This window comes from Uloborus diversus, chromosome 3, assembly GCF_026930045.1.
Source record: "Uloborus diversus isolate 005 chromosome 3, Udiv.v.3.1, whole genome shotgun sequence".
NCBI classification, from domain to species: Eukaryota; Metazoa; Arthropoda; class Arachnida; order Araneae; family Uloboridae; genus Uloborus; species Uloborus diversus.
In genome coordinates, this window is record NC_072733.1 from 201,931,997 (window position 1) to 202,076,175 (window position 144,179).

Sequence of the window (144,179 nt, forward strand, 5' to 3'; positions counted from 1 at the left end):
ACTATTGCTGAGAAATTGTACTTGATTAACTAAAGGTTTGCATTTTAGACATGATTGCTGCTTTGGTGCAACTCCAACGAAAACGAAATTTTACTTCGTATCATGATCTTTTTCTTTCTCGCAGATTAAACAGTATATTTTCCCAGGAAATTAGTGGAGTTCTGCGTGCAATAAAATCAGTGTCGAAGATGGCATATACCGTTATTATTAAGAGTTAACATTACGTCATATCTATCCGTTTTGAAAGATCATGATACGCTAGTTTACTTTAATGGTTATGGTTAAACGTTTTGAAAACCTTATCTATTGACCATTTCCGATTCTGAGCTAAGATAAATCTTTTAAAAATGCGATATTTTTCCCTAAGACATTCTTTGGTTTTAATGACATAAAGAAAAAACCACATTGCCTGCCGAAAAATAAAGTTTCACTGGCAAAAGTGCAAATTATTGATTTCAGGAAAATATAAACAGTAATAAAGTGGAATAAAGTTGTGCTGGAAAAGTAAAATAAGAAGAAAAAAAACGTATAATTGCAAGGAACCCCTTTTTCAATGCAAAATAAGCTAGCTTATGGATGAAAATATGACTTTTTTTTCTCGCATTTGATGACTTTTTTTTCTGTCATCGAACACCATTACATGGTAGTCATCTTTCACTCTGAAAAATTAATTGAAATAAACAGTTTAATTATTTTAATCTCCTAACTAATTATCCTAGGGCCTCCATGGATCTGAGGTAAACTTGCTTGCAACTTAAGTTGATAGTGACGTAAGAAAAAGAGTTAAAAGATAAAACGTCACACTAACACCTATCCTACCTTGCTTCGCGAATAAGAGGAGATCGCCACTTGTTATGAGCTGCTATTGGTTGGCGCGTTTGATTCAAATGGATATAATGTTCCGCGCTGCTTCGCTAGTAAAATTGAAAATATTTAACGATTGGCAGAAATTATGACAAGAAAAGGTTATGTGTGTGTGGGTTTAACTAACCAATCTGATTTCTAAAGTGAAGAGCGTAATTTCACCCGAATATCGGAAAGGCAAGTAGGAACTATTTCCTTCGCTTGGTCTCAGCTTATTTCTCCATCGTCAGGTAAGCTTGCAGTCGAATATAGAAGCGTATCTTTAAATGCCGGAGGTCGAAGGTTTGATTCCTCCCTACCGGTGCCCTGGGTGTTATTTCTTCTCTTCGTACTGTAAATCGTTATTGTGTTGTTTTATTGGCAGGGGTGCCCACCTGGGGGCGGGGGAGAGTCATGACGCAGACTGCGCCATTGAAATTTTTGGTGGGGTTGTTTTGAGGGGTATTTTTCTGATGTTTGGGGGGGGGGGGCTCTTGCTTTGGGGGGAGTCTTTGCGATCTTTAGGGGAGGTGCGCACTTGCTCTTGGGGCGGCACGCCTGCTCTAGGTCGTAGTGTCGCGTTTGCGGGCGATGGATATTTGACAGGTGTCAACCTTTCCAGATAAGCAGACGTCCTGGTGAGCTATGGGTAGGAGCATTGAGGGGAGGTATATGCATGTGGAATGGTTGCATATAGATACAAGTTTATTTCATATATATGTCTCGCATCCCCAAATCTACTGTCAACTCCTCACGTTTTCTATTGATTTGTTGTAAGACTGGAGGCTGAGGAAGGAATGCACTTCAAGTTTGTTCTGGTTCATTCTTAGAATTCTAAAGAAAGGGTAGGGATACTATATACAAAAGGGAACATGTGACTAATCTCAACTAACGAACATATGCAGTTTTATTTCTATTTTTTTTCTCAAGCAAGAATGAAAATGTCTTAACATAAAAATGAAAAAAAAAATAAATAAATAAAATAAAGATTAAAAGGGAAAAAAATCAGATAAAATTAAAAAAAAAAAAAAACCAACAAAAAAATTCAAAAAAAGAAAGAAAGAAAGTGAATTTTTTAAACAGGCCAGCAGTAATGCTACGAAAACTGGTCCCAGAACTGAATCCTACTACTTTCCTGTTTACGAACTAGCGGAGTAAAGGAAATGTATACAGCAATACATAAATTGTTCTAAGATACTTTTTAAAGGAATATTTGGAAATTCAAGCAGTGTTCCTTCGATATGTAAGCGCACAAACCTAAAATAGTCCTTACACTAAGATTCTGTATAATCTTAGGAATGGCAGAATCTCATCAATCTGCTGCATGTCCAAGTATTGATCAGGTAATCTCCCCGAATATTTGGAATTATCGAGTATTAATAAAGTATTCAACAGGCGAAAAGTTCTAGGGACCAAACATTGAATAACAAGCAAGCTTTATCTTAACTTGGGGATTCTATGAATTAAAATAAATAAATTAAAATCCTCTATTGGCAGTTCTCTTTCAGCGCAGTTAAATTTTATTAGTAGTTTCAGTATTTTTAATTTTCTTTCTTTTTTTCCATTTATTTTCACGTAACATTTTTTCTATTTGATGTCCAAAACATTGAATAATATTTTTTTAAAAAAAGAGCACACACACACACATCACTTTAGGCCAATTTTATCATTTATCTATTGATGTTTTAGAGTCCTTTTTTAGGGATGGCTCGAAATACATTTATATTTTCCAAACAATAATCATTTTTATCAACAAATTGTATTAAATATTCTGATGCTATTGTTTCAAGTTGATTCTGTGGATAGTTGCAAATAACCGAGATGAAGTTTATTCTGTAACCTTTACACATCGATGCTCAAATTGTCAGGCATTATTGGGCTAATATAACAATAATAAAATTCTTTGTTATAATTTTCTTTTCGAACCGAAACATTTTTATTAGCTTCATATCTGAAATTCAATATTTTGCACGAACACAATTCTTTCTTTTTCCATTATTTTTCTTTTAGTTGCATGTACTTTTTCCCCCTTAATTATTTGATTAGTTTACTCTAACACCAAAAGTTTTTAAGACAAATTTTGTCTGAACCCATGCCACTCTTGCCAATCAAGAGTAGAACAAAATTAAATTAAAAAAGACGTATCGAAAGAAATAATGTCGGGTCTAATAGTTATAAATGCTTCTAAGTTAAGAAATTACAGTGAAAGAAACACCGAAATCAACACACATTTTTTAATCTCTAATCATCACTTTCAATTTACTTATGGGGAAACTCCGTAGAAAAGAGGAAAAAGTATCAAAATTTTAAATTAATTTTTTCTTCACAAATTTGTTATCAATGAAAAGATAATTGTCTAAAGTGCATGAAAATGACAAAAAATTGCAGCAAAACTCAAAATTAATTAAAGTTATTAGGCTTCAAATCATTTCGTTATAATCATATTCTTATAACTAACTTTTTTATTCTACTTAAGAATAGCTGTTTGGTTTAACATTGCGGCATTTTTAAATTATTTTCTTAAATATGCTATTATGAGCTCTAGAAGAGTTGTATGGGTGATTTTCAAATGTACTGACACATTACGTTCGGCACAATTTGAAACTTTTTGTTGTTAAAAACAGTAGAACTTTCCTGGGATTAAATCCCTTACAGTTTATAGCTTTCTAACCAGGTGATTATTAGTGAATTAATTTGATTAGATTTAAGAAATGCCAAAAAGCTTCTTGGCAAGTGACCGTTTTTCTCATGTTACTTTATGAACCACTAGCTGCATTGCCCGGCTTTGCACGGTCAACCTCGAAAATAAAAGTTATGTCACGTGACACATGTTCAACAATCAGGCTTCAATTAGAGAAGGGGAAAAATACTGTAAAATTTCTCGTCAAAATAATCATTCTTTAAGATACAAAACAGCAAATCGAAAATTCCCCAAGAAATTATTGCAACTCTCCATAAATACAACTAAAATTCTTGATTGTCTTCTGATGGCAGTACAAAAAAAAAAAAGAAAGAAAGAAGATTAATCGCCAAATAATAATCAAAAGAGGAAATTTTCACCTCCAAAACAAAAACGATAGCCGGGAAAAGAAAAGTGACAACGTCTGAACGCTAATTTAAAATGAGATCGCGCAAACGATAGTTTTCCGATATGAAATTCTGTTCCATTTGGCTTAAAAATGCTTTTAAATTTTTAACCGGTGATTTTACAGCCTTGGTTTTTTTGGAAATTCGAAGAAATTATTTCAATTTCAGGGGTATTTTTTGTAGGGTTCGAATAGCGGCCAAATGCGAACTGATCGGATAATTATTTCGGGTTAGAAAGAGCCATTTAATGACATTTACGGGCCCTAAAATTAAAATTTGAACGATTCGGGACTTTTTTGGCGTTCGACCCTCCCCCCTCCCCTTACGTCCCTTCTCGGGTGTCCAAGTACCTCCCTGCCAAATTTGGTCCCGATCCGACGTAAACTGTGGATTTGTATTGGGAACATACATACACAGATACACACACACATATATAATACATTCTCTGTCTCATTTATATACAGTGACTCCCAAAAGTGTTCGTATACACTTTGAAATTTTTTAGTAAAATCAAAATAACGCGAAACTGAATTCGAATATGAAGTTCAATATTTTTTTCACATCATTCCTATGTCATTCTAAACAAAATCCTGGAGTTTTTTCAAAATATTGACGGATCTTCTTTTTGAAATGGGTCAAAAAACGAAGAGACAGAGAAATGATACGCCACAAAAGTCACCGTACACTCAAATACTTTCGAATAAATTCATGGTTAAAATAATCATATTTCGTTTTTTTTTTAAATTATTTTTGCATTGTGCTGACCCTTAAAAGTCATTTAGCTTTACTTTTTTGTTTATTTATTCCTTAATATTGTGCTTATTACTTTAAAATGGCCGGTATTCGTAAAAAAAAAACAAAAACACCATTCGAAATTTAATTTTTTTTCCCTCACAGTAGCGGTAAATTGGTTTGAAATGTAGGAATGGAATAAAATTAGTTATTTTATTCCATTCTATAGTAAAGTGCTTGATAAAATTCTTTAAAGAAAAGAATGGGACCGAAAACAAGGTAAGAAAAGGTCAATCGGCAAAGTTGACAAAGCGTGATAGGAGATTTACAGTTAAAAAATTATGAAAAATACACATTTGAGTGCTGTAAAAGTTTCTGCAAAGTTAAATGAAAATTTTTATATTTAATTTTCACTTAACATTGTTCACCAAGTTATCTGATTAGCTGGATTAAATGGGACCTCTTCCCGCAGAAATTTTCTTGGCAGTGCGAAAAACAGAAAGCTTACTCTTTTCGTCGCAAAATCAATGATAAATAAGCTCAAAACGTTTTAAAATTTCGTCTTACTTACAGATAAAAATGAATTCAACATTTTTGGTGAAATTGTTGTATAATTGAGGCAGTGAGAAGCAAAGGGATGCAAGTGGCAAAATTAAAAATTTGGAGATAACCAGTACAAATGGTAGGCGAACCCCTCCTCTGTCTTGGGGCAAGAGATCGTACTAGTAGTCCTGGTAGGTGCTGCTGCACAGCATGATTTAGAAAAAAAACTCAATGAAAACCTACTTAGGTTCTTATCTTTAAACGCATTTTACTCAAAACTTGAAAATGTCCATTGCATCCCTTTGCTTCTCACTGCCTTAATTGTAAATAGAAGGAAAAATTAGGAACTTATTCTTAAGAACTTAGTTGGATGAGTTAATCAGAACGGTGAAGGTGTTCTTGTGTGAAGGTGCATATCAGCATAAGGACTTGGTAGTTTGGATTTTTTTGATGAAATAATGAATCATGCTGTTCATTTAAATATTATAAAAATCAATTTTAAATTCTTAGCAGAAAAATTGGTTATCGGAAACAACTTTTTTTTTAAAATCAAGATAATGATAAGAAGCACACAGTTTTCAACGTTTGCGTCTAGTGCCTCAAAAATTGTCCTAAAGCTTAAACGTATTTAAAAATATCTGTAGGCTAGATAACGAAAAGACGGCTTTGAAACGAAAATAGAGCTAGAAACACTAAGACTCAAAGTGTGGTCGAACACTTACTCAGAAATTACGCAAAAAAAAAGAAAGAAAAAAGAATGAAATCTATTCTCAGACGTTTAAAAAGTGTTGTTGATACTGCATATTCTACTAAATAATAACTTAATAAAAAGTTATATTGTTCAATAATATATAGACATTTTTTAAAGTGTACGAAGACTTTTGTGAGATAAAATTTCCGGCACTTTTTGGTTTTTGATTTTTTAAAAAATTAAGTTTTAATATTTTTTTAAAAAAATTCAGGTAGCTTTGTTGAAAATTGATCATAGATCTTATAATAAAATACCTACGTATTTCGAAATATTAATTCTAACTAATGGTTAGGGTCCTATTTCATTGAAAGTCGTAGGAGTACGAACACTTTTGGAGCCACTGTAGATTCTGCAATTTCTTTTCTAAAAAGAAGTCATCTAATTAATCCTGCTTAAACTAGCTTAGGTACTCAGTGATAAGTCCAAATGGTATAATTATTTATTTATTTAAGAAATTTTAAGTATTTGAATATCTGTTTTTCTCATGAGTGTTACTTCGTTTCGTAAATAAAGGGTAAAGTTCGCGATAAAAGCATACTATATCAAACAAATAAACGTTTTCATTGCAATTACCAATGAATAGATAAAAAATGTCAATACTAAAACAACTTTTTAAAGATTAAATAAAGTTTATTAATACAGATTAAAATGTACAATCTCAAGATTCTTCAAGCTATTTTTAGACAGACGGACATATTTAGCGCGTCCAGATCGCCGTTAACAAGATAAAGAGAGCATACTCCTTATTTTACGGCATGTGATATTAGTAATAAATATTGTTGGTCTTTACTCAATATCGTCGGGTCAACCTGCAATCGGTTGATTTCGAGACGCTTTTAAGAGTCGTATAGGTTTTTTCTAATTTTACCGGAGTAATATTTGTGTGTGTGTGTTTGTGTGTGAGGTCTGACGTTGTATCATCAATAAGCTAAGGAGAATAGACCGCTGGAGGGGTGTGCGAAGATTTGCTTCAATTAGCGAATGATTCTAGCTTTCAATCTAGTGAATTGAAAATATTTAGAAGTATGCATCATACAACAGACAGCTTAACAAATATTTGAACCACGTATCTTCCTTGTCCTTTTCTCCGTATAAACAACGAAATAGAGAATAGAGCCCATTTCAATTCGAGGTATGCAAATCATTTCGAATTTTTCCAGGGGAGGGGGGGGGATAAAGCGCATGAATTCAATGAAATTTTATCGAAAAACCACAAAATCAAGCCACCTTACATGTAAAAACCTTAGTTTTTTAAAGTAGTGGGGTGGATGATTAAAAATTCGAAGTATTGTAGTGTATTAGGTATGTAGCCACTTTGTAATGTATCACTCGTATTTAAGGAATTTTGTATACAATTCTCCAAATTCAGGCCTCTTGCCACAACAGAAAAAATTAACAGGCTTGGAATTTTGCGCAGTAGTTTGTGTAAGGAAGTTACAAAACTACTACACCAAAGCTTAAAGTTCAGCGGAATTAAAAATATTTCGTAAATTTTCTCTTTGATATTTTTCTAAAAATCTGAAAATTTCAACTCTTTTGCCAGAGCAGAAGACATTAACTCAGAGTGACGAAATTTTGCACAGTAATTAGTGTTAGGGGGTCACAAAGTTTCCGTACTAGGGCTAAGTGCTTTGAAGAATTCCGATTTTTTCAGTCCACTCTAATGTATCAGTATTGAAAGAAAAAAAAAGGGCCTAGTTCATCTATTTTAACTCTGTCTGCGCCAATATGCAAATGCGCTGTCCGCAGAGGGCAGCACAGGTGACTGTAGACATAAAACGGCTAAGCTCCATGAGAAAAAATTCCTACCTGATGTATCTTAACCACATTGGACACTCGTCCATTACACTGCATGTTGCAGTACTTTTATAAACCAAGAACGGTTTCAATTTTATTTATAATGTTATTTTAATTTAATTTACTGTACATACGCTAAGTTAAATATAATACTTTTAAGTAAACCCTAGTTTTCTTGACTACATTCATTACAAGAGCAAACATTTGGAGGCACCAGGCGAGATCATATGGATTCTACTCGAGGATTCAACATTTAAAGAATTCAAAGATAAGTATATCTTTTCAATCAAATAGTTTGACTTTGGTTACTATTCGTCATTCAAAATGACCGGCAATAGTGCTGAAGATAAAACTTCACAAATGCAACACGGCACTGATGAAAAAGCCGTTAAAATGCTTCGTGGACGGGCCAAAGCGGCTCTAACTAAAATAACTAACTTCATTAATGTCGAAGGACAAATATTTGATAAATTTGATTTAAGAAACAAACTAGAAAGATTAGAAACTATATTTATTGAATTTAACAAAGCTGATTCTGAATTGCCGGAAGAACTTTCGGAAATAGAACAGTTCGAAGAAATATATTATGCAACCAAAGTCAAGCTACTAAAAGCTCTTGAAAATTTGTCTGTGAATTTAAATCAAGTGCAAATTGAAAATAATGATAGTATGCCTATAGGTAATTCAATAAGTAATAATTTTAAGCTACCCAAGTTAAACATTGAATCTTTTACTGGTCAATATCAAGACTGGCCTTCATTCAAAGATTTGTATCTTTCATTAGTGCATAAAAATAATAGGCTTTCAAACATTCAAAAATTTCAATATCTTAAAGGGCTTTTGTGTTTTGAACCAGCAAGTATAATCAAGCATATTCCTATATCGGAAACTGGTTATACTGAAGCTTGGGATAAACTGTTAGCTCGCTATGATAATAAGAAACAAATAATTTCTTCTTTAATTAAAACTTTCATGGATCAACCAGATATTGTTAACGCTAACTGTGCTAATTTGCGCAATCTCACTGATACTTCTGACGAAGTTATCAGAGGTCTAAAATCTATAGATTCTAAAGCAGATTCTAGAGATATTTGGCTAATTTATATTTTATTACAAAAATTGGATAGCAAGACACGGGAAGAATGGGCGAAACATACAACTAAGGAAGAATTTCCTACATTTGAAATGTTTCTGGAGTTTCTAAATAATAAATGTGTATCTTTAGAATTATGCAATTCAACCGAATGCAATGAAATTAGAAATTCATCCAGAAGTAATAAAAATAGTGCATCTAATAGATGTATAAAATGTAAGGACACTTCTCATTATTTGTCAAAATGTCCGAAATTTAAAGAAATGAATGTAAAAGAACGCAAGCAATTCGTGAATAAATTCAAATTGTGCTTTAATTGTTTATCTAACAAGCATTCGGATATTCAATCATGCAATTCTTCTTATTCATGTCATTTTTGCAAACGCAAACATCATTCACTTCTGCATGAAAGTTATGAGCAAAAGAATGTTTTCTCGAATGCATTTCATTCGAAAGGTTCAAGTCAAAACTTTCCGCAAATAAACTCTAGTGTACAACAAACTGATGTCCCAACACGAAACGAAAAAAGCGTATCTGTGAATGCCGTTAGAGCTGCATTTGCGTTATTACCTACAGCTTGTGTTTTTGTCAAAGATGCTAGCGGGGAATCGAGAACCTTAAGAATTTTGTGTGACTCAGGAAGTATGACTACGCTCCTATCCAACTCCTGTTTAAATTCTTTGGGATTAAAAAGAAAAAATGCACGTTTCCCTATCACTGGTCTTGCAGGTTCTAAAATTGGTTTAACTAAAGGCTGTGTTGAAGTCAATTTAAGTTCCAGATTCAACCCTGATATTGCACTGCCCGTAAATGCGTTAATTCTAGATAAATTGACGGCCCCACTTCCAACTGAAGCAATTCAAAAGGAACATTTCGCACATTTAAGTAACATTAATTTAGCCGATGAAAACTTTTACCTTCCAAGTAAAGTGGATATGATTCTTATTGCTGATTACCTATTCTCTATTTTCCTTCCGGGTCAGATAAATTGTTCGGAAAGTAATTTAATCGCTCAAAACTCAATTTTTGGTTTTTTAGTTTCGGGAAGACTGCCAGAAAATCAGTCGAATTCAAATTCATCAACTAGCTTACACATTTACGAATTAAATGTTGATAGTGAGCTTAGAAAATTTTGGGAAATGGAAGAAGTATCAGTAGCGAAAAGTAAAATTCTTTCACCGGAAGAAGAATTCGTAGAAACACACTTTAAAGAAAATTATTCAACAAATTTCGATGGACGTTTTGTTGTGAAGTTACCGTTTTTGAAGTCGAAAGCCGAGTTAGGTGATTCAAAACCCGCGGCTATTTCACGACTTTTTGCCATGGAACGAAAATTCAAATTCAATCCGGAATTCGAAAAACATTATAAAGAATTTATGCTCAACTACGAAGATTCAGGTCACATGTCGCCTTTAACAAAGAATTCAGATATTCTTCTAAAAAATGAACAGTGTTTTTTGCCTCATCACGCTGTTTTCAAGCCATCTAGTACCACTACAAAATTACGCGTAGTTTTTGACGCATCTTGTAAAACTTCAAACGGAACTTCGCTAAATTCAATTTTAGGAGTGGGTCCCAAATTACAACGAGATATTTTTGAAATATTGCTAAACTTCAGATTTACAAAAATAGTTTTCACTGCGGACATTGAGAAGATGTACCGTCAAATTTTAGTATCGGACGAAGATCAACCTTATCAACAAATTGTTTGGCGATACAATGCCGAAGATAAAATACAAACGTACAGGTTAAAAACTGTAACGTACGGTTTAGCTTCCGCCTCATTTCTAGCTACCAGATGTATCAAACAAATTGCTCTCGATACACCTAATCCTAAAATATCACGCATTTTACAAGAAGACGTATATATGGATGACCTTTTGTCAGGTTCGAGTAATTTTTCAGACGCAATTTCAATTTGCAAAAATATTGCGTCAATTTTACAATCCTACGGATTTAACTTAAGGAAATGGAATTCAAATTCTTCCAAATTCCTTGAAGAATTTCCCGAGCAATGTTCCTCGGAAACAAGCTTTGAAATCAATCGTGATGCACACGTTAGTTCTAAAGTGTTAGGTTTATTTTGGAATTCAACAAATGATACATTTGCATTCAAGGTTAATTTATCACTTTCACAACCTTACACTAAAAGACGGATTCTATCGGAGTCTGCACGTATTTTCGATCCTTTGGGATTACTTGCACCTTGTGTAGTTACAATCAAAATATTCTATCAAAAGTTGTGGCTTATCAAGGGGGATTGGGATTCACCCATTCCGAAGTTAATGGAAACCGAATGGTTAAAGTTTCAGGCATCATTCAACGAAATAAATGATATCACTATTCCTAGAAGTGTCACCATTGATTCAGAATGCGAAATTGAATTACAGGGTTTTGCAGACGCGTCATCACTAGCGTACGCGGCTGTGATTTACTGTCGTCAAACTGTCGACGGGTCCACAACAGTTTCACTGTTGGTTGCTAAAACTAAGGTTGCTCCACTCAAGCAAATCTCCATTCCTAGACTGGAATTATGTGCCGCGCACTTGTTATCAAAATTATTTCTCACTGTTCTCAACTCGTTGAAGAATTTCAATCTTCGCGTTTTCGCATGGACAGATTCAAAGGTAGTTCTTTCATGGCTATCTTCTCATCCACGCAAGTGGAAGACTTTTGTCGCAAATAGAATTTCTGAAACAATAGAAGTTCTACCCCCAGCTCACTGGAATTTCGTATCCTCCAGAGAGAACCCTTCAGACATCGCTTCACGTGGTATCGACCCTAAATGTCTACCAAATTGCGATCTGTGGTGGCATGGCCCGCAGTGGCTACATTCAAATCAAATGCATTGGCCTACGGCTGAATTACATTCTACAGACGTTGTTAGCGCAGTTAAAGCTGAGGAAAAATCAAATCCAATGTTTAACTTTCATGCTAGTTCAACAAATGACCTATTCGTTCGTCTATTCGAAAAATATTCATCATTATCGAAAATTATTCGCATCTTGGCATATTGCTACAGATTTATTAATCTTTGTAAAAAAAAGAATCGGATTCAATATTGCTTCTTGCAATACCCTCGGTTCACTCACTTCTGCAGAAACAAGGGCTGCAGAAGAAAAACTCATTCACTGGGTTCAAGACACACATTTTTCTGAAGAGAAAAAATGCATTCGGCTTCAAAAGCCACTGAAAAGACGCAGTCCTTTGCGTTCACTTTTCCCATTCATAGACGAAAACGGTCTCTTACGGGTGGGAGGTCGGTTACAGAACGCCGACTTACCCATGAACAGGAAACATCCTATCATTATCCCATCACAACACAGATTTTGTGAACTGTTAATTCGCGAAAAACACGTAGCTTATTTGCATGCTGGTCCTACCTTATTATCTCATATATTAAGGCAATCATATTGGATAATAGGAGGAAAAAGATTGATCAACAAATGTGTTAATCAATGCATAAAATGTCATAGATTCAAAACTAGTAACAGTTCACAACTCATGGGCAATCTGCCTAAACCACGAGTGACTTTAGAAAGAGCTTTCTTTCATTCTGGAATAGATTACGCCGGACCTGTTTCTATAAAATTTAGTAAAGGTCGAGGTGCTAAAGTTACGAAAGGTTACATTGCACTTTTCATTTGCCTGTCCACTAAGACAGTACACATCGAAGTAGTAAGCGACGTCAATGATACCGACTCTATAAATGCTTTGACTCCTTCGCATTTCCTTACAGGTGATGTGATAAGTTCAATTCCGGATCCAGCAAACCTGAACGAGCATAGCTTCAAAGGAAAGTGGGAACTTATCCAGAATCTCCGCAAAGGTTTCTGGAAGCAGTAGTCAAAGGAGTACCTCTCATCTCTGCAGAGTCGTCAAAAGTGGACCACCCCTCATGCCAACATTCAAGTCAACGATATTGTGTTAGTGAAAGAAGCCTCATCACCTGGTTTGTGGCCCTTGGCTAGGGTTCTTGAAGTTCACCCGGGAGCGGACGACCTGGTCCGCGTTGCAACAGTAAAGACAGCTAAAGGGATCTTCCAGAGACCGATCTGCAAACTATCTCCTATTCCTATGTATCAGGACTCAAGTCCCTATCAGGACTCAATTCCTGATAGGGTGGGAGTATGTCTGCGCCAATATGCAAATGCGCTGTCCGCAGAGGGCAGCACAGGTGACTGTAGACATAAAACGGCTAAGCTCCATGAGAAAAAATTCCTACCTGATGTATCTTAACCACATTGGACACTCGTCCATTACACTGCATGTTGCAGTACTTTTATAAACCAAGAACGGTTTCAATTTTATTTATAATGTTATTTTAATTTAATTTACTGTACATACGCTAAGTTAAATATAATACTTTTAAGTAAACCCTAGTTTTCTTGACTACATTCATTACAAGAGCAAACAAACTCTATGAACTTTTATTGGTAAATTTTGTGCAAATTCTACGTCTGACACCGCAGAATTGCTTCTATTTTAGTTTGATTAGTTTTTTTTTTAATTATTCGTTAACTTTATTTTTATTGGAAAATAAGCTTTTTTTAATTTTTTTTAATCTTTTTTTCGATTAACTTTCTTAATTACTTCTACGAAAAGTAGAAAAAAAAGTGCTTGTATCATCGACTTTGACTTTCACTTGCTTCTTTTGAAAACTACAGAAATATGGACCTCCTTGAATTCTTGAATTACAAGTTCTAGAAAAAGAACAATGCTTACTTGCCTTGCCACTTGGGATTGCAATCTATACGAAGGGGTGTTTTGCTGCATAGTTAGATGAGGGGTTTACCACCTTTCCACTCTGTTCTTAAGGGGTTTAGGGTAATCGTAAAGCCCCTTTTACATGTATACACAGTCCCTGATCTCTTATCGGGGGAGACATCATGTGTCGGATTAAGGGCATAACAACTCTGCCTCCTCAGAGTGATTGACCGCAATCGCTACTACTTCCTATAGGTAAATGAAGAATTCCAACCTCTCGAGGCAATGGCACCCATGTATCTTCATAGTGGTTATTAGCTATGAACACGATAACGATAACAACTACTGATCTCATTTTTAAGAATGTTTGTTCATTTCTAAACAGTAGTAAAACCCATAGCATGTCATAGCGAGATAATTTAACTTCGCAGTTAAAGAATTAAAGAATTAGGTTTTCCAACCTAAATATTTTATGTAGAGCAGTTGTTCTCAGCAAAAACATATCTTTTTAAACATTAAACCAAGCATTAACAATGCAAGTAATAGCAAATATTTAAGTTGTATCCGTCATATTTCAATGTTTTTTAGGATAGACAATAGTTCATCTAGAGTAGCAGCAATGTAATGTTTCTTGTTATTTCTGGCAAATGGAAAATATATGATAGCACAGGTGTACCTTACCAAAAATGAAAGCTGTTATAGGTTGAGTTTTGGAAATTCTTATTTATTAAATGCTGCTTGTTAATAGTAGCTGTTCAGTGTTCACGTTAGGTAAGGAATTCAGAAAACTGAAATGGCCTCTACCAATAGAGATAGCACTTATATCTGATGATTAAGCGAGGTCTAGACAACGAAACGGGATCTAGATATCAGACGATAATAAAAATAATTGATTATTGTTGCTAATTTGAAAAAAAGATAATAACATTTTCGTTAGAATTTTATTAACAATGATTAAAACAATCGAAATTGGCGTGAAGATATTAAAAAGCGTTGCTTCTCGTATCGATGTTCTTTGACAGACGCAGTGCATTGAAAAGTTAGACTATTAGTGGAATGAGCTATTAGTTTCGACTAACATTATGTCGGGTGAGTGTTTCGTATTATATTTTTTATGTTCATTAATTAAAAATTTTACAAAGCAATTTGCTTTTTAGAAGGATGCTGTTACACTACTTTTAAAGACTAGGGGGGGGGGGGAGTTTGGTGAGGATAGAAGAATCCATCTGAATGCAGAACACTTAAAAAACAGACAGTTTAGTTCAAGTGACTGTGCTTGATTTGTTTTCAGAATCGTTTTGCACGCGCTGCTTTTGTGCTTTATTTCTGCTACGAATGCTTCCGGAGAAGAATGTCTCTTGAATTCTAAGCTGAATGGTCTTTTCGTTCAGTTGTTTTTCACGTAGTTTAAATTAAGACTAGAAATTTGTCATATTTTCTAAATAAATCGAATCCTGGTGTGATGCGTAACAAAACTTGAAGATTTATCTTGACGGGCTGCATGCAACCCATGTGTCACAGTTTGACCATTACTGATTTATAGTACCTATGACAAATCCATTTCATTTTTCCATAGAGTCTTGAAAGTTAACAAATTTTGGGGAGAGTGAGAATACTTCACCCTTCAGGAGACTTGCTCCCCCTCTCGAACCTCGACCCTGTAACCCCCCCCCCCCCTATTTTAACAAATAATTTTGTTATTGTCAGTTTTCAGCGGATACATATTTTTTTGGATTGTGAATTTAAAATGTGACTCACTATTTTGAAGAAGCTAATTAGTACATAAATTGTTTTTCCGATACAGTAAAAGATTCCACAGATGTTAAAAGGCTGAGAAGTATCAATTTGCAGTTTGTTTTGCAGTCATGTAAAACAATGTTTGAAAAGTGTACTAGGGGTTGCTTGATCCTTTCGAGCTAAGGAGACTCCATTTAGGATCAAGTGTAATATGGTTTTTTTAACTTTAGGGGAAAAGGGGGCACATGTGAGCATGGGGACACATGTGACCATTGGATGTTTTACTAGGATAACGTCGAACAAAAAATCTGTAAGAATTCTCAATTAATGGCTGTGCCAGCTCTACTTCTTAACCAAACTTTCAAAGCAAGGAGCTAGTTTATGTGTCCTGTAATAACAGCTTCTTTGTTTTAGCATATTCTGATGTACTTTTATCACTGTCTTCGTCGTGTAAAAACATATTTCAATCTAACTAATAAGCGAAATTTAATTAGTGCAAATCATTGTATGAACATTCACGTATATTTATGACAATGTTTAAATTTTGTAATTAAATAAAAAAATCTTTATTTTTGAAAATTAGTTCTAAGTTAGATGAAGCGCACTTGTGAACACAACATGTAGGGGCACATGTGAACAGTTCCCATATTTTCTCCGCAATATAAATTTTAGTGTAGGCTTATTATAAGTGTGAAAAGTGATGTAAAGATTTATAATTATTATTTTGCTGCAATAAGTTTGTAAATTTACTGATAATTATTATTACATAATTATTGATTCCTTATTTTATTATTTTTTAAATTCTTTAATTACTAAATAGTTGATCAAAAATTTAGTGGTATATAATATTAGCAAGGAAAATAAAGACAAAAAAATTTTTTTTACTAAAAACTGAAGTTTAGAATAATTTTAAAACTCATCATCATATTCGGTATGAAGCTTAAACGCACTATTTATGTATAACAAGAATGAACTTAATACAATAAAATATTCTTTGTATTGTTTAGTCTTGTAAGATTTTTTCTTGTCGATCCAGTGATTAAAACATGCTATGAAGTTTTTAAATTTGACAGTGAGCAGAGTTATATAGTTCTGAAAAAAATATTTTCTTAATGGCAGTACTGTACAATTCATACTGTATAATTCAGTTTTAACTGTATAGGTTACAAACCCTTGAATATAATTGGTATATACGTATATATGCATCATTATAACGAGTTTTTCGTTGAAATATGATGCTCGTCCAGCATTTTTCAATCGTGTTCACATGTGCCCCAAGCTTGTTCACATGTGCGCCCCCATGGGGGCACATGTGAACAATTGAAGACATTTTTTTTAATTCCATAAACTAAAAAAATATACTTTTAAAAAATTTGAAAAATGTCCATGGCACAAAGAAAAGACTGGCCAATCATGGGGACCCTTTTTCTGTAAGAAATTGATAATATTTTCTGGGAAATTAAGAAATGAAAAAATTGTTCACATGTGCCTCCTTTCCCCTATATGCTATTTATTACTTACTACTTTTGTTTAACAGAAAGTCCGTAGCGTTACGAAGCATAGCCAGCAACTAAATTAAATATCCTATGAAAAGCAAAAGCTTTAAAAAATTTTACCAAATTACAAAAAAAAAAAAAAAAAAAAAATCGCCCCACTTTTAAATCTACTATCAAGCTTTCGAATGCTTTATTTTTCCAAAATCTATGTTGAAATTCGAAAATTAATGGGGTTTTTTTTCTTTCTTCCTTTCCTTGCGAACCTTCTATTTCATTTAATTGTTAGTGTCGATTTTGAATTTCTTTTTTCAGTTCATGACGTTGAAACACCAATTTTGTTTGTCGCTTGTGGTTCAATGTTTTAATACTTATTTCTTAGTTATCACTGAATATTTGATCAAGATCGCTGGAATAGCATAAGTTAATTTAGCAAAATTATTTCCTATTACAGAGTTGATTTTGTTCGTTAACTATTAGTTTTAATTGCTATTGCTTTTGTTATTCGTCATTTTTTAATACGGCATGAAAAATGTTTTTTTAATGAATAATAAATAAACAGGCCGCAAAATAATAAATGTATGACAAGAATTGAAAGCATTTATAAGAATACTTTTTCTCCTAATTTTAAGTCTCCTGCAGACCGAGATAAAGTCTCCTTGTATAGAGGAGACTTGATCTCTCTCCTAATTTAGGTGAAAAAAAATTCATTATAATTTAATAAATTAAAAAAATCATTATAATAAATTAATTTAAAAACAGCATAACCCTTTGATGATAGAAAGGCTGTTCTAAATACGTAACGTGGATAGTTAACTTCCATTCAATTAAAAAAGGGAATACGCTTCAACAAAAATGAGATCAACTGTCCCCAGTCTCCCCTTCATACAATCGATTCCGGGTAATCAGACCACATCGGGACGAGATCATTTTGGTCCTAATAACAGGCTGGTCCGAGTAAGAGAACAGGACCTGGGTTACATGACCGGACATGCTGTACATTAAAATGTAATATGTTTATTGTGAGGCCTGCTTATATCTATGCCGAACATGTAAAGAAGAAAAATAGCTGTATACGAACTTTTTTCCATTAAAAAATAAATTAAACTAATGCAAAGAATCTTTTTTACACGCGTATAAACCGTAGAGCAGGAATTAGTAAATGGAGGGAGAAAATCTAATCATTGGTTTAGCAAAAGCTGAGGCGAAGACGCCAAGTAATGTGACTGAACAACGACGAACGGATGACATGATTAGCGTGAAACTAGCGAAAAATACCTGATTTCTTCCAATGCTTTGCTTTAAAATCAATCACGTGACTTGAGATCTTTGTTTCACGGATGAAAGTCTTCACTCCCTCCATTTTATTTCTTCTCAATGCTTTAGACCACTACGTTTTTAGTTACGAGTACATTTCTTCGAGTCAGTAACGATTCAATCAAATAACCAAAACTAAAACATTAGAGCGTAAAAAATAAATTCTAAAAAGTACTTAAGAGCTGGAGAGAGAACGTTTCCGGGCTTAAACAGTTTTTACTTAAGAGCTATTGAAAATTCCTTTGAAATGCAAAATTACGTAAATTACAACTACAGTCGAATATTGATAACTCGAATATTTCTTTATCTCAAAGTTTTCACTGGGTTCCAAACTCTTGAGACAGTTCTGGAAACTTCAAATAACTCGATCTACAAATAACTCGAACGTTTTAGGCTATCCATTGGGACTTCGAGTTATCGAGAGTTTATTATATTTATTAATTTTTTTAACTTACATCCTCTTCATCGAGCTACACTACAATGTTTTTATTTTACGTGCAAACTGAACGGAAACATTTTTGAAATTTTACTGAATTTTGAACTTTTTTCGAAGAGCAAATGGGGGAAAGCGGGAAATGGTTAAACTTTTCCTGTAAATATTGCTGCGTTTAATTAAAAGTTACAGGAACCATTCAACTTTTAATGCACTATTTTTAGGGTCACTGACGGAAACTCGGTCCCTTCCGAAAAGTGAGAGTTTAAGAAACTACCGAGTTATTGGAAATGCTTAACAAGTTTTTTTTTTTGTCCTGCCAGAATGTGGCCGTGTTTTCTGTATTCGGCTGGACTTTCGGATTATCCTGCGCATAAGAAGAATAAAGAGCACCATATCTTTAGCGGACAACACTAGGGGTAGATATTAAAAAACCTTTTGGAAAAACTCAAGGTTTTAAAGTTACATTAATTTTGATTGATTGAAATTGAAACACTACAATATACTCGAAAAACTGTAATATGTTATGATTATTGGTTGTCTCTTGTCTAACTGCATACAGTTAAAGTTTGCAATGTTTTCTTGAAACTGGAAATTTTTAAAGGTTGTGCCACTATTCATTTTACCCTTTATGCCGCCCTCTCTCACCAATTAAAGTAAATTAACTTTGGACAGTACAGTCGCAAGAAAGAACATTAAACTCAGATTTTAAAACAATAAATATTATGTGTTTAAAATTGGTTAAGTCGTGTTACTTTTGTCGCCTAGCGACATGATTAGGTAAATGATACCAGACAAACTGTCGCGATAACAACAAAAAAGGGGAAATCCTGACTACTTAAGAAGCTATATAAATGATACTTGTTGCTCAGAATTAGAACGATAAACAAAACAAAAAAAAAAAAAAAGGTTAAGATACACCATACACATATCTGTGTTGATTTCCAATGCCTTTAATCGCTATCAAGAAACCCTTTCGGTGATAAGGATATGAGTGACACCTTAGGAGAACATCCTTCGGCATTAACTGATAAGAAATGATTAGAAATGCTGAAACGTATGCAGTAACTCTGAATACTAACCAGTCAATTATGTTGATTAATAAATTAAAAAGAATTGTTTAGCTTTTAAGCATTAAATGGTTTTCATTTGTGTAAAACTTAAGATAAGACCTTAGTGGATAACATTTTAAAAAAGGTAAGCTTTGTGTGACATATTCGTTGTTTTTGATATGAATTTGTGTCAATGTTATGCGATTTCATTTTGAGTGATAACGAAACACCTACATAGTTTAGAGTAAACGTGCACTCACATTTTATACATTTTTTCAGATCTGTTAACATTTGTGCAATTTGCACAGTACAGTGTCACAATTTTCTTCTTTATTGTATTAACTTTCAGCAGCTTATGAAGCTACTTAGCAATCTAAGAATGATCACCGCACATTCTAAGGGAATTCGAAATTGGAGAATGTAGCCTTTTCTCGTGATTCAGCAAAATGTACAGTTTTTTGCCGATGATATTCACCAGCTAATGTTGATGACATTTACCAATTTTGGACTTTCACAGTAGCACATATGAGGCGGTGTGAAGCAAAGGATTTAAGGGGCAAAATTAAAAAATTTGAGATAACCAGTACAAATGGTAGGTGAAGCTCTCCTCTGTCTTGGGACAAGAGATAGTACTAGTAGTCCTAGTAGGTGCTGCTGTACAGCACGATTTGGAAGAAAAAAATCAATGATAGCCTACCTAAGGAAGTTATCTTTATACGCGTTTTACCCAAAACTTGAAAATGTCCACTTACATCCCTTTGCTTCTCACTGCCTCCTATATTACTGTGAAAAACAGATATAAGTGAGCAAAATGTTTTCTAACTATTCAGTCTTCCGCCGATGTGTTTGCTCTGCTATTGCAGACACTCTCTGGCAGATGTCAACATTTATCAGATTTCGGTATTTGAGAGTAGCATGAATAAAAGGAAACGCTTGAAGAAAAATCAGGCATATAAGAGTAGTTCTACTTTGGTAGTTAAATAAAATTAACGGTGATAAAGTCTATGACTTAGTAAAACTCGTCAAATTTAACAAAAAAAAAAAAAAAAATGTATTTTAAATCTTCAGAAATGATTAAATATTGTGCATCTTTCCTGTTTACAGACATTCGTGATACTTATTTATAGGAGAAAGATACTTATTTATAACTCTATTGAGATATAAAGCGGTAAAATCATTTATTACTTTGCTTTACAACATGTCGCTCAAACTGGTTAAGAGTAATTTTTTTTTAAAGCTGGATAGTTCTAATAGTTGATGTCTTCAATTTTCGTAAAGATTTCAGGATGTGTTAGTAGTACTATGATAAGAAAAAGTGAAGTTAATTTTTCTAAAAAACTGATTTGTTTGTCTTTGAGTAGGGGTCAAAATTTAAGCTAGTGATTAAAAAAAAAAGAACTAAACATATTGCTTTGCTTCAAAAGCAATGAGTGAACCAAGCCAATTCTTTTAAATGTGGCTACTACTTGATACTAGGTACATGTTAGCATAAATACTTTGGTGGCTCACTCATAGCTTTGAGGGAAAGGTGAATTGAAATTGCTACTTTTTTTACTTTTTTTGCCTTGTTTAGGCCAGGATATCTGCTAAAACCGTGAGAAACCCTTGGAAATAAGTATATGATTAACTACTCGCCGCTGAATAGTACCAAGAAAAATACAAAATAGTTTTCGTTTCTCTTGGCTTTAGTAGTTAAACGGTCTCAAAGTCGATGATTTTTGAAAAATAGCCAAGCTTAGAGGTCAATAACTTTAATCACGACGGGTCAACATCTTTAGGACACGGCTGTAGCTATAGTCTAAATGGTGTAGTTTAAGGTCCAGGTTAGAAACCCATGGCAACTAATCAACTTTTTTAATTACGCAGGCTCAAAGTTGATGATTTGAAACAAAAAGAATCACAGTTTTAGGTCAATTACTCTAAAACGCCTGAGTCAATAACTTTGAGCAAGATCTGTAATTATATCCTACATGGTTTAGTTTTAGACTCTTGTCAGAAAACCATGAGGTCTAATTATCTTACTATCTTACTCAATAAATGGTCTCAAAAATGATGATTTCGGTATAAAGGAGCGTTTTTTCACGTGTTTATATGCGTGCTACTCAAAATCTTATGAGCTTGAACTTGCATAAATATTAGAACGAATCAACAGCCTAATGTACACAAAGCTCCCAAAATTTCATGCTCCCAGTGTAATTAAATATTCTGTAAACTTGAACAAAACATGGCAATTCTTCTCACAAATCCGCTCCGCCATTTCGGAGCACTATATTTTGGAGATTCTAGATCCTCAGGATCCAGTTCTCGGAAGCAGAAAATTAGCATCCGGTTAGTTTCAAAGACATTGCTAAGCCTCTATAAAATTTCATTCCATTCGAGGATAATCGAGCGGGGACAGTTTGAAAAATCAGGTCAGTTGACGTGGAATCACTCTGATGTAATCATCATGCACATTTCACTTGCACTTTTTGTTATTATATAACAAACCTGTTTTTTTTTCTGACGTTATATTTATATTTTTACTTTTGAGCCTTATTTAATAAATTTGTTTATTTACAAAAGTTTATTACTATACGAGGGTAGTTCAAAAAGTTTTTAGACTTCCCTATAAAAAATAAATTTATCAACAAAAATTGCATATAACTTTTCGATATACAACCCTTTGGCTGCAATGCACTTGTCAATTCAGGCAAACCAGTCCTTAAATGCTGATGACCACTCATCTTTACCTAACTGGTTACTTCACTGCCAAGCCTGCTTTCCCGCATTTTATTTTTAATTTTGGGGAACAAAAAAGTCAGAGTGCAAAATCTGGTGAGTAGGGATTGTGTGGTAGAGTTTTGATACCTTCTGCTTCAAGATAATCCTTAATTCTCTGTGCAGGATGAGCCGAAGCATTGTCATGGTGCAGGATCATTCCATGTGTTCCACGTTTGGGCCTTTTTTGACGCCACGGTTCCAGAACTTCTGGTAAATACTTGGTCCCATACCAGTCTGCTGTAACCGTTTTTCTGTCTTCCAGCACTATGGTAGCAATATGCCTTGAGTATGAAAAAAATTTTGCCACCATTCACTTTTTGAAAGTTCTTGTGCGTTTGACCTTGGTTGATGGCGGATTACCTGGAGAGTACCAGGTCATGGACTGATGCTTTTTTTTCTGGCTCAAACTGGTAAATCCACATTTCGTCGCCTGTAACTATATCCCAGACACCTTTGTCTTTGCCATTGATGATTTTTTTTCCTCATGTGGCACCATTTCACCCGAACATTTTTTTGGGCTTCACGCAGTGCGTGAGGGATCCATCTTGAGCAGCGCTTTCACAGCAAAAGCTGATCGTGCAATGCAGTATTGAAGCTCCCGGAACTGATCTTTAAGATGCTAAATATATCCTGGTGAGGTCTTCTCTCACTAGGGATCGCCTTTTTTTAACATTTTCATCCGTTGTCAAAGTGCTTAGACCTCCGCTTCTAGGGTCCTATTCTAAGGATGTTTTCCCATGCTTAAACTTGTTAAATCAGTTGAATACCGTGCCAGGAGAAGGAGAAATATCCGAAAGGTGGAAGAAAGCCTTTGGAAACACTCCGCAACAGTCAAACCTATCGAAAAATCGTAAAAAATCATGGTGCGCCAAACTTCTCTGTTCAACTCCATTGTCGGAATGCGGGAGCCGAGTGGCCAAAGGAGGAAAGACTCCACATAGAAATTTTTCGATTGATGACAGATGGTGCTGCCGTTTACCATAAAGTATTGAAGGTTAAAACTACTGATCGGCGTTGAAAGTAAATTTTTTACTCGTATTTTTCCATGCGAGTCTAAAAACTTTTTGAACCACCTACGTATAAGTAGTGTATATGCAATTTCTACTGTAATTATGAACTCAATCGCTTACCCAATTGCAATCCTCATCCTGAAACATAACTTTGGTTTATGATCATTATAAAGTCAAAACTAACAAAAGATGCATGTGAATTGTCACAATGATATACAGGGTGATTCCACGTCAACTCACCTAAATATTTCAAACTGTCCCCGCAGGATCATCCCCGAATGGGATGAAATTTTATAGAGGTTTGGAGATGTCTTTGAAACTAACCTATGCAAATTTTCAACTTCTGAGATCCAAATCCTGAGTATCTAGGAACTCCAAAATATAGTGCTCCAAAATGGCGGATCAGCTTTGTGAGAAGAATTGCCATGTTCTAGTCAAGGTTACAGAAAGTTTTCTAACACTGGAAGCATTAAATTTTAAGAGCTTGAAGTACATTTGGCTGTTGACTCATTCTAGTATTTATGTGAGTTTGAGTTCATAAGATTTTGAGTCGCACGCATATAAACACTTGAAACGAGCTGATGTGTGCATCACATGACTTCCTTTTACTCCAATTTAATGTCATTTTCTCATTATTGGCAGTTTTAATATGATTCAATAGTTTACTCTCTAAATATCACCAACAGTGGCCCAAATTGAAACGACATTAAAACGAGCATCACATGACTTCCTTTTACTCCAATTTAATGTCATTACCCCATTATTGGCATTTTTAATGTGATTCAATAGTTCTCTCTCTAAATATCACCAAAAGTGGACAAATTGACACCAGATTAAAAAACAAAATTGCCAAATTTGTCGCCAAGTTAGCAACAAAACTTGGCGACCAAAAGACTGGCGATATATCGCCAAGTGTCCGACAAATTATAACACCACTTGAGTTTACATCGAAATTAACAATGATTTCCCCCCCAAAAAGGGGCAAAAGACCCCCTTAGGAGCTTTCGAATGCAAACCAAAACAGAAGGTGCACAACTAGGCTCCACTAGGAGTCTACGTACCAAATTTCAACTTTCTAGGACATACCGTTTTTGAGTTATGCGAGATACATACACACATACGCACATACGTACATACGGACGTCACGAGAAAATTCGTTGTAATTAACTCGGGGGTCGTCAAAATGGATATTTCGGGTGTCTGTACGTTCCTAGACATATATCCACGCGTGTTCGGGTCGAAAAAAAAAACATAACATTCATTCGGGGGTAAGAAAAATGGAAATTGAGGCCGATTTTTGAGTGAAATTTTTTTCGCGAATACAATACTTCCTTTTTGGTAAAAGGAAATTTTAAAAAAAATTTAAAAAATCGCCAAATTTGTCGCCAAGCTGGTGACAAAACTCGGCGACCAAAAGACTATCGATATATCGCCAAGTGTCCGCCAAATTATAACACCACTTGAGTTTACATCGAAATTAGCAATGATCCCCCCCCCCCAAAGGACAAAAGACCCCCTTTGGAGCATCTGAATGCAACCAAAAAGGAAGGTGCACAACTAGGCCACACTAGGAGTATACGTACCAAATTTCAACACTCTAGGACATTCCGTTCTTGAGTTATGCGACATACATACACACATACGCACATACATACGTACATACAGACGTCACGAGAAAACTCGTTGTAATTAACTCGGGGATCATCAAAATGGATATTTCAGGTGTTTTTACGTTCCTAGGCACATATCCACGTGTGGTCGGGTTGAAAAAAAAACTCAACATTCATTTGGGGGTGAGCAAAATGGAAATTAAGGCCGATTTTTGGGTGAAATTTTTTTCGCGAATACAATACTTCCTTTTTTGTAAAAGGAAGTAAAAACGCTCTTTTGTACTGAAATCATCAATTTTAAGACAGTTTAATTAAGTATGGTTTTCTGACATGGACTCTAAAACTACATTACGTAGAGCATAATTACAGCTCTTGCTCAAAGTTATTGACTCAGGCGTTTTAGAGTAATTGACTTAAAACTGTGATTCGTTTTGTTTCAAATGATCAACTTTGAGACCACGTAATTAAAAAAAAGTTGATTAGTTGCCATGGGTTTCTAACCTGGACCTTAAACTACACCACTCAGACTATAACTACAGCTGTGTCCCAAAGTTGTTGACCCGTCGCGATTAAAGTTATTGACCTTGGGCATTTTAAAAAAATCTTCGACTTTGAGACGGTTTGCCTACTTAAAGCCAAAAGAAACAAAGGCTATTTTATATATTTTTGCAGGGTATTTTTAAAAAATCTTCTACTTTGAGACGGATTAACTACTAAAGTCAAGAGAAACGAAAGCTATTTTGCATTTTTCCACGTACTACACTGTGGTGGGTAGTTAATCATATACTTATTTCTGAGGGTTGCTCATGGCTTTAGCAGATATCCAGGCCCAAAAAAAAAAAAAAAAAAAAAAAAAGTAAATAATGTAGCAGTTTCAATTGACCTTTGCCCTCAAAGCCATGAGTTAGCAACTAAAATGTTTATGCTAGCATTTACCTTGTATCAAGGAGTATCCTTATTTAAAAGAATTGGCTAGGTTCACTCATTGCTTTTGAAGCAAAGCAATCATATATTTAGCTCTTTTTTCTCACGACCCTTAACTTTGACCTCCACTTGAGGGCCAACAAGTCAAATTAAAGAGGAAAGAAGCATCACTTTTTCTTATCATCATACTAGTAAAATATCCTGAAAGTTTCAGAAAAATTGAAAGTGTCACCTATCAGGCCCCCATTTGTCCATCTTTTTACAAAAATGACTCTTAAACGCTATAGGGAATCGTTCAAAAAAATTATTTCCTCCCTTTTCATTTCGTCTTTCTCACATTTTAATATTTTTTTTTAACCGAACACTGCTAATATTAATAATAAAAAATATTCTTACCATAAAATGTGCACAGAGATCTGAAAAAATGAATAATATCCCCTGCTTATCAAACTATTTTAATTCACGTTAAGAATTTAATCAAAATACAAAATAATATAATTTTTCAAAATGCTGACAAACTATTAAGAAATCAAAGAATTTCAAAACATCTCTCTTTTTAGTCTCATATTTGTAACCAACATACGAATTTTACTTTGAATAACAATTAACCTGCTTTTGGGGTCTGCTTTTGCTTTGACATTAAACTGGGGAAACTCGATTAATGACGTTAAAACGCTTAATATTTTTGTGTTTATTGTCTAAAATACCATGACTACAGAACTATTTTTTTTTACATAAGTCTATGAATCAAACGGACATAAAATGTATGTTTTACTCAGTTGACAATATTTATTTACATTTTGGGGGGAATTTTAAAAATAATATTTAAAAAATTGAAATTAATCGTATCCATGCTTCTTTATAAATTTGGAAAAGTTTTTACATTGACATCCAACAAGTTGCAAATGTTCAATATATATACATGTATATATATGTCTCATCAAAAACAACCCTGTTGTAAAAATTTCCCCGCCAAGAAAGCCTTTAACTTTTCCGCACAAAAAAGAAAATCTGCATCCTAAACCCAAAAACCCTCAGCCATAAAAAGTTATGATATCTAGTTTGCCCGCCAAGTATCTGCCAAACTATCCTCCTCCCTCTTCTCCTTTTTCATCACAGCTACTTCCACTAGAACCTCCTCCCACCTTCAACTCCTCAGAAATATGGATAGATCTTTTAAATTTTTTATCTTGTTTGGCGGGAAGCTTTTTGCTCACGGAACAACCACTTCACTTTGAAAAGAAGCTTCCCGCCAAACAAGATAAAAAATTTAAAAGATCTATCCATATTTCTGAGGAGTTGAAGGTGGGAGGAGGTTCTAATGGAAGTAGCTGTGATGAAAAAGGAGAAGAGGGAGGATGATAGTTTGGCAGATACTTGGCGGGCAAACTAGATATCATAACTTTTTATGGCTGAGGGTTTTTGGGTTTAGGATGCAGGTTTTCTCTTTTGTGCGGAAAAGTTAAAGGCTTTCTTGGCAGGGAAATTTTTACAACAGGGTTGTTTTTGATGAGATATCACATCTTTTTGCGTTATTATTACTTTGTCTGTATTTTTAGAATTGAGAACTTCAAGTCAGAAATTTTTCAATTGAAACAACGCTGTTTTGTGTTTTTAATGAACAATAATGGCTAGCCTAATTTTACGTCAAGTTATTTTCTGACTATTAAGATTCTATGTTCATTTTGCGAGAATTGGGCAGTTTAAATTTTATTGCAATCCTTGTATCCTCTCTGTTGCAAAGAAAACTCCTTGGATAATAAAATACTATATTTTAAATTATATTGTTTTCGAGTATTTTACAACTTCGCAATAAATTCTATTACAGTTTCTTTATTTGACAGATTATTCAGCATTTTCATGAAGGTTTCTTTAAATGTTTTACAGCTTGAGGGCTATTTTAATCAGCTTTTCACTTTTTGTTTAATTACATTTTTTCTTAAATCGTGGATTATTTTACGTTTTATGGGATAATTTTAATTGCTTGGTGATTTATCTTTTTCTTGATAGAAGTCTTTGTCTTGTTTAATACCTAGTTTTGTTTAAAAGTTCATTTAAAAAACGAAATAACGCATGTTATCACCTAGCAAAAAAAAAAAAAAAAAACTAAGCCATTAAATATTTTAAATTTGAATGTGTCAGAAGATCTATACATTATACAACTTGACTCGATGTCAAATCGCAGATATCCCAAATTTGCCATAGCGCGCGGACTCAACTCATTAAAAGTCTTGCTTAAATTAATTGCAAACATTTTTTCAGCTAACAAATTACTGCAAAGCACGGATATCCACACACGTATTTCATATATTTTCAATTCATTGTGTGTTGTTTGTGAAAAATCCATTAATTTAGAAAATAAGCAAACCAATAAAAAAGTGCTATTTTTCGCTTTCAATTAAAAAGTTATATGTGCCGTACTCATATGCGTACAGTTTCATATAATTTGTCACGTAAAATATTGTAATGGTTTAACCCCAGTTTCACGCCGACATTTAAAATTTCTTCCCTCCATAAATTTATCAAAACTGAAAAACAGGGGAAGGAAATTTCGTATCGGCAAAACTTTGGAGGGGGGGGGGAGGACAGCATTCTAATCTCATTCATTAATTTGTTTCTCTGCTTAAGTATAAACGAACAACATAGAATCTGAAAACAGAAAGCCCAATGAATAAGTCTGCGCGCATGCGCAGTCGCTGTGGCAAATTTGTCATATCCGCGATTTAACGTCTAGTTGCAACTGTTGGATATGTTTTAGTCTTGATTGAATTTCATTTCCTAAGACAACTTTGGAATAACTGTTAGATCTGTTCTAACCTTGCAATTGCAGTCCGAGATAAACAAGCCCTATGAGCTGAGAGTAAGTACATAAGAATTTAGGGAAAATTAGTGATTTTCAAACTTCAGTTACTCCGGCCAATGATGTCCCTGGGGGTTGAATTTTTGTATATGTACTCAATGGCCCCCCAAGAATATGTATACAAAAAATCATTACCGTAGCCCCCCGGGGGGCTGTGATAGAACCCCGGGAAGGTACAATTTGGGGGGTAAAAACGAGGGGGGGAAAGGGATTTGGGTCAAATGACACAAAAGGACATCAGTAGGACACAAGGAATGTGTATGCGAAATTTCAGCCTGATTCCTTTTTTCGTCTGGGGCTGTAGCCCTGTCAAAGAAAGCGAAAACTTTTTGGAACAGCGATTTTATAACTTTAATACCTCCTCCTCCTGATGATCCAGGGGATTGTATTTTGGTTTACGGCGTCAGGGGCCACTAGAGATTGAGTGTACCAAAAATCAACTCCGGGGGTCTTCATGGGGCTGAGATACAGAGGAGTGAAAAACCCAAAAAACCTCGATTTGTTCTGTCGTGTAATCTTGGTCTTGGTCGCTTTTATTTTCTTTCGTCTTTGGTGGTGGATTTGCTTCTGTTGGCTGCTGACGTTTGGTTTCCTTGGCGGGGCGGGGACGCTCCTGCGTCCCGTGATACATGTACACTGTTAAAAAAATTTCCTGAAAATAACGGAGAAAGTACCGGCAGCAAAGTTGCCGTAAATATTACGTTTCCGTTCAATGACTTTCCGTGATTTAACAGAAGTTCCATTTCTTATTTCTCCGTAGTTGTAGTTTTCCGTTTATAAATTTCTCGTGACTGAACGAAAATTCCATTTCTTATTTTTCCGTTCATTTACGATCTTTCTGTGTTTTAACAGAATTTACGTTCCCTTATTTTTTCATTGCGATATTTTTTCCATTTCTCATTTTCCCGTATTTATATAAAAAGATTTTATTTAAAAAAAATATTTAAAAAGCTATGTCAAGTATTGACTTTTCGTTTCATTAAAAATTTAGTTCTTTAAAATGATATATAATACAGATATAGTTAACTGTTCTAAAAATATTACTTTTTTTTTATTTGCATTTGTTACTCAAAGATTTTTTAAATTAACATCTGGAGAGACAACTTACCTAACATACCAAGCATCCATTTGCTGACCAAAACTTTTAATATCAACTTCAGATGAGTCAAATTAATCAAAATAGTACTAGCAGAAAAATTGATGGATTTGAATAGGACACCAATTATCCCTGCTGATACTGTTCGATATTCCCTTCGTCGTACATTGTCTGGGGTGGCATGGAAAAACATACATGAAAAATATGATATTTTTATTTGCAGAATATGTCAAATAAAATGCTATTAAAAGCAGGTTGACGTTATCATATAATAATATACCTGTTAGAGAGTACCGCATATCTATTGTGTTTAAAAACAGAATCATCGACATGCATGTGAAGAATTTTTGGTTCAGATGCTACATTCCCCCCCCCCCCCCCAATGATATCCAAATTTTTCACTCATTGGAATCGCAACGTAGATTTTTAGTACATAATCATTATTACTTAAGCATATATCAATCAGTTCGTTTTACCCGAACTGTTTTTCCAAGAAACTTGCAATAATCTCAAATAAGTTGTTGGATAAGATCTTAATAAATTAAATTAAGTACTTATTGTAGCCAAAACTTTCATTGTATATATTAAAGATCAACAATACACCTTTATTTAGAGATTTAAAATAGTTACTTTCAGTATTCCAAACTGTGAAGCGAATCCCCCCCCCCCCCCCCAAAGAAGAGTGATTTTTCCTATGTTGCTCGCACACCCACGATAATCTCCGGTATAGATACGAATAGGCATTTAGTGTATTAACTTTCAAGAATGCGTAAGAGCAATAAAAAATAACTCTATAATAGTTGTATAAATTCTAAATAAACTATCATCGGAATTCTATCAAATGCATATTAACAAGGAAAATACATTTGTATTAACATGTACAAAGATATTCAACAACACTTACATATGACCAGCGGTGCTAAATGCATCTGGATACAGCTAATCCAATAGGCTTTATTTTAAATTGATAACACGAGATCCTTAAACTATTCTCACTGCTAGAGCACACAATATGACTAACGAATAGAATTGTTCAAAGTATTGAGCAAAATATTAAAACCACAAAAATATTCTAATACTGACTCGGTAAAACCCACATCAAATCACCAGGGCGATCAAAACACATCTGCCAGTCTAAAAATGGCGCGAACATTTTTCCAAACCTACAAAGTTCAAATGCTTATAAACAATTTCGACATACGAGTATATTACTCTCCAGACATGAAATAGCAAGCTATGTATTTTGTCTACAGCATCTGAGTTGTTATTCTAAATATGCTTTTAATTAGCAGAATGTAACAGTGCGATTAATAAGCACTATCAATAAGTGATGTTTATCATGACTTGAAGACTAATCGGAGCAAAGTACAGCACAGCGGCAACCCTAGAAATGGAAAAATTCCGTTTTCGTCGGGATGTTTACGTTTTTGTAAGGAAAAAATACATTTTGAAGCATTACGGAACTATTCTGTTAAAATCAGTCAGAAAACTACCTGAATTTTCAGGTTTTTTTTAACAGTGTATATATACAGTACCGTACCAAGGGGTTGGAAGGAGTGGCTCAAACCAGAGGTGCAGCCGCCAGGGGGCGGCATTTCGACTGATTAAAAAAGAAACTAATTTGTTTTATTTATTTATTTATTTTATTTATTTTTTTCTTTATTTTTTTTAAAAAATTGATCACTTAAGTAGAAAAATACTTTTTTAAATAAAAATATAAAAGTCTCGCAAGAAAAATAACAAGAAGAAAAATGAAGTAATCCTTAATTCTCAAAAAAAAAAAAAACCACTTTTTTTTTTACCCGTGGCTTGAAATTCTATTTTAATTACTGAGTTAGCGAAAGACTTTACACACAATTTGTATTCCAGGGAGCGGTGGTGGAGGGCGTACTTTGTCGGATGATTCCAATTTTTTTCGGGGAGGGGGCGACATTTTGTCGTGTATAGTTTGAAGTGTATAGCTCTTCTTTAGCCTAATTTTTTATTCTTATTAAAAAATAATATAAGCATAAGAAGTCTAATTTGAACAAAATATAGGCAGGTCTTAATTATCGGTTATATAGAAATTTTATTTTGCCTGTATGCAAATGATTGTGTTTTTTAGTCACTTTCAGATTAGCAATGCTTTTTGTATTTACTTTGCTTTCCTAATTATAATAGAATATTTTAACTTTAATTTTTATTGAAGAAAATGTTGAAGATTTCTTTCTTTTCGTAAATGCATAAATCTTGCTTATTGTAGTGGTTTGAAACAAATTCTATTAAAAGCTTAAAATGTTTTCTGCTTTGAAAAACGGAACTGAAAAATGCTTTATTTTCACAAGACTGAACTCGATCCGGTCACTTAACTGTTTTACTATTAACATAGTCATTTTAGGGGAATGAATAATCAAAAAAGAAGTTGAAAATTAACGTTATTCGCTGGAGTTTAAGGTTAATCCACTAGAGTTAGGGTTAAAACTTCAAAAATCAAAATATCACCAAACAGGCAATTGCTTCGTTCAAAAGTAGAAGAATAGAAGCAATTTTCACCCGTCATACCTTGACAAGCAACTTTCTAGTTATTTATATTTATTAACGAATTGTTAATATTATTGGTTTTATTGAATTTATGTGAAATGGTGGGGGAAGAATTAACATTTTTGGGAATGGGGAAGTTTCTCAATTTGCTGAATGAAATCCTAATTTTACAGAATGATAAAATTCGAGCATGCACAAAAAAAACTTACACTACTGTTTGTGAAAATTGCAACACCACGAAGGACTTACGGGAGTGAAATGAAAAATGCAGGAAATGTAAAGTAGGGCATGATATGCAAATGATTAGAATCGCAGACCAGTAGCGCATGCGTATGCTGAGCAGCGACTTCTGAACGGCGGATTGAACCGAATATAAATAGACAGCTGTAGCGAGGCGTGTATGATTATCGGTGGTTATGTGCTAGAGTAAACGTTAACTAAATCTTTACTATGCCTCTTCGACGAAAGAAAGCGAAATTTGAGCAAATTTCGAAGTTTGAACGGGGCAGAATCGTCGGCCTTCCTGAAGCTGGATTGTCTTATCGTGCAGTAGCCGCTCGTGTGCAGCGTAACAGCGGCACAATCATGCGTTTTTGGAAGCAGTGGACGGACGAGGGTCGGACAGCTCGGAAATCCGGGGGTGGACCCCGAAATGTGACGTCAGCTCGCGATTACAGACGCCTGGTGCGTATGGCGCTGACGAACCGCACAGCTTCTTCTAGACAATTGGAAGCACAGTGGTCACCAACTACAGGTGTTTCATTGTGTGCTTCATCAATTCGGAGACGTCCGCTGCAGCGTGGGCTGCGCGCAAGGATTCCTTTATACAGGATTCCTCTCACGCAAAACCTTCGCTACCTGCGGCTACAATGGGCCAATGTGCATAGGAGGTGGCGTGCTGATTGGCAGCAGGTCGTTTTTCTGAAGAATCCCGCTTCAATTTGTGGCACCATGATGGCCGAATTCGTGTCAGGCGCTATGCCGGTGAACGGCACATTCCGGAGTGCATTATCGAACGCCACAGTGGACGACACCCGAAGTTATGGTCTGGGGCACCATAGCATATCATGGACGATCACAACTGCTACGAATTGTGGGCAATTTGAACAGTACCTGCAACATAACCGAAGTTTTACAGCCCCAAGCTACTCCTTTCCTGCAAGGATTGCCAGGGGCTGTATTCCAGCAGGATAATGCCCGTCCACATGTCGCCAGGGCTGTCGAATCCTATCTTGATTCGCAGCAGGTACAGATTCTTCCTTGGCCTGCATATTCCCCGGATATGTCACCGATTGAACATATGTGGGATTTCGTTGGGCGGCGTCTCGCTCGTGAACCTCTTCCTGTTGCTTCTACAGACGAACTTTGGTTGCGCATACAAACAATACGGAAGACTCTTCCGCAGGTAGATATTCAAACTTTGTTTCACTCCATGCCGAGTCGTGTAGCAGCTCTTATTGCGGCGCGTGGTGGACACACAAAATACTAATTTCTATCTCTTTTTATTGTTTGTTTGGTTTGAAAATGTAATCATTTATTTGTACCATTACCACTCAGCAGTGTATTAAATTTCATTCAACTATGATGCTTTCTTCATGATGTTGCAATTTTCACAAACAGGAGTGTAAATAACATCTACTGCGAAAGAACATTGGGCATCGTTGAAAACAATTAAAAAGAAGATAAGAATATTAAAGTTGCAATACTATCTCCTAATTTGTCGAATCAATTATTCAAGTGCCCCCTTCTCCCCCCCCCCAAAAAAAAGAAGAACAAAAAATGGTAGGTCACAGTTACCTCCAGTGACTTCCCATCGTTGCGACCCTGGGGGGGGGGGGGACGCAACTTCTTATGTTCGCCATATGTGCCAGACCCCGTAGGTACGCTACTGTTGAAGACTGTCCGAAGTTTAGTTGAAACACTTTCAGGACACAGTACCCTGTGATGAGAAAGAAAATATTCGGAATAGAAGATTTTTCGACTCTCATTCGAAAACCCGCAGAAAAAAGAACATACCGCATTTTGTGAAAAACACTTTCAGCAGCGTAATTAAAATCCGCAAATCGAATCAAAAGAATGACCCAAGCAGCGAGAACGTAATGCAAAAATAAAAAACAGACTTGACCTTTAACTTCGGACAGCGGTATAATTTGTTTATTTGAACACACTATAATACATTATTTTTACCCTTGGTTACAAGCGTTTTCGATTTGCGATCGAAATCGGTTTTTCTTGCTGAAAAATTGTTCATTTAAAATGGGCGGTAATTTACTGAATATATAAATTGTTCATTATTTGAACATTTTTTAAAAATTTCTCTTAAATAAATCTATGAATTTTATCAAGAGCGGGGACTTTCTGTAGTCGGTAGCGTACCAAGGGGTTGGCAGAAGTGGCTGTCGCCAGGGGCGCAGCAACTTGGGGGACAGCATTTCGACTCATTAAAAAAAAGAAAGATTTTTTTAAAAACTTTTAAAGAAATGATCATATAAGTAGAAATACTTTTATAAAAAAAAAATACTCGCAAGAAAAAGAGCTAGAGGGGAAAATGAAACTATCCTTAATTCACAAAAAAAGAAAATAAAAAAAAGTTGGAGGAGGGGGTGAATTTTACCCATGGCGTGAAATTCTATTCCGATTCAGTAAGTTAGCTAAAGACTTATACACACAATTTGTATACCAGGGCGCAGTGGTGGAGGGCATTCTATGTCGGATGATTCCATTTTTTTTTCTTCTTTTCGGGGAGTAGGCAACAATTTGCCGTGTATCGTTTCAAGTGTCTAGTTTTTTTAGGCCAAGTATTTGTTCTTACTGTAATAAAGTTTGTTCTTACTGTAATGTAAGCATAAAAAGTCTTATTTGAACAAAATATTCAGACGTCTTAATTAGTGAATACGTAATACTTTTCTTTGCTTGTATGCAAATGGTCGTGCTTTTTAGTAAATTTCTGATTAGCAATGCTTTTTGTATTTGCTTCGCTTTCCTAATTATCATAGATTTTTTAAAAATGCTTTGGTTTTCATTTTTAAAAGAAATGTAAAGTTTCTTTCTTTCTTTTAGTAAATGTGCGAACTACTATGTTTATTTTACATTCTCCTAGTGGTTTGAATCAAATTCTTTTGAAAATTAAAGGTGGTTTAGAAAAAAATAAATACATTACTATAAACGGAACTGAAAAATGTTTATTCTCATTTGATTCAAGAACGTACATTATTTATATTTATTAACTAAGTGCAGTAGGGAAAGGTAAAATTTTCAATCTGCCGAATGAAATACCAATATTACCGAATGATAAAATTCGAGCATGCACACATATGCATACATAACATTTACTGCGAAGAAACATTTGGCATAATTGAAAACAATTTTAAAAAAAAAAAGAAAACAAGAATATTAAAGTTGCAATAATTTCTCCTAATTTGTCGAATCAATTAATCAAATCCCCCCCTCCCAAAAATCGGAAGTCACAGTGACCTCCGGTAACTTCCCATCGAGGTGACCTCGGGCGGAGGGACGCAATTTCTTAAGTTTGCCAGGGGCACCAGACCCCGTTAGGTACGTTACTTTGTTTATATGTATACACTATTTGACCAAAAGTATTGGGTTACTTACAAAAATTCATATTTTTACGGATTTCTCAAGAAATAGAATACCAATTGCTCTGTAATTTTTTTCACATAAAAAGTATGCTCTAGCTGTCATTTTCCAATGAAAATTAAGTCTACTATTCATTAAGGGGACGAACAAAAAATTGAGGGTAAAAAATTTTTTTTGACCATTTTTCATTATAAAAAGCAGGGAATAAGCTATACATTTCAGAAATAAGGTCAAAACCTATCTTGAACTTATTTTTATATTTTCGTAAAAGTAGCTCTTATACCCATGGAGATATAAGCTATTTCTTTTAAAAATGTGATTTTTTTTTTTGAAGGTTTTCGGCTCATATCACGCAGAGTTTTCTGTCAAACGTTACTATACTTTCAGAATATGTGACAGCATATTAGAGAAACATAATAATAAAATTTGAAGTTAAAATATTGAAAATTTAATGAAATATGAACGTTTAAAGCAATTAATTTTTCACTGCGCATGCGCGAAAGATAGCAATTTGTAACTTTTATAGTTCAAAACTCAGATATATTCTACAACTCATTAAAAAATGTCACCTCAATATTTTTTAAATTTAAAAAGTTATCATTGATCTAATGAGCCGAATTTTTATATTTCTTGGATAGGTGACGAAAGGTAAGGGGTCGTTCGCAAACTGGCAACACTATCCTGCTATCGTTGCAAAATGATTCATGAAAAGAACGGATTATTTGCGATCAATCCCTCACGTTTCGTCGTCTAGCCAAGAATTATCAAAATTCGGCTCATTAGATCGCTGATAACTTTTTAGATTTTAAAGATATCAAGGTTTTTATGAGATGTGTAGAACATATCTGAGCTTCCGATTATGAAGGTTATAAATTGCTATCTTTCGCGCATGCGCAGTGAAAAATTAATTACTTTAAACGTTCATATTTCATTAAATTCTCAGTATTTTAACTTCAAATGTTATTATGTTTCTCTAATATGCTGTCAAATATTCTGAAAGTTTAGTAATGTTTGACGAAAAACTGTGCGTGATATTAGCCGAAAACCTTCAAAAAAAAAAAAATTGCATCTGAAAGAAATGCTTATATCTCCATGAGTAGAAGAGATACTTTCAGAAAATATAAAAATGAGTTCTGGATAGATTTTGACCTTATTTCTGAAATTTATAGCCTATTCCCAGCTTTTCACAATGAAAAATGGTCAAAACCTTTTTTTTTATTCCTCAATATGTTGTTCGTCCCCTAATGAATAGTAGACTTAATTTTTATTGGAAAATTACAGCTAGAGTATACTTCGTATGTGAAAAAAATTGCAGAGCAATTAGTCTTTTATTTTTAGAGAAATCCGTAAAAATGTGAATTTTTGAGAGTGTCTCAATAATTTTGGTCATATAGTGTAATATATGAGGCCCCTAGTTTCAAAACCGGATACTTGCAAAAAATTCGATTTTCTTTTTTTTTTTTTTTGTTAATCTTGTAGAGAATCATAAGGCCTATTTGCCTGCTCAATATTAGGTTCAAAAACCGCTTCTTTCCTTCTTGAAATGGGGCGGGAAGGTCTGCCTCAGTTTCAAAACCGGACTTTTACGTCTCCTGTAAAATTTGGTTTTCTACAAGTGTCCGGTTTTGAAACTAGGGGCCTCATATATATATATATATATATATATATATATATATATATATATATATATATATATATATATATATATATATATATATATATATTTGATATTCTTGAAAATGCATATACGTACCTTCTGTTTAAGAGGGCATTTACAGTTTTAGAGTTTACATCCGTACGTATATATTTTGTATTTTAATGTAAGATTTTGCCTCCAAATGGTAACTACAGAATTATTGAATGGTACAATTAGGTAAGTAGAGGAATGTGGGGCAAAGTGAAATGGTAGAATATTTACTCTGCTTTTAGTGCTACCTGTCTACTAATATTTTAACTATGTAGTAACACATGTAGTCTATTCCAGTCGAGAAAATATTAATTCTGAAAATCAAAGAATATGATAATGCAAGCAATTTTCAAAAATTTATACTCATATTACAATATTTTGTTTTAGTAAAAAAATATTTTTATTATTATTAAATGATAAAGTTCTTGTTTCCAACATTTTAAGTATTAATTGAGACCTACTAATATTCAGTGCAGTATTTATTTTTCTAATATTAAAGCTTATTTTTATTTTAAATGCCTTTTACAGTTAGTCAAGTCCATGCTGAGCTAGGTGGGTGGGGGCAAAGTGAAATAGTTCATTTCATTTACATATTCAATCCTTCATAAACTTATTTATGCATTCCTTTATTAATTATTTTATTTACATTCCTTCATTTAATAATTCCCTTATTTATTTAATCATTCGCTTATTTTCTTATTCATTCACTATTTCGTTAACTGATTTGTTTTTTCTCATTTATTAACTTATTTATTTGTTCATTGCTTCATTTCTTTTCCATTTATTCAATCATTCTTTTATTTTTTTTCATTTGTTTTATAAAAAATAATCTTAATGATCAAATAGAAAACATTTCATTAAAAATATATATTTCATGTTTCACTTTGCTCCTATGAAAATAAAAAGTGAAAAATTTCCACCTTTTTTTAGAGGTACAAATTCACCGCCAAAAATAAAAAATAATGTTTTGATCCAAGTTTTATTATAAAATATATTGTTCTTTCTTTATGTACAGAAATTTTCAGAACAAATTTAAAACTTGTACGTTTCGAAAAACGTAGGTTACCTTAACTATTTCACTTTGCCCCACATCCCGCTACATTACAATTTATTATTTATTTTTTTCATAAAATGAAAAGTAGAATATTATTTCATAACCTTGCCGAGAGACTGCAGCACTGGACCCTCTACGTTTCATTTTAGGTAAAGTATGTTTAAGAATTTTATGTGTCGGTAGTTTTAACCGGCACAAAATTTAAGTTACCCTCAGCGACTGCGCTCAAATTGTCCATCTCTGTGCATTCTGAAGTGACACTTTGTTGTGCTTCGATTCTTTTTTGATGCATTTAATGACTACTTTAAGTTAATAATTTTTATGTCAACGATAAATTTTATGTTTAATCCGTATGATGCCTTAATTTTCTTTAAATGAGAGTCGTATACGTGACGTATTTCTCTACATTCTCCATAAACTAATCAAAAATGTGTGTGCTTTGGACTGAAAGTGTGGTAAAAGACTAACTTCAAGGCGTTGTACATTTAATGCACGATTTTCTTTTCAAATTGAATTCTTGTCTTCATTAAGAACTAATCCAAATTAAAAATTCACAAAAGAAAAAAGCATAAATTTAAGAAGCATAATTTTAAGTTGGATACAATTTTACACGCTCCATTTTCCCCCTTTTTTCTTTTTTAAAAATTGTTTATATATTTACTTTGGTTTTTAGCTAATTTATTTATTTATTTTTATAATTAATAATGTTCTGACTTTTGTCAGCAAAAGCGCGTCCTGTTCAGACTACGAAAAATATAGAGTTGGTTGTGGGAGTGGGCCACTCGGGTAAGTGGGTCAACCCCCTAAAACTAAAATATGGATATGGATTTTATATTTTTGTACACTGATCATGTCATGTTATTTGCACACATTTGGGTTTAGTAGAATCTTTTCTAGGTCATAGAACTTAGTCCAAAAAAAAAAAAAAATCTAAAATATTTTTTTGCGAGTTCAAATATTATTTTTCAAAAAAGTGCTACCAGATTGATTTTTATTATTTTTTTTATGATCATTGAAATTTCACGCATAGTTTAACTTAAAGTGAATGCAGCAACAAGAATTTTGTACAAAATATTGCTAATAAGTGTTTAAGAGGAAGGGTTTCACTTACCCCGTAAATTTTCGTTATAAGGGGTGAGTGGGTCCCCTCACTATGGGGTAAGTGGGTCCCACCATAATTGAGGATTTTAAAAACAAAAGCAACTCTGATAAAATATTTGTGTCATTGAAATTCAAGACAACTGTGATGACCTAGTAAGAATTGGATGGTTCAAACTGCCAAAGCTGGTGATCATGAATTTTTGAAACTTACTTCAAAGAAAAACATAATGTATTATGTAGGTCTAATGTTAGAAGCTGATGATTCAAATTTTAAAAAATATTGCTGAGTTTTCAAGAACGAATAGAAATAGTGACACATTTTATTGGCCAGGTGCAGATGATCTTGGAATTATTACTAAGGATGAAGTCATAATAGTTCTTCCTTAGGCAACTTTAAACAAACACAGCCATTTAGTCTTTCCAATTTCGTTTTCAACTTATAGTTTTAGCTAATTTACCAAACTTGATCTCTGTCAACTTTATTACGTTTACTAAACACATCTTTATGTAAATAAAAAACGTGCCTATAGGATTTCAATAAATTTCACAAATATAATTATTTTGTTTTTTGTTTTAAAATTTTCCGTCATACAGATACAAAAGACAGTAAATATCTCATAAATGGATGCATTTACAAAAAAAAAATAATTCATACTAAAAATTTACATACTTTATCAAGTAATACCCCTTACCCCTTTTTAGATTTGCTCGATTTAATTTAAAATTTAAGGGGAGTGGCCCACTTACCCCTTATTATGGGGTAAGTGGGACACCCTTCTGATTTTTTTTAAAAATATAACCGTTAAGAATATTTAAAGCATTATTTTTGAAAATAATGATAAATTTTTGTTTATTAATAATGTCCAAGACAAAATAAAACAATAAGTTTAATTTTTTTTTGCTTCAAAGCTTTTGTATAAGGTTTCAAAAACTAACTGCTCTCAAAAGGGGTTCCACTTACCCCAACCAACCCTAGCACATTATTACTGAAAAGAGAAAAAAAAGTAAAATATAAAGAAGAAAATTCAGTCCTGAAAATAAGTTTGTCTGCAGAAAAATGCAAAGGGGTGTGTGAGAAAACTTGTCAGATGAACGAAACAAATGAAGATATAAGAAAATATCTAGCTTAGTTTATATTATTTATTGTTTAGTGCCACTCAAGCAATGTATTTATGTAAAACTTGAAATATCTACAACTGAAAAATTTATTTTTCTTTTTATAGCTAATTAAAGGGACGAGTAATGAGTGGCGGATCCAGACGATCCTGTTGGGAGGAGCGATTGAGTAATGCATTATAGGGGGGGGGGGTGAATAATTTCTTTTCAAAGTTTTTAAGAACTGAAGCTTCTTTTTTTTACGAGTAATATATATCGTTCAAAGAGCTTGAATAAAAGTTATAAGTGTTTCAAGTACCACACACACAGGAATAAAAAAAATGAAAAAAGAAAAGGGAATTTCTACTTATATATCTTCTGGATCCATTATTTAAATTAAACTTTTTAACTTTTGATTCGTTTGAGGACTCGTGAAGTATTTTCAGTAGCCATTCAAGTCTTCAAATTGTACTTGTTTTCCTTATAAAAGAAAGGTTGCAGTATCAAGATGGCATCTCTTTTTACCAGTTTTCGTACCAAACATAATAAAATACTAAAATTGCATTTGTGAATAAAATTTGATGATATGGATTTGTTTGTTGATTGAGTTGTTTAATATTCGCGCATAAGTAGGAGTGTTTGCTGGCTCTTCCCCGAAAATTTTTGTTAGGAACACATTTTTAGACTATTTGGTGGTTAATAAGAGGAAGGGAGGTTTGGAGGTCCCTCTCAGGATTTTTTTTTGAAATTTAAGGGTATATTTTAGAAAACGCAATTGTTTGCTATATTTGTCTTCTTGAAGGGAAAGGATGCGATTCAGGAACTCTACCCAGTCGTTTTTTGATATTAGAGCTTCAAAAATGCAATTTTAGATATCTTTAGTGATGCTAAAAACCTAGGGGTTCGAGGGCTTTCCCCCAGAAATTTTTTTCGAAATTGAAGGCCTTAAAACTCAATTGTAGGCTATCTTTGATGACGTAGCAGAAGAAATGGGGGTTCAGAACCTCTCACGAGAAATTTTCGATGTAGGAGTTCCAAAAACGCTGTTTTAGACGATCTTTAAATGGTGTTGAAAGATGGGGGGGGGGAGGACATGGAGGCTCTTCTCCGGAAATTTTTTGAAATTGAAGTCCTGAAAACGCAGTTGTAACCCATCTTTTATGACGTAAGAGGGAGGAACAGGGTTTGGAACTTTCCATCGGAAATTGTTCGAAATTGAAGCCTTGAAATGCGATGATTGGCCATCTTTGGTAGCGTTAAGGGAATGGATGGGGTCAGGAGCTTCAAAAATGTAATGTTAGTGGGTCTTCATTGATGTTGAGGAAAAGACTCGAGATCGGGGACTTTCTCCCGGAATTTTTTCGGAATTGAAGTTTTAAAAACGTAATTAAAGGCCCTCATTACACTGTAAAAAAAATTCGGAAACGTTTCTGAGTATATCGTGCAGCTGCGGTTCATGAAATTTTCAAAAACGTTTCTGAGTATTTCGGAATCCTCTTTCTATAATTTCCAGAAATGTTTCTGAGTATTTTGGAATCCTCTTTCTGTAATTTTCAGAAACATTTCTGAGCATTTCGGAATCCTCTTTCCATAATTTCCAGAAATGTTTCTGAGTATTCTGTGCAGCTGTGGTTCATGAAAGTTTCGAAAACGTTTCCGAGTATTTCGGAATTCTCCAAACAATTTTTAAAAACGTTTCTGAGAATTTCGGAATCCTTTTTCCGTGATTTTTTCTAAAAAATAATTCTTTACTATAGTATTGCATGCCATATCAGTTTCAATTCTTTCATATCTAAGAGCAATGAAACGAGCAATTTTAGAATCATTCGTGGATTTTTTTTTTTCTGAATTTCTAATGACAAATAGCATGGTTAACAGCATAACATATGCACAGTTATAAATTTTTGAAAATTTATGAAATAATATAGTAATTTCATTCATAATCACAAAATCGTCGGGGGAGGGAAGGGGAGTACTTTCTCAAAAGTGGGATTGTTTGTTAAACAATATTAAACTTCAGTTTTTCTCTCAATATTTTCAAGACAAAATTATCAACATATTGTATTTTCAATGCAGAACTTCAAAACATATCTTGTATCAAACTTGATAGCTTTTATTTTCGGATAAAATTTGACAGAACTTACCTACACTTTGCGTTCCGAAATTCGTTCACGTCAAGTCAATTTCTTTGACGAACAAAGTGTACCGAAAAGTACCAACAGAGAAATTGATGAATTTAAATATGACACCAAAGTCCCCCCTGCTGGAACCATTCGGGTTTATTCTTCTGTTCTTGCCCTTTTCCAGTTTATCACAAATATAGATACTTAATCAAAATAGGTTACTGATTTTATTTTTAGAGTGTGCGCAAAATGCATTATATATTTTATTTATTAAAACATTGAACTCTATTACATGATTATTCCATTTCATATGTACGAGAGTTCCCCCCCCCCCACACCATAAGAGTGATGGTGCACCCATAAAATGATATAAAGCGTTCCCCCCCCCCTTACAAAAAAGCAACCCCTTGAAAATGTCAATGGCACAGTCTGCGTGGTGAACGCCCCTCGTCTTCTCCCCATATGTGCATTGCATATTAATAACATAGTATTTAAAAAATGATCACTTTTAAAACGATGACATGAAATAATATTACTTTTTATTTCGGCATGTAAATGCAGCTGTTCCATTTTTGCCACTGACTCATTCCTCCTGACTGTCCTACATTAAACTAGTATATCCACGAAGGAAATGTTATTTTCGGAACAATTAATGTCAAGGAATTTTTTTATTGTTAACCACATTTAACAAAATGAATAAGCAGATGAATTAATTGCATAACTATGTTTTTACTAATAGATAACATGGTCATTTTCTAATGGTATAAATATTTTTAAATGAATGAATAAATTATAATAAAAAAAGATAATACTGGCACATTTTTTGTGAAGCATATTACAATACTAGAAAATATTTGCATTACCATATTTTTAATGAATTAAACAATTGATTTTTTTTCTTTTTGAACCAAAATGTATGTACATCCAAGTATTTCGAAATAACTTTTCTGTGATTGCTTCTCAAATATAAATCTTATTTCTTTTGCGTAATTAATCAGTTTCAGTTAGTTACAACAAATAGTACACCGCGCACATAGGTATGTAGGATAACTTTAAATTAATTCGATAAACCCAAAAACAGTTACAATTGGAGCCTCATCAAATGCAAATCAACAAAAATATAAATGTATATAACAACATGTTTTAAAATATTCATTAATACTTACAAGTGAACATGAGCGGAAGAAAATCTAAGTACCTCCATTACAACTGAATAAGTAATCCAAAGGGTTTCGTTTCATTAAGTATAAACACTGGTGTTGAAACTATTCACGCTTGAACACACAATATATATCTAATTATGGTCGCATTGGAAATTGTAAAGAAGCAAATGGTTATTAACTAACTTAATAGCTGCGTACATCATCTAAAAAATCAAGGGCAGTCCAAAATGCAAAGACGTAAAATTAGTTTCGACACATTTTACTACTCTCTAGACATGAAATAACAAGCAATCCAATGCTAAACAGTTGCTGACTGCAGCAACCATAGATAAGAAAAAAAATAAGTTCTCGTTATTTCCGACTCATTGGCACCCGAGTTGGAAGGATAAAATAGGTTTCGAAGCGTTGCGTCATCACTTCCGCTTCTAGATTTCTTGAAATAACAAAAAGCTTCCTGAATATTGAGGAGTTCGCTATTGGATGAAGGATTCCTACTATTTCGGAAACGTTTCCGATATATCCAGAAACGTTTCCGAAATTTGTTACAATGTAACGACATTTTCGAAAAAGTTTTCGATTCGGGCGATTTCTTTTCGAAATTGAAGCTGCAAAATTTCAAAACCTTTGATCTTCGATGCCATTGGAAAGAGGGGCTTGAGGGACTCTCCCCTTTAAAATTTTTGGAATTAAAGTCGTAAAAATACAGTTGTAGGTGATTTTTTTGTGATGTGTTGGAGGGGGGGGGGAGTTTTGTGACCTTAACCCGGATTTTTTTCGAATTTACGAACCTTTTTGAGGGCGATCGCTCCAATCTCCCTCCCCCCCTGAGCATCAGCCACTGCGAGTAAGCTGTTTAAAATATAATCGAAAAACTTATTTGTCAACTTGTAGCTTATGATGCGATTTAACTTGACAAAGTTGAAAAATAGATATTTTCAGCGATTTTCGCTAGATTCGTTATGTAAAAATATTTTTAACAAAATTGAACTAATTTTTGTTTCCGATTGAACAAAGCTTCTTGTAACTCATGAAAGAATTATTTGAAAATTGTGCTTACCATCTCAAAAGTTTCGTTTATGGTAGTTTACTTTCAGCCATTAATATTCAATAATGGTCGTTAAATTTTAATCAATTCAATTCAAATGAACTTTGCGTTTTTTAGGAAAATGTCTCGACATTCCTGGGAGAAATTGCATCACATCCCAATAGCATTCTGCTGTGTAATGATACTTGCAATGTTCGTTCCTGTAATAATAGCCATAGTAAATGGCCATGTTTCACCTTATGTACCTTATATAAGGTAAGTAAAAATCTTTTAATCATAAAAATAATTAATTTTATAGATGTATAACATTACGACATTGAAGCTTTTAAATGTGTCTAATACTGTACACACTGGGATTAATAAAAATAACCGTCATTTTTAGTGATGCAGTAAAACCTGTCAAGTTGACCACCTGTCTAAGTTGACCGCTTTCTTCAGGCACAGAATTAGCCCTTATATAAATCAACCACTGTAAGTTGACCACCTGTTTAAGTTGACCACTTAAGTAGTGCACCGCAGGTGGTCAACTTACACAGGTTTCACTGTAGAATAAAATAAGCATGATAATATGTATGTAATTAATAATAATATGTAACCAATTATTTATGCAAAATGGGATCCGTGAAACACAATGCAACGTTTTTAACGGTAAATTTATTTTTTCATAGACTTTTTAAATTTAGGTTTGGGAATGTTTTTTGGTACTAGTGCCGCTGCTGCTCGAGTGACGGGAACTCATCACCGTAAAAAGCTCCTTTCATTGCAGTTTTCAGTTTCGAGAACAGAATATAAACACAAGGGATAGATAAGGCGAGTACGGAAGGTGATCGGGGACAGAAAACTATTTTCTGATCTATTGTTGCTAAACGGTAACTTTCAAGACCCCACGAGGCTTAGAAATTCAGGAATTCATTTTTTTTTCACTCTATATTATTTGTCACTCGATTAAAAAAAAAAGAAAAAAAAATCAGAATTGGATCCGGTTTTTTTTTTCAGGAAAAATATTTCAACAGGAAAATTCTGTTGAAATATTTTTTCAGAAACTTTTTCTGTCAGCTACTTTTTATCACATTGCGCTTATATAAAACGCATTACGAAATTCATCTAGTTTGATTCGGTGCATGCTAAGCAGTTAAGTTGTTCTATACTTTTAATAAAATATTTATTTTTAGTGAAGGTGGAGGATATTTTCCAGAGGCAGGCATCTTCACTTTGTTCATTGTCATTGCAAGCTTTTTATGTAAGCAATTTCTATTTCTTTCATTGATATTATTACTTAGACTTTTTTAGAGAGATATATTAATCTGCAATTTTATGATTGCTTACTGCTATAATGTTTTATTTGAACAGGTCTGTGTGCGACTTCGATGCGCTACTTTGTAGTCGAGGACAAGTCCAACAAGAAAGGAAATGATCTCGATGTCTTCATAAATAAAATTTCATTAACGCTAGGAATCATTTCCAATGTATCCATAGTCATTCTTGCATCATTCCCAGTAAGCTTATAGTATTCTTAGTTTTATTTTTCTTTTTTTCCCTCCAGTCATGGAGATAGTATAGTGCTCGAGTTAAATGGGACAAAGATATTATTTTGCGGACCTTCAAATTGATTGTCAGCTAGCTCCATGAGGTCCCACTAAGCTATGCCATCGGTCTTAATGCGATCTAAATGTCAGTTTTGACTCCTCCGAACTGGTTTAGGTGAAAAATTATGAATATTGTACAATTCTTCAGATTGCTTCTGTAAGAAGAGGAAGTTACATTTTGCATTTGTTCATTTTAGTACACTAAAAGGGATATAACTCCTTTAAAGTTAGCAAAGATAATGGTACTTAACAGTCACACATCTATACACTATTTAAAAAAAAATCCTGAAAGTATACGGTAAAAGTTACTGGCATCCATGTGTTTTGCCAGTAACTTTTACCGTAAAATAATATTTTACTGTAAAATTTTACAGTAGAATAAACGAGATTTAAAAAACGCAAAATGCGAGCAGCAGATTTCGATCTCGGGACCTTCGGATTGGCAAGCGGCTTTGCTGCCCACCATACGGGTCGGGACACGTCGAGTGAGGGCAATACGATATTAGGTACTTCGCACTGTAAGTCAATGGTCCAGGCGCTGGAATCGTTTATTTTTTATCGGTACAATTCACTGTAATTTTTTTCCAGTACTGTAAACACTCCGTTTTACAGTAATATTTACCATAAAAGTCTCCTGATTTTTTTAACAATGTAACTGTAAAATATACTACTTCCATGATTGGAATTAGAAAATCGAGCTTCTTCGAGCGTCAGAAGAAATGCATTTAACTGAACCATTTCCTCCTAGAAGAAAGGGCAAATGTGAAGGAGAAAAGTAAAAACTCCAAAATTGGATAAGTTCCTACTCTGAAACAGTATTATTAGACCTACAAAAACTATGCAATACATTATGAGGTATTTAATACCTATTGATATTGTTATTCATTGTTCGAGACAGCAGCGGAGTCACTGTTGGTCAGAAGAGAACTTGCCAAAAGTTCGATTTTCTAATACCATCCGCAGGAAATATTGTTTTATCCCATGGATTTGGACCTGTTAAGTACGATTATCTTTAGTGTTGTCCCCCTCTAATTCTCGAGGCTTTGTATCCCTATTTCGAACACAAAATAAAAGAATGAAAAATGTTACTTTCTCCTCTCACAGAAACAAACAAAAGAATTTTTCAATCTGCGCAATTTCTCATCTAGACTAGTTTTAAACAGTCAAAACTGACATCCAGATGACATTAAGACATACAGAATTGCTTAAAGGGACCCACTGGAGTGTGCTGGCAACCAAGTTGAAAGTCCACGAAAAAATATCTTCGTCCCAATTAATTCGAACACTATTGTATATTAAAGTTAGACCAAACAACGTAAGTAGAAGCACAAATTTGTAAATTACAGCAGACACGTGTTTCGGCGTTACAGGGAACGCCTTTTTCAATGCAAAAAATAATGAGCTTATGGATGAAAAGACATCCGACAAAGTTAGAAGCTTTTCTTTATGAAAGGTTCAATATGTAAGATCTAGTTCCAAAATCATAAAAGATCAAGACAGGTGAAGTGCTGCAAAAAATAACTCTCTTACTTGTTTTTCAAACTCTATTTCCTCAATCAGTACCTCTCTCGACTTTCTGTCGACAAGTACAGGAGATTTTTTCTGGCCTCCGGGAACTTGGACCTTCGTCGTTGTTTTTATGAAACAACAATTACTTCAGTAACTCCTCAACATACCCAAAATTCTCGCTTGAGTTTTTTATAATTGATTTTTATTTGTTGTCCCAACTAGACAAAACAGAACTGTTAGTTCTCCAATACTTGATACGAATGCCTTCTAAAAAACATTTTTTATTTTACAATACATTCAAAAATGTTGTAGTTTGAACTTATAAAAATAAACGAAAAATAATGCTCTACTCAAAAATTAAATAAGTTTATGTTCAACAAAAAATGTGTTTCACCTCGAAAAAAATCATTAAAATTCTTTGTTTTCAAAACATTTTTGTTTATAATGAACCGTTTGCTTAAAAAGCTGTTTTAAACTTATTTATTACTTATAATAACGATCGCTATTAAAGTTTTTACGTAAACTATTGAAACAGTTGCTATGGGTGAAATGTTAAAACTTCATAGGGCTAAAATTGACTTTATGCATTGTGTAGGAAGGTACCAGTGGTAAACTTTTATTCATATCGCATCTGAAAGTATAATGCATACTGAAAAAAATTTACTTTATTAACGGCTTGTTTGAAAAACACACGGTTTCACACTTAGGTAAAGTGCACTTTATTCTTACGTATACTTCGTAAAAAAATTATGGGTATACGAACGAGGTGTAAACAATGATGATGTCCAAACATTTAATGTAATATCATTTGTAATAATTTATTTCCTAGTATGTATACTTTTTTATGCTTTTTTATGTTGCAATTTATGTAAGGTTGTTTTTCAATTATATTCCTTTAAAAAACTTTTAAAGCTTTTTTTCACTCATGTCCAATTTAATGTCAAGAAAGAAGGTATTTGGTATGATTTAGATTTATTGAATTTACCATCATTACTACGAGATGATTTTTTTTCAGACTACAGCTATTTCACAAATGCACAATACTGCTGCTGGAATTACGTGTGTTTGTATTGTATTGTACATGATTTTTCAAGCATGGATCAGTTTAAGACTTCGAGAAACCACAACAGTTTCCAGGATGAGACTGGTTATAGCAATTTTAAGCGTAATATTTCTAATTTTATGTATCCTTTCATGTTCATCGCTATATATTACAACATATTCTATTATTTATCTTTTGTGGGATGAATGCGTACTGTATAAATTTTAAAATGAGCATTTCTGTGATACAGATGTATCTACGTATCATTTAGCAAAATGCAGGGCAGACCAGGTCTTATATGTGAGGGGGTAAATATGTGAACGAGAGAAAATTCTCCTGATTTTGATTTGGCAGCTCTGAGTCACCTCTCACGTGACCATGTACGCGTTGTACTACTGTGTGTGTTTTCAATAAGATTTACAACACAGTGTGGACTGTGAGGGAAAAATTTGTTTTTTCGTATTCTAAGTAAATATTTATATCCGTAGTTATGTTCTTCTACAACCTATAGTAGTGGAGTGAATTTCCAAAACTCATTAATATTGAGTAGCCCATATTTCGTCGAAACAAATGAAGTTTTATTTAGACTACTTTTTCGAAGCCATTCTCTTGATTTCAATAAAGTGAGTTAGGGAAAGTAGGCGAACTTTTTTCGGGATAGATGTGACGAATTCGCATATTTACCCCAGCTACATTTTTTGCCTGAAAGCGTTTACGAATTGAAGCTTAATTTATGTAAAAAGTTAATTTAATGAAATAATTGCATTTGTTTCACTACGTTTGAGCTAATAATTTCTTACATATACGTCTGTACAATGTTGCATACTGGCCTACAGCATGCATAAGCGCTGTTTTTTCAGGAAATGAGAAACTCAAAAGAAAATCCGACAAGGAGAAAACTCCACCAGATGTAATGCTAAATGGTGCATTACCTCTAATTTTTTTACATAACAATTACAACTCATTTCTACCAAGAGAAAGGCTCAATTACTGTAAGACAAATGGGATAACACTCATCACCTTTAACGCCAGTAGTCATAAGTTACAGCTTATGAATAACCGTGTATGCTGCCCATTAAAAAGTATGAATACGGTCTGTGACACTAGGATGGTGAACAGTAGTGGCAAAACGTTGACTATTTACGATTTTCCAATTCGTCAGAACTCAGAATTCTTGGATCGATGAGGGAGTCTGTATCTCTGTGTAGTAGGCTCATATTGAACTTGGAAGAAAGTGAAGCTGGATGTACCGGTACCAGAGTTGCTGTTAGAGTTCAAAAGATTTTCTACACAATCTCCAACCAAGAGTTTTGACCCAAGTTATGGTGATGAGAGTCATCCTGGTGAGAATAACTATATGCTTCTGCAAGGTTTTTCCTGTTCTCTTACATTCACTAATATCCTGGACTGTAGGGTTTCAGATATGCCTATTTAAGAGCGTGCTTCATCTCAACCAAACCAGCATACGCCTCTGTGTATCACGACCTTACCCTAAGCAGTAGGGATGAAAATCAAAAACAGAGTGAGAGGTGAAAAAGATGTACAGCAGTATTTACTGATATTCCTGTCAAAAATGCAATTAAAGAAAAAGGAAATACTACAGCAAAACTAAAATCAATACAAAAAATTCCTCAAAATCAGCAAAAAATCTAAATTTGAAATTGAACCGAAAAAAAAGAAGAAATAAAATGTAAGATCTGAGGATGATGGAGATGCAATTTGCCTGTATTGCGTGAACCGTTTTGAGAAAACTGGATCCAGTTACAGAAATGTCATATGTGGGCATTCGAAGAGTGGGCTGGAGGAGCGTCCATTTTATTTGAACGTGAAAACTGAAATTTCTGCGACGATATGGGATACTCTAAAGCTAAACCATATGCAATGTTTATCAAGACTTATTATTTTTATATTGTAGCCTACTAAACGACAAAACTTTTCTTTTTTTTTTTTTTTTTTCAAATTATTGAGGTACAAAACTAAATAAAACGACCTTGTTCAATTCTCACAGCGTTTTTCCACATGTACTTCAAAAATCAAAGTTCAACTTTTTCTTGTGTGTAATACCTACTTTTGAAAGAATTTCAATGCTAATTTCACTTAATTTGACTCAATGGTAAGTTTAACTTGCTTAGTTAGAACTTCTCTGATAATTGATGTCAAAAATTTCTACTCCTATTGTGAATTTTTCCCAACTCGCTAACTTACTCAATACTGCTCGCTAACTTCCCTCGTGACGAAGCAAGTGTGACAACTCTGCAAAGGTTCAAAAACATTGTACACAAAGTACACAAAGCATAGTAATGTCCAAAAAAAAAAAAAAAAAAACTCTATTGCGCTGATACCGTACGGATCATCCAAGCAATAAAACAAAGTTTCTCTACTGCATTTATGACCTTTAAGAAAAGGAAGTTGGAAAAATTTGCCAACCTGCCCCAGTCTCTCCTACCTCTCCGACCGCTTATGGCTTATGTTATCATGTCACATAGATTAAGAAATTTTCAAGTAAAAAAAAAGCGAAAAAATAGTTTTCCAATTACAGTTTGCGGCCAAAAAGTTTTCCATTAAAAATTTGCTTTTTGCTAAAAGACGTGGAATAACACCCAATGAATCATGCACCCTGTGATCCTGTTCAATACAGAGAATTAAAAAAAAAAAAAAACAGGAAAAAGATAACAGTCATACTTAACATTAAATATACATAATTTTTCATTTTCATTATTTTTTTAATGGGGGGCTTAGGTTTTTGTGGTAAAAATGATTAGAATGGTAATTTCAGTGAAAGTTTAGTTCCGGGGAAAGGGATCTGAGAGAAAAAACTGCTTTTCTATAGTCACTGGACACAAGAGCGTCTGCATTGCAAGTGAACTTTTTTAATGTTCATTCCAAATTTTGTTTTAAGTCGATCCTTTTTTTTAGACTTGTAAAATGATTTGCTTGCAAGAATTCAAGGGAAATAGTACTTTAAAAAAAAACACATTTCCAAAATATCACTCGTATGTACTAATGGTAAATAGCACTTTTTCCATTCTTTTTTACAACACATGCGTAAAAAGATTTATAACCGAAGTCAATATAATTTTACTTTTTGTTTCTTAAAACAGCCCTACAGTGTCATTGTTTTCTGGAATTTAATGTTTTTGGAGTAAGCATTTGAATTTAAAATTTAATTGATAGGATAATTCTATGCTTTGTGAACATTTCTTCATAAGCTTATAAAATTTTACTTCATCACAATTCCTTAACTTAAAAACACAGTAGGTGTTTTTGGAGTTATTGCATCTTCCTTATGGACAGCAAAATACTGGAGCGGAGATAAAACGCCTTCCGATGAGGTAAGACAAGAATTATTTTCAGAAACTACATTTGATTTATGACTGATATTTTTCGTGATACTTTTATCTTCTTTGTACAAACAAGCGAACGGTAGGGACTTGAAAAATGGTTCTTATTTATATCGAGACGCTGAATCCGATGGATGTGGTCTAGTTTTTCGCAACATTCCCGTTTTCGATATAAACGTGATTAAAATGTAGCTCATAATGGTGCATTTCAATGGCTTATGTCTCGGTGTATCGGACAGAATACGGAAAATTTTCATGCACCTTTAAATATTAAAACTTAATTGGAACTAATCTTTACTAAAAATAAAGCTGAAAGTCTCTCTGTCCGGAGGATGTCTGTGACGCGCATAGCGCCTAGACCGTTCGGCCGATTTTCATGAAATTTGGCACAAAGTTAGTTTGTAGCATGGGAATGTGCACCTCGAAGCGATTTTTCGAAAATTCGATTTGGTTCTTATTCTATTCCAATTTTAAGAACAAAACTATTATAAAATGGACGAGTAATTTACGAAATTATCATAACGTGGAACCGTAACATGGGTACAAGCCAATTGGCGAGAAAATTCACTTGTACATTTGTAAATATACAGGCGAACCAAAAGACCTTTTAATTTTTCTATTGCGGGCGAAGCCGTGCGGGTACCACTAGTTTATTCATAGACAGCAAATTTAATAGAGGAAGTGAAAACTAATACACTAGTTAAGATAACGATCAATGACTACCGCAAAGTTTCATAAGCATTGCACATCGAATAACGAAGAGGGGCCGTCTCGTATGAATTAACTTCCGCTAAGCTGCTGAAGATATGTGTTTCGTTTATTCGCAGCGGCCCGAAGCTTCCTCCATTCAAACATACCATTATGTGTACATAAAAAGTAGTCGAAAACTTTGTACTGCATAGTGAATAAAATATGACAACGTATATAAAGTACAAATTCAGAATGAAAAAAGGTTAAAAAACCAGCAAACAGCTGTTTCGGCACTCTAAAATACAAGTGCCATCATCAGTGCAATTAAAAACGAAGACAGGTTCAACCCGACTAAAACACAGTCGAGGCGAACTAAGGTTTTTTAACCTTTTTTCATTCTGAATTTGTACTTTATATACGTTGTCATATTTTATTCATACCATTATGTCATACATTTTAATGCTTTATATTTCTAAAACAGAAAAAAATGCGGAAAGTTGACAATCCCCCCCCTCCCCCCCATTGGATTCAGCTCTTTCGCTATGTATAAGAACCATGTTTCATATCTTTTCTGGAAAATTAAGTCTATACTGTACCATTGTAGTTAAAACTATGTACTATTCAAATGAAACCAAATGTTTCGGTACGAAGTATTCAGCGTGCTTAACGAGGAATATTAACTACAATTAGAATTTATTTGAAAAATATTACAAAATATGATTAAAAGACGGTTGAAAAAACCTGAGATCACTTTTCAATGAAACCGTTGGATAAAATTAAAGATAACAGTAAAGGCGAAATCAGGTGCATTGGGTTTCAAAAATATTCGTGCTCTATGTTTAGTTTATAATTTTAAACTTAAAGGAAATACGTTATGCTAAAATGATTCACAATAGAAATAAAATCCTTCATATTTTTATCAAATATCAAATGTATGTTTCGTATTTATTACTTCCTGCGTAAATATAAGAGAGCAGCTCTTATTTTTCAGTTTGCTTTCGCGCCCCCCCCCCCCACCCTATCTTGTTTTTATCAGCACATAAAACACGATGTATGCAAAATATTAGCTCAACTGTTATTCTCTTCTTTCCCTCTTCTTCCATAGACTATTGAAAATTTTCCATTCGTGTATGTAATTTCAGCATTACAGTCTGCCTTTGTCTTTTCCAGGGATTTATTCCATATCTGGTCAGTGCATGTTCAGAGTGGATTTTGGCAATCCTTTATCTTCTGTTCTTCATATCTTATGTAACGGAGTTTAAAAAATATACCATACATTTTACTATCGAAAGCAAAGAAGCGAATAGGCCAAGATTAGCTTTTATAACTCAATCAAGAACTTGTTAATTTATTGTACAGCATTTCAGAAAATAAAATTGTTTTGTTTTAAAGTGTCATTTAGTTTATAGCAATGTTAAGTCGTGTAGTGTAGTGGTGCCCAAACTGCCGTCTGTAGGCTACATGGCGGAACGCGGTTTTATTCAGTAATGCAAGCCGAAAACCACGATTAGTCACAATGTCATAAATTTTGAACCAAATATTCTGAAATTGGTTTTTGAAAGTAGGTGCAAACTTTGCATTAGTAAAATAAGAATCAAGTAATCATAGCAATAATTCTTGTTTTGTAGTTTTTTTTCTTTTTCTATGTGTTCCCGCGTAATTTACAAGGATTTTAAGTATTTTAAAATTTTACATGAGTTCTGACTGGCTCGCAAGAATATTCTTTACATGAGGTAGAGTTCTTGAGTTAAAAAAAAAAATGTGGAACCACTGGTGTGTAACTGCAGCGTGACTGGTACATGTCTAATGTAATCACAACATGGAGTCGGTAAAGAAGTAATACAGTCAGTAAGAAAAAAACAACTTGTTTTTTTTTAAATTGATTATTTAATGATTTGTCATTTAATAGTTATATTCTGAGCAGAATGTATTTCTTTCAGTTTTTCAGCATACTCTTTTTTACTTCCTTTTACAAAAAAGGAAGTATTGTATTCGCGAAAAAATTTTCACTCAAAAATCGCCCTTAATTTCCATTTTGCTCACCCCCAAATGAATGTTGAGTTTTTTTTTCGATTCGACCACATGCGGAAAAGTGCCTAAGAATGTATAGACACGCGAAATATCCATTTTGACCATCACCGAGGTAATTACAACGACTTTTCTCGTGACGTCTGTATGTATGTGCGTATGTGTGTATGTGCGTATGTGCGTATGTGCGTATGTATCTCGCACAACTCAAAAATGGTATGTCCTAGAAAGTTGAAATTTGGTACATAGACTCGTAGTGGGGTCTAGTTGTGCACCTCCCCTTTTGGTTGCTTTCGGATGTTCCTAAGGGGGTCTTTTGCACCTTTTTGGGGGGAAATCATTGTTAATATCAATGCAAACTTAAGTGGTGTTATAATTTGGTAAACACTTGGTGACGTATCGCCAAGCTTTTGGTCGCCAAGTTTTTTCGCCAACTTGGCGACGATTTTTTTTTTTTATTTTAATCTGGTTTCAATTTGGCCACTGTTGGTGATATTTAGAGAGTAAACTATTGAATCATATTAAAACTGCCAATAATGAGAAAATGACATTAAATTGGAGTAAAAGGAAGTCATGTGATGCACACATCAGCTCGTTTTTACTTCAACAGATATCGCGCAGTTGCTTTGAAAGGGAAAAGTAGGGAAAAGCTTCTTTTCCGGAATCGCGAGAAACGCTCCGAAAAATCAAGACATTTTTTTAACGTCATGTGACTTGTCTTAGCCTCCTTCATGACATCAAAATTCATTGGCTGCTGCTGATTTATTAAATTCAACTCTGGTTTGAAAATATTTCTCGCAAAATAGCATTTATTTCATTAAAATTCCACGTCACGACGGAAGGTCACGTGACAGTCAAACAGAAACTCATTTCATGACAGCGACTGGGAATCAAGTTTTGGTTTTTGTCGAACGTCTGCCGTAAGGGTTATCTAAGACTGAGATGTATGGATTTTGGAATAAAGCACGGCCTTTTTCTAACTAATTGAATTATCAAGATGCTGATTCTTCTTTATAAATGTATTCTTGATTCAATTCAGAAGAAAGAGAACTATCACGAGGTCATCAGAGCATATCTGCATCAAAATTGTTTTGCATGTAAAAAAACAAGTGATTTACTCGCTGACACTATTTTTTTTCTGCATTTTCGGAATTAGTGCAAATAACTTTTTTAATGAGCGAAACTTGTTCGCGAGACTTAGTACATCTTGAACAAAATTCTCTTAAATATTTAACTTCAAGCTGTAGATTTTTGATCCATTTATTATAAAATATGAAATGATTTGGCTTCATGGCAGCAACTAAGGTATTAGGGTTGAATTTTCAAAGGCACATAAATTTGCTTAAATTTTTCTGCTAATTAAGTATGATATATTTCCATATTTTCTAGGTGTCTAACAAGCTGTTATACTGGATTAGAAGTTTTTTAATATAGGAAACTAAAACAATTTACCTGCTTCGTAAAACACAGATTCAGTAAATCTAGTCAGGTTAAATATCATTAAGTGAGTAGCAACAAGGTCATGTTATAAGGTCAATGTATTAAATTCAGGCTTACTAAACTCTGTGTTTACTATTACAATTTTATGCACATAGCATTTTACAATGCAGTGTTACAATATTATACAAAGCATTTTTCATGCATTTTTAGTCGTAGTATAATCAGTGGTGGATACAAGGGGGGTCATGGGGGTCATGACTCCCCCCAAACCCTAAACACTATTTGAATGTTTGCTCGAAAAAATAAAAAAACTTGATCGAAACTTGAAACCGTAAGAAGCAGATACAGTGAGAGGGGAGATTACGGGTGTCATGACACCTCCTCCCATCAAAATTTGCGACAATACTTTGTAATCTGTTTCAAGGTTCATTACATTTGAGTAGTACACATGACTGCTTGAAAAAAAAAAAAAAAGAAAAGTCGGACCGAAACCATAATAAAAAACAGTAAATAGTTCTCGATTTTTTTTTTGGGGGGGGGGGAGTTATTAACTGGTCACTTCTCTATAGCATATGTATTTAAAATATGTAGAAAATAAAAATAGCTTTTCTTAAGACAGTTAGTTTGCGGCGCTGGGTTAAGGAGCCAGTATAATGAAAAGTAACAAAGTAGTGTCTGACACCCGATCGCATTTTATGCAACAAATTTAATCAACGATAGTTTTTGTAAAACCATATCCAAAGCTTCAGGCATCGCTGAAATCGGTAAAACATTTGAGTCCGTAAATGTTTTTTTTTTTCTTTTTTTTAATGTAAAGTCTCTGTAGATTTAATTCCTGCCTGTTGTAATTTTTAGATAGTTTCGTTTTTAGTCGTGCTGAGTTCATTTTTAAATGTGCTGTAAATAGTTTATTAGTTAGTTCGGTGTTTAGGATTTAGTATTGTGCAAGGAATGTAAAATTTGAGTGTCGTGTTAGCGCAAAACCTCATTATACAAACGCTCTCGTCAACTAGCCCACCGTATTAGACGGAAACCCTGTCGAAAAAAGCCGCGTTTGTTAGAAAAGAACTACATACAACAGGGGTTCCCAATTTTTTCTGACTCATGGCACTATTTGAGGAATTAAAATTTTTCACGGCACCCTACACTGTTAAAAATTTTCCGGAAAATTTACGGTAATTGTTACTTTCATCCATGTTGCCAGTAATTATTACCGTAAAAATCAAAAGTTACTGTAAAATTTTACGGTTTCCTCGGTAGGCCACAGCAACCAGTTGGAGCTGGGATCGCTTATTTTTCCGGTATAAATTACCGTAAAAATCCGCAATGCGTTAAGTCCACCATTTTACAGTAACAATTACCAGAAAATCTTCCTGAATTTTTAACAGTGTAATCTATTTCAATTATATACGCATATTGAAAATATGGACAGCTCGCAGCACCCCTCGCCCCTCCTTGCGGCAACCCACTTTGGAAACCCCTGACCTATAACGAAAACAATGAAACGTTCGGGTGACAAAGCAGTGTAGTCTCTATTTTTTTTTTTTTTTTGGACTGTTGAAAAAAACTGATGAACCCAAAACCCCGATGGAAACATATCTGGAGTATCAGACTCTGAGACTGCGACGTCTTCGTCTACCTCCAATTTCCTACAATTGGAATTAATCAATCGGTAAGTAATTTATCAAGTCCGCATTATATTTATGGAATATTCAATTTTTAGAATTTCGCCGCATTTTTACTATTATTTTAAGTGATGTCTTACTGCATACAAGAATTATTAAAGTGACTCATTAAAGTGATGTTATTTTTCTGCATACAAGATGGATTTGTCGAGTATCATGCAAATTTATAATCTAAGATGGGTATGTGACAAGTATTATGCAAATATTGAATCAATCAGGTGTTTTGCAATCCGAAATTTCCGAAAACTTTGAGTTGCCGTTTCCGAAAATTTTCGGCTTACATTCTAAAACTGAAAATTATTTTAAAAGAAAACTTTTAAAATGATTTTTATCAATGATTTCGATGATTTTTGTAAGCATATTTGAAAAATAAATTGAAGAGCTTTTATGATTTCAATGATTTTTGATTGTATATTTGAAGAGTTTTTATGGGGGGAGGGGGGTTGTTGTTCGCAGAAGAAAATTTTGGTACGTAAAACTATGTTCCTGAGCATGACCCCCCCCCCTAAAATGAAATCATGTATCCACCCCTTAGTATAATTTTAAAAAGTTCGACCAGAAATAAAGATTATGAAACACTTAAGAGACAATTTGTTTTTTATTTCTAGTCAATTTCATGCAATTCAATAAATTCCATACAAGTAAAACATTCAAAAGATGCAGTACATAAATGACAAATTGAAGCAAATGACTTTTGCTACACTCTCTCGTTTACTGTCCAAGCACTGCTATAATCACTTGGAGTGGACAGTATTAGTGGTCTCATAATTAAGTAGGTCGATATGGTTTGAAACTCTGCGAAGAAACTCAAGAATAGTAGTCCATATGCAACTATAAATACCTGTTCCAGCGCGAAAGCTGCTACTCGCTTTTCCATAACCTGTTGAAAGGCAATACTTAATTAGTAATTAAATATTTTTCAAATTTAAAATTGCATTGCATTACTATCACTTGCAAAGTTATACTTCAAAATCGTTTTCAAAGATCGAATAATTTTTTTAAAAAAAATTTCTGAAGCACGTTTGCTGTTTTTTCAATAACTTCTGACAAACTGTTATGCAGTTACAAATGCGTAGATAAATAAAGCCATTGTAACTATCTAATATAGATGGTCACAAATTGTCTCCCCTCGATTGTGTTTCTGAAATTTATAAAAGTAGTTGTCTTAGTTTTTCATATACACTCAAACTTGTTTTATACGGTGGATAGGGACCGCATAAAAAAATTGTGGCATAGAAAATAACCCAAAAACATACAAAATTGTAATCCTTACAAGAAAAGTGGTGATAATTTCGGCCGAGTACTCGCACAGAATTTTCCGAATAAGGAAAGTTTAGGGAGGTCACAGTAACTTCCTATCTGGATGCCTAAGTCGTCAATTGACTATACTACCTCGCACTCGTTTTAAAAATAATTTCATCAATTGAATCCCAATCTGATTGAAATTTTAATTATCCTCACAAAAAAAAAAAAAAAAAAAAAATCGTACAAAAAAAAAAAAAAAAAAAGCGCACAAAGAAAGACCGCATAAAAACAGGTTTGGGTGTAAATTGCAATTACTTCTTTAAATGCAACTATCATTAAATGATATGAAATGTAATTTTATTTCGTTAAAGTACTATCTTATTTACTTATTTTTAAATTATTAAAACAATGTAAATAATTTTGGTCCTTAAAAGTGAACAGTTTTTTTCTCATTAGCACTGCCAGAAGAAAATGCGTTGAAGATTCAGATCCCAGACCATAGATATATTATTAACTACATGCACAACAAAAAAATCAGTTCAATGGGCAAACGAGACCACGTAGTAAACGGGCAAGTGTCTGAACAAATATTAAAAAAGAAAATCCTTGGTGAAACCTAGATAAGAAAATGCTCACTGCAAAATTTCCCCACCAAGCAACTACGAATTTCACGATTACAAAATCCGACGAGTGCGGAATGTCTTTTATGTGACGCAAGAAACTGAGACCGTTGACTATGGCGGTGTTGCCACAGTCATTGCGGTTAGAGCCTCTATATAGATAGATCGACACATCAGCTTACGTTTAGCCATTTTGGATCGTATTTTTCATTGTTGCACTGCTAGAATTTCCACAGCAAAGTTTCGGATTTCGCTAAATTTGTCAAAAATAATAGTATTTTATTTAATAAACAATTCACGTGCCGCTAATAATTGCTCACAGTGAACAATCACCAAACGCGATAACTTGCCAGAAAAGACAACAACTCAAACACGCGCTCCGATCCAAAATGGCTATTTTTAAGCTGAGGCTATTCTTTAAGCGTCGGCTCGTATGCCACTAAGGAGTTGTGTGTCTAGTTATAATTCATTTATGTCCTAAACAGGCTTTCATTGAAATTTTTCTCTAAACCATGATGTGTAGCAGAATTTACCAGGGCTACTTGTTCTATAGCTTGACCCAAAACCAGAGGAGATTTTATTCTACCATTTATGTTAATTGTCTCAAAATTTTTAATTTTGGCACTAACACGGAACTGCCCCTTTATTTTCAATGTGAAATTGAGCGGACTGGTGATTCAAGAACTAATAAACAACAAGGGCATTGATTAAGGGACATTTTCATCTTTAACGCAATCGATCGTGCTCGATTCGATTAAATCCTGTCTCCCAATAGCGCATTCAGAAATTAATTTCACCCAACCTTAAGGTTCGTTTCTCACTGCGACACTGGCAGATAGAATTCGAATCGTAACACATTAAGAGTTACGTTTTCTTCCACCTTTTTCTATGGGTAATAAAGCAAAATCATTCATAACCCACACTTTGGAAACTATTGGGGAATTTCACAGAATTCATTTCCCACAAGAGATTTGGGGTTACTGGTTTTCTTGCGCAGTATGGGAAATATACAAAAACTTACTTAGGTAAACCTGAAAATTCGTTGATTGTGTACTGTCCGTTCTCGAAAGCAAACACTAGCACTGAAGACAGATTCCATTTTAAAAAGGGGCGATAGGTTGTGGATGGGCAGTTTCCGTCCGCACTTGCTACCGCTGTCTTTTTCGAGCTACTTTGGGAGAACGTTATGTTGCACCTTTTACTTCCGGGATTCCCTCCCTATTTTGATAAAATCAGAGCAGACCTAACGCATGCGCAAATTGGCGCTAGGTCTCGGCTGAGTAAAACAGGCAGTAGTCACTATCTTATTTTATTATATTTTATGTTCTCAAACGTATTGCGGAAATAAGTTGACTCCCCGGAATCACTAATAAATATTAGTGTCTTTCACAGGGGAGAAACGAGTATTATGCTAAACTTTCGATGTCCACCGCAGAGGAAACCACCACTCTGTCGACGCCTCTGTTACAACAGAGCTTTTATTTTTCTTATAAAGTGTAAAGTTATCGAACTTTACAAGAAAACAATTAGCCAGTAAAAACTCGTGGTCAGTTCAAATGAATTAGAAAGTTTATTTATGCGAATTTTCAAGAGGTAGAAGCTTTAAAATACTTCTCAAAAACCGATTACTTAGGTTTTAAGTTCTTGCAAGAGCTACATTTGAATAATTGCAAATAGATTTCTGCGACTTTCCCCCCCCCCCCCGAAAAGCGTTCTACCTACAATATAACTGTCATAAAACATACTTAAAGGAATATAAAACAACGTTTTAACGCACAAATGAGCTGGATGGTTAAGATGTTGTTTTATATCCTTTTATTTTTTAAGCATCGAGGTATTTATTCAGAATTTCATATTTTGTATAGTGTTCTCATTTAACTTTTGATTGCCGGGTCATAAATCAGCTTCATAGTTTTAGATTTCTGATGTGTATAAAAACTAAGAACTGGTAAAGTAAGAAAATAGGTTTCCTTCCTCTCAGATGTAAAAATGATTAATTAAAATTATGCGTGCATTTTGCTCTGAGATGCAGACAGAGGCATTTTGTCAGAAAGTTTCTGATGATGATGTGTTCAAAATTTGTATATATAATTTTTATTAGAAAACTAAGCTATATCAGGTGGCGATTTTTGAAACTAAAAGAAAAACGAACTGTTTAAGACAAGGGATTGTCTCATATTCTGAAATTCGACGTAGGACTGGAAGCTCGTAACGGTAAAACTTGAATGAAATTAGATTCACACACACACACACAAGTTTGGAATATATTATTCGTTTTCTTGAAAACTTACCACAGTTTTGTTGAAATGATTTTCCTTTGCAGGTTCAGAAAAAGTTTCATTTCCTGTAGCATTTTTCATGCTAATACTAATTAGCGTGGCAGCTTATAGTATAATTAAGGAATAAAACAATATATTTGTGCTGAAAACAAATTCATAGAAACAGTGTTGATGAAACACAAAATTTGCAAATAACTGCATACACGTGTTTTGGTGTTTATTTGAGATTTCAATGTAGAAGACGCGGACGATAAAACATAAGACTAGTACATATTTACAGAAACTTTGCGAGGCTAAAATAATAATGTAAGTTGACTATTACGAACATGTAATTTGTCCTCGTTGCACTTTTTTCATTCCAATTATTTTAAGCATTAAGTACAAATTAATGAAAATCAAAAGCAAGAAATTTGTAACTGTAATTGCTAATATTTACCAGAAATTGTCAACTTGTAAAAAAAAAAAAAAAAAACTTCATAAGAGAGTGCATGAGCTTTTAATATCGGGCGTTCATTTGTTGCACGTGTAACATTTCTGTGCTAATGTCGTAATAAACCAGAAATATTACCCCCCCCCCCAAAAAAAAAGAAAAAGCGTTATTAAAAAAATGAAAATGTCAGCACATTGAGACAGTTTTTACCAGTCGTTGTAAACACTACACATGTCGCCAATTAGCAATCTAATAAAAGCATATAAACTATCTAAAACATATACATAAGCAAATTGCTGAATAACACATATATAAACCAGTGCAACTAATTGGAAATGTAAAATTACAAATATTTTGTAAATGGCAATGCTTGAGTTGAAACCAATTTACTTCTTGATATCCTGTATTGCCCAAAACTGGTATAGTTTGTAGCGCAACTACAAAAATTTTAACGCAGCAATCAGTAATTTTGTTATATGCATTATCAGTAGTCATTCGCCGTTATCAATAACTATAGTTCCTCAAAGTTTTGAAAATTAACTAACAACATTATATTTTCCAATTTATCAGCAAAGTTTTACTGCCAAGTTTGAAGACAGCTTTAATTTGATAACTACACCATTCTTTTTTTTTAATATTAAAAGTATAACTACTTTAACATGATCCATTATTGGTATAATTTTTTGCACACATTTCTTTTTAAATCTTTAAAAGTAATACCTTTCAAAAGTAAAAGTTACATATGGTTTTCATTTCAGATTAACTTTTTACAAAATTCCTAGTTGCTTTTTCGTGACAAGCATTAATAAGGTTCAGCCTTTGTATGACTAGAAGTGTAAACTTTCATGCATTCGGTATTTGCCAAGCCATTGAAAAAGGATACAACTCACAAATCCTCCAGCCATAATCAAAAGTAGTACTGTTCTCAAAATGAATGTTGGAGTGCACCGTGAGTATAAACCAGTAAGTGTAACCTGTGCTACCGAATATATAAGTCCTAAGATGCAAAACAGGTACGCCCCAATTGTCTGCACTTCCTTATTCTATAAGACAAGTACAAAATCAAAACATTATGAAGCACTATTTACAAAAAAATAAGCAAGTTTCTTTTAATGACCAGAAGTTAAATAGTGTACTGAAAACTAATACAAAATATTGGAAATAAATCGGTTTTATGTGTGTCAAATGAAAGTGAGGTAACAAATTGAGAGCATTTGTTTGAGTATATATATCAGAAAAAAATACTGATTGTGTTATTTTTTAGTCTTATAACGAAAACTTGCTTAAAAATTAATGTTATTTGTCTTTCAGAGAAATTTAGATTTTGGCATTTATAATAGATTACAGAAATAAATGTCGTGAAAAGTAGGGTAATGTGGGGCAAAGTGAAATAGTTAAATAACTGTTTTAATGAGAAAATTTTTAAAAATTTGTTTGAAAATTATAGTAGAAAAGGAAGGAACAATACATTTTATAATAAAACTTTCCTTGAAATATTTTTTTTATTTTGACTGTAAATTTGTACCTTAAAAAAAGTGGAAAATCTTCATTTTTTTTCCATGGGGCAAAGTTAAAAATAAAACACTTTTCCAATGACATCATTTCCAGCTGTTTGTTTGAAACATTTTTGATCAAATAAATTAGTAATTAAGAGAATTAATGATTAAATACTTAGATAATGATATAATAAACGCTTAAATAAACTATTTAACTAGTTAATGTATGAGAAAGAATACAGGAGTGAATGATGTAGTAATTGAATAAGAAAATAAACGAATGGGTAAAAAATAAGTGAGTTATTAAGTGAAAGAATCTAAAAAATAATAATAAATGAATACGTAAGTTATTTAATAATGATTGAATAAGTAAACGAATGAACTATTTCACTTTGCCCAATTCACTTTGTCCCGCATGCACTTGACTGCTTTAACAAAGAATTAAAAATAGAAATAAGTTTGATAATAAATACTGCAACGAATTTTATGTTTATAATTAGGCCTCAATTTATACTTAAAATGATAAAGTTCTTATTATTATCATTTTAAAGCAAAAAAAAAAAAAAAAAAAAATACAACAAAATACTATAATATGGGCATCAAGTTTTGAAATTGCTCTTATTATCATATGCTTTGATATTCAGTGATAACTTTTTACTGACTGGAGTAGACTATGAATGTTACTACATAATTAAAATATTACCAGATTGATGGCATTAGAAGCAGATTTAATATTGCACCATTTCACTTTGCCCTACTAATTAACTTTTCCACACATTTTTACTTCCTTTTACAAAAAAGGAAGTATTGTATTCGCGAAAAAATTTTCACCAAAAAATCGGCCTTAATTTCCATTTTTCTCACCCCCGAATGAATGTTGAGTTTTTTTCGACCGGATCGCACATGGATATATGCCTAGAAACGTACAGACACACGAAATATCCATTTTGACGACCCATGGGTTAATTGCAACAAATTTTCTCGTGACATCCGTATGTGTGTATGTATCTCGCATAACTCAAAAACGGCATGTCCTAGAAATTTGAAATTTGGCACGAGGACTCCTAGTAGGGTCTAGTTGTGCACCTTCTCTTTTGGTTGCATTAGGATGTTCCTAAGGGGTCTTTTGCCGCTTTTTGGGGGAAATTATTGTTAATTTCGATGTAAATTGAAGTGGTGTTATACTTTGTCGGACACTTGGCGATATATCGCCAGCCTTTTGGTCGCCAAGTTTTGTTGCCAACTTGGCGACAAATTTGGCGATTTTTTTTATTCTTTAATTTGGATTCACTTTGGCCACTGTTGGTGATATTTAGAGAGTAAACAATTGAATCACATTAAAATTGCCAATAATGTGGAAATGACATTAAATTGGAGTAAAAGGAAGTCATGTGATGCACACATCAGCTCGTTTAACATTATTTCTCACATCTTATTTTTCATGTTTTGATTGAATTCTGAAAAAGTCTAAGTATTAGCATTTAAAAAAAGCTTGATTTACAAAATAACACATTAAATGCTATTTCTGTATGACCAAATACATAAAACCTTTAAGTAAATATTATTACTCTATTTGAAAGTCTTCTCTAAAAATTCCTTCTACACATTTAACAGTATAAATCCCATAATCTTATTCAGCATTAATCTTGCTACTTTAGTAAAACATATTAAGTTTGAAAAATATAAAAAAATAAAAACAAGTTTTAAACTCTTGCATGTAGCGTCGCCTCAGAGCAATAGTAAAACATCTAATCCCAGGAATAACTGTAAGACATTCTGTTGTTGCTTTGAGGCAACGATGCAGCCAATTATAGAAAGATATATCACTGAATGGATTTAAGTTTAGTGAAATGCAGGACGATTTGCTGTCTAGTATTGCTCTGATAATTAGGTGCTTGATCCTGAAAGTGTTCGTTTCTTTTCGGTGAGGAAAAAGATAAACATTTAACTGGTACAAGACTAATACCAATTGCAGTACATTACAACCGAAGAAAACCCGGCTCTTCTAATGCCTATTTTTTAAAAAATGGAATCGTCCAACCTTCATCTATCGGGATCAAGTTATCAGAGCTAAACTACACTCCTGTTTGTGAAAATTGCAACACCATGAAGAAAGCATCATAGCTGAATGAAATTTAATACATAGTTGAGTGGTAATGATACAAATAAATGATTACATTTTCAAACCAAACAAACAATAAAAAGAGATAGAAATTAGTATTTTGTGTGACCACCACGCGCCGCAATAATAGCTGCTACACGACTCGGCATGGAATGAAACAAAGTTTGAATATCTGCTTGCGGAAGAGTGTTCCATATTGTTTGTATGCGCAACCAAAGTTCGTCTGTCGAAGCAACAGGAGGAGGATCACGAGCGAGATGTGGCCCAAAGAAATCCCACAAATGTTCAATCAGTGACATATCCGGGGAATATGCAGGCCAAAGAAGAAAATGTACTTGCTGCGAATCAAGGAAGGAATTGACAGTTCTGGCGACATGTGGACGGGCATTATGATGTTGGAATACAGCCCCTGGCAATTTTTGCAGGAAAGGAATAGCTTGAGGCTGTAAAACTTCGTTTATGTATCGTGTACTTTTCAAATTGCCCACAATTCGTAGCAATTGTGATCGTCCATGATATGCTACGGCACCCCAGACCATAACTCCAGGTGTTTGTCCACTGTGGCGTTCGAAAATGCACTCCGGAATGTGCCGTTCACCGGCATAGCGCCTGATACGAATTCGGCCATCATGGTGCAACAAATTGAAGCGGGATTCGTCAGAAAAGACGACCTGCTGCCAATCAGCACGCCAGCTCTTATGCAAATTGGCCCATTGTAGCCGCAGGCGGCGATGATTTTGCGTGAAAGAAATCCTGTATAAAGGAATCCTTGCGCGCAGCCCACGCTTCAGCAGACGTCTCCGAATTGATGAAGCACACAATGAAACACCTGTAGCTGTTGACCACTGTGCTGCCAATTGTCTAGAAGAAGCTGTGCGGTTCGTCAGCGCCCTACGCACCAGGTGTCTGTCATCGCGAGCTGACGTCACATTTCGGGGTCCACTCCCAGATTTCCGAGCTGTCCGACCCTCGTCCGTCCACTACTTCCAAACACGCATGATTGTGCTGCTGTTATGCTGCACACGAGCGGCTACTGCACGATAAGACAATCCAGCTTCATGAAGGTCGACGATTCTGCCCCGTTCAAACTCCGAAATTTGCTCAAATTTCGATTTCTTTCGTCGAAGAGGCATATTAAAGATTCAGTTAACGTTTACTCTAGCATATAACCACCGATAATCACACACGCCTCGCTAGAATGATGTCTATTTATATTCGGTTTGATCCGCCGTTCAGAGGGCGCTCTTCAGCATACGCATGCGCTACCGGTCTGCAATTCTAATCATTTGCATATCATGACCTACTTTACATTTCCTGCAATTTTCAGCTCACTCGCGTAAGTCCTTCGTGGTGTTGCAATTTTCAAAAACATTATATTCGTAACATTTCCAATGAGACCATTTTTTCACGTATGTACTACAAGGAAAACATTTTTATTGTTGTATCACGTCATATTATTATTTCATAACTGGTTTCTGATAGTTAAGAAAGGAAAATTCAGTATTATTTTTCATGATGTATGGTCAATTGAGGTGTAAGAAACGTGGGGTGGATGGAAGCAAACTCTATTACCTCACTTGTAGTAATTTTTGAAAATAAAGTGATGGTGAACGTAAAGTATTGCTAAAGTTAAAGTATAGAAATGATTCAGAAATTTCGGCGTGGTTCCAAACAATTGTGTGCGGTCATCATTGTTTGAAGAGGAAACTGAAAAAAGTTTTTTTTTTTTAATTTAGTGAACTTACATTTTCTAAATATGGGGTGTTTCCATCTACCATATAGTATCTGGGTTCATTCGTTAACTAAGTCATAAAGTCAAATTGTTCATACCCAGTTCTCAGAATGTCATCTTGGACACAATGTACAAAATTGTATGTCTCAATTCATCTAAATGAAATGGAAGGATCTAAAATTGAGACATTGAAATTATCTTTCCCTTTACCCCAACTGGCAGTAATAATTTCTTTAAAAAAGGGAAAAAATACTTTTGAAAAAACTCATCTTTTGTCATTTTCCTAGTCTTCATTATTGTTGTCGTACGCAAAATAAAATTAAAAATTTAAATGCTAATATTTTTTATACAAATATTTCAATTATTTTCTACGATGTTATATCGACGGTATTCATCAGAGGCAGAGTATTTCAAAGTTGTTTCCGAAGCTAGCGTGTTGGTTTTCTCATCTCTTAGTGAAGTTCTATGGGCTATTAATGAAAGCCTACCATGGCTTAAAGTTTTTGAGGCGCAATTAACCCCGAAAGGTTAAGAGAAATGTTTATATGATTTCAAGAAATAAGTTTTGCAAGTGTATGACTTGAAGTTCTCCCAAAAATTCAAGAAATTTTTAAAGTAAGAAGAAACCATTTGATAAAGTAAATTTGTACTTAGTGGTAAGGTGTTATGGGAGACACTTGACAAAGAAACTGTGCTTGTCAAATAGAATTTGCTTTTTATAAATTTATTAAAATGAATTTTGCATAGCACGTATATACGATGTTTTTGATTTGTACTTTCTATCAATCTTATAGCAGCTGTAATTTAATTAACACTAAAAAAATTCATATATATATATATATATATATATATATATATATATATATATATATATATATATATATATATATTAATTAAACATATTTTCAAAAGGTGCGAAGAAATATCTTTGAGATCATAAGCAGGAACGAAAACAGAATAATTAAAAATGCAAAAGTTTGAAAATTATTTAGGTAAATATTAAAAAATCTTTCTGACTTGGATACATTTTTCTTCGAGCTGGTAGGAAACGCAGCAATCAGTAACAATCCCACAAAAGAAGCTATTCCAGGCATGATACTAATTTTGTTCAAAAAATTAGCACTGCTACCCAAGACTTCATTTCTGTCTGTTATGTAGACATATCGAAGGAAAACACACGTAACTCCTGAAAAATAAATAATCATTTATTTTGAAATGTATTTTCTTTATTGAAAAATATGCTGTTTTTGTTTCAAATGAAAATCTTTTTTTCTTATGATTAAATTGCTGTTTTCAGGATGTGGTTGTTTTCTTGACACAGAGGTCCCCCCCCCTCCCTATGAGCAAGGGCACACCCCCTAAACACCTCGAAGACCCCTCCCCCCAAAAGCAAGAGCCCTCCCAGAAAAGAAAGAAATACCCCTCGAAACACCCCCCCCCCAAAAAAATGTTAATGGCTCAGTCTAGGCCATGACACCCCCCCCCCTCAAGTGGGCACTCCTGATTAAAAAATGAACAACTTAATGGTTCTAAACTTGACATACCATAAACTGATAGTATTGTATTCACTTGTAGTGTATTTTTATTCCTTAAGGAAAATCGTTAATTCCATTTATAACCGTTTTATTCAGAGTAATTAATTTTTGGTGACTTAATCTCTTTCTTATAGAATGTTCAGGGGGAATATTTTCCTTTTGCATTTTATAATCCTTAAGCTATCGTGCAACATGATTACAGTAGCATAAACTTGTAATAAAAGCAGAATATATCAAGTTTAATTAGGAAAAAAAAGCTTGTCTCATAAACATTCTATATTGTTTTTCGAAAAGAAAATGCGTCCTAAAGTCGGCAAACAATCTAGATATTTGATTTAATAACCCGATACCATTCGCATTTCATGGGATTGAATCCCCTTCAGAGATTGATGTTTAAAGGCAACTAGTAACATATTTTAGCCTTCCTGATATAGGGTTGGTTGGGGTAAGTGGGACCCCTTTTGAAAATAGAACGTTTTTAAAACCTTATACAAAAGTTTTGAAACAAAAAAAATTGAATTTAAAATATAAATAAGCTTAATATTGGCTAAATTAATACTGCATTGAATATTAGGAAATTTCAATTAATACTTAAAATGTTGATAACAAGAACTTTTTAGTAAATCAATATTTTTTGACTTTCAACAAAGTATTACACTATGAGTATCAATTTTTTAAAATTGCCTGTATTGTTAAATGCTTTAATCTTTGGTGGTATTTTATACCTGACTGGAATAGACTACATGGTACTACATAATTAAAATGATACCAGAAAGGTGGAGGTGAAAGCAGAGTAAATATTTCACCATTTCACTTTGCCCCATGTTCCCCTACATGTAAGCAACTATTACCTACATGCACTAGAACCAAAGACGTTTTAAAGAAATTGATGAGTGTTGAATCATCATAAAAGATTTCGTTTCCAATGTTGTTGTGTAAATAACAAGCAGGGTTATTGCTCCTCAAACTTGAAGAAGGGAGAAAAAAGTGATGAAACACATGGGGGGGGGGGAGAACGGCTTTTTTTTTTTGAAAAAACATCGAGTTCAGGATAATGTTCAAAATGAAAGAACTGAAGCGCAACGGTCACGAGACGCTTATCTTTTGATAAATCAGTCCTCCGCAAAAGTATAATTGAAATTGTTTTGGGAGAATACTACTTTCAAAATGGAAGTTAGATTTGTTTAAAATTCTTTGTTGAAAACATAAGTCAATAAACTATTTGAATTGCTTTTTTATAATTTGACTTCAAACGTTGAACCTGCAAAAAATTCTGCAAGGATACTATACTCTTCGAATAGCATTTCTCTTTTCATATATAAACAGCAGTCAATCAAATGAGTGACTCAGTTTGAATGTAAATAAGAGCAAACACGGTTTGAAACAAAAATGCGCCGTTTGAAGATCTTTGTTAGAAAATCACTGCATTTTGAAAAATATATTGTTTTATCGCAGCTCAAAATATCACCATTAGAGAGTGCTGGCAGCCGAAAGACTAAATGACAATGCTCTCAATATAGGCACTCTTTCTCACAATAATGTATTGTAGTAGTACAACAAAATTTGCACATACGCGTGACAGTAACTGAGTCGAATGCATTAAAGACATAATTTTGTTGAACAGTTTATGTTTTGCTTGTCAAATTCCAAACTTCTTGTAGGCGTGGAAAATTACGTCAAACGTTATTTAGGCTGAGACACTGTTACGCGTATGTGCATTTTTTGTGGTGCGATTATGCCACATTAGGCGCGTTTCCATGGCCAGTTTCGACCCCGCAAATAACCTGCTTTTCACCGCTTTCCGGTTATTTGCCGGGGAAATGTGGACTTTTTTTCCTCCTGCTTCCTGCTGGAGTAAATGCGGAGTTTTTACCCACAAATCATTACGCAAAACAAGTTCGTCTACTTACTGCGTATAGCCGCTAAGGATGCTGGGTGAAAACCGCTTTCTCTGGTACAATGGGAAACCTCTTTTTACATGCAAACGGGGAATTTTTCAACCGGTTTTTTCGGAGCCGGAGAGGTTATTTACGATGTAGAAAAGTGTGTTGTGAACGCAACTATTATTACTGCAAAAGGCGGCTATTTTGATAGTATTGTTTTTTAGCTTTTTTCGGCTGCCAGTGCCCTCTAGTGGCAATAGTTTGAACTACTTAAACCAAATGCTTTTTTTTTCCAATTTATTGGTTTTTAATAAAGGTGCTGCAAGTGGCGCGTTTTTATCTGAAACCGTATTATTCTTATTTCATCTCAATTATTATTGTCGCTCAAAGCATGTTACTAATAAAAAGGATTCAGAAACGTTCCTGAAAAATAATGGGCAGCTCATGTGCCCAATTTCTGCCAGTAACATATCTTGCAAAAGCCAGGAACGTTTTCCGCTAAAAATCAGTAACCTTCCTGAAATTATCCTTGAAACTTTCTGAAGAATATGGAGATCTCACCGGTAAAAACCAGTCTAGAGCCTTTAAGGGAAGTTCGGTAGATTTAATACAATTCATTAGAACCCTTCAGAGTCACGAAGAAAGCTCCAGAAGCGTTAATGCAACCATAGCCAAAGCGCTAAGGTAGCATTGAAAGTAAGAACCAAGCATCTGCCCTGCCTGTAATTCTTGTGTTGTAAAGCTGCAGCTACCCAGAGAATTATCTACTCTCACTGGGAGCTTAGTCAACCTGCATGGGCCGTAATCGAACTAAAATCGATGCACTTAATAAACACACTCAGTCAATCCTTACAGTGGTAGCTAAAAATATTTTTCCCACCAGTGAGGAATCTGCATTCGCTCAACTTATAGCAATTCAGACACCTTTTTTGCAAGGATACTTGATTTTACGCGGAAATAAGTGAAACCCGTGAAATGCCGCAACGCTTCACGGAACTAATCAGCAACGTTCCACGGAACTAATCAGCAACGTATCGGATTTTGTTTACAGTGTAAACAATAAAGAATTTATGCCTTCGGGGTATTTTAAAATTCCTAACTGGATTAACGGTCAAAGTAATTCGTTTTATATATATATATATATATATATATATATATATATATATATATATATATATATATATATATATATATATAGCGAATGACACTTACCACTTAGAGTTGATGCATATAATAAAATATTAAATACTCCAAGTTCTGGATAAGATCCACCATCAAAGCTGTAAAATAATGTTCAGTTCTTTAATCACAAGCAAACAACGCATACAAAGTACATTGAATGTAATGTCCAAATAATATTTTGTGTGGACTTTTTAAAGCGTAACCTATATTAAGCAACTTTTAAATTAAACTTCATGATCAATAAATGCGTAAATTTAAATGCTTGGTAAAGGTATTTGTAATTCAAAAATGTTCGTATGTAATTTAGATGCTTATGTCGAAAATCATAGCCGGGTCATTCCATGCGAAATGAGCAAATCAGCAGTGGCTGATATGTCACAGATTTCAATGAAAATTTTTATTTAGGTAAACCATGCATATCTATGATTGAATGCAAAGTATGGAAGTTTAAAAACTGTTGCTTTGTTATTGAAATTAGAAGTTGATGCTTACGCTAATCCTAAATTTTCAGAGTTCATTGCTGCCAGTTTGTGACTCAATAACTCCATAAGTTATAAACGTACACTTAAAAGATAAATATTTCCCCATTCTATAAACAAATCTCTATTGGGAAAGAGCAAAGTAAAATTTATTCGGATCTTTTTTTGAATCTGAGATATTAACAAATATTGAAATTTTGCCAATTTACTTCAGATTTCCAATCACTCTTCTAGCTCTTTTAATGAAAAAATAACAGTAAAAATGATTCAAATTGAAAAACTATCTATAACTAACTATCTGCTCGAATTTAGTAATTGTTTATGAATTTTTTGATGACGAAATCTTACTTTAAAAAATCAAAAATTCCATTTTTTCCCCAATTTCAGATGTTTTTTTTTGAAGATGAGGGAATGCACTAAATTTACTCAAGTTTTTTAACGTAACATATTGAAGTGTCTTTTAGATGCTACTAAATTTTAATCATTGGTATCAGCGTATTTTTGTTACTAGAGTAACTTGAACTAAGGCAAAATTTCATTAGTTAGTTCTTTTTATTGTAAGTTTAGCAAAACTAACCATTTCTTTCTTGTTTCATTTTCTCAAAAGCATGTTTATGAAGTACTTGCTAAAATGCACATTTTTTAAAAATCGAAATAAATGTTAGATATGCTTGCTTTTGCATCACTGAGTTATAAAATTAAAATAATTATTTTGAAAAATACAATATGTTTTTTCAGTATAATGTATTATATGGGGCACAATATACGTAATTTAAGAAGGTGCAATGAAGTTTTCACACTTTTTATTTCTGTTTTAGTGTGTGAACTAACTAGCAAAATTGCTCAGTTTAAAATACCTGTATCTTTTTTACAAACCAAATACAAAAAACAATATGTATAACATGTAGAGTACTTGAATGGAATATTCAATTGGCCAAGAAATTTTGTTTTTAAATATATCCCCTTTTGGTTTACAGGAGTCTAAAAATGTCATTTTTGTCATTTTTCCGATTTTTGTGGGGCTGTAATCTATAAAGGGTGCACAAACACACAGCAACAGTTACATATTCTTTTTAGCATGGTTCCAGTGATTAGTTTTTGCCGTATTTCATTTTGTGTTTCCGTCCCCTACGCGAGTTATCTCCCTTTGAAGTGAGTAAAATTTTTACATTTGACCCTGAACTTTAACCTGTTGCCGTTATTTTAATCATTACCTTACAGCTACGTAACTCAGCATGTAAGACTATCAATTTATGCACTTTAACATCAAAGCGTTAAATTACTTGTCATAAATGTAATTCAAATAGATTTTGGCCAAAATGCAAAGATCTAAAAGTCCCATTTTTGACTACGAAAATCACTTTTGATGACCTCTAAAAAATCAAAGGTTCAGTTGAGAGAAAAAATAAAAGTGGTTTTAAACATCTTTCACATCCAGCTTTTAGGGACATGAATTTCAAAAAAATTAAAAATGGTCGAGCGCACCAATCTGTCGAACCTATATGAATTGACCCATAAAACACAAAGAAAATGCTATTTTTCTGAATTTTATTTTACGTTTGGAAATCAAAAACCAATTTCGAGTTTCTTCAAGCAAATAGTAGAAACACAGCTCTATATTCTTGTAAAGTTTTAAAGTTGTCTGAATTTTCCCTCATTTGAATTTTTGTGTCTATGTTAAGGGGAAAATCATTATTTTACAAAATGTCACTAAATTTAAAACTGATTTTGGAGACAAAGGATTTAACATATAACTTCAAAAGTAAGGTATTTCTTTTATGATACTTAGCACATTATTGGGTATTAATTTCATCAAAGCTAATGCATTTCTGAAAGATTGAGATTAAAAAATAAAATGCTTAATTATGAGAAAATTGAAATATTTTCAGTTTTTGAAACTCGGTTAAAAGTTAACTATAATAACTTTGAAAATTTTACTGACATCAGATTAATTACCCTACTCCATAGATCGCAACAACATATAACTTATACGTTTTCATTAAATAGTTAATAAGATACAAGCCTTCAAAACTGCAACATTTAGCATTTAAGAGAATGATGTTCAATTCGACCAATTTTCAATCGCATGTAACTATTCAAATAAAAAAAAATTAAGAAAAAATATTTTAGACATTTTTATATAGGCATAAAAGGAACCTGTATACCAAATTTCATAAAAATCTGTTACCATGCGACCACCACTTTTTTGCGAATTTTGCTCATTTCGTATGGAATGACCCAGCCACTAATTACATTGTGACGAAGTAATAAATATCTAGTAGACCATGAAACCTAGCAGTACAAGAGTTACGGGAACTTAAAAAAAAAAAAAAATATTCTGAACACTTATTCAAACTTTCACATAAACAATTGTCTGTATCTACTTGTAAAAGCCGGAGCAGACATTTCTTGCTTGCGCTTGACAATTGCTTCTGACTAAAATATGCTTCAACTACACTTAATATTATAAATTTTAAAAACTGGAACTTTTGTAAGCACAATGAAAAGTTCGAGTAAATATTATGATGCAATATTGTATATCGGTTCAACTGCAGTGAATGGTACGAGAGTTATTGTGTAGATTCAAAGAGCTTAGAACAGTTTCTAATTGAAGAATTGGTGTAAATTTTTGGGAAATAAATCACTTACCTTAGTTGCTCCGTGAAGGAGGTGAAATTCGACCGGAAACCAATAGAGGCTAGACTGACTAGAACGGATATCAAAATCAGCGCTGCACAAGTTCCAACCAGCCATCCGCTACGCTTCCAGCTCCACACAGACATCCTCGAATATGACCCGATTTGGGAACATTTCTATGAAAAAATTTCAATGTCTTAAAAAGCTGAGTACAACAAAAAAGGGTTCGAAAAGTAAGATGATTTATACTTATTTATTTTTGTTTTATTTAAAAAATTATTTAATTTTCTGGTTCATGAAAGACATGTTGTTAAATAGATTCTTTTGTCTATTTATGCGAATCTTTTTAACTGTAGTCACAATTGTTTCTTCATTAATGTCATACTTTTTACGGCATTTTATGGTGTATTTTTTATTTCTGACACTTAAATACGGCTAACAAACTTAAAGTTTAAGCTATTAATAAAACTTAAGCTATAGCCTATAGCTTAAACTGTAATTAGAGATCTGCAAGGCCTTATAGATACAAATCTGCTGGTAGCAATGACGAAGCTCTAACTTCAGCAATGTCGAGCCAATCTGACAAGCTTTCATTAACCGTAACTTATATCAACGGCTTCAAACCGCTCTTAAAAACTATCATATTTTGTGTAAAATCTTCGTTGTGTGATATATATATATATATATATATATATATATATATATATATATATATATATATATATATATATATATATATATATATATATATATATATAAATTTGTTACCTGCTTCGCATACTTCAGTTACTAGCTTTGGATGCATAATGTGCGTTAGCATTGCGTTTGCAACTATAAATTCTTAATATGATTCCTGCGCATTATTGTCCCATCTAACTCCTTCAAAATTTAGCTCCCCCCCTCCCCATCCCATTTTCTAATTACCCTGTTTATGACAATCCCGGTAGCAGAACTTTCTTTAGCAGTCTGCGACGTACATTAAAAATCGAAAAATAGTAGGATAATCCGACATTAAACTTCTTGTAAAATCTTAAGAGTCATTTTTTTTTAAGTTGAACAAAGTGAATCAGGGCCTGATAGTTGACACCTTCAATTTTCCTGAAACGTTTAGGATAATTTACTAGTATGGTAATAAGAAAAAGTGAAGCTTCTTTCCTCTCTAATTACTTGATAGCTCTCGAGTGGGGGTCAAAGTTTAGGGTCGTGAGAAAAAAGAGCTAAATACAAAAATTGCTTCGCTTTAAAAGCAAGGAGTGAACTAAACCAATTCTTTTAAATAAGGATACTACTTGATACCAGGTACATGCTAGCATAAATATTGTGGTGGCTCACTTAGGATTTGAGGGCAAAGGTCAATTGACAATGCTACTTTTTTAAATTTTTTTGCCTTGTTTAGTCCCGGATATCTGCTAAAACCACGAGTAACGCTCGGAGATAAGTATATGATTAACTACTCACCACAGTATAGTAATAAGAAAAATATAAAATAGCTTTCGTTTCTCTTCGCTTTAGTAGTTAAACGGTCTCAAAGTCGATGATTTTTTAAAAATGCCCAAGTTTGAAGGTCAATAACTTTGATCGCGACAGGTCAACAACTTTGGGACACAGCTGTAGTTATAGCGCGAGTGGTGCAGTTTAAAGTCCTTGTTAGAAACTCATGGAAACTAATCAAATTTTTTAATTATGCGGTCTCAAAGTTGATAATTTGAAACAAAATAATCAATTACTCTAAATTGCCGGAGTCAATAACTTTGAGCAAGAGCTGTAATTATGCTCGACGTGGTGTAGTTTTAGACTAATGTCAGAAAACAATGAGATCTAATCATCTTACTTAATTAAAAGATCTCAAAAATGATAATTTCAGTATAAAAGAGCGTTTTTTTATGAGTTTATATGCGTGCTACTCAAAATCTTATAAGCTCAAACTCACTTAAATACTAGAACGAATCAACAAACAAATGTACTTTAAGCTCCTAAAATTTCATGCTTCCAGTGCTATAAAATTTTCTTTAACCTTGACCACAACATGGCAATTCTTCTCACAAAGCTGATCCGCCATTTTGGAGCACTATATTTTGGGGATCCTAGATACTTAGGATTCGGATCTCGAAAGCTGAAAATTTGCCATAGGTTAGTTTCAAAAACATCTCTACCCCTCTATAACATTTCATCCCATCCGAGGATGATCGAGCAATGACAGTTTGAGAAATTTAGGGCAGTTACTACAGCTGTGTCCCAAAGTTGTTGACCCGTCGCCATCAAAGTTACTGACCTCTAAACTTGGGCATTTAAAAAAAATCATCGACTTTGAGACCGTTTAACTACTAAAGACAAGAGAAACTAAAGCTATTTTGTATTTTTCTTAGTACTATTCTGTGGTGAGTAGATAATCATATACTTATTTCCGAGGGTTACTCGCGGCTTTAGCAGATATCCGGGCCTAAACAAGGCAAAAAAAGTAGCAGTTTCAATTGACCTTTGCCCTCAAATCCATGAATGAGCCTCCAAAATATTTATGCTAGCATGTACCTGGTATCACGTAGTATCCTTATTCAAAAGAATTGGCTTAGTTCACTCATTGCTTTCGAAGCAAATCAATCATGTATTTAGCTCTTTTTTTTTCACGACCTTAAACTTTGACCCCTACTCAAGGACAAACAAATCAGATTTTTAGAAAAAGAAACTTCACTTTTTCTTTTCATAGTACCACTAACACATTCTGAAATTTTCACGAAAATTGAAGACATCAACTATCAAAAGTGTCCAGCTTTAAAAAAAAAAAAAAAAAACTCTTAATCTGTTTTGAGAAATACTTAAAACTAAGTGCTAAACTTTAAAACCCAAGTTCAGGCTAATTGTGGATCATATCCCAGAAAATAAGGTACAAATTTTCGTTTGATGAAATTTAAGATTTTTTTTCTTTTCTTTAAAAATTTTTTTAGTTTTTTTCTTCCCCAAATAAATAGTCTGCGACGTTTGTCGCACCGCTGTGCTGTTTCTGCTACTGGACGGAATATTTTTGTATTTCTATAGCTCTATTAAAATCAAGATCAAGCAAACTGTTTAAAATATCATTGAATATGTAGAAGTATAATTTTAATAAAAAGATTTGTTTTAGGATATTTCTTAAAGCAGTTCTGAAACTACGTATTTCTTGATGTAGACAAAAAATCATTTTCAAATTCTAAGTTATTTCAAGCTATTCTATTTTTTCAGCGACAGCACGGTTAAACTTACTGGATATTTTATATTCACTTGAATGGGAGGTCAAATGGAAAAAAAATACATTGATAACATTTATAAATACTATAACCTATAAAATGAATATTTATCACAATTAAATGAACAAGTCAATAGATGATCAATTTTGCTTATTATTATTATTATTATTTTTAGCGAAGACAAAATTAATTTCATGTTCAAATATTCAAAGATATAAGGGAAACGATAGAATTTTTCAATTTATTTTTTAAGAATCAACTATACATTATTCAAACTTAGATAATTTGAAAACGTTTTTATAAATTTTTAAAACGTTATTAAATTTATGATAAATGCGTTTTTATTGTCAAAATAAGTGCTGGTATTTCTGTCGTATAAATAACTCCAAGTCAAAGATTTATTGTTAATTACTGAAAGTATTGACAATTATCATTCAAAAATTTGCGCATTTTGCCTTTTCCTAACTAAGCTTACGAAGAAATAAAAATATTTCAAATGCAATACATTCCCAGTCGAATTTGAAAATGCTGTGACACAGAAGTAGTACTTATTAGCTTTCAAAATTTTTTTACACTTAGAATTAAAGTATAATTTTCAATTTAAAAAAAATATTAACCGTTGCAGTTACTTTTAAACAGAATAAAGGGTAAGAAAAATAACGCACAGTATATTTAAGAAAGTCCTCTATTGAAGTCTTTTATTTGCGAACTTAACTTTAAAAAGTAACAAAATTAAAGCTGTATGATATTAAAAAAAGTACTCACAAATCGGGATAAACATTTCCCCATGCGCTGAATTTCTTTTGATGACCATCATAAAAAAATGTAGTTGGCGGATCTTAACAATCAAACTCTCTCCTTGTAGACTAAAGTGCAAAAGAATGTTATCTTTCTGTCATTGTTTTCGACTGCTATCTGTATTATCTAACTTTTGGACATTTTTCTCAAAATTTTGTAAGGAGATTGCTTACCCTAATTTAGATAATATTGTTAAGTGCAACTGACTATTTTTAAACAGCCTTCAATTTGTTATGACTGAAACAACTGTCATGTACCTAGTTGGGGGAAAAAATCGCACCGTACAGAAATTAACATTTTGCTTTACTAATCATCAGTAAAAACATTGCGTCGTACGTTAGTGGATTTTGATGTCAAAATTTTTATTTTCCCTTCAAAAATGACAAATCTCATTAGGGGTTGTTCAGAAATGGTGACATGCTTGGAGGAGGGAGGAGTTTTTGTTGAATTCTGGCAGTTTGTGACAAGGGGGAAGGGGGGGGTAACAAGAAATGTGACGTCATTTCAGGTGTGTTTGGAAAATAGTGACAGTTTGTGACAAGGGGGAGGGAAGGGGTACTAAGAAGTGCGACATCACATGGTTTATAAAAAATGCTAATGAAAAAGATCGTTGTGAAATAGTTTGTGACAAGGGCTACCAGGGTTACAAGAAGTGCAACATCACATGGTTTATTTATAAAATAATGCTAATGAAAAAGATCGTTGTGAAATAGTGACAGTTTGTGGCAAGGGAGAGGGAAGAGTTAATAAGAAGTGCAACATCATATGCTTATTAAAAAACTAAAAAAATGCTAATGAAAAAGATCGCGACGTATAGGGAGGGGAGGTGGGTTAGTGGAAATGTGGCTCTTCGACAAAGGAAGGAGGTGGGTTAGTGGAAGTGTGGTTGATTTTTCCAGGGGGAGGCAGTGGCGGATACAGCCGGCGGGCAACCGGGCATTTGCCCGGTGGGCCGGTCATGCTTCGGGCAGACCTAGCGACCCTTTATACTAAGAGATGCGACACAGGCTGAAATAGCGTTTCTGCGCATACTTCCGAGTCGAAAAAACCGTCCAACTCGAATTGGCGAGGGCATTCGCGCCTGGCGCGTTATCGCTTGTTTGGCGCAGAGCAGTCAGTTTCACGCGAGCAAGAATGAATATTCCACGCTTAATTTTGCCGTTTATGTATCATATCGAGTTTTTTTTTTTTTTTTTTTTTTCAAGGATTGATATATTTGGGACAAGTGGTATTTCACAGTATTGCTCTTTAGTCCTTCGAAATAAATCTTCGGCTGGAACTCTGCTTTAAACATAAGGTCTAAGGTGGGATAGAAAATCCCCAATTTTAAGGGGAAGATCCCCCGGAGGAAAATTTGTAAAACAGATATAAAATTCTGCTTTTTGAAGCCTTATAAGGGGTAATTGGAACTACAGAAATATCGGAAACAAATAGCAAACTATTCTTTTGCAAATTACGATAATACACAATAAAAATCGTTTTCGAGTTGACAAATCAATGACAGCAGTCCTCAGAGAAAAAGCGAGGAGGAAGGGAAGATTATGCATTGTTATTTGCTTACATTGGTTGTCGGTTCAATTCAATTAGTTTTTGATCTTGGTTCCAACCCACCCACAAATACAACAATGAATTAAATACAAAATGATCAATAGTAAAAAATTCTTTAAAAGAAATTGTGTATAAATATAGGTCACAAGAGAGCAATATGCTACCCATTTGGACAATTCATAATTTATACACTTGATAAGAAATAAAATTGAAGCACACTTTGCTTAGGAATTTCAGACTCACCTATAATCCGTTTCAAGGACTCGAGAACAATTAAAATTATTAAAGGCACTTCATTTGCCCTTTCCAGTCCCTGAAATTTGGTATTAGATTGCACAGTTTTCTATTTTAAGTTTAAAAAAAAACTAGATTTTTCATTACAACAACTTTTTTTTTTCAATTAAAAGTAGTGCAAAAAAAGAAAAAAAAAATATATGTAGTGTTTTTCTCCCCCTGCGCTAAACAGATTATAATATACAGTAGACGCATAGCAATACAAAAGAATTTCCAAAATTACTGCATTTGGGAAACAGCAATATATGAAACATGCGAGTCACAAAAATTTATCTCAAGTAATGTGTTACAGAAACGTGAGAACCATGATTTTTACATTTTTGATGCAGGATGTGGCAAGGAGCTAAATTTGACACATATCGACCTTTCTCCCCCTACCCCCTCCCATATGTTATAAATTAAGTTTACGGTTTGTAGACACACTTTTCCAAATTTTCAAGGTTTTCAAGCACTTTAAAAAGAAACATTTTTTCAAGTACTTTTCTTTTTTTTTAAAGAACAAATGATGAAATTTTGGGGGAGTTGGGGGCCTTCAACAAAACGGGTGCCCTAAGCTATAGCTAGTCTATAGGTAAATCTGTTTTTTTTAAACCTTTGTTTCAGTTTTTAATTTGTGGAAACAATAGTTGATTATTTTAAGTATTTTCAGCTGATTACATAGCTTGTTCAGCTGGTATTTTTACTCATGTTTTCAATTCAAAGTAGTCGTTTTCAACACATTTCAGCAACCCAGTGACAGCTTTACTCTCTTGTAATACAGTGTACGCTCCCCCCCCCCCCCCATCAGAGAAGGACAGTCGCTATTCTCTACATCTTTACTTCTGAACTACTCAAAAAAAAAAAAATATTTAAAAAAATCATGATTTTTTCTTTTATGATTTTGGAAGATGTGTTGTTACCATGTATCGAGTCCTCCCAAGACTGGGGGGCATTGCCCCCTTTCGCCTCTCCATAAATCCGCCCTTGAAATTACAATAAACAAGCAATCTGCTCAAGAAATTTAGTTAAGAGAGTAGTTAAATCTAAAACAGCTGAATTTTGAATTTTTTTTTTGCCATACATTTTGCTTTGATACAGACTAATGAATGGAATATATTTTAAACACCACGCAAATCAAATCTTGTTAAAGGTTTATAAAAAATTTTAATAATAATATTGAGACAAACCTAACACGGCAGCGCTGCGTAGCCTTCACAATGTTGCGATGTTATGTTTACTACCCCAACCATAGAACTTTTTATACATGTATTAAACACATTTAACATATTAAAAAATCATTAATATCAATGTATGATATTTTAAATAAATTTCAGTGATGAATTAAGTTTCAACTACTTAAGTTCCAACTATTTTTTTTTTACAGGAGCATTTTGAATTCAAGCACATTAGCTTTTAATATCGTATGAGGAAGAAATCCGTAGAACTGAATTGCAACGAAAATCGTTTCTTCGCTCAGTTAAAATTAAATTCTGTAAAAGAATAATTGAGTGCATTATTTGTGCAAGTCATTTCAAAAAATTTCTACTTAAAAAAAAAATCTTTTTTTTTTATTTTTTTACAAATTTTTATTTAGTAAAAAATTATTATAGGATTTTAATTGGTGATAAAACTAATTATGGCAGTGATAATACTAAAAGTTTAAAATGCGCTGACGAAAACGATTTGCTTCCATCGGGAATCGAACCGACGCCCTCCCTACCTCTAAGCGCGTCCCTTATCCACCATGCTACGTAGCCTCGAAAACTGAGGAACTAAGTAATATTGATGTACGATACTGCAAGCATCGTGTTTCCAAAAATAAATATCGAAATTATCAGATATCATGATAATTTTAAAATAAACGTTGGATTTATATGTACTAATATAGCAGCAAACCCTGCGAAAACAGGAGGGAATAAAAAGAACTAAAATGTTTTTAGAATGTAGAAGCCAATTGATTCAAAAGTTCTGGCTATCAGATTTAAAAATTAAAAAAAAAATGTCAAACGTACACTTGCTAATGCTTTTAAAGCAACAACTTTATTATATAAATCACGTAAAAGAGAATCCTTCAATTATCCAGCTTTGTTTGTTTGTAAATACAAACTTTTTAACATTGAGTACAGTAACCTGATTGGCGCGTGTTTAAATCCAGAATGTCGCCAAAGCATGCTTTTTTCATGAATCGGAAAATCCAGCATTAAAACTAATATTACAGGAAAGAAAACACTATGAATTTCGAGAAAAAGTAAGTTAACACATTAAAGTATATCCTAAATGTATTGGTTTGCCATCAAAGTCGAAAATATCGCTTAGGATACAAGAAACAAAACCTTGAACGTAAGTCTGGCAAAACAAAACAATTTTTCAGAAATTCCTGGGGAAATTTTCTCCTTAGTGAAGGCAAGATATAGGTAACCAACACATCAAAGAATGTAAAACCAAAAATTAAATTGCATAGTTTTCCGTATTTTGAAAGGAATCCACCTTTTTTCTTTGAGCGCGTGTTACGCGCAATGCAAATCCTATGGACGGGAACTTGAGCGTTGGACGGTTTTTGCCAGTGACCAATCAGCGCGCAGTACGCCTGTGTCGCATCTCTCAGTAATAAAGGGTCGCTAGGCAGACCAACTAACAGCCAAGTCTTTCGGGCCTGTCTACAAACAACAAAATGTAAATTTTGCGCGCATGTGTTTAGAATAACGCAAATTCGCAAAACACAGCCTCAGCTCCTCTTTACGCATGGGCTAAAGTTTGCGGGTGGAGGGACGCAGGGCCGTCACCAAGAGGGGGGAGTGGGAATTTCTGAAATGGGGCTGCCCAGGGCCTGAGTACCACACAGGCTGACTAGGGTTAGGCCCCCATGTTCCTAAGGGGCTTCACAGTTTTCAAAGAATTGTGCATAGCATTGCAACGATATGAAAAATACATGTAGTTTTTAAAAAATAAAAAAATACGACTTATTAATTAAAAAAAATTATTTAAAGGGGAATTTTTAATCATTTTTCCAGTTACGAATTTACTTGGGAACGATTATGAGGGGCCCCAAAGGGGATTCATAAATGTAGATAAGTGATTTCTACATAGTCGTGTGATTAGACAAAGATACCTCCAAAAGTGTATTCGTGCCTAAAAAATGTAAATCAAACACTGCATAATCATCAGGGGGCCTCCAAATTAATGTGGGCCTAGGGCCTCAATTTTAGTTAGTCGGGCTCTGGGGCTGCCAATATATTTTAAGTGGTATAATAAAAAATAAATGAATAAATTAAAAAAAAAGCAGGGAAACCTTAGCGGTCGTAAAAAGTTAAAATACTTTTGGTCTCTTTTATTATTTACTGTATGAAATTACCTCAGTCTTATACCTTAAAATGTCTTATATAACACTCAAAAGTATTTGAGATGCATTTACGTTATACTTTTTAATGGATGGAGTTTTCCTATACCATTACTTTTGAACATGGATTTCAGGTTTGTTGATAATCTACAAAGGTTTTCACTAAATTTTTAATTTTTGTTCTAAAAATATATTTTTTGTACTGCGCTATTTTAAATGAAGTTTTACATTATAAATTTATAATAATATAAATTTTATAACACTTATAAGAGCTATTTTAAGTGAAATCACTTATGCCCCTTTAAAAATGGGGGTGGGGGCAATAGTGATGACAAGTGTGGGGAAAAGTGATTCCAATATGGCTACCAGTTGGTGTTCTTTTGAAACATGTTTTTAAACATCACTTAGATCTACCAATTAGAGCACTCACTAATCACTTAGAGCACTACCAATGTCTACAACTATGACTCTTAGCCAAAGTGAAACAAGATGCTCATTTGAAGATATATTACTTCAAACTGTTACCCAACAGCCTTTATTAACAGCTACTAAACGTCGTCGAATAGATTTCTCAACAACATTAACAAGTAAATCTTATTTAGAATAACGAATAGCGGAAGAGGAAAAAAGAAAGCATTACAGAATGAAAAACTGGAGAAAAATAAAGCAAAAGAATCGGAGAGGCTAGAGAAAAATAAAGCGAAAGAAAATGAAAGATTACAAAAGAAAAGAGAGAGAGAGGCTGTAAGACAAATTAAAAAGGAAGAATGTGAACTTAAAGCTCTAAATCTATGTAAACAGAAAAAAAAGTTTTAAAGTGTATCAAGTAGATTCTGATAGTGACGAAGTAGACGAAGATTTGGAAGAAGAACTTAACAGAGAGTTGAACAAGGATAGTGATGGGGATATATCTGTGAGTAACTTTGTTATTGATGAACTAGAAGAATATGAAGAAATAGGGAAACTTGAGACTTACTCTAAGATAAAGAGTCAAAATGAAAATAGTTCTGTTGATAAAGATGATGGCAAAATTCATGGAACTCAACTAAATTTACTAAGTGATTTAAAAGAATGGACTTTAGATGGACTCAAACAACAATTGAATAAAGTTCAGTATCATGTCGAGTTAGAGAAATATTATGCTGTATATTTTGAAAAGTGTTATTATATTGAGAGAGTTTTGTCAGAGAATAAAACTGGAACTGGATATATGTTTAAGTTTCTTCACAAGGCTGAAAACCAAACTTTCCAGTGGCCAAGAAGAGATGATATCTCAGAAATTAATAAGCCATTTATATTTGCTGGTCCACTAAATATTATAGGAATATTGAGTCCATTCACGTTGGACTCAAAAGCATATGCAATTATTTCTTTAATGTACAAAAAACTTAACAAATTCAAAAATGACATTTTTGCAATGTTTCCTTTATAAATTGTAGATTATAACATCCTTTTTCATGTAGCATTTTTAATTTTGAAAAATGTTTTAATTTGTGAGTCATAATAAAATTTAATTTCTCAAGAACCTATTATCATATTAAAACTATGAATGTAGCTACTTGCAGTTCAGAATGTAAATTTTTCATCACAATTACCCAGTACGATAAAGCACTAAAATAAGTACCTATAATTGGCAGTCTTCACAAATGCCCCTCAAAAAATCATTAATGCCCTAGTCCTGGAACAAATGTGACTTTTGAGATCCTTTTTAAAAAAGTAACAAATTTTAAACCATAATTCAAAAGTGCATCCACAAATAGCATATTATGTACATAAATATATAGTCCATTAACGAATAAATACCTTTGTGCTGAAAATTCAAAAAATCAGTAATCCAACGTCAGAAAGCACAAATATTTGAAGATATTGCAGACACGTGTTTCGGTGTTACAAGGAACACCTTCTTCAATGCAAAGAAATGTGAGCTTCTGGATGAAAAGTCATCCGAGAAAAGCAACACGGTGGAACAGGAGATAGTATAAATATCAAAAACTAGAAATTAAACAAAACAAAAAAGATAAAATGACACCATGGAGGCAAAATTTATTATATAATTCCATCAAGGAAAAAAACCGTTAAGTAATAAATTTTCCAAGAAAACCCATAAACAATGCAAAAAGTCCAAAAATGAAACCACTCTGAATAAATTAGCAATAAATATACCAGTGGGAAAACTATGTATGAAAGCAATGTATCAAATGGAGAAATGCATTTAAGAACAAAGTGAAGGATAAACATATTGGAATTAGTTAATCACCAAACGAAATAAGAAAGCAAAAAATGAAAAAAATAAAAGTAAGAAATGTACGACATTTACATAAAAAATAATATAAAAACTAAACCAATTTTAACAAAGGAGTCCACACAGAAGAAAAATAGGGAATTGCAGTAAGATCATTGACTAAATTAGAACGGTTCCTCAGGATGTGGAAAGATTCCCAAAAATCAAGATCCAACGAATTGGGGCATTTTTGGATAATTTGATAAGAGTTAAAATCAAAAGAATGAATTGATTCCCAACAGTGTTGGGCAATACTGGATTTATTCAGCTGTTGTTTCCTCACATAGTTTTGATGTTCTTTTAACCGAAATTTCAAAGAACGGCGGGTCTGTCCGATGTATCCGAGTCCGCAATTGCAAACAATTTTATAGATCCCACAACAATTAAGAGGATGAATAGGATCCTTAAGAGAAGAGAAAGAAAGTTTATTAATAGGAGAAAATACCACTTGGAATTGGAATCGCATCAGAATCTTAGCAACCTGAAAACTAATACCAGGGAAGAAAGGCAGAACAACTAAATTCTTAGTGTTAAAAGTTCTATTAAGAGCAATATTTTGAGATTTTTTGCAAAGTTTTTTATAAATGGAATCAACTAAGGTGGGCGGATAGTCTCTTCTCAACAGCCACAGCTCTTAAATAGTTGAGTTCCGCATTAAGAAGCTCAGGGGAAGAACAAATATTCATTGCACGATAAACAAATGTGTTGAAAGCTGAATATTTTTGATTAGGAGGGTGAGACGATAATCTATGTGGGGGTAATGAAACAGCAAAAGGTTTGCGATAAACTGTAGTTTCAAAACCGGACTCAGTTCGAGAAACGAGAACATCCAGAAATGGAAGGCAATTATTCTGTTCTTTTTCACAACAGAATTGAATATGAGGATCAATGGAATTTAAAATAGATAAAGCATCATCAATGCTTAGTTGATCGTGATTCATAAGAACAAAACAGTCATCAACATAGCGAACATAGAATTGAAACTGTAGTTTCTGAAACAACTTGAGCTCAAAGTAATGCATGTAAATATCACTAAGGATGGGGCTAAGTGGGTTTCCCATTGCCAAACCATCCGACATTATAATATGTTTATCCTTCACTTTGTTCTTAAATGCATTTCTCCATTTGATACATTGCTTTCATACATAGTTTTCCCACTGGTATATTTATTGCTAATTTATTCAGAGTGGTTTCATTTTTGGACTTTTTGCATTGTTTATGGGTTTTCTTGGAAAATTTATTACTTAACGGTTTTTTTTCCTTGATGGAATTATATAATAAATTTTGCCTCCATGGTGTCATTTTATCTTTTTTGTTTTGTTTAATTTCTAGTTTTTGATATTTATACTATCTCCTGTTCCACCGTGTTGCTTTTCTCGGATGACTTTTCATCCAGAAGCTCACATTTCTTTGCATTGAAAAAGGTGTTCCTTGTAACACCGAAACACGTGTCTGCAATATCTTCAAATATTTGTGCTTTCTGACGTTGGATTACTGATTTTTTGAATATAGTCCATTACCTGACAGTTTTTATTTTAATACTTTGCTGTAAATAATTTTCCAGTTACAAATAATCAAAGATCAACAATGGATTTTTCAGTCACAAATGCCCCACCTTACCCTATATCGGATATTTTGATATATATCAGATATTTTCAAACAGCACGAACTCAAGTCTTCAAAATAGTAAATGCATTCTCAAATCACTCTATTTTTCATATTAATATTAAAATATGTAGACTTAAATTTAAGGTTTCTTTCATTACTTATATTTAATATTTCATTTTGCATTTTTATCAATTTAATGGAGTTAAATTAACATTAGCTGTTTCACTCATTTTTCTTGTGTTAGCTATTTTTAACAATATATGATTCAAAAATAAAACATATGCATTACTTAGTGTACAATTTATCAATGTTAAAAATTTAATTTGGCGCTTTTAATATGAAGTAAAATTGTTACATTGCTAACAATTTTAAGAATATAAAATAAAAAAGGATTATTATATTACTTTGTTACGTTAATGATGTATTAATACATCATTAAAATATAGTACATAACTTTTTGGTTATTTTTAATTATAAATGAACAATGTTACTAAGATTAATATAACGTTTTTAATGAAAATACCGTAGTTGAAAAATATGTATCCAAAATTTCATGATATTTTCAAAATAAATATCGGATATATATCGTGATATACTTAGGGGTATCAGAAATTAAGGTAACAAGAACTCTGACGAGTGTGCAAATTATCCATATGAATAAAAATCCCTTTGTAGGTAACGGAAAAAATCACAGTATTCAAACGCTGTCGATAGATGGAGCTGGTAGGCCGGTAACACGACGAAATTTGAGTTAGAAGATGGCCGCCTTGACGGAAATTCATCGCCAATTGGTGGAAGTGTACGGTACCAGTGTTATGTCACGAAAACAGGTGTGGTTTTTGGTGCACAGAATTTGACAAAGGCAGAACAGACAGGGCGACGTCAAAGGGGGATGCTACCCCCTCCCCAGTTCTTTAGAAGTGGGGCCGCCAATTCCCTTTTAGCCATGCAACAAACGAAGAAAAAAGGGAAGTCTTCGTTCCTTAAAAAAAAATAAAATAGTAAACATAAATGAACACTTGATAGTGACACAAAAAGTATTTTTTTCTGTAAAATTTAAATGAAAAATGTAATCTTAAAATACAATTTAATGCAATTTGGGTATATCTGCCTAGTCGGAAACTATGGGTCCGTTTCAAATTAAAGTATTGTGCATAGAGTAAAATTAGCATAATGGGGTGGAGGACCGGCTACAAAACGTGCACGCCTTGTCTCTCGGCGACCATTGTTATACAAAACCATGCTTCATGGTTCTTCAGTTTAAAAAAAAAAATAAAGATATATAAATAGGTTGGCTTCATAGGGGCGACCGAAACATTCCCATATGTAAATTTGTTTCTGAAAGATCTTGTCCTGAAAATCTTTGCTAAGTGGAGAAAAACGCGCCGAAATGTATTTGAAACAGAGAAAGAGAGAGAGAGAAAAAAAGTTTAATGCTAAGCGAGATTCAAAGTGTTGTGATGAATACTCAAACCAGAAGTTCTAAATGTTAGAACATAAAAATTGTAAGTAAATCAAAGATTAATCAATAGATGCATGAGGAACATTTAAAATAAAATGAAGTGGAATAAATAAGACCTAAGGTATCCCAGAAAATCACCACATCCGTTCAAAATGTTAAAAGTTCTTCTTTTTTTGGGAGGGGGGGGGGGGGCGCAGACGCTTGTATTTCAAGAAAACAAAAATATGAGGCTGGAAATTGAGAATTTTACTACGGAAAATTCAAGAAAATAATCGTGTTTGACAAAAGAAAATTGAAGAAAGTATTACCACGATATGTGTTAATCAATAATTAAAATATAAAATGAAGATAGGGACGTAGCCCAAACTGAGGGCAGAGTGATGAACTCCAATTCCTTCTTTTTACGTCTCCAAAGCTGGTCTGGAATTGAGTTTTTAAAACTTAGGTTTTGAAAAATATCTTGGAAAAACGTTCTCAAACCCCATCTCTTGCCCTAACGTCATTAAAGATGGCCTACACATGAGTATTTACGACTGCAATTTCGAAAACCATGAGAGTGCTTCCAACGTAATCCCTGAGAAACGCCCTCTCAATTAATCATTCATCATCATTTACGGTCGAATGAATTTCGTCTTTTGGACTTAAATTTAAAAAACTCCCTGAGGTTTCCCGAACCTGTCCTCTTTCTAATATTACCGAAGATCCTCAAAATTTCAACGTAAGGCTGCAGAAAATTTTTCGGGGGGAGATCTCCCAAACCCCGGAGCCCTCTAACAGTATTGAAATTCGCCTACGATTGCGTTAATTGAATTCCAATTTTGAAAACTTGCCAGGGGTCTTGCCAATTTTTTTCACCGGCTTAAACGATTGCAAACATAAATATACCCAAGACTGGAAGAGGTCGGATTTGACATTCCTGGCGACATGTGGACGGGCATTATACTGCTGGAATACTGCCCCTGGCAATCCTTGCAGGAAAGGATCTGTAAAACTTCGTTTATGTATCGGATACTGTTAACATTGCCCACAAATCGTAGCAATTGTGATCGTCCATGATATACTATGGCACCCCAGACCATAACTCCGGTTGTTCGTCATCTGTGGCGTTCGATAATGCACTCTGGAATGTGCAGTTCACTGTCATAGCGCCTGACACGAATTTGACCATCATGGTGCCACAAATTGAAGTGGGATTCGTCAAGAAAGACGACCTGCTGCCAATCAGCACGTCAGCTCATATGCACACTGGCCCATTGTAACCGCAGGCGGCGATGGTATTGTGTGAGAGGAATCCTGTATAAAGGAATCTTTGCGCGCAGCCCACGCTGCAGCAGACGTCTCCGAATTGATGAAGCACACAATGAAACACTTGTAGCTATTGACTACAGTGCTGCCAATAGTCTAGAGGAAGCTGTGCGGTCCGTCATAGCGCCATACACACCAGGTGTCTGTCATCGCGAGCTGACGGATCATTTCGGGATTCACTCCCGGATTTCCGAGCTGTCCGACCCTCGTCCGTCCACTGCTTCCAAACACGCATGATTGTGCTGCTGTTACGCTGCACACGAGTGGCTACTGCACGATAAGACAATCCAGCTGAACGAAGGTCGACGATTCTGCCCCGTTCAAACTTCGAAATTGCTCAAATTTCGCTTTCTTTCGTCGAAGAGGCATGGTAAAGATTCAGTTAACGTTTACTATAGCATATAACCACCGATAATCATACACGCCTCGCTACAGTCGTCTATTTTTATTCTGTTCGATCCGCCGTTCAGAGGGCGCTGCTGAGCACACGCATGCGCTACCGGTCTGCAATTCTAATCATTTGCATATCATGCCCTACTTCACATTTCCTGAAATTTTCAGCTCACTCGCATTAGTCCTTCGTGGTGTTGCAATTTTCACAAACAGGAATGTATTTCATCTAATGATCAGTGTGCCTTTGTACTGAGATGTGTAGTTGAATAAGACGTTATTGAACGACTCATTGCTTTAAAATGTGTACAATCCACAACAGGACAAAACTTATTCCACTATTTAAAAGATGTTTTAGCAGAAATAAATATTGAGAAATCTAAATATAAGAGAGAGCTCTTCCCCTCTTTGCTAAAAGCTGCTGAGAACTTCGTGGGAGAAATGTCAAGGCAGCTTGAAGGAAGAATTGAACTCGACAGCTCTATTGCTGATTTATTTATAGAAAAAAAATGAACGTAAAAAAAAAGGGTTATTGTGAAAAGAATGCCTGGAGAAGTTTCAAAGCATGAACATATTGCTCCCACAGCGGTAGATGCCTTCAGAATCTCCACATTTCTTTTTGTAACTGATAAAATTATTCAAACTATGGATAAGAAATTCATCACACACAAAGCCTTTTATTTAGACCTTTCTTGGTTTGACTAAGAGGTTTGTAGGATCTAAACTCATGTTGCCTATTCCCTCAAATGCTTTGGAAAAAATTTGCCAAATAATATCAAACATTGTTAAAGAGAAAGTATTAGAGGAACTTTCCTCATTTGCAAGTATGTGGCCATTCATAACGTCTCAAAGCAAGACTAAATATTATGGTAATGAGAAATCAGTCATTGATTAAGTCGATGAAGAAGATGAAGAAAATTTTACTGATGAGGCAGATATTTTAGAGGAAAGTATTAATGAATATGAGAAATGTGAAGAAGATAAAAAATGCAACGCTTGCATTAAATGCGTTTTTAAAGTGTTTGTCGAATACAATGTGTATTCTCTGCAATATCGTGAGCTGTACAAAATGGGCAAAATAGGACGAAATGGACGAAATGAAGAATCAACTGATTATCCATACATAAATTTATTGTTATGGTGTAATAAAATTAGTATATTATTCTAATACATTATATCTTTTGAATTGATAATTTAATTAAAATAGACTGATTGTTAACTTTAGAATTTAGTAAATCTAAAAAAAAAAATATAATAATAATTACACATTGGTACAACTAATTATAGATCATATATTACTTAAAAGTAACAAAATATAACAATGTGAATAAGCTATTAGGCGTGATTACACTATTATATATTACAATAAAAGAAATTAAACTCAATGGAAAAGTCAAATGAAATGCTTGGAGACATGCATACAAACTGAAGATTTCTAGACTAAAAACATTTTACTGTTATGCTTTTCGAGTTTTTATTGATGTCACCCAAGAGTAAAATATTTATGTACTCTGATGTTTTTATGGATATGTTAATGTCATACAAATTACTACACTGGTGTAAGAAATTAAGAGAATTTTCAGAAATGGTCAACTATGTCCAGAACTACTGGGTCGATTTTAATGAAATTTAGTATGTACATACATTGAAACAGTGCAAAACAAATAACTGTCCAAGATTTAAAATACACACGCATGATCGTAAATAACACTCGTTAGAGTTAGGTGGTATGAAACAGTGGTTGCAAAATTGAACAACAAAATGGGTTAATGGGGGGTATGGCCCCCTCTAACAAACCTATAGACCTTGCAGTGTGAATCCATACTTGAAATGAAGTAGTTTATGGGAGCCTGGGGGCAATTTTTTTCCACTCGTTCAACAACGCTATACTCAGGATGTAGAGGGTCCCTGGAGGGGTATTGCGAGTTGCTATTGCCCTCCCGATAGCGTCCCAAACATGCTCTATAGGATTGGAGTCTAGAGATCTGCTTGGCCAATCTATCCTGTGAATATCCTCCCGTTCAGGAAATTCGTCGACCAGAAGAACTCCATGTGATCTTGTGTAAACATCCATTAAAATTAACTCAGGGCTAACAGCGCCCCTCAAGAGGTGGGCGTAGGGGTCCAAGACTACATCCCTATACCTCACAACTGTAACAGAGTTTCTCTCAAAGACATTGAGGGGCGAGCACGTGCAGCCATCCAACATGATGCCTGCCCAGACCGTCAAACCTTCTCATCCATAATGGTCGATTTCGCGGTTATTGGAGGACAGGTAGGACCATCCATAGTCTGAAAACAGGTTCGTTCAACGAACCTGTTTTCAGACTATGGATGGTCCCCCGAGAGGTGTTGCGAGTTGCTATTGCTCTTCCGAGAGCGTCCCAGACATGCTCTATAAAACTGGAATCTAGAGATCTGCTTGGATCAACCCTACAGTAAATATAATCTCCTTCTAGAAATTCGTTGACCAGAAGAGCTCTATGTGGCCTTGCGTTAACATCCATTTAAACTACCTTAGGACTAACAGTACCTCTCAAGAGGTGAGCATAGGGCTCTAAGACCACGTCTCTATTCCTCTCAATTGTCAAAGAGCCTCTCTGAAAGGCATGGAGGGGTGTGTGGCCACCCAGCATGATGCCTGTTCAGACCGTCAAACCTTCTCATCCATAATGGTCGATTTCGCGCATATTGGCGGGTAGGTAGTGGGTTCCTGCTTCTATCCAATGAACGTAGGACAATAATAGTCGGTTAAGCTGAACCGGGAGCCACTACCTGTCCTCCAATAACCGCGAAATCGACCATTATGGATGAGAAGGTTTGACGGTCTGGGCAGGCATCATGTTGGATGGCTGCACGTGCACGCCCCTCAATGTCTTTGAGAGAAACTCTGTTACAGTTGTGAGGTATTGCGATGTAGTCTTGGACCCCTACGCCCACCTCTTGAGGGGCGCTGTTAGCCCTGAGTTAATTTTAATGGATGTTTACACAAGATCACATGGAGTTCTTCTGGTCGACGAAATTCCTGAACGGGAGGATATTCACAGGATAGATTGGGCAAGCAGATCTTTAGACTCCATTCTTATAGAGCATGTTTGGGACGCTATCGGGAGGGCAATAGCAACTCGCAATACCCCTCCGGGGACCCTCTACATCCTGAGTATAGCCTTGTTGAACGAGTGGAAAAAAATTGCCCCCAGGACCCCATAAACTGCTTCATTTCAAGTAAGGAGTCACACTGCGAGGCCCATATGTCTGTTACAGGAAATCATATCCCCAACTAACCCATTTTTTTGTTCAATTTTCCAACAGCTATTTTATACCATCCGATTATAACGAGTGTTTTTTATGACCATGCGTGTGTATTTTAAAATTTAGATGGCTATTTTGTTTGTATTGCTTCAATGTATGTACTTACCAAATTTCATTAAAATCGGTCCAGTAGTTCCGGAAATAATTGACAAAATCTGAAAATTCTCTTAATTTCTTACACCAATGTACTTTAGTAGGGTTGTGGGTATTCAGAACAGTGTACTGGAAGAGACTGTAATGAGCAAGGGGGTAGATAGCTTCAAAATGGCCATTAGTCTTCATTGGAGACTAATAAATTGACTAGGAACAGCGTAGCTGGGTTCAGAATCTGTTGCTGATCATCACGTTTGTATTACTAGAACAGATTTCACTTCATGTCAACATTTCCTTTATTAATATTTAGTAGTTTTTCTCTTTTTTAAAATAATATGATTTTTAATGTTTTTAGACTCCAACCTTTAAAAACTTTTTATTTCTACTTTTTAAGTTTATAAATGCATTTATTATGGGCAATAAACCTCCACATCACAGATAAACACCTTAAAATGCACAGCTGATGTGTTTGTTTCTATAAATGCTATTACATGCATTACAACTTATTAACACTCGATTTATATACACATTTACATAAACTTCAACTGATCTTAATTTTTTCATTTTCACTTTAAAATATTTTTCAACCAACTTTTATATACATGTTTATGTATGCTATTTTTATATTAAAATAGTACTTGAATATGAAGAATCTTATATAATTATTTATTAATTTCAAACCATAAATTTTTTACTAAAAACTTTCAGTTTACTGAAAAAATGGGCAAAATGACATTTTGTCCGGTACGGTTTTTTCCAGGTTTTTTCCGGCGCTGTTATCCGGGGTGGACAAAATAGGACAACCCTGCTCCTAAGTGTTTTCTGTACTTCGTAATAACTTAATTTTAGTTTTTAAATGCCTTTTTGTAGCATTATACGTTATGATTTTACAATTTATACCTAAAATACAAAAATTTACAAAATGAAAGTTTTTTCCCGTACTTTGAAACGGAGTATGCTTTAATTTGCACAATAATCCTTTCATAATATGCGTATGCGGTCCTTTGTAATTCATTTCTCTTTGATAATTCCAGCTGAAAATTCACTTCTCGAAAAAAATATTGATAAAGTTTAAGAAAACAGTAACTCAGTTTTAGCATAGTAATTACTGACGAACAATGTCCCCGTAACTACCACTACACAGTTTTAGCATAGTACAAAGAATAGCTATAGGTCAATTGTTTAATTAAGGTGCTGGTTATTTCAGCAAAAAGTGCTTGTTTTTACTTCCTCTTCCTGAATGTGCACAGTTTACATGGCTCATCCGTTTCACTTAAAAAGAGATAAACGGGCAGATATGTTGACTTATGTACAATATTGTTAAAAATAATAAAAATAATCTACAAAAGTGTAATCGCTAGTTTTATTTGTTGTAGATTCCTTCACTTTTGTAATAAATTTAATGTTATACATTCGTCATGTCTCAGTAATCAACTGTTTAAATCTCTTTCTAGCATTTTTTTGAACTACGCATGATTTGTTACCGAGTTCGGTCCGGTAAGATTTTATATTTGGTATTTTATTTATTTTATTATTGTATGATATATATTTTTGTTCAAAGTATGGCAGCTACTATTGGAAAGTTTTAAAAACATTTTTAGACTATGAAAGAATATTTCTGAAAAAGTAACTCTAAGGATGTGTGTTGCTCTTTTAAAACACGATTGTATTTGAGCATGAGTGGAAGGTGAAATTGTTTTCGCATTAAGAGTCAAACGATTCAAATGCAAAGGTCTGCTGTGACCATTCAAGTTGAAGTTAAAAGGATAAATTATATTTCATAACTTTTTTTCTCCACTACAAAAAAAAAAGTTTTAAAACGGCTGGGGAGATAAGGGCCCCAGAGTTCTCTTGAGGCATTAGCACATTATGCTCCAGGCAGAAACCATCCCAAATATTAAAAAAGGTTATACGTATCAATATATTTGTATATGTAATATGCATGTATACGTATAGTATATACATAATGTTTTTTTTTATTTTTAGAAACCGTGTGCGCCCTTTTGTAGCTTGTCCACCGCCCTTTTAGGGCTCCCAGCCCGTCCCTGCTTAAGCAGGTGATTCAGCTGTTAAAACTGATTCAATTCAGCATTGGCGTGTGTAAGGTAATATCGAGGGAGGAGGGGTGAACAGAAATTTAGAAAACAATTTTCATTTGCTGAAATTTATTCTTTAAATTCATTAAACAGTAAATTTAAAATGAACTTAATTTATTAAAATAGTTAAATTAAGTTGCTCCATAAACATTAATCAATGAATGAAAATTAATTAAACTAATTATTTACTTGAAATTTTGTGCAATAAATTACGTTTTATTTCTTTCCTTTCTTCATCTTACATTTTTCTTTTCCCGATCTTCTCAGGAATTTTGTTCAGAAAAATAAGCTAAATAGTTTCGATTGGAGATCACTACATCCCCCCCTCCCCCAACATGTCTCTTATACTAGAATGTGATCAGTTTCAATCGTAGCTGGAGAAAATAAAAATAAAAAAAACTGAAGCAATTGCTGAGAAATTTTTTATTTTTAACGACAAAACAAATAAAAAACATTCTAGAGGTAAGAAAACATGAACATAATCACTGTATATCCACGACGAGTTTTGAGGTAAAACTCTTATGGTTTTGCTGTCATTTGACATAAAAACTATATCGGTTTACTGTGAGTCAATAGCACTCCTGCAACAATTGTTTTTACCATCATTTACGTAACAATGACGGTATTGCGTTGCTTTCAGCTATTATCTGTGAATGCTTTTCTCGGGTAGAAAAATCTATAAATGTTAAAGTAAGGGAAGCAGCAGGTTTGTTTGCTGACGTGTTCTGATATTGCTTTAGTGACACAAACCGTGAAAATTGTACTGTTTATTATTTATTTGTGTTTTTCTTTAATGATTCGTAACAACACAAATACATGCATTGTGATGACTTAATCTCAGCGAATTTTATGCAGCCATCAACAGCTCTCAATGCCTGGCGGTGTGTCCGTCATGACTACAGAGTTATATAGTCCAGTTGCATACTTAGGGTAAAAGACCCTCCTAAAAATTTCGTCCTCCTGGGAAATTTCGTGAGGAAATTGTGAGACCAATTCTAATGCATTCCTCATGGCCTATATAACTATGCCTCACCGGGTGTTTTGCTTGAATTTGTGTCAGACGGCCTGTGTGACGTCATTAATCCAAGATGGCGGCTGCACTAGATATTGATGAAAATTTTCGGTTTTGATTCATTTTTAAGGCATACATGAAATGTTTTCAGTTTTTATCATATATTTAATATTTTAATATTATTATATTTCAAATTTAAAAGCAAATTATCTGTATAAAATAAATCAATTATTTTGTTATTTTTGATTTTCGATACAGATTTTATGAACTTCTTTAGTAAACAATAGCAGCTAAAAATATTTTGGAAAGCTTGTACGATAAAAATCAAATTTATTCTTCCAAAAAACCTATAAAATTATTTGCATGCACGTATTTTTGGGGTTATAAGAAGCATTTTTTTTTTTAATGTAGAAAAAACTTACAACTTCCGTTACTTTATATCGGAAGCAATGACAATTTTATTATTTACATTTTTTATGCTCTAAGTAATAAATAAATTATTTAAACTCTTATTTTAATTCAAAAATATAGATTTAAAAGTAAACAAACAGGTCTTACTTAAAGTGACATCAATATCGCTTTGTTGGCAGTGCTTTTCACGTAAGTCCTCTTCACCTCCACGCATACAAAGTTCAGCGCATGCAATGTTTTAAGATTTGCATTTGCATGAAACAATGCATTTGCCTTTTACGCTGCTGCATCAAATTAATTTCAAGATGGATTCAGGTGCACAAGGAAGTACACATAACTGAAGCATAGAAGTTGTCTTTCTTTTCCCATCCAAAGTCTAACGGTGATGGTGAATTCGGGTGCTGCTGATCAGTAAGACGCCACTCTAATACCTGATAATGCACTCTTAAAATATATGGGGACAAAGATGCTCTTGTAGGAGACAAAATTTCATTTTGAGCCTACTGCTTGGAAAACATGAACCAACGAAGTTCTCCAATATCTGAAATCTTGGTCAGCGGCATATACAAGGGGCAAATAAGTCCTTCAATAGCAACTTTATCATTTGCATTAAATTCTTCGGTCGACCCCAGATTGTAGTATCAAGAGTATTTTTGTCTGCAGTCTTATAATTTTTCAAAAAGATGGTTTCCATTCATAGCAAGTGAACCTGTTGTATCACATCCTGATAGAGCATGGAGTCCTAATATTCTTTGAGTTTTTTATAGTGCTAATGCTATCATAATGCCTTTAATATCTCTCTTTGTGTTTTCTTATCTTTTAGTGCTTTCCCATATGATGAACATTTGGGCTAACTTGTCTTTGCAATTTTATAGGACGTTACTTCAGTCAGGGACTGAGGTACTGTCGAAAGGGAACGGGATGCTGAAGGTATGGTAAGAGAAAGTGGAATTTGTCTATCCGAGTCTTTTTTTCTATTGATAAAGTACCATTACAATGCCATGCAAATTACCATTCCCATAAGATGTGTTTTCAAGGAAGACAATGTTATCTGCAGCACAAAATGAAAATCTTGCCTTTTCCAAATCAGGAGGGATATACATCCTGTCACTATCATCCATGCGCCTTATTAACCCATTTGCTATCTTCGTTTCCAAACATAGAACTTCAGCATAATCAATCGAAACACTTAGTTTATGTAAAAAATCAATTATATATTTGCTTCGGGTAACAGAGTACATATTAAGGCCAACACCAACTTGCAAAGGCATATCTCCAGCGTGTCGATGAACAGTTTCTTTCGAAGCTTGGTACGGAAACAGTATTTTATACATGAATATGTGTGAGTCTTTTAGCTTTATTCAGCACGATATTGTCCTGCACAGCAGAAATAGAATTAATTTCGAATTTTTCGTTGCAGCACCATTTAAAAAACTGATCAACTTCGATTGGAACGGCATCAATTATCTGATTCTTTTCAAAAGATCCTGTAAATGTCCATTTCTGATCAAATAAAACTGCTTTGCGTGAAATGTTTGCAGTTTCAAAGATAGTTATGTTTTTTCCAATGTCTATAAAATAATCTTCTGCATTAGATAGGGTAATATCTGCAGTTTCCTTTAAAGATATGCGTTGCGACTCATTTGCACTTTTTGGATTACTAAATATAGCGTCATCAATTTCTTCTTGAATGAGATTTTTAATTTCTTGTTTTATTTTTTCCCAAATTTTTATTTGCAATTGACTGATAATTCATTTCAAGGTCTGCTATTGTAGTAACATTTCCCTGAACAAGAAACTCATTTAATGCACACAGGAATTCTACGTCTGTTGCTTTATTAGAAACTAGTGATACCCGCACGGCTTTGCCCGTAATAGAAACATCAAAAGGTCTTTTGGTTCGCCTGTATATTTACAAATAATGTATGGTGAATTTTCTCGCCAGTTGGCTTGTACCCATCTTACGGTTCCACGTTATGATAATTTCGTATCTCGCCAATTGGCTTGTGCCCATGTTACGGTTCCACGTTATAATAATTTCGTAATTTACTCGTCCATCTTATGATTTTTTTTTCTTAAAATTGGAATAGAAAAAGAATCACATCGAATTTCCAAAAAATCACTTCGAGGTGCACACCCCCATGCTACATACTAACTTTGTGCCAAATTTCATGAAAATCGACCGAACGGTTTAGGCACTATGCGCGTCACAGACATCCAGACATCCTCCGGACAGAGAGACTTTCAGCTTTATTATTAGTATAGTCTTGTGACTTTGTTACTACATCAGGATCGCAATTTTTTCGTAAAACATTAAATAAATGTTTTGCCCAGCAATATTTATGGTGTAAAATGTTCTTTGCATGAGGGTCTCCTGGATCTGTACAGTCACCGAGTTTGATTTTGAAAGTTTCATTTTTGGAAATTACAATGACTTTTTTTAACTGCTGACCTGCAGAATCTGCTTTTATCACCACTAATGGTTTTCTTACACCGCCTTTTCGCGAGGCAGAAAAACCACTAATTTTTGTCACCAACGACAATTTTGGATCTCGTTGTGTGTAACCTACAACATTGTCTTCATGAATGGAAGTAGAACAATATAGTTTATTCTTATCCATTTCGTGAAATCTCTTACTTCTGTCCATGCTTGCTTTATGAGTGCGCTTCTATTATCATCCTGCATGCCATGATGCGGTTTTCATTTTTCAATTCTTCTGCGGTCACATTCGTTAATTCGTTCAGTAAGTAATTATATAGAGTTATATAGAAGTTTGGTAAGACCCCATTTGGAGTATGCTGTTCAGTTTTGGTCTCCTTATCCTAAGAAAGATATTAATGTATTAGAAATGGTTCAAAGGCGGACTACAAGGCTAATAAATGGACTTTCTCATTTAGACTATGATTCCAGACTTAGAAGGCTAAAAATGTACAGTCTTGAGCGAAGAAGAGACCGAGGGTGCATGATTCAGTTGTTTAAATTTATTAAAATGAAAGATGTTACGGGGCTGAAGTTTACCACTGAAAACAGGACAAGGGGTCATTGTTTTAAGCTATTTAAATCTCAGGCTAACATTGATATTAGGAAAAATTACTATTTTAGCAGGGTAGTGGAAGGTTGGTACAGCTTACCGGAAGAGGTGGTAATGAGTAAAGGAGTAGATAGTTTTAAGAGGGCCATTGATCTTCACTGGGGATTGTAAATTCACTAGGACCAGTCTAGCTGGGCCCAGAGCCTGTTGCTGGTCGTCACTTTTGCATTTGTAATGTATATACTCCTTTTCATTCCATTCTACTCTCTTCTTGATACATTCTAACACTATCATAACCAATGGGTTTAACTAATGGGTACTGTTAATCTGACAAAAAATACATAGTTTGTAATTAATTTGTAGCTTTGCTTTTTTCAAAGATGGAGCCAAAAAAACTTGTAAATGAGTTTCTAGGAGAGAAGACATCGTGAATAAAATAGCAGTGATAAGTTAAGGAAAAAATAACCGTACTTGAAGATTTGCAGACTATTCACCAACAAACCGACAAACAATACTTTCTCTACGCAGAAGTTCTCTTCTACTCTCCCTACAAATTCCTTAAGAGCACCCCGAATGTATGATATTCATATCCGGTCAAAGATTTTAAGGGGTCAGGATGTATACAGGTTATTAGAATTCTGTGAAACGATTATACAGTCAAACCTCGTTAAAACGAACTCAAAGGGACCTTCAAAGTGAATTTGTCTCAACAGTAGCTCGTTTTATCCGAAAAACAATTGTGTTAGGTGTGTTAAGTGATTTTCAACAGAAGGATGAGGATCGCAAATATAGTTCGCTTTAGCAGTAGTTCGTTATAATCGTGTTCGAATTAACGAGGCTCGACTGTACTAATGCTTAGTGATCTTAACCTGAAAATTAAAAGTATTTTTAACTGCGAAAGTTCACCCGAGGTACGTTTAAACAGCTAATTCTGAGAGTCAAAGTGAAAAAAAAAAAGATTTATCAGAACATTTTTCTTTTAAATGAGTTAAGAACTAATAAACTTCGAAGTATATTTCTTGCGGCATATAAGTTCATTTAGTGCAATTGATCCTCCCATAACACTAAAACATGTTTCTATATTCGTTTTTTTAATATAGTAGCGAAATGAGAAATTCCGTATGCGTTACTCTTATTGAACCTAATTAATAAAATTTTGGGAGAACTAATAAACTTAGAATTATGTCTTGCTGCATATATGTTCATTTAGTGCAATTGATCCTCTCATGGCAGTAAAACTTGTCTAAATTCGTTTTTTTTTTTAAATAGAAAACAAATGTAAAAATCCAGTATGCGTAACTTTCATTGCACATAAATAGTTAAAATTTGGAAGAATCTTAATTTTTGCCCTTTTGATCGGAAATATGTGAATGTTGAAAATTCCTATTTCACCAAAACCCTAATATTTCACCTTCTCATATTATCTTATCGAAGTACATAAACCTAAAAGTTGTGGATTGAAATTTAAGGATTTTGGACTTTGCTCCTTCGGATCGAGATTCGTACTACAGATTCTTTCCAGATATGTTCCCTTTTGTTCAAAATAAAACGTGCAGAGGATGGATTTTTTACCTTTTGATCAAAAAGCCACACTTTACCCTTAAATAAAAGAAGATTTTCTATGTTTGGATTTCTGGAGAGTAAGTGACTTGATAAAGGTCTTTTAAAAGATTTAGAAAGTGTCAAATGAATTTTTCTAAAAAGTGGATACGTTCTCTTTTGATAAATTTCTCAAATGATACTGCCCGTAAAAAGTAAATTTTGAAATTTCAGATTTTATCCTCCAGTATTGAGGGAAATGAATTTTAATAGTATACATGTTTTAGTCACTTTTCTATATAGCTATCCGTTTATATACAGTAGTTTTATATAACTTTAATCTAAGTAGCTAACTATTTAAGGTAAACAAAAGAAAGCTATTAAGCTTTGACCCAAGCTAAGTGGGAAGACTTGATCCGAGGACTAATTCGATATTTGTTTAATTTGATGTTTTTTCAATTAAGTTTTGTTTATGAATAGCTCAAATATTGTGATTTAGGCCTATTGATTTGATTTTTTTTGATCAAAGATGCTAAAAATTTAAGGTAAACAAGACAAAGCAACTTGAGGAGCTTTAACCCAGGCTAATCAGGGAGACTTGACCAAAAGAATTTGTTTTTTCAATGAATTTTTGTTTATGATGAGCTAATAGTGATTTAGATCTTATTGATTTGCTTTTATTTAAGCAATAACTATTATGAAGGGGGATTTTTTTTACTTAAAGAATAATTAAAATATTTTGGTCTAACAAATTGTTTTTATTTGACAAATAACTAAAATACTATTCATCTTTAAGCCCAATGATTCGTTTAATAAAATAATCGAAACATTGCTTAGGTCTTAGCTGATAAAGTTTTGAATTAGACCTCTGCTGATGCGCAATTAGATTTCTTTTGAAAAAACCTAATACTTCACTTAAAGAGTGAACATTTGTTCACTCGCTTCAAGTTTCACTAAAAGCACCAAACCTGCGTTTTTGATTTCAATATATATCCGTCTCCCTAGCTGTAGAGACTCGACCCATTTGCAGACGTGACGAATGTATTTTTTTCCTTTTTCTACATAGATCATGCTATTATTTTTAGCATAATAACGCGCAAAATGGCAAGCTATGTATGCATATTTTTGATTTCGTTCTAATTATTCTACAAAAGAAATGGAAAATAAAAAACAAAAATTTGATCTAGTTTCCCCTACCCTAACATTTGAATTTATTTTTCCAATATGAAATGGAAAATAGAATTTTTTTATTTAAACAAGCAGTCTTTCTCGTAGTTTTGCTCGAATGTATCGAGTTTTTCTCGCATGTGTTAAGTCTTAAATGTTTATCAATATTTTATTTCCCAAAGTAAAACTTATAGGAACTAGTGTCCGTATAAAGTTAAATTTTTTATTTTTTCCTTAAAAATGCGACAAAAGCAACGATAATCTTCCTTGCGGAAAAAATCCTTTCGAAAAATGATACGGGTAGAACTTAAAATGAGTGTTTTCTCTCCAGTTTCAAAAATTGAGATGGTTCGATACTAAACGCCTTAAATGGAAATGCCATTACTTACAAAAGCAATCAGATAAATATCAAAATATTAGAAATCAAAGTTGCCTACTTAGTATTTTTCCGGATAAGAAACAGTTACTTTAGTTAAATAAAAAGGGGTAACTATGTGATAGTTCACATATTAATGGAAAATTGGAAGTGCTACAGAAACAAAACCAAAGCAGAAAAGTAACGATGCTTTTGATAATATCGTATAATTATATGGGGGGGGGGGAGTCGAAGTTAATATTCGAATGTTGTAACATGGGTCATTTATTACACAAAGTATCTTTTTTTTTCTTCTAAAGATAGAAAATAGTGTTGTTAAAGAGAAAAAAAATGCAAATTTGTAAGGTGTGCGGGACTGCGGTTCTTTTAACTTTGAGTACGGAATCGTAATGGTTATGTTTTTAAACTCGAGCAGCAGTTGAGAATACAAATTAAAACAGAAAGATTAACTGTAAACAAAAACTTTATTGCAAACAATGCAGTGGTAACTGGTACACGGTACCTACATATAAATTTTACATACTTTATCATTGCAGATTAAAAAAATATCCAGTATATGGTGATTTAATTCAAGAGTGCATACAAACTTTTACAAAGTTAAACAAATTCACAATTTGATGAAAGCTTATTAAAAATATGAATGTTTACTGTAGTAAACAAATAAAATACAATGCATTGCAAAATAAGCTTAAAACAGCTCACCATGTGCAGTCTTCGCCACATGAAAATAAAAACTTCTCTTCAAACCATAGTTCAAAAGATACAGCAATTTGCTAAGACAAAGGACTTTTAATTAAAACGAAAAAAATTTTCAAATAAAACCGTTTCCCAAACACAGCACAAAAAACAGCCATTGACAACGCTCAAGCCAAGGTATATCAGTTCTATCCCATATAAGAATGTAAATGTGTTTAAATAGAAATGAACATATACGATTGCTTAAGTTTTTCAAAATAGACATAAGATCAGTAGCAGATTTAAATAATTCAGTTACGATAGCATATGCTCAGAACGAGCTTGTCTATAGTGTTTGGAAACATACCATATTTGAAATTTCACTACATACTTCAGGTAACTTATTTTCTGTGGGTCAAACATAAGACCAGTTAACGTAGTTCAACATAACAAACGACAATGATTTTGCGGAGCCATAAGTTTTTTCCGTCAGACTATAACAAGGTAACTCGTTCAGATTTATTAGACAGTTGATTTTTCTTAAGCATGCAATTAAGGCCTTCCTGCAGTTTCGTTTGGAAGGTCAACTTAAGGAACTAACTTTTTTTTTCACCTCTCGCATGAGATGCTAAGAAATTTAAAAATCACGTGAAGACATTTATTTTTCAGCAAGGGGTTTATCGAAATGTGTGCAAAGAATTCCGATTAGTCTATACGCATTAATATCAGTAGGCGTATAAAAGAATCAGTACATGGTTCCTATCTGTCCATTCTGCAGACTAGTTCGATAAATGTAGAAAACTATTTCTTCAGGTTATTAATAAAAATGTGGCTAAACTTCAAAAAGTTTTGCGTTCGTTAAAATTCAAGTACGAAAGCCAACCGATTTACTGAGGAATATAATAAAGTTTTAAACAAAATGCATCAAAAGTCTGTTGCAGAAGATTGGTACTTGATTCCATAAGCGTACACTATGCACTCTTACAACATATGACGTTTAAACGAAATAATCTTACTTTTGTTTATTTACTTACAGCAATCATGAATGTCAAAGACCTGCTGTATTCACAGTAACGCGTAAGTAGTCAAAACTAGCGCACAGACCGGAAAACGCTGGAATATCAGTAAAAAGGAAATCTCTCTCCATATAACGCTTTAAGACTTGATTATTTGCCGCAAACCGTTTTATTCAAGCTTCCAAAGTAAGATGAAAATAATTCTTAGATGTAATTGATTTTGGCCCCCTTTCGCTTCGGTGGAACCTCGTAGAAGACATCACTGACAAGTCCGAGAAATTTAACAAATTGTAGATAAGATAAAAACAGATGATTGTTAAAGATCTGCCGTAGTCACTGTAGGCAAAAGTAGTCAAAACTAGTGCAGACTGAAAAACGCTTGAATATCAGTAGAAAGGAAATCGCTATATAACGCTTTACAGGGTATGCTCTCAGATCTTATTTGCCGCAGATCGTTTTAGTCAAGCTTCAAAAGAGGAAAAAATTGACATAATTGATTGTAGCCCCCTTCGCTTCGATGGCATCTCGTAGAAGACAAAATTGACAAGTTCGAGAAATTTAAATAAATTGTAAACAAGATAAAAGCAGCTTTTTGTTAACTCTAAACTTTAACATTGAAAATAAATAGTTCTTCGACTCCCAAAAAATATGAAAAATAAACTCATTTAAAATTCACGAGAACAAAAGTGACATTGTTTTAATTAAATGTTCGGTTGCTTTGCAAAAAATGAAAGTATTTTCAAATAAAAACAGAAATTGTTGCCTTCAAATTTCTACAGTATTAATAAATACAAGGTATCATTAGGAGACATATGCAAGTTAATTCAACAATGAAAACCTATGTTACACAAATAAATGAACATTACTAAATACAAGATATCATTTGAAGTGACATGTAAACAATTTAACAATGAAAGCAAGATTGCCCTTTCCTTGAAGGACTAGTCGACGACAATTTTTTGATAATAAATTTTAAACTAAATTTTGGATTATCTCCGATGACTTTTTTGAAGCGGGTCCTGGGAACCGTTTCGGAATTGAAGTGCGAAAAAATAAGATCAATTGCAGTCAATGTCTGATGACATTGGGAAAGTACATAGTCAGAACTCTTTCCCGTTCGAAAATTGAAATCCAAAGTACCGCAATTTCAGACTTTCATTAATGGTTCTAGGAGGCTAGCGGTTTGACGCCCCCACGTCCAGTGATTACTCTCTCCATAGTTTTTCAACATTAAAGTTCAGAAAACGTACTTTTAAGACGACCTTCGATTATATTAGGGGAAGTAATGCGAGGTTCAATTCAAGAAAGGTTTCAGACTCCAACATTCGTAAATCAGCACATTTGTATCAGGATAATATAAAAAGTAATACAAATCAGTCACCCTTTTCTCTAACAATTTCTGGATCCGCCCTTTGGTCATAAAAAGATCTGTAAAAATGCCTGCCTAAATGAGAGAGAAATATTCCCTGTGATATCAAATTAAATAAAGAATTTGAAAAAGTCTTCAAAACATATCGAATTGGTGGCGCGTTTTCTGCTTCATAGATTTTTTAATTTTATTTCCTTTTTACTAAACAAAATCCAGAAAACTAAAAATTTGCTTAATTTTTTAACATTTCAAAAACTTATCACATTAGTCTGTGCTTTCATTCTAGATCTCGCTTTTTGAATTCCTTAAAATCAAGAGATAACTGGCAAAAGATCCATTACAGTTACCAAATGAACAAACTAAAAGTAATGTTTTTCGTATATAGGAGTTTGTTTTCTCTCAATACACCTTATCAGTCACTATTAGCTCAATTTTCATCTTTGAACTGAACAATAACATTCGGAATCACAGAGCATAGTTTAAAAAGTGAAAAGATCGGAAATGGTTTTAAAATGTTTGCACAAAACACTTCTGAACATAAACTACAGAATGCTAATATGCAGAAGTAATGAACTTGAAGAAAGATATTTTAACTCCTTTCCGTTCAAATTAAAAAAGGTTTCATTTGAAAATAAAACTCTTAAAATTAATATTTAATCATCACAACTTAGAATGACTTAGTATACGCACAAAATTACTTTACGAAAAAATCAGTAGGACACATTAAGTAGAAGTACAGAATGTTATTGAACCAGTATCTCAAAATAAAATATTTTTAACATAACTTGGTAACATTTAGTAAACCATGTAAGTTAACACAATTTTAGTTTTTAGAACTTAATTGCGGTGAACCAGAGAACTGTTATACTAGAAGCATCAGTTAAATTAATAGGAAAACATAAGAGACACAGAAAAACTTTTGATTTTGCAAAATAAGATCAAAATTTAAGAAAAACTAATATTGCTGGATCAAATTTCATCATTTAACGAAACAGAAAATAAGATGAATGCAGTGCAAAATACTTTCCAATCTATAAATTAAAGTTACGACAACTTTCAATTCATCCTTTGCGCACAGGAAGAATGTCACAATTACTATTCAAATTATAAGTGAAAGCTCGCTCAGCCACTAAATACAAAATTTTAGCCTGCCTCGTTTTACTTATGAGGAAAAATTTTTAAGCTCTTATATTCGCTTGAACGAATAAATGAGGCATTAATTCCGTAAATGAGTATGGAGAGAAACTCCAGTATCGGTAACGTGAGACTGTTAATGAAATAAAACTGCAACTTATAGGCAAGTAGTTGATTTCGTAGCATATCTTTGCTAAAAATATATAAAAATGATAGACAACTTATTAAGATCTAACTATTCATCCGCACAAATTGTGAAGTTAACCCAAAGATTTGAAGTCATATTTTGAGCTTCAACGGGATGGTCGTTCTGGTTTTAAAAAGAAAGGCTATTTGTTAAATGAAAATGGGGAAAATTCATGAGATCGTAGTATTGTATTGAAGATAGTAATGCAGAAGATCTTACATTAACGGGCTGCATATGGGATTCAACCCAATAATTAACGGAACAATGACACAGTAACAGCAGTCCCTTTCGAACCATCTGTGAACGTAACTTATATATTAAAGTTTACTGTGTCACAGACGACTATTCAGCTATAAGCTAACGTTTTCATTTACATAGAACATTTAACAAAAGTCGTTAAAAGCATTTTGTCATGCAGAGTATACAAAGCTCTATATTGAAGATGAGAAACACTGAAGAACTTTCATAAATTGTTTGCACTTTAGATTTAACTTAACAATCAAGTACTACTAGAATAATGGCAAATTTTAGTTCGTACTGTACCAGCCTCTCCCAAATCATCTGTGAACGTAACTTAACACATGAAAGTTTCTTCAGTATATTTGTCACAGAGTAAGATTAGCTTACAGCTTTGTAGTCATTTACAGTTACTAAAAGTCAATAACTAAGAGCATTTTAAGTCAAGCAGATCGCACTAAGTTCCATATTGAAGCTGGTAACACAGAAAACAAATTGTCTGCACTTCATATTTAACTCAACAATTACTAGTGAAATAATTGGAAAATAGTTGGCACGGTAACAGCTTCCCTCGAATCATTTGGATAAGTAACTTAACATGTAAAGTTTCTTTAACGTATTTGTCAAACAGAATTACAAGATTAGCTTATAACTCGATACAGTGAATTACAAAGAACAGTTACTTTAAGCCGTTAACCAAGAGAGCATTTTTTGTCGTGCGGAGCATACAAAGTTCATGTCATACACAAGTAGCGATCCATATGAAACTGACATAAATGAAGGCAAATTTAGAAAATTTAGATTAATGCCTAAATGATAGAGTTGCATTTTTTTTTGTTATTTTTCTCAGTTGGAGGAAGAATACAGTAATTATGGATTTGAGTTAGTACAATAATGCAACATTTTTAATTTCTTACTTGCAAAAAAATAATTAGATAATCAACTCTTACAAAGTGTAAAAGAATATTAAAATATGAAGTTAAGTGTTATGAAAATTTTTTTATTGACATTAGTGGCATAGAATTTTTCTTTGTCCCTACGTTTTTTCGGTGATAATATTTTTTAAGAAACGAGAAACACACTTCAGAGTTTTTTGGGGTTATATAGTGTTCGATGGATGAGAAAGAAAATTTAATCTAAAAATACGAATTTCGATATCATTTTGAAATTTCCAAACAAGAAAAATCTGGAATAGCATAATTTCAAAACAACTGTTTATTTTGAGCCAGAAATGGTAATCAGCTCTGAGAAAGTGTAAACCGCTATGAAATATTTAAATGTGAAGTTTATAGATGCGTAATAAAAAACTTCTCGAACATTAGTAGCATTGCCTTTCAGAGGAGTTATTCGCCCCCGCGTTTTTTGACTATAAAATTTTAAGAAACGAGAAATACGTTTCCGAGTTTTTTTGGGGTTACATAGTACTTGATGGATGGGAAAGGAAATTTACTTTCTCAAAAAATGAATTTAGAGAGTTTTGAATTGCCAAACAGAAAAACTCTGGAACAGCATAACTGCAAATAGCAAGTTCTTGTTTTGCTCAAAATATAATCAACTGATACAAAGTGCAAAAGAATATGAAATTAGTTTATAAGCGTGTAAACAAAATTATTGAACATGAGTGGCTGACTTTTCATAGAAATTGTTTGTCCTTACGTTTTTTGACGATAATATTTTTTTTTAAGAAACGAAAGGGAAAATGAATAACGCTTTAACAAGAGGGAGACTATAAGCCCTTGAACGGAACCTTAGTAGGTAAATCCAGATTCAATTTTTAAAAGGGCTGCATCATTTTACACCCAATAGCAGTTAAAATCTTGAATAGACCTTTCGAGTTGGAATAGTAGAAATTGTTCTGTTACTTACAGGTATAAATGTTTCAATCAGATATTCTTAAGTTTTGCATTTCTACGCTAATCTATTAAAATTAAATTTACGCGGACACAAACTTTTCCCTTAAACGTGGTTTCCGGTTTTTAAAAGTTAAAAGTGCACATTGCAGCAAATGTTGCACAATAAAGATTAATAGAATACAATTTATTGTTTATGTACAAGATTAAATCATTTTCCACACTGCAATTCATAACCTTCAGACCACGCAGCAAGCTCATCCCATATTGTATTCAAGTTTATTGCTTATTACCAGTGCAGAAAATGTGCAATTAACTTTTCAAACGAATCAAACATTGATTAGGAATGACAGCGGAAGTTAAATGCACGTAAATTTAGATAGTAAAAATTATGCTTAAAGAGCAAAACAGATTCAATTTTGGGCAGTTACGGAGCGTGCTCTAAAGAAAATGTGAATCAGAGAGAATTGGCCAGATTCTCTCTGGTTCACGTCCAGGGCTTTCCAAAAGGAGCGGCCAACACCTTTCGGATCACCCTAGATTTCTGACAGTGTCTTTGTACTAGATTTTTTCTTAACAGTTTATATATAAAAAAAACATTTCGAAACATTTTCTTTTTGACTATCTTTTAAATATGAACCTGAGTTTAATCGGTCGCAATAAAAAAATTATTAGAAAGCTTAAAAAGACATAGCAAACGTCTTGCTGCTGCAAATGACAGCAAAACTAAACTACATTTATCTGATACTACTGAATAGAATTTCATGGCTTAAGTAAAAAATAAGATGAATTTAAAAAACAATATACATTTCGAACATATTGCGCAAAACTTTTAAATAGCTTTCAATGCAAAATTACGCCCCAAATTTAGAACAAACTTGCTGCTTGGACTTGAAGGTTGTGAAAAAACTGTTGGAAAAGTTCAATATTTTAGTGGAGGCATAAAACTGCAAGTTAAATGATGTAATGTTTGTAGTTTTATGAGAACATTTTTTGCGAAACTTTTGTCTCCATGAACGTGTAAGTTCAAAGATATAAGCGTCTGCATTGGTAGGCAGGTCAGTTTCTATAAATGTTGGTGCACATTTAAAATCTGCGCAGCTAGAATTTAATTTCAGAAGAAAAATTGATTAGTGATACTACTGGGGAAAATCTTAAGTTATAATCACATTCAATACCAAAGGTAGTTGACTAATTTTAAAATGGGAATGTGCTGAAACATCCATTTCAAAGAAAAAAGGTAAAAGTTTAAATGTTAACTTCCCGTGAAAAATCTTGATTTTCAATTCAACCAACCAGATCAATTTGAATAACTATTAACTGCAAAAATATTGTTTAGTTTCAAAAGCGTTTGTAAGAATTTTTTTAAAAAACAATTGGATAGTTTTTCTTTGAAAAAAAACTTTCGTGTGATGTTACAGAAAATTTTCCTGCAACAAGTTTAATTTTAAATACACTCGGTATCTTTTAGAGAATTCGAAATGAAGAATGCTTTGTGACAAGTTTACTGTTCAAACAAGATGATAAATTTTCAAATTGATAGTAATTTGCTTCGAACGAAACTAAATACAATGAAATATAGTTTTATTTTTTAAAATACAAAATACAAGAAATGATCTTATCAAACATTAAGGCTATTCGTAATGAATTTTCGACTCTGTATAGCTGATGTTTTTTGGTCAATATCGATATTTTAATTAATAGACTAAATTTTTTGATCTCCCAGAAGATACTTAAAAAACTAAAAGCATTTTTTCAAAATGCTTTTACATTATACGCATTTCTGAACCTGAACTATTTTATGCTCGCACAGAGATACCAACATTAAATCTCCATCAATACTGCTCCATTAAAAATAGAGTTGATTTGGAAAAATGATCAAATTAATGTTTAGATATTTACACTTACCGTGACATGCAACTGTGTAATGCAATACTATTTTCAAACATGTTACGTATAAATTCATAAGACAATCTAGGCACAGAAAATACATTTGTTGTTCAAACAGCATCTACAAATAGAAACCTAATGCATTTTTTACACCACAGAAACTTTAATACAATTAGCTAACTATGCAATCCAACACAATTTTAGCTTTTATGACTTAAGTGGAAGAACAGTTGTAATAACGATTAAAAATAGAGTATATACAATCACAGAACTAACACACAATTCGTAATCTGCAGTTTTTGCAATGCATTTTTCAAATTTCGAAAAGCATCAAGTTCGTGAAAATTCTTTAGCCTGCAAACATGTAAATATACTTGGTAGCAGATTAACCATTCATCTCGCTGGATTACAATTATAACAAAGATATTGCTAAAAACTGATGACTGTTCAGTGATTTTATGCGACTCAAAAGGAGCTTTAAATATAAATTCAATTTTATTACAGTTTAATATTTCAAGCATGAAATATCCTTTGGTAATAGTGACTATATTACTTTATTGAAGTATTAAGATATACCCTTCAGAATCAAGTCTTTGTCGCAATGATCCGTTTTTATGAAAAGTTGCCGTACCAAATTTTGGCTTTTTTAAAATGGTCCATGACACTTTAAAAACCATCAGATTTTAGTATGGAGTCACTAAATTATGTTTCAATAATTATTGTTTTTTTACTAATATCATTCTGCCAAAATGATTGCGTGTGTGAATATGAATCATAGACTTATTAAATGTAGTAATATTGCTTTTAGGTTTTTTACTGCATTAGGCAATGCATTTAAAGTAAAGTTACTGCCAAAACTCGTTGTAGCTCGGACTAAAAACTTCAAATATAGTGCATTCCTGTATAGTTTCAACATATGGATTTATTTCAAGTTAATCATCTGTTTTTTAATTCATATTTGAATTTTAATTTGTCTACTTCTCTAGATTGAAAAGAAAACTGAGGCCTATATTTAAGCGAAGACTGCATGGAAGACTTCAAATGGTACATAAAAGTTTCATAAACAAAACTACCTTGGCTCTGTAAAACAATTTCTTGATGGCAATCTGAATTTAGGAGCTATACCCCTTGAAAGATCTGCTCAGACTACTACATATTTGATTAATCAGATTGAAGAGAAACTAGCTGTAGCAAATCAGTTATGGCCAGTGAATTTAGAAAACTAATAACAAAAGGTATTTCCTTACTTCAGTCAATACCTACTAATTATTTGGAAACCTTTGATTCTATTGGGAAAACTTGAAGGGGAAAAATGAAAGGTAAGCAAACAGATGAAAAAAAAAAAAATCAAACGCGATAAACTTACTATCTAGTTTTTCGCAGGACTTAACAAGCCGTCATAATCGTCTTGGGAACGCACCTAGTTTATTTGTTCCATTTGACATAATGGTAACTCAAGTAACGAAGTTTAAGTGCTTGCAAGAAAGAGTGGAACTTTCCTTAACACACGTTATCACTGTGCCCCTCCTATTAAAAACTAGAATAAAATGTACCGTTAAGTACAAAGCAGAATATCTTATCAGAAGCTTTCACTAGCAAAAAGGTTCTTGCTGTTCCCTTCATATACAAAGAATAGCTCAGAAACAAGGTTCAATCATTTACAGACGTAATTTTTGCACACATCAATTCACAGCAGTATTAGCAAATTACTTGGAACGTGGTAAAACTTCTTGAAATATAGGCTATATAAAGAAGCTTACATTCATGTGTTTTTAGACTGGAACGTTCACTTTCGTCAGCTTGCAGTCATAACTTCTGTAATAAGTGTGAAGTTTTGTCTCACGCTTTTGGGGACTTAAATGTAAGGTTATGCCCCCTGACATCACCTTTATATAATTATTTTAATTACTTATCACTGCAAAAAGAAGCCACACGATTCGAAGTCGAATGCTCAGGGAAAAAGCATAACTACTGGTTTTTAAAAAGTCAATATAAGTGTACTGCAAAAAGTGCCATATGTTGCTCTAGATACACTATCACAATAGAGTTCTTAAAATTTCGCCAGTGTCTTGAACATAATCTTTAATATTACAAAAAAAGTAATAAAGTCGATACCAGAAAGCTTTGCACAAGATTAGATGACCGTAGTGTTAAATACAGTTAAAACTCTTAGTGAGTAGCAACTACTTACTAGCTGAAGAATAATTTGAACAGAAATTACATTGAGTGCTTAATTGCCTTTAGTTGGCAAGTTTTGTCACACCAGCTACTGATACACAAACAAATTTCACCAAAAATGTTTCCTCAAATGAGAATTTGCATCCCATGATCTTCGGAGCAACAAAGCTCTGTCGCAAGATTAAAAATGCATTGCTGATGCAGTTCCAACTACAAAATCAGATTATCTATACGTTTCAAGTTTGAGAAAAATAAAAGGTTTGGGTTTTGGAAAAATACAAAACTCCAAGAAATGGACCATAAACTAGTCCTTCCGATGAAAATTGAATTCATTCATGCTTTTTAATTTGCCTGCTTTTAACTACTTCCAAATATCGAAGCGAAAAAAAGTTTCAGTGGAACTAAATACTACATCCTACACCAAATCATTTACAAAAATACAGATTTTAAATGTTGTCAATAATCTTCGAGTTAATAAGTTAATATTGTAAAATTCATTCAAAGAATACTTGGGTAAATGACACCTCTATAAATGTCAAGCAACTTGACTCAGACTGAACATTTTAAAGAAATGAATGAAAAAAAGGATAATTACGGCTACCAACTTTGCTATAATGTAAATTAAACATACTTTCGAGTAATGTTCGAGTTAATAACTCATTTTTTAATGTAGTGAATCTTGAACTATTTTAGAGAGCAGAATATTCAGAATGCTGCAGTTTAACCACACAATTGGCGAGGTTAATACGAGAACAAGTGGAATTGTTAAATTGGTTGAAAGACAGCAACTACAATATTTTAATCCAACGCTATCCCAATTAAATTTTTCCATGCATTTTGAAAACTCGGCTAATAAAAAATAATTTCAGAAAAATACCTATTTCTGTTTATCCATAAGTTTCTCCCCTTTTCCCCTGGAGTCTTACACGCGCTGAGAGTTTTTTTCATGCGTTTTCTTTTGAATTAAAATTTTAGCCTTGAAATATGCTATTTATTAGAATTCCTTTTATTGCCAATTTACTAGTTAAAAGTTTCATCATATTTATAGTTTCAAAAAATGTTACGTAGAAATATTTTTAATTTAAACTTTTTGAGTTCGGTTAAATTTAAAAAAATCAGGAAAGAAGACTTAAATGAGTGGTACAATGCATTTTTTCATTTGCGCATGGAATGTAAGCTCACGAAAATTTAAAACACTGCTCCTCATTGATGTAATCTTTCAGCATTTGCTATGCTTATTTTTTATTTCTCAACCAGTAGATATAGAAAATAGACAATGCAAACTATTCGGAGCAAAAGCTCATAGTTAAAATTTTTTATGGGAAATGCACTCCAGAATATGTATTAAAAAAGTGGGACCGTGTTCAAAATAAGGTATCCGACCTTCGATAAAAAAAATAAATCCAATTTTTTTTTTGGTAAGAGGACTTCTGAACAAAAAAATAAGGAATGAATGGTGAGGTATGTAATATGCGGTCAAATTGTAAAGCGAGAGGTACTTGAGAACCTAATTCAGCTTCGCAGAAACCAAACTTTCGAAAAAATAGATAAAAGAGTAGTTCTGATGTGTCAAACCATTTTATAATGATCCACATCACGTACCGTTTTATTACTAACGTAATTGAATGACGACACTACTTCAGAAAGTATCCAATGCATGTGAACCACTGGACAAGATGCGTTAGTCTTATTTTTTGCAAAAACAAGTGAATGATTCGGAAAATCTATTACAAATTTGCCGTCAAAATGTTTTAAGTATTCATCTCAATTTATGCTCTTATTCTAACATTTCTACTCTTAAGATCCCCCCCCCCCCCCGAATTACTAGTTTGCATTTTAAGATCATTTCTGTAGGGAACAACCGTTACAGCGTGCATTTCTTTTTTTTTTTACTATAAGGAGTCTGCTTTCCTATGACTGATCTTTGAAAATAAGCAATAAGACCTGCATGCAATAACTGGTTGCTCCGTAGTATTGTTCCCTTGTAAAGAAAGCAAAATCATCTGTCTTTTTCAGAAGAAATCCCCCTTTAAAAGACTTTCAGTTAATTAGTAGAAATTGAGCCAAATGACTAACCATACTACTTTCGGGGTCCTTTATTGCATCAAAAAAGCAGTAAAAATCCGAATTTAAGCTAAACTGAATTGAAAAAACTAAGCCACCTCTTGAAAAATGAGCTGACGTGTGCATCATATGACTTCCTTTTACGCTAATTTAATGATAATAGTGCCTTTGAGCAAACTAAGAAACACTTTAAATATTTTCGCCCAAAGTTTGTTGCGAATCGAAGCAAAAACTTTTCATTCAGATTAATTTTCCCAATATTGGCGATTTTAATGTGATTTAATGGTGAACTATAAATATCGACAACTGAAATCTGATTTTAAAAATAACACGCCAAATTTGCCGCCAAAGTGCCGACAGAAAGCTTGGCGATATATCGCCAAGTGTTTGCCAAATTATAACACCACTTGAGTTTGCATTGAAATTAACAATGTTTTCCCCCCAAGAAGTGTGTAAAAGACTCCCTTTGGAACATCCGAATGCAACCAAAAACAGTGGTGCACATTGCACTACTAGACCCCACAAGAAGTCTGCGTACCAAATTAACTTTCTAGGACATACCGTTCCTGAGTTATGCGACATACATCCGCACATACGGATGTCACGAGAAAACTCGTTGTAGTTAACTCGGGAAGCTTCAAAATGGTTATTTCGCGTGTCTATACGTTCTTAGGCACTGATCCACGTGTGGTCGAATCGAAAAAAACATTCATTCAGAGTCGAGTTAAAATCTAAATTAAGGCTGATTTTTGAATGAAATTTTTTCGCGAATACAATACTTCCTTTTTGTAAAAGGAAGTAAAATTTCAAACTTTAAGATTAAACATCATGCAAATTCGAAAGGTAGGTAGGATTTCAGGGCAAAAATTTATTACTCCATGTCGAATTTTACTGTTTAACGTGGAGGCTTAAATGTGAAAAGTTCAGTTAAAAAATCCTTTCATAACTCGTTATTAAGCGGCATGAGCACTCACATGGGGCGGGGGACAGGCAAGTGGGCCTGAAGCCCCCTTAGAAATACGAACTTCCTTGCTGTCAGTATTTTTTTTCTTCGCAAAAATATAAGTATTTCTTCCGCAGCCATTAATGAAGAAGTCCTTGAAAATATTGAATTTTAATATCTCGAATATGTATTAATCTGTTTCCATACGGAAAATATCTTGCTAAACCACGGAAAAAACATTTGACCACCCTTCCCCCTTTAACATTTTGCATATGGGTGCCCATGTTAGGCTGCGCAGTAGCATTACCATGGAATTAGTAACCTCGAGAGCGATTTGCTGGGACAGGCAGTAACCTTTTTTTCCATGATGCAAATAAAGCTATTGACTTGTTCCGGTTATATTTTCAAGGCGGTGCGAGATCAGCTTGAAAACAAACAGTAACATATCCCACGATATTCACAACTATGCGTTCACGGAAGCGCCAAATCTCTAAATATCCCTTGAAAACATGTTTGGGACTCTATGCGAAGAAGCGTCAACTAGCTGAGGATACTAGCAAGTTATGGGGTCAAATGCTAGATTTTTGTTGACGACATTTGCAACTATATGAAAAAGAACTATACTATTATAACCTGTGTCTTTTACCCCAGAGCCGTTTGCAAGGGGGTGGTTTATAGGGTTCAAACCTCCTCCGAAATTTTTCATCCAAAGTAAAGCTTTCCATAATACATTTCATTTTTTAGTGACAAAAATAATGTTATCATTTCAACTTTATTTGTGAAATGAACCTAGTATGAATGAAACATTGTACAAACTCATTGTGTTTATGGTAATAGAGTTATTGAGAAATTCATTTATTATGCAACGATATGGTGTTTTTTAAGAAGATACAGTAGATTATTTAAATGGAGGGAGGGTAACAAAAAATAATAGAATACACATGAAATCAAATTTGATAGACCATATAAATGTTTCAAAAAATGTGTTTGAAACCCACTCCGAAATAAAAGTCTGGTTACGGCCCTGTTTTATCCTATCTCATGCGCATTGGCAATGTCTACCAGATTAATAATGTCGTTAGATACAGGACATTCGGGAAAAGCCGTTCCACTGTCTCACCCTTCGAAACTTTAAAGTAATGGACTTCCAGTTATGAGAATGTCATAAGGACATCCCCACCTTTGGATGTCTTCAGAATTTCTGGGGTATAAGCATTAAAATCAACTGTCACCCGCCGCAGGCGGCATTGAACTACCGCAATCGACGAACGGGGTTTAGCGAGCGAAGTATGTAGGGTCGAAGCCAACTAGTATCTACTAATGGCTTAGCAAGTTTCTTTTTTTTTTTTGACTATGAAGAATGTGTAGAACGCTTTGCTAAGGTAATTTCAACCTCATAGGGATATTATCGAATCAGTTAGGCAGTTGCTACATTTATGGAAATATCTGGACTTTTATAACTCAGAATACTTTCCTACAGAGTACTTCGCTTATACTTTTCTTCCATGGTTGGCTTGACAACTCACTGAAATGAACTTTCTGCTGCTATCATACTTATCAATTAAATATTTTGATTCATAATCATATTTTTTAAGTACTGAATCATGCACTTTGCACATTTAGATTTTTTCGCCCGAAACCAGTTTTCTAGGTACATACTATGACTTTCTTAATCATTTGTTTACATACTACAAAAGTCATTGAATGAATCGACTAAGCTTAAATTATTTTGTGCTGCCTAGTCCGGAACGTTTCTGGACATACAACTTCATTAAAGAAAGATTAATACAAACGCATCTATTAAAATATCTTTAAAATTGAGTAATGTAATTGTGACCCAACTGAGGCAGTTTGGTTTGAAATAATCTTTCTTTATTGGATAAAGAAACTAATTTATGTAATTGTGATCCAAATATCACAATTACGATAAATATTTTTACAGGTAAATTTGAGGTTATTGCATGGGAAAGTTCAAATGGGTGAGCAACACATGAAATGCTAAAATAAGTTAATTACGTCTTATTGAAGGGAAAGTTTTGACAAAATTTACTCGAATGTTATCTTTTAAGTACATATGTTTGTGCAAACTTAAAACATGTGACAAGTACGTCATTTTTAAAATTTTTTAATTAAGGATATTTCTTCTACTTTTACCGACTTTCAATTAATGATACTCTATTTCAAATGATCTTCCTTGGTATGAAGTGTTTTGTGCATTATGGTGCTTTTTATTTTCTCTGATGCATGAGTAAAATACGCTTAACCTCCCGGGTGGTACATCCTAAAAACATTCGATTCGTTTTATTACGAGGATTTGACATAAAGGCTATATTTATTTTTAAAACAAATCTGTTTTAGTAATTTCACAATAGTTTTAGGCCATTTTATGTTTTTTCACTTCATATGAAATAATCTAACTTCGCTTAACACGCATTTTCAACTCTTTTTTTGTACTGGTTTAAATTGAAAAAATATCTTTTTAAAAAGAAGATTCTTATGGCATCCTACCAAATATCAAGTTCCTTTCAAAATCTGTTTTTGTTGCAGAAATAACAAATAAAACACTATTTTTTATAATGTCACTAATTACTTTGCACCTTTTTGAATGAAAAGTTAAACATGTATATTCATGTTGTATATAAGCCAAATAGTTTTTCGATTCATACGAAATAATTTTTTTAAGGAGGCAGTGAAAATTCTTACTGAATTACAAAAAAAATGCATAATTTTTCATTTTGAATAGTTGTGCTGCATTCCTGTAGTAGAAGTTGTTAGATAAAAAAAAGTTAGATTAGTCATTAAGTATTACATAACTACCACAAGAACGTAGCTAAACTCATCTTAGTACTAATGCTATCTCAGCTGTTTCTTCTTCCCGTTTAAACAAAATGCGAGATTTTTAATAGAATTAAAAACAAACTTAGCCTGGCACTTACTTGCCCGACAGGAAATGCTGAAAAACACACGCCAGAGTACAAACAAAATAGAGTCTAAATCTACAGTCAAAAAGCATGCAGAAACTACCTAAAGACTACACTCTAAAATCTACAAACTAAGATATTTTGACATGGATTTTCCAGCACTTCTTATCAGTCAAAGCCTTAGTTTCATTTCTTCAGGCTTAAAGCCAAATTAAAAAGAGCCTTATCTTTCGATTCAACCACAATCATTTGCTATGTCATGGAACGGTTTGACCCAATAAAAACTGCCACTGCCTCCATTCTTACTTTTAAAGTAAAAATTTGTTCAGATGTAGTTTTAGACTATAAAGCAAAAATTTAGATTTAATCAATTTTATGCATAACTGCTCATTGAATTTACAGAGCATCATTAGTAGAAATTTCATTTTTAATAGTGTTTTACTTGTGGGGCCCCTTTATCCAACAAAAACAGATTTGACAGAAAATTAAGGGCATTATTGGAACTATATAAAAATATTAACGAAGTTAATCTGATTGTAAAATAAATTTTTCAACATTTAAAATAAAATATAAAACGATTTTTTTTTTTGAAATTCTCGTATGAACTAAAGGAAGCTTTGAAAAAATTAAAAATGATGCATTGTATTTAAACAACTATTACTTGAAACTTTTTATAGAAATATTTATATAGCTGTGAAAAAATTACCTAGCTGAACTATGTCACTGATACAGCCAGGAAAGATTTTAAACGGTCAAGACAATTATACGCAAAAGATATTTTGAAACGCATCACTAACATGTAAAATCAGTAAAAGTTGGTAAAACTGCGTTTAGTAATTGGTTTTAACAGGTTGAACATACAACCCTATATGCATTCAGGATCACAATCTGACAAAATAATTTAGAAAAAAATTTGGTTAACTGTCTATCAAAACAGAATCTTAAGTGAAAGTTACTTTTATGAGAGAAAGTTCCTTTAATAATTTAGCATTTTGGTACCTTTCGTGTTCTGCGTGAACTTCTAATGCGCTAACATTAATTCTATAGAACACTAGTTGTGTCGTCCATAGTTCCACGCTCAACCTCAAAAAAAAAAAAAAAATACGTTCGGTCAAGTGGCACATATTCAACAATCGGACAGAAGTAAAAGAAAAAAAGAAAGTAAAATTTCCGGCCAACGTGTAGAAAGAACATTTTGATGCCTCAAAAATTTAGTTTACACGTCTTTTAACCCTTCAAAAATTCAAGCACTTATGTTTAGGAGTAAACATACTATCTGATTTTTTGGCGGCTGCGCCAAACTTTAATACAAACTTGAAAACTGGATTTATATATGACACCCGCACACAGCCATATAGATCGTTGCCACTAAGCTATCACAATCGCTTCAAACTATCCTATTTATTGAAGCTCATGTAGTTACTTCCAGGAAAACTACCTCAACACCATTAAAACGTTTAATTAAGATAATATATTGTAGGTTAAACGAAGAAAAACAGATTTTGACTGTATAAAATAGATGTGTGCATAATCAGTTCATGATTTTATCTTCAAACCAGGGTTAAAGCAAAACGCATAATTAATGTAGCATGATAGCAGCAGAAACTATATTTCAGTAAGATAAAAACCCAACCTTGGACGCTGTGCAAATAGGTACTCGGAATCACATAATTACAGAAGTTCACTTGCAGTAGATTTTTGCCACAAACGAATCAACTTCCAAACTAGCTGTATAATATCCCAAAGTAGTTGAATTTCCTTTCACATCCACACATAGTTTGTTATTAGAGCTGGTGGCACGACCAGCAATAGACATTTTGTACCTTCAAACAGTTCTTTCTGATAAATTTAGATTTTTAGAGTAGACACAACACAGCTGGCTTCAAAATGTCATCAACATACCTGTGAGCCTACAGAGCTCCAACGAGCAGAGAGATTTTTCTAATTAAAGAGTTTCTTTTTCGATTTTGTTCATCAAATGGTAGCTGAAAAACAAGTTTTAAAAAATAGTATAATTTAAATCAGTTTCGTGTTTTTCAGTTACTGGTGTCTAGTTCTTTTTCTTAAATTTCATCCTATTGTATTATGTCATTTTTTTTAAAACTCGTATCTTATTTAAACTAACTGCATTAGTTTGTGATTACGGTTTTTTTTTTCAACTTTTCCTACCTAAAATTCATTTCTCAATTTTGCTTTGTTAATATCTGGTTCCTTTTGAGCGTTTCTTTGTTACTGAGTGATAAACTGAGCGTCTATTTGGTTTCTTATGCAGTTTCGACAATTCGAGCACTTTTTTGAGTTAACATCCACTGTGCCGACTTTAAGTTAAGGATTTTTCTAAACTTACTTTTCTTTACTAATAATAAAGCTAATATTTACTAAAAATAAAATGAATCTGTCAGGATCTGTCCGGATCTCTGTCAGGATCTCTGTGACGCGCATAACGCCTAGACCGTTCGGCCGATTTTCATGAAATTTGGCACAAAGTTTGTAGCATGGGGTGTGCACCTCGAAGCGATTTTTCAAAAATTCCATGTGGTTCTGTTTCTATTCCAATTTTAAGAACAAAATTCTCATAAGATGGACGAGAAAAAAACTAAATTATCATTACGTGAACTGTGCAAAAACCGTAACCAAGCCAATTGGCGAGGAAATTCACCATACATTATATGTAAATATACAGGCGAACCAAAAGACCTTTTAATTTTCTATTACGGGCAAAGCCGTGCGGGTACCACTAGTCTTTGATAAAAGTGGATCATTAAAGATCATTCACTTAGTAATACCGTTGATTCCTGATCTCCGCGGCTTTCAGCAACAGAAGATCAAAGCCTTTTTACGATAAAGGGGGCTTCTTGTAATTGCGCAACAGTTGTTTAGCATACTGTCGATAATCTAGGAATATGCTCGGATTTGGGGTAACAATGGTCTAATGCGCAGATACTTTAGTCGTGGAAAAGTCCAGTGATGGACCATCCCTTTTCATCACGAAGTCATTCAGATAGTCACTAAAATCTATACTCTTTTGCAGCATTACAAATTTAAAATAAATATAGAATTCTAGAAGTTATTTTTAGTCCTTGAATATTTATTGAATATTTGATTATCATAGTTAATCGACCGGGAGGAAGTAATTGAATCGTAACAGGACTAACAAATCTATTAGGATATAAATTAGGATTTCACTTCTAAGTAGAGTTAATACTCGAAAGTGCAGATTGAAATGAAGTACTTTTAATCACCCTTTTTAATCTCCTGTATCATCACTATTTTTGCTCCGCTCGGCAGCAAAGCATTTCTAAAATTTATACATGCCTCCTGAAATTCCAGAAAAACGGGGAAATATACATAGAAACTAATAAAAGAAAGGGAATGTTTCGGACGCAAGCACAGAAAATGTTAAGATGGGGGAATTTAGGATCTAATGCATGTTGGCAGGTTACATTTTTCAAAATTAAACTGAGAATTAACGAAGATGGAGTATTTCGTTTAAAAAGAATTTAAAATACCTCAGAAGGATCATGGTCAACCGTGCAAAGAAAGCAAAAGCTGAGAAAAGTCTCAAAGCACAGCTTATGAATATTTAATGAATGTTATAAAAATTACATAATTTTCAGCAGAAAGTCGATTTGCTTTGAAATCAAAAAGGCAAGCCCCTGAAGAGGTAAAAAAACAGAGGACAAAATTAATTTTATTTCCTGTATTACTTCCTTTTATGAAGTAAAGGAAGTTTTGTATTCACGAAAAAATTTTAACACAAAAATAGGCCTTAATTTCCATTTCGCTCCCCCCGAACGAATGTGGAGTTTTTTTTTTAACCTGACTACACGTGGATATATGTCTACGAACGTATAGACACCCGAAATATCGATTTTGATGATCCCCGCATTAATTACGAGTTTTCTCGTGACGTCTGTATGTGCGTATATACCTCGCATAACTCAAAAAACGTTATGTTTCTGATTGCACTCTGATGTTCCTAAGAAGGTCTTTTACACATATTTGGGGGGAAATCGTCGTTAATATCAATGCAAACTCAAGTGGTGTTATAATTTGTCAAACACTTGGCGACATATCGCCAAACTTTTGGTCGCCAAGTTTTTTCGCCAACTTAGCAACAAAAAATTCGACTTTTTTTAAAAATATGGTTTCATTTTGGGCACTATTGGCGATATTTAGAGAGTAAACAATCGAACCAAATTAAAATGTCCAATATTGGGAAAATTAATCTGTATAAAACTTTTTTTTTTGCTTCAAGTTAGTAACAAACTTGAGGCAAAAATATTTAAAGTGTCTCTTTGCTTACTCCAATGCGCTACTATTATCATAAACTGGCGTAAAAGGAAGTCATGTGATGCACACATCAGCTCGTTTGTGTAACTGGACTCAAGGTAAACATAGCCTCATGCAACAATGACTACGAATTTCCATTCACAAGGAATTATACCACAGTAAAGGTAGAAATTTAGGCAGTTTTTTAATCGACGTGGCACGGTGGTTTAATACATTTCTGACTCAGACATACAAATATCTATGCATAAAAAAATCCCAGGTACTGTTTGAGTATTTAGTATACGCAGGAATTTGTATACACAGACCTTTCTAACTAGGAGTATACTTTGGTTTCACTTACACTTGAGTGCTCGCTAAAATTTTGTTTTGTTAAAAGACCTAGATTCTTCGGTAGCTTATCTAAGTCTCATCAGCAATTAATTTCCAAGACTCTAGAGCCATTGCTTTTAACCGTAACTGGAAAAGTAGCATTGCCGATAATATTAAATTACTCGAAAATAGTCGAATTGATGTCTTACAAATTTAAGAAATAAAAGTGATTTATTGTTTCTTTTTCAGAAATAATACCATTTGTTTAAACGACGGTATTTGGCGCAATTCTGTTGATCTGTTATAGTTAAACGAGAGAAATAATTGTACGTTATGAATAGATCTCACGAAGTAATAAGCGAGTTTCATTTTAAATTGAAGTCTGGAAAGCGCAATAACACTATATTTAAATTTTGACGCATCTCCATTCAGCCACACTGAACCGAACAGATAGTTTAAATGATGCTTCCCCCCCCCCCAGCTTAAATGTTCATGGTGCAATCTATCCGCTGGTGATTTCTGTAATATCAATTACACCCCAACTCATGAAAAACCAATAGTATTTTAAGTTTTATTTTATCTGAACATTATAATGTTTCACACATCAAAAACATTAATTTGCATCAAAATTGAAATTTGTTCCGTGACCATTTGGTCATATGAAGTGTTAAATGTTTTAATTATCACTCGAGATTTGTTCCATAAGGAATTTTTCCACTTATGTATGCAACATTTTCTTTTCACGTAACAAATAAGAGATCATAGTCAGATTCTGACTGCTATTTTTTATTCAGTTGTAAAATATTTGCTTCTACAGGCACTTCTTTGTCGCAAAATCTTAGGCACTTGCAAAGGGACAAAATTTTAACTAGTCAAGGGAAAACTGGACTGTAACCAGGGAGTTAAGTGAGATGGAACAGTACATCCAAAACGCGTCCCTCAAAACTCCTTTTAAATTAAAATAAAAAACTTCGACTATATTAATTCTTTTACTTAACATAGATGAAATCCACCACTGGTAGTTCTTTAATTTTACCACCAATCTCTACCGGTGTCTGAAAAGATTAATAGTAATACTCCTCATTTGAGAAGCAGTTCCCATTTCAAAAAAAACTCCTTTATTGCAACCAAAGATTTTCACGAAGTTTATCTAATACAAGGTAAAACAGTGGTTATCAGTATTTTTTTCATTCAAAAACCTTTGTTCTCTACTTCAGTTATAATTTGTGTAACTGCTTTCACGAAATAAGCGACACAGTGACTGGTGTTATTAGGGACTACATCTATCTCGATACATATCGTGTGTAAGTTATCCATAACAAACCAACAGATTACCTCGGATCTTGACCAAATTTAGCAAGACTACTTCAGCACAGAAGGATCATACGGAGCCACAGAAAGTAAAACCGAACTACAGTTCTAATTGAAACTGCAAGACGCAGGAATGTCATAAAACGACTGCTCTAAACATCTATATAAACCCTACTTTAGTCACACTAAAAATTGTGTCTAAAATACCCCATGAAGAATCACTTCAGTTCAAAACCACAAGAGCCGAAATTAACCAGGAAAACAGATTACGTAAACGAAAATCATAAAATTTTATATATCTATCGTCTGTGCAAGTTAAAGATGAGAAGAAATAACTCAATACGTATCAATTACGATTTTTTGGCTAGAGTAATTAACAAAAATGTGTTTTTATTTTAAACTTAATGAAATGAAAATAATTAAAACTGTACTTTTTGCAGGTATTTCAGGACTAACTTTATTTGCACCGCCGGTAAAGATAGCAGTACTTTGGTTGTATAAGGGAAATCTTTACTATTTACTTTATTAAATATAAAATCTAAAAGTTCAGATTAAATTATAGTAGCTTTTACGAATAGCCCTGTAAAGGTAGATTCAAGCTGAAACAATAAAGTATCTAGAGTATCGGTAAGTACTTTACAGCTTAGTGCTTAATAAGAAAAAAATGTCAAAACATTTCACATAAAGTGCTTTTGGGAAAAGTGTATACGCATCCTTTTGAGTCGGCATAATCTGCAAGTATACCAGACTGTTATACTTGCTTGTTAAGGCTCCATCTTCAGAAATTTTAAAGAGAAAAATTAAAGTAAAAATGATACATATCAAGTACACTGGCAGACAGGTTTCACAGGCCGAGGGGCGGCAGACAGGTTTCACAGGCCGAGGGGCGGCAGACAGGTTTCACAGGCCGAGGGGCGGCAGACAGGTTTCACAGGCCGAGAGGCGGCAGACAGGTTTCACAGGCCGAGAGGCGGCAGACAGGTTTCACAGGCCGAGAGGCGGCAGACAGGTTTCACAGGCCGAGAGGCGGCAGACAGGTTTCACAGGCCGAGAGGCGGCAGACAGGTTTCACAGGCCGAGAGGCGGCAGACAGGTTTCACAGGCCGAGAGGCGGCAGACAGGTTTCACAGGCCGAGAGGCGGCAGACAGGTTTCACAGGCCGAGAGGCGGCAGACAGGTTTCACAGGCCGAGAGGCGGCAGACAGGTTTCACAGGCCGAGAGGCGGCAGACAGGTTTCACAGGCCGAGAGGCGGCAGACAGGTTTCACAGGCCGAGAGGCGGCAGACAGGTTTCACAGGCCGAGAGGCGGCAGACAGGTTTCACAGGCCGAGAGGCGGCAGACAGGTTTCACAGGCCGAGAGGCGGCAGACAGGTTTCACAGGCCGAGAGGCGGCAGACAGGTTTCACAGGCCGAGAGGCGGCAGACAGGTTTCACAGGCCGAGAGGCGGCAGACAGGTTTCACAGGCCGAGAGGCGGCAGACAGGTTTCACAGGCCGAGAGGCGGCAGACAGGTTTCACAGGCCGAGAGGCGGCAGACAGGTTTCACAGGCCGAGAGGCGGCAGACAGGTTTCACAGGCCGAGAGGCGGCAGACAGGTTTCACAGGCCGAGAGGCGGCAGACAGGTTTCACAGGCCGAGAGGCGGCAGACAGGTTTCACAGGCCGAGAGGCGGCAGACAGGTTTCACAGGCCGAGAGGCGGCAGACAGGTTTCACAGGCCGAGAGGCGGCAGACAGGTTTCACAGGCCGAGAGGCGGCAGACAGGTTTCACAGGCCGAGAGGCGGCAGACAGGTTTCACAGGCCGAGAGGCGGCAGACAGGTTTCACAGGCCGAGAGGCGGCAGACAGGTTTCACAGGCCGAGAGGCGGCAGACAGGTTTCACAGGCCGAGAGGCGGCAGACAGGTTTCACAGGCCGAGAGGCGGCAGACAGGTTTCACAGGCCGAGAGGCGGCAGACAGGTTTCACAGGCCGAGAGGCGGCAGACAGGTTTCACAGGCCGAGAGGCGGCAGACAGGTTTCACAGGCCGAGAGGCGGCAGACAGGTTTCACAGGCCGAGAGGCGGCAGACAGGTTTCACAGGCCGAGAGGCGGCAGACAGGTTTCACAGGCCGAGAGGCGGCAGACAGGTTTCACAGGCCGAGAGGCGGCAGACAGGTTTCACAGGCCGAGAGGCGGCAGACAGGTTTCACAGGCCGAGAGGCGGCAGACAGGTTTCACAGGCCGAGAGGCGGCAGACAGGTTTCACAGGCCGAGAGGCGGCAGACAGGTTTCACAGGCCGAGAGGCGGCAGACAGGTTTCACAGGCCGAGAGGCGGCAGACAGGTTTCACAGGCCGAGAGGCGGCAGACAGGTTTCACAGGCCGAGAGGCGGCAGACAGGTTTCACAGGCCGAGAGGCGGCAGACAGGTTTCACAGGCCGAGAGGCGGCAGACAGGTTTCACAGGCCGAGAGGCGGCAGACAGGTTTCACAGGCCGAGAGGCGGCAGACAGGTTTCACAGGCCGAGAGGCGGCAGACAGGTTTCACAGGCCGAGAGGCGGCAGACAGGTTTCACAGGCCGAGAGGCGGCAGACAGGTTCCAAGGCCGGGCTATAGTGGCCGAGCTACAGTTAGGCCGTGGTGACCTGATCGGTAAGGCATCGGACTTTTGCCCGGAGAGTCCCGGATTCAATCTCTGGAGGTGCTGGGCCAGGGGTTGATCGGATTCTGGTCAGGTTCAAAACAGAGCTGTCTTCAGGGTCCCATCGAACTGGTTAAGCCGCAAACAATGGTAGGTACGGGGGAGCTCTGGAGTGACTACAGATTCCAAGGCCGAGCTACAGTTGAAGGCCGAGCGGCAGACAATTTCTTCTGGCGGCCCCCACAGGCTAGAGACTTTCACAAATCGCCGCTCCTGAGAAAGCAAAAAACCTTAAATAAAAGCGAAAAAATAAAAAAAAATCAGACTGCGTAAAAACCAAAAAGGAAAAATATAAGCCTAGTAGTTTGGAATATTATTAAGTACAACTGTATAACTACACTATGGAATCTATCCTGAGCGGCAGTCTTTGCTTTCGAGAACGAATAGTAACTATGTAAGAACAGTTGAGTTTACTTTCAAAACTGACTATATTCAGATTTATATTTTTGGGAAAACGAAAATAACTTTACGCACAAACACTGTTGGAATTCCGAATTTCACATTGTTTTGGTAGAATAACAAGCGAGCATTAGCATAGGTCTAGGAATTTTACCCGACTTAAATTGCCAATTTTATTTTAGATATACTCCTCTTTAGTTGAAAACAGTGGATATCTTCCCTTTTGCAAAAAAAACCCCCGCATTTTCTTCAGAAATAAACTAAAATTGTAACAAAATATTCAACCTTTTTAAACATATTTTTTTACTCTACTTTATTCCTTCTTACTTTTTCATTATTTCATTGAATATTTTTAAAAAAGGACATTCGATCCAATTAGATATGAACAATGAAACCACCCAAGTCGATTCAAATAGCATTGTAGATATTAATAGATCTACAATTTTTATCAATTAATCACAATTTAATCATTAATTACAATTTAATTGTGATATTAATTATTAAATATTAATTTAAGAATCAGAATTTGAGGTCACGCTTGCCTAACTGATAACAGACTTGCGCAAGGTGCTGTGATCTCTTAATACGGACGGGCATCATGATTGATATGATCAGCCAGCGCCTCGCTCCGCTATTTTAATTGTGAACTACTTTTTGATTAGAAGTGGTAAATTTAAATTTGGCTACGTGTCCTTTTGATATTAAAGTGAATAAGTGGATAACACTTGCAAATGAGGGATAAGTTAATAAGTGGATGGGTAGGTGATAAAAATAATGTTTCCGCATTTTTAGCAGTAGATTATACTGCTAAGAGAAGAAATTCATGGGTCGATACGGCTTTTACTAGATATTCTGAAAACGAAAGAGAACATTTTTCAAAAGTGGATATAATTCGTTTTGAAATTAAACTATTCAGTTACTGAGTTTCTATAAATATTCTATAAGCGCACGTTATGGAGCGACAATGAAGAAACGTTTCCAACTTGCTTACTCTAGTTTCACTAACACTTCTGATTGCGCAAAATTTCTTACCGGTAAAAGTCAAATTCTCTAGTAGATAGTCTAAGTCTGATCATACAGTTAATTAATAAGGATCTAGAGTCGCTTGTAACTTACTGAAAAAACATTAGCCTTTACCATATACGGAGAGATCGAAAATAGATTAATTCGTAATTTACTGATCGCATTTCTAAAAAGTTTAGAGAATGTTGTACTATAAACATTGATTATATACCAATAAATTTCAACTTAAATTTGAAGCCAACCCATTTGGAATATAATCAATGCTGTTAAAGAGTTATTGTACCCTTTTATAATTTTTCAGTTATGTTTAGAAAAGATGAAAATGGGAAATTAAAATAAATGCAACAAGTAGTTCCATCCAGAACTAAAGGAGCCTACTTTCAGATATACCCACAACTATTAAACATTTTAACCCGATTTCTAGAAACATGCCTTGCTAATCTGAAGAAAAAGATTAGAAAAATAAATGAAAATAAATAAAAGAACAAGTTTAGTGGCACCTTTTGAACAACGCTGCTAATATATTTGTCCATTAAAAAAATCTTAATGCGTTTTCAAAATGAAAGAAAATAAGCTCAAAATAAATATATTAGGATAAAAAAAGTTTTTACACTGCTGCCAAAAAATTTAAAAATTAATAAATTTACTTTTAAAATAAACAAAAAGCAATAAAATGTCAACTTCAAGATATAATTAAGTTGTCTGCGCATATATTTATATAGAAACATAAGACTCCGAATTTCTCCGCCAAACACTGAATACATAAAATTTAGCGTCAAAATAAAAATAAATCTTATCAATAATTATTTCAAAGTAAAAACCATGGCTGCGGAGTCTGAGTCAGTCTCATTTTTGGGTAAAAATTCAGATTCGGGAATTTAAGGTTTTTAATTCAAAGACTGAGATTTGGAACCTCATTTTCCCTTACAACCTGCCACTGTCAACATTTGCGGAGTCTGAGTCGAATACTTTAAATTTCCAATAAGAGTCACGTCATTTCCCCACAGTGTAATTTGTCAAAGCTGCGGAATCAGAGTTAGAAATTCAGAGTCCGACTAATTTTCGGGTACAGGAATGAGTCGACTGACCTAAAATTCTAGGAGTCCGAGTCTGCAGTGATCAAGAGCCATTTCCAACAAAATTTGTTTAAGTAAATTCGCCTTGTTTAAGTAAATTTAAATTTTATAAGTTTGGGTGCTATATTCAATTGTAATTTCGCAGTAGGTGCTAATGTTATAAGATTTGAACTGTTCAAAAAATTACAAAAATTGTTCAAATCAAAGAATGAAATCGGGGAATGAGGAGTCCTTGCCGAAACAAGAACAAACTTTCAAACAAAAAAAATGTTCAAATCGGACTCTTCACTCAATAGTTATTAGGGGGAACAGACAATCAGACATTTTCCCGAATCTCAATACCATACTTTCCAATTTAATTTTTAGATATAAATATTACGAAAAATAGTCAAAAAATTAATAAGATGCATCAAGCCTAATTTCCATGCTTTCTTATTCTTTCTCCGACTTTTACTGGGAAAGCACGCTAAAAATGGAAGGCTAAATAGGAAACTTACACTCCGCGACGGAAACTGAGCACTTTTGAAGCACCACTGCTAATACTTATTCCATCATTTCTTGTGCTATTTTTATCCAAAGTTAAACAAAAAATATAATTTAACTAATCCAACTTTTTTTTGACTTAACAATTAGTTGAATTTCTCCAATCTTGCACCAGTCCTTAAAGAACTTTCTCTCGATTAAAAGTTATGAAAACAAATCCCTAAATTCGGAAACCAGAATTAGCAAGATCGGCTTATGATTAAGTAGGCAGTCAGTATGTAAACATTTCTACACGTCAAGCTCTTAGATGTCGTAAGCCTTTTTCGTGGAATTTTCCAAGGAAACAATACTTTACAAACGTTAAAAGAATTTAATCTATATAAATAAAATTAACAACATATGTGTAAATATTATATATGCGTGTTTGTATGTTCTCTATACAAGTCTACAGTTTACGTCGGATCCGGAGCAAATTTGGCAGGAAACTACTTAGGCACCCGAGAAAAAACGCATGGGGGGGGGGGGGGATTTCGAACGCCAAAAGAGAAGCGAACTCTTCGAATTTTAAGGCCCGAAAATGACATTAAATCGCTCTTTCTGCCCAAATTTGTTATCCGATCAGTTTGCTTAGCGCCATTTGAGAGTTCGTGAAAAATACCCTGAAATTGAATTAATTCCTTCGAATTTCCAAAAATATCGAAGCTGTAAAATCACGGGAGAAAAATTTAAAAGCATTGTTAAGCCTAATGGAACAGTTCATATGGGAAAATTATCGTTTGCGCGATCTCATTTTAAATTAGGGGGAATAAAAACATTTTCCCGACCGCGACTGAATAAAGTTGCGTTTAATATAAACATTTTTGATTATTATTTGGCGATTTCTTATTTTTTTTGTACTGCCAGCAGAAGATAATCAGAAAGGTCGCGTTTCATCGCTTAGGGAAATTGATTTGCCGTTCTGTTTAATGAAGATTATTTTGACGGGAAATTATACAGCATTTTTTCTCTAATTTAAGCCTAAGTGGTCAGCATGCGTCACTTGATGTAACTTAATTTCGAGGTAGACCGTGCAAAGCCGGGCAATGCAGTTGCTGTAATAAATCATGAAGGCACGGAATCTATTTTTCGATTTCCAAAGGATTAAAAAAAAACTTGCGGAGAATTATAGGTGGAAAACTAATTTCCATTTCAAATAGAAAGGCAAACTTTCATTTTTGCAAATATAGGGTCTGGTGGGGTAAAGTGGTCATAAAATCGTATGTTTTCAACTTAGATGGATAATAAATGCAACAAATTCTTTAAACACTTCAACTTTTTTTGTTATTTTACATTGCATTATTAAAGAACACGGTACATTAAATTTTAGGAAGAAAAATATTGATTTTAGTAGTTTTATAGAACTTTCTTTTCCCTATGTTTTTATGACCACTTTACCCCATGGGGTGGGGGAAAGTGGTCATAGCATGGGGTAAAGTGGTCATAGTTAAAAATAGTAGCAAAACCATTATAAAAAACCCTAATACTTGTATATTTCAGTTGTTTTTATAATTACAAGTATATTCACGAGTACATGTGTACACGAATATATACGTGTTGTGTTATACACGAGTAAACACGTTCCTATATGAGTAGATACATGTATACATCAGATACATGCATGCACGTGCCTACTCAAGTATATACGTATAAATACGAGTATATAAGCATGTATACTTGATTACCTATAGGAGTCTATACGTGTCTACATGAATACATACGTATCACATGTATATACGTGTCACGTATATGTACGTGTCACGTGTATATACGAGTATATACGCGTATAAACGAACATCATATGCGCGTATGCACTTGTATCTCGAGAAAATACGTGCATACTCGAGTATATATGTGTATATTAGAAGTATATACGCATATATAAGTGTACGTACATACATATACGGGTGTACACGAGTTAATTCGTGGATACATCCAGTGCGTCTGTGTGTCTACTCACGTATATATAATATGGAAGCACGAGTATATACACATGTACACGTGTACACACGATTATATACCTGTATAGACGTATATACGTACATTATCGTGTATACACCAGTATATGTATGTGTACACGAGAATATACGCTTATATACATGTCGGCCTACAGAGTGAATCTAAGCTCTTGGGCAAAAATCAAAGGGGTGTGAGAGGGGAGGATAGAAAGATAAGAGGAAGAAAGATAAGAAGCAAAGAATCATAAGGAAGTTATAATCACTGACGGGCTACATGCACACAAAGCCAGGAGGCAAAGCAGGGCACAAATTTGTTGCACACATATGATTTTACCTAACATTTTAGTTTTTAAGAAATATTTAGAGCAGTTGTTGAAAGTTACGGTCCGTAGTAGCTCTAATACACGCATCGCAACAAAGGCGCAGCGGCTGATGAAAAATTTTCAAAAGTCTCGTTTTTGCAACAGAGAGGGATCTGTAAATGCGACGCATGATGTTTTTCAGCTAAAGGCCGTAAATTTCATCAATCGGTTTAAAACTTTCTTAAGTCCTAAAATGTTGTGTAAAATTGCATTTGTGTAATATATATATATATATATATATATATATATATATATATATATATATATATATATATATTTGTGACTTTTTTGCATCCATCAATTTCTCACTTTGCGTGCATGTAGCACGTCAGCATTGTGTTTGTGACCATATGTTCCTTATTAACTCTTACTTCTCCTCTCCTCTAACACCTTTTATTAATTTGCTCAAGAATGCAAACTCAACCTGTACACTTTTATATCATATGCTTGTATGTAAGTGTCTACTCGAGTACGTACGCGTATATACGTGTCTACCTGAGTATATAAGTGTTCTTATATATACGAGTATAAGCGAGCATATACGTGTATAGTAGAATGTATAGCTGTGTGGATAAAAAATATTTGCAGATACCCATATATGTATTTATTGGCGCATTTATGTGAATACATCTATGTACATGTCTACACGAGTATATATGCGTATATATATACGCATATACTCGTATATTTAACCTGTTTACTGTAAAAACAATACATATTGAGTAAAATTAATATTTAATTTGTATCTGCCTTATACCTAAAGATTAAGTGACATTAGAAGAACAATATTCGTTAAGCCTAATATTATGACCACTTTACCCCATCTTACTTAAATTGTTCTAAAAAATTATCTAAAATATATTCAGCTAACTGCTAATGAGTAAGAGTTCTTGAGGAATGTAGGAAGCTTCTTGTACAGTCAATCTGTTCCTAATTCTAACAAACAAAATTTCCCAAGGATGTTAAAATAGGTGTTTAGATTTTAAAATTTTTCATGTTCACGCAAAATATTTTTTTTTACCAAATAAAAATTTTCCAGTTGTAAAATTTTGTATTCAAAATGTAGTTTCTAACTGCTTTACTCTAAAATAAAAGTTTCACATGCATTCGAACGTTTATTTCCAAGCTATAGCCATTTATTTGACGTATGACCACTTTCCCCCACCAGACCCTAAGCTATTTAACAAGATGTTTATTGTTTAAAACAATCTGTGGCCATAGAACACCTAAGCCATAGATGAGTTTAGTTTAAAATCTGATTATGTCTAGTTTTATATCTGTATTTTTTTTTTTTTTTTTTTTGTTAAAACGTTTTACGCACTAACACTTAAAATGTCTTACTATGTCTTGGTAGAATACCAAGCAACTATTTACAGAAGTCCAGGAATTTTTCCTCAATTTTACCAGACCTAAATTGCCAATTTTATTTTGGATGTGTTCTTTTTTGGTGTAAAAGTGGATACCATCCCTTTTGGAAAAAAGGGCATTTTTTTCAGTAATAAACTTGACTAGATTGGAAGATATATATGTTTAACATTCCTTAATGATTTTACTCCACTTGATTCCTTCTTACTTTTCTTCTCAAACATTTCAAAAGAAAAGAGACCTTTGATCCAATTAAGTACAAACAATAAATCCACCCAAGCCGATTCAAATAACGTTGTAGTTATTAATAGAGATCAATTTTTATCATAATTACTATTTTTCAAATACTCAGAATTTTAATCATTAAATAATCACAATTTAACAATATTATTTAACATTTAGTAATCACAATTTGAGATCGCATTTGCCTATTTTATAACAGACTTACAGTTTCTACACTTAAGAGTCTGAGGTTATTAGACACATGTTGACACAAGAAATGCAGAACCAGTAATTTTGCTTCTCGAACGAATCTGCTTGGTATGGATTTGTGTTAGAGACTGTCTAGTAGAATAGGCCACAATAAGTTGAAAAATTGCGTCCTATAGGTTTACAAAGAACCTTGTTTCTTTTTCTCAATTTGGACCAAAGGAGCTTAGGGCCAAAGTAACCTGCGTTTACGGTAGTAGTTTTCAGTCTCAAAGATTACATGTCTAAAATAGTGATAAATAAGGGCTCGTTTTTATTCAAAAAAATTTAATGTCACCATTGACAACATAGTTTTTACGCCACCCATGCCCCGTTACGTAAGCAAACTTAGTGCGAGTTGTGGTAAGAAAGAGCATCAAATTTAGATTTTAAATCGATAGCTAGTACGTTTTCACACATTTTGAGTTGTGTTACCTTCCTTGCCAGGGTGCGATATGTACAAAACTCAAGTATGGGCCAGAGAATTTATTCTTCGTAATTTACGAGTCCTTTCCTGCGAAACGGGTGCTTTATTAAAAACTTATTTGTTTTATAGTTGCGTATGGTTTTCTTTTAAGTCTCTTTACTTAAATCTGTAATTGGCAAATAAGATTCAGGGCTTGTTTGTACGAGTAATCTAGCTTTTCTAACTTAACGTGACAATGAATGATGACGGTACAATTAATGAACTCACCTTGAAGAAAAGCTTTATATTTTTTTCCGTTTTCTTGAAAAGCCTTCATCCTAGAAAAAAATAATTTATTACAGCTATTGTTCGGTCTTCAAAGACTAGAAAACAAATGCTTTGGTATGCAAAATATCGAAGAAAGTTTTGAAAATGACAATCGGTTTCTAAATTAAGACAAATTTAGCTACCAATTATTAAAAGAGTGGAAATTATTGGGCTTCTAAATTGAAGGAGTCAAATTGCAAATCCTTCTCCTTTTAAATTCTGTGTTTTACAAAACGGGAGGTAGTTCTAATTTGCTTATAATTTTAGAATTGAAGGGCCACGGGGAAGAATGATCATAGTACACCATGCTCAAATTTTCCTCATTACGTTTGTGAGCTTGAAATCTCGAATGGTTTCCTAGTTAGCCTCATTCTTCCCTGTTAAAACTCACTATGATGGTTCTTGCCTGAATAATATGATCGTTCCTCCTCGTAGTCTTTCAATTCATATAAATATTTTTACAATTGGTTACGAATACCCAAAAATGCAAAAGAATTTAAAACATAAGTTATTGCAGAAAGTAATAGAATTTGCAACGTGTTTCAATTGTATTAAACTGCCCTTGCGATTTAATAACTAAACTAAGTCACTAAAAATTTCTTGATTTTTCCAACTTTGAGTGCTTTCGATATTTCCAGTGTGTAGTACTGTTGGAATTTAATTTTATTCTGTCGTAATGTACTAACAGATTTGTTTAACCGTATGCAAATTTCTTAGCTTAAGAAGGTATTTAACCAAGCTACTGGATCCACGTGTGGGCGATTCTATGTGTTGATTTTGTCAGTTTAACATGTAGTGTAAATACTTTTGTTTTACGGTAATTCTCGAGTGTGAGAATAAATATATTTTAACCAAATATGGAAGTTACCTCTCAGTCTAACTACACCAGGAAATGACACTGCGTGCACAAAATGCTATTTATCAGAATAAATATGTCAGTTTCATGGCGTTTGTAACAAAGTAATGATTTGTTCGATGTCATTTTTCACAAGACTTCATTAAGAAAAAGAAACCACATCAAAGCTCATACATCTGTGTATGGTTTTACTTTGTTACATAGTAAAAGTACTGTATTCACGAAAACAATTTCACCCAAAAACCGGACTTAACTTCCATTTGAGAGTTACACCGAATTAATATTGAGTTTTTTTCTTCAACCCAACCACACGTGGATTTAATGCCTAAGAACTTAGAAACTCGACGTATCCATTTTGACTATCTTCACGTTAATTATAACGAGTGCTCTAGACGTTCGTATGTACGTGCGTATCTCTCATAACTCAAAAAAGTTGAAATTTGGTACGTAGATAGTGGGGGGGGGGGGGTCTAGTGCTGCACCTATCTTTCTGGTTGCATCCAAATGCTTCAAAGGGTATCTTTTACACTTCTTTGGGTGGAGTCATTGTTAATTTCAATGCAAACTAACGTGGTGTTATAATTGTTTAAACACTTGGCGATATATCAAAAAACTTTTGGTCGCCAAGTTGTCGCCAACTTTGCTTTTTTGAAATTTAAATCTGGTTCCAATTTGGCCATTATTTGCGATATTTAGAGTTAACCACTGAATCACGTTAAAATTGCCAATATTGGGAACATTAATCTGTATAAACGATTTTTTGCTTCGGTTTGCAACAAACTTGGGTTGAAAATATTTGAAGTGTTTCTTTGTTTACTTCAAGGTACTATTATCATTAAATTAGAGTAAAAGGAAGTTATATGATGCACACATCAGTTCGTTTACCAAGAAAGTCAAAATGAACATACGGCAATTTGAGAATCAACTCCGAAAGGTATTACACTAGAATTTAAACGTTATTAACTTTTAAAATCAAACATAGCTCTTTTATTACAATTCACAAAAGAGACATTTACATAGAAACTGCTGACCGAAAACAGTGCAAATACGAGATACTAAATTCTACGATTCACTTAAGGGGTCTAAGGACCTTTAAACTTCAAAATTTTCTATTTTCTGGAAAAAATGTTATGCACAGTTTAATTCTGAACAATTTGATACCTTATTTATTACTATACGCCAAAAACTCTTCGAGTTATTGTAAAAATGCCTAAATTTTCCCCACAGAGATTTATGTTAACAGTAGCTGTTTAAGCCTCTTTTTCTCAGGTGCCGGTTTCTTCGTCTTTATTCGTTTTGCGCGCATGATATCTCAGAAAGTTTCTTATATATGTCCGTAAAACTTTTAATGTACGTTTATCTGGTTTATATTTATGACCTGAACCTAAATTCATTTATTTTTTTAAATTATTTATTTATTTTTGAAATTTGGTAAGTTAATATCGAAAACTTCCAAAATTTTGGGCAAAAAATATTTTTTTAAATATTAACTTTAATTTTTTAGTTGAAATTTAGGTTCAGATCGTTAAAATGTATCAGACAAACATGTATGAAAAGTTTTACGGAAATATCTAACAAACTTTCTGAAATATCATGCGCGCAAAACGAGAAAACCGAAGAAATCGGCACCTGAGAAAAAGAGGCTTAAACAGCTGCTGTTAACATAAATCTCTATGGGGAAAGTTTACGCATTTTTACAATAACTCGAAAAGTTTTTGGTGTATGGTAATAAATAAGGTATCAAATTGTTCAGAATAAAATTATGCAAAACATATTTTTTCCAGAAAATCGAAAATTCTGAAGATTAAAGGTCCTTAGACCCCTTAAGACTGATTACAATACAGAAGTTACGGAAAAAATTCAAAGTTTAATTAGTAGTTGCATCTGTTTATTTTTAAGAAAATACTGAAGGGGAGAGCATATTCCCAAACTCCTTAGTCGCTCAGTAGTGCAACTTTTTATATCAGAGGGTCCATACAGTAGTAAAAATATTCTCGCAGACCAGAACAGTTACATTTCGAAATATTTTAAGTTTTCTTAATAATGTAGAATAGGAAAAAATTAATTTCATGTTTTTCTTTAATACATTTGTTTCTCAAATTCCAATTTCTGAATATTTGACTTCAAATTTGTAACACTATCATAAATAGTATTTTTCGATTTTTTAACATTAAACAAAACTACGAGTCACATGGATCAGCTTCGTAGGCCGTAGGTTTAACACTACTGGTCTATATAATTAAAAGATACTAGGAATTCTAGTCTGCCAGAAATTCTAATCTGATAACAAGTACAAAAAAAAAAAAACATTCGCACAGTGACACTTACGTCTTGGATTTTTCTCCTCGCTCCTGCACACAAGACGGGGGTTGTCTGCGGAGGGTTTTCTGCCTTTTTCATGAGCCTGGGTGACCTCCGAAGTGAAACAGAGTCAACACCTGATGGAAAAAGAAAACATGAGTTTCTTAACTGATAAATATGAAATACTTCGCTGCTTTGTTCAAATGTATTAGAAGTGCATACGATTGCTTATAATTTCAAAATGTGTTTTGTTCCAATTCCTCCAATGGATAACGGGACAAAAACCTTGACTTGACGTTTTTGTCTGTAATAGGGCGAGTGAAGCTTCAAATCGGCTGAAGCAACCAGATTCTAAATGTATGTGAAAAAATGATCTTGATATTGCACGCCCCAAAATATAGACCACAATTAAAGCATTATCTGAGAAATCGCGAATTTCCCATTAATCTTAGTTCAACAAAGATTGTTGCTCTGTAAGTTATTAGTCGTGATAAACATTGATCTAACAACTTAAACCAAAAGTGAAATATTGTGCAGTTTTCGATTTTCACCAACTTGGACAGGATCGAACATATGGGTATGGGAAAGTTTGTATTACAGAATTTTAGCTATTGAAAAGAATGCGTTGTGTGAAAAGCCAATTTATGATTAGTTATGAAAGCACGAATGTTGAAGTCGAGAAAAATGTGACGAAAATATATATCTTGAAGTTTGCATTGGTCATAAGTTGGATTGGTATGAATATTCATTACAAAAAAAAAATGAAATTATTAAATATACTTAGTACTAAAAAGTAAAAATACAGGCGATCAAAATTAAGACTGTTCGCTATATTGTCCGTTGTGTTTCCCGAGTATTAACACTAAGAGCATGCATTTAGTTTTAGAAGCATTTATTCACAAAAGACGAAATCACAATACGAACAACTAAGATTAAACTTCCAGACGTTGCTACAAGCTAGTCTATCCTATCGTCTGCGCAGATGCAGTATGTCGCCTATAGGTGGCATTGCCTCACATTGGAAGATTGTTCATATTCATAAGGGGAATAGAAGTGCAAGTGGCATTGATACTTGGGGATTAACCAAACAATCAATGAGAAAGATTGATACTAATGAAAAGGACCAGTAGGAAAGCAACAAAACTGAATCCATTTTAGAAAAGTTTGGTTCTTTCTCCCATTTATTTTTTACTTTATGGATAGACAAATTCGCATTCAAATTTTTATAGTTTATTTTCCCTACATTTTGCTTTTGTATGTTGTCTTTACATTTACCTTTGTTGAAGCTAAAAAAGAGGATTACAAGCAGCTAATCACTTGCCTGCATTTTCATTTAGTTGTGCTTAAAGTCTCGTTTTTTGTTCAAATTTGATTATTTTTAGCAGTCTCAAAATAATATGGAAGGATATTGAGTGTCAATAGAATTAGAACAGTTAAATCTTTGAATGCCCGCAAATTCCTTACAGTGATATGTTGTACACATTCCTATTACTCTAGTAGAAAATTCATTAGAAAAGTTCGGAGCAGAAGTGGTTCCGTAATCTATTTCTTAGACTACAATTTTGGGATATTTACTTCCATATTTAACAGAATCAATAGATATTCTTCTAAAATTTCTCCATACATTGAATTATTACTAGATTTCACATGTATCACCAACGAGGAAAAGCAGCTGTACCGTGGGCAGATAAAAGGCAGCAACTGCCAATTTTTCATTTTTTGCATTTTTGGCATCTATTGTACGTTAGCGTTATTGTACGAACTTGCCGATTTCGTTTTCGCTGATAAGTGCGAAAAAAGTCAGATTCCAACATTTCCCTATCGTTAGTATTGAATAAAAATATTGTTTATTCAATAATCTCGAAATTTTTTGCAGATGCTGCCTTTTACCTGCCCACAGCAGAGCAGTTCTCAGTTCAATGTTTAAACCTTAAGCATGCCATGATGGAAGGAGCGCGTTTACTTTTTGGCAGAAAACATGCTATTTGTTGAAAAAATCTTACTTTACATATTGACCTCACATAAAATCGTGACAAACTTTTAAAGGACCAGTACTTCATACCTGTGTATCTGTTTTTCTAAACTAAAAATGAATAAAACGGAACAAAGGTGTGGTTTACTTCTTATTGAAGTCGCCAAATGGAACGAATTGAGGTTATGCGCAGGGTGTTCCGTTTTAACCTGCAAAGTTCTCTATTTTCGCAACCGTTAGTCCTAGATGCATACTTAAACCTGCAAAAACTTTAAAAATCAGATGCAAAGTTAAGCTATTGAGAGTTTAAAGCAAAAATAAAAGAGGCACAAAATTAAACTTTATGCGGGCTCTAGGTCCCCTAACTAATGTTTAGAGAAATAATCTCCACTGAAAACTATTACTAATACAAAAACTTCACATTTTTGCGACCAGAACTCAAAGAGATATCCGACTTCAAAGTTAAGAGACCATATGAAAGATGAGATACGAACTTATTTTAATGACAGGTTGTTAAAGTAAAAAACTAAGGATTTATATTTATCATTGCTATTCGAAGATAAATGCAAATGTTATGCCATGATACGCAAAAACACTACAAAGCCGCAATCAATTTGAAAAACCACACTATGCATT

At 33.8% G+C, this 144,179-nt stretch overlaps 2 protein-coding genes across 4 annotated transcripts; one reads left to right on the forward strand and one right to left on the reverse strand.

Moving 5' to 3' along the window:
- Positions 1–14,576: 14,576 nt before the first annotated feature.
- Positions 14,577–54,753, forward strand: LOC129219307 (DNA damage-regulated autophagy modulator protein 1-like). Of its 2 annotated transcripts, none has more exons than XM_054853656.1 (7): positions 14,577–14,642; positions 45,348–45,485; positions 46,403–46,470; positions 46,581–46,726; positions 49,341–49,509; positions 52,623–52,699; positions 54,569–54,753. In XM_054853656.1, exons 2-7 carry the CDS (start codon positions 45,352–45,354, stop codon positions 54,743–54,745), a joined length of 771 nt encoding a protein of 256 aa, XP_054709631.1. In that variant the 5' UTR covers positions 14,577–14,642; positions 45,348–45,351; the 3' UTR covers positions 54,746–54,753. The 2 variants fall into 2 exon arrangements, with proteins under 2 accessions (XP_054709631.1, XP_054709630.1); XM_054853655.1 differs by lacking the exon at positions 14,577–14,642 and adding an exon at positions 19,562–19,730.
- A 4,399-nt stretch (positions 54,754–59,152) lies between these two features.
- LOC129219270 (uncharacterized) lies at positions 59,153–80,287 on the reverse strand. Of its 2 annotated transcripts, none has more exons than XR_008580392.1 (7): positions 80,178–80,287; positions 76,204–76,367; positions 73,106–73,173; positions 69,493–69,661; positions 64,009–64,168; positions 62,708–62,799; positions 59,153–59,431 (listed from the first exon to the last, which is right to left on the reverse strand). XR_008580392.1 is itself a non-coding variant. In XM_054853601.1 (7 exons), exons 1-7 carry the CDS (start codon positions 80,199–80,201, stop codon positions 59,249–59,251), a joined length of 852 nt encoding a protein of 283 aa, XP_054709576.1. In that variant the 5' UTR covers positions 80,202–80,287; the 3' UTR covers positions 59,153–59,248. The 2 variants fall into 2 exon arrangements, 1 of the variants encoding a protein (XP_054709576.1); XM_054853601.1 differs by having other exon boundaries at positions 69,501–69,661.
- Positions 80,288–144,179: the final 63,892 nt, after the last annotated feature.

Coding starts and splice junctions, on each gene's coding strand:
- LOC129219307 (XM_054853656.1), top strand. CDS start 45,352: ATGTCTCGACATTCCTGGGAGAAATTGCATCACATCCCAATAGCATTC. Junction 46,471..46,580: donor TGTCATTGCAAGCTTTTTAT/GTAAGCAATTTC, acceptor TTATTTGAACAG/GTCTGTGTGCGACTTCGATG. Junction 46,727..49,340: donor TCATTCTTGCATCATTCCCA/GTAAGCTTATAG, acceptor ATTTTTTTTCAG/ACTACAGCTATTTCACAAAT.
- LOC129219270 (XM_054853601.1), bottom strand. CDS start 80,201: ATGGGGAAATGTTTATCCCGATTT. Junction 76,368..80,177: donor GGAAATGTTTATCCCGATTT/GTGAGTACTTTT, acceptor ATTTTTTCATAG/AAATGTTCCCAAATCGGGTC. Junction 69,662..73,105: donor ATATGCATCAACTCTAAGTG/GTAAGTGTCATT, acceptor TTTATTTTTCAG/GAGTTACGTGTGTTTTCCTT.